Source organism: Pristis pectinata, chromosome 4, assembly GCF_009764475.1.
Source record: "Pristis pectinata isolate sPriPec2 chromosome 4, sPriPec2.1.pri, whole genome shotgun sequence".
Classification (NCBI taxonomy): Eukaryota; Metazoa; Chordata; class Chondrichthyes; order Rhinopristiformes; family Pristidae; genus Pristis; species Pristis pectinata.
The window spans coordinates 48,761,922-48,890,117 of NC_067408.1; the positions used below are offsets into that span (position 1 = coordinate 48,761,922).

General features: G+C 39.9%; 2 protein-coding genes across 4 annotated transcripts; both read left to right on the plus strand.

The window, feature by feature from the left end:
* Positions 1-21,440: 21,440 nt before the first annotated feature.
* Positions 21,441-85,899, plus strand: LOC127569461 (C-terminal-binding protein 1-like). 3 transcript variants are annotated; one of them, XM_052014138.1, is made up of 11 exons: positions 21,452-21,547; positions 21,722-21,795; positions 30,878-31,061; positions 63,810-63,964; positions 69,954-70,098; positions 71,473-71,679; positions 74,267-74,481; positions 75,660-75,790; positions 77,324-77,451; positions 79,836-79,953; positions 84,299-85,899. In XM_052014138.1, exons 3-11 carry the CDS (start codon positions 30,998-31,000, stop codon positions 84,480-84,482), a joined length of 1,347 nt encoding a protein of 448 aa, XP_051870098.1. In that variant the 5' UTR covers positions 21,452-21,547; positions 21,722-21,795; positions 30,878-30,997; the 3' UTR covers positions 84,483-85,899. The 3 variants fall into 3 exon arrangements, with proteins under 3 accessions (XP_051870099.1, XP_051870098.1, XP_051870097.1); XM_052014137.1 differs by having other exon boundaries at positions 21,481-21,547; positions 21,716-21,795; XM_052014139.1 differs by lacking the exon at positions 30,878-31,061 and having other exon boundaries at positions 21,441-21,547; positions 21,716-21,795.
* Positions 85,900-111,300: 25,401 nt separating this feature from the next.
* Positions 111,301-124,881, plus strand: LOC127569205 (spondin-2-like). Its single transcript, XM_052013610.1, has 5 exons — positions 111,301-111,502; positions 112,946-113,169; positions 117,708-117,899; positions 120,644-120,818; positions 124,573-124,881. The coding sequence occupies exons 1-5, from the start codon at positions 111,301-111,303 to the stop codon at positions 124,752-124,754; spliced, it is 975 nt and encodes a 324-aa protein (XP_051869570.1). The 3' UTR covers positions 124,755-124,881.
* Positions 124,882-128,196: the final 3,315 nt, after the last annotated feature.

Consider the following 128,196-nt stretch of genomic DNA (forward strand, 5'->3'; position numbering starts at 1 on the left):
CCTTGGAGAAATGGACCCAAAAAGGATTTGATACATACAATTAAAATTACTAAAGACCTGGACATCTTGGAAGCAGATAATTTGAAGTACTATGGATAGTTGGAACTAAGGGATGTGCATATAGCATGAGGAAGCAAGGAGTGAGGTGTGGACTGTAATTCCAAAAGAAGTGATTTTTTTGACAAGAGAAAAACGAAGTGTGATCACAGCAAGGAGGCAGGACTAGTTGGACAAAAAAATTGTACACTTGATGCTTGCCTGCAAACACCCTTGAAAGGTTAGAGAGGAATTTTTGGCAAGAACCCTTTGCACTGGTGCTTTTACCTTTCTCGAGGGAGAGTTGGTTTCCAGAGATGAAATCAGCCACAGATGGGACAAGCACTTAGGTGATGTAAGTCTTTTCTCAGCCTTAATACATAACTTCAACAAAATCTTTTTGGAAGACTAACTAACCTAATACCACTTCCACCATTAGAGTCTTTCAGACGACACTCCCATCTTCATTTTTTTGGCACTGAAAATGTTCCCATAGTAATACCATTAGCCAACATATGGATAATTCCACCACCAGTCTTGTCAAGGAAATCAACTTTCTGAAAGTTTAGTTCTGCCTCATTAGCAAACCAGCAGGCTTGATTAAAGAAATTAATTGCTTACTGTTCTGCATTTTTCTTGTAATGCATATTATATTTTCTGTTCGTTTTTAGCCATCATTTGGTTTAGTTAAAATGAATGTTTGTGTTTGATTTGAGATCAGCTGGTAAATGTTACCATCAACACTGAGATTAAATCATGAAATATTAACTGCAAAGGATTAAAAGAAACAGTTGTTTATCCATAATGTGCAATTAAAAGTAATTACACTGAACATCTGTTACTCAAACAAATTACTTGTGAACTGGGTTGTGTCAGATTGGAAGAGGCAAGGGGTGGATTAGGGGAGGTGGTATTGTTAATTTAGCATTCATTTTTTAGGATATGTCCTTTACTAATTCCTCTTGAGAAGAAGGTTGTGGGAATTGTATGGAGAAGGTACTCCTTCATTGCTGTTGGTGATGGAGTTCCAGGATTCCAGAATTAGTAAAGGACAAATCCAATGACTGCAAAAAAAAAAATGGTGATACATTTCCAAGTCAGGATGGTGTGTAACTTGGAGGCAAAGCTGTAGGTAGTGGTGTTCCCATGCGCCTTCTGCGCTTGTCCTTCTTGGTGGTGGAGGTTGCAGGTTTGGAGGGTACAGTTGAAGTAGCCAAGGTTAGTAATTGTAGGGTATCTTGTAGGTGATACACATAGCAGCCATTATATGATGGAGGTGGGAATGAATGCTTAAAATGGTGGATGGAATACCAATCAAGCCGGCTTGATTTTTCTGGCAGGTTTTTGTCTTCACAAGGACTGTGCAGTTGTCACTTGTACCGATGCCATCATGGACAGATGCATCTGACAGAGAAAGATTGGTGAGGACCAGGTCAAGTACTGGAGCCGTTGTTGAGAACCCAATAATTACTCCCCCTCTCTTGTTTTTCCTCTTGTGGTGGGTCTGTCCTGCTAATGGAGCAGGATATACCTAGGGATTGTGATGGAGGAGTCTGGAACATTGTAAGCTTTACAACAATGTCAAGTAGTGAAACATCTCTCCCAGTTCAGCTGCCAGTTCCTGAGTGTTTGTGAGAAGGACTTTGTAAGGTCAAAGTGACTGGGAGAAGACTTGGTTATGTCCAAATTCGGTGCCAGGTGGCCTATCTGGTTTGATTCTTTCTCTGTTTGAACATAGTGATTATGATGCAAGTGAGTGGCTTGCTGTGCTTCTTCAAAGGGTATATAAGAATCAACGACGTGGGGTGGGTGAGGAGTCACATATAGGTCAAACCAGGTAAGGCTGGCAGATTTCTTTTCCTTGAGAGCATTAGTGAGCTAAATGGGCTTTTATTGGTCATTGTGACTCAGACTAATTTCCAAATTCCAAATTATTAATTGAATTCAAATTCCATAGCTGTTCTGCTAAGATTTGAGCTCAGGTTCCTGGACTATTAGTCCAGATTATTCTGGATTACTTATCCAATAGCTGAACCACTGCAGAGTGGTTCACTGAAATAGAATGGTTAAACAGAATTTTACAGAAAGGGCGAAAATTACTCCTTCTGCCACAAAAGCAGGGATTCCTACAAAATTCAGCAGTGGCTATGGGCCACTTGTTATTTGTGCCCTTGACTCTGTCAGATATGATTCCAAATTTTGTGATTGTTTGAAGAAATTCATAATGGCACAGTAAGAGATAGTCATTTGAGATTGGACTATATTGAAGAATATTTGTTCTGCATCAAGTTATTCTCTCAGTAATCTGAGTTCTCTTCATGGTAACATACTAAAAGTGGTAAATGCTCCTTTCTAATTATGGACAGGCTTCCCTCTGACTTTATAAGGTTTTCTTGATCTACAATATAATTTATAATGTGTACAAGGAGCAATTCCAGATAAGCACTACTGTTGGACATTGATGCTCTGAGAGGATGGTACTTTTGTACAGATGGTGCTGTACTTTTACCTCTAGGAGAGAACCAACAGAGGAACACAATGTTTGGCACTTCTTGCTTGGTCTTGTGTACTTTGAGAAAAAAAATTCTGTTGTGCTGCAGGTGGTGGGTTTCCAAGTTCAGTAGCTAATGATTTACATGACAACGATCTGTAAATTACCTTTCGTGTGAACTAAACCTGCCTCCAACATTGTTAAATTCAGCCATATATTTGATCAAGGTTTTAGAGTTCATGAGAGAAAGTTGTACTGTACTGTTTCCCTCTCAGCCTTGGGTCTTCCCTGCAGATTGCTGTGGAGGTGTGACTCACTCTATGATATGCATTTGAGGAAGTCTCTCATAAATGACTGCAGTAACGCTGGTGATGAACTAAATGCAAAATATATGAAAGTGATGGACAGGAAAAGATGAGCTGGTCTATCAAATTTGTCCCATAGAATTTTGGCACAAATGGTCATCAAGATCCACTAAGATACCCTCCCTCACTCACCCAACTAATAGCAATTCTGTTAACTTCTGCATATATTGGACCCCATCTTCTGCGTGCTTGCCCATCTGTGCCAGTATGTTTTCACGTTTCCTTGAAGAAGATCCAGTGTTGTGCAGAGAGGCGTCTTAAGCTGTTGACACAAGCTTCTGACTGTATGATTTTGCAGTCTGCTGCCTTTGCTCTGATACAGGATTCCCTGTTGAGCTCTGCCTACTAATGCAGATTTAGTCATACTGAATTTACCCTAGGCAATTAATCATAGCATCAGTTTAGAGTTGGTATAAGTAGTGAGCTTGAATCATCATAACAGGCTTTATATCCATGAGCATCATTTGAAAACTAATCTCCAGCAATTTCTTCTAACTTTGAACACATAATGCACTTTTTTTGAAATAGTTCGGATTAAAGCTAATCATCAAAATCAGTTTGTTTATTCATTCTTTGTTCTCATCAGTTCATAATCCATTAAGCCTGATCCAGAGCAGGCAGAGCCACTAATGACAATAACCTATGCAGATCCTCCACCTCCAAGAGGAAACCACTAATGAGCAATGAAAAGGTGGCAGATACTTGCTACAAGAAGAATTCCGACCTTTGGTCTTTGTACCTTGCCACAGAGTATTTTTCAGACCTCAATTAAAAAGAAACATAGCCTTGCTGAAATAGCGCCTGATTTGAATTAGAGCGGGAACAATTAACACATCATAGAGCAGAACTCATGCTTGCACAGAGGTTAGTTGCATTTTTCAAAAACACCAAAACAAAATAGAGCTCCAGGCCAGCTGCCAGTTGTGACAGGCTTGCATGATATAATGGCCTACAAAACAAAGGCGGGCAGCATCACTGATAACAACGTATCCTCCCCGATGAACTCAATGCATTCTATGCATGCTTTGAACAGAAGGGCAATGAAATGACACCACCTGCCTCGACAGCCTCTGACACACTTGAACCCACAGTCACCGTTGCAGACGTTAGATCAGCCTTCCTGAGAGCGAATCTGCGGAAAGCATCTGGCCTGGATGGAGTCCCTGGCCGTGTCCTCAGATCCTGCATGGATCAGCCAGCAGGACTATTTGCAGACATTTTTAACCTCTCTCTAGTGCAATCTGAGGCTCCCACCTGCATTAAGAAGACATCCTGGTGCTGAAAAAAAATCAAGTAACGTGCCTTAATGACTACTGCCCGGTGGCTCTGACATCCACCATCATGAAGTGCTTCGAGAGGCTGGTCATGGCACACACTAACTCCAGCTTCCCAGACAACCTTGACCCACTACAATTCGCCTATTGCCGAAACAGGTCCATGGCGAATGTCATCTCCTTGGCCCTACACTCTCTATGGAACATCTGGGTAACAAAGACACCTACGTCAGACTCCTATTTATTGATGATAGCTCCGCCTTCAGTACCATAATTCCAAACAAACTCAACTCCAAACTTGTAGACCTAGGACTCAGCACCTCCCTCTGCAACTGGATCCTTGACTTCCTGACCAACAGACCACAATCAGTAAGGATAGGTAGCAACACCTCCGCCATGATTATCCGCAACACTGGTGCCCCATAAGGCTGTGTCCTCAGCCCTTTATTTTACTCCCTATGTACTCATGACTGTGTGGCCAGATTCTGCTCTAACCACCTACAGGTTCACAGACAACACCACCGTAGTGGGCTGGATCTCAAACAAGGACGAGATGGAGTACAGGAAGGAAATAAAGAGCCTAGTGGTATTGTGTCAAGACAACAACCTTTCCCTCAATGTCAGCAAAACAAAAGAGCTGTTCATTGACTTCAGGAAGCGGGCCAGAGTACATGCCCCATCTCTATCAATGGTGCTGAGGTTGAGAGCTTCAAGTTCCTAGGTGTAAATATCATCAATAGTTTGTCCTGGCCCAACCATGTAGACACTTCGGCCAAGAAAGCACACCTCACAAGGCTAAGAAAATTTGCCATTGACCCTCACCAATTTTTATAGATGCACCATAGAAAGCATCCTATCCAGATGCATCACAGCTTGGTATGACAACTGCTCTACCAAGATGGCAAGAAATTGTGGAGAGTTGTGGACACAGCTCAGTCCATCACGAAAACCAGCCTCCCCTCCATTGACTCTGTCTACACTTCTTGCTGCCCCGGAAAAGCAGCCAACAGAATCAAAGACCCCGTAACACCCTGGTCATTCTCTCTTCTCTCATCTTCCACTGGGCAGAAGGTACAAAAACTTGAAAACATGCACCACCAGGCTCAAGGACAGCTTTCATCCCACTGTTGTTGTAAGACTTTTGAACAGACCTCTTATACAATAAAGATGAACTCTTGATCTCTCGATCTACCTCGTCATGGCCCTTGCACCTTATTTGTCTACGCACACTGCACTTTCTCTGTAACTGTAACACTATATTCTGTATTCTGTTATTGCTTTCCCCTTTGTACTACGTTGATGAACTTATGTTTTGGAATGATCTGTATTGATGGCATGCAAAACAAATTTTTCAGTCTATCTCGGTACATGCGACAATAATAAACCAATTAGCAAACAGATAAATCAGAATATATGAGAAGGTGTATCATATAAGAGCCTTTCCAATGCTTAGTTGTCCAGTCACAGAGAAATTATATTCATTCCTAGCATCACCTTGGTCTTTATTCTCAGGTTCTTCATCCTTGGATTTCATTCTTCCCTTTCTTCTGCAAGCAAATGTGTCGCCATTTTAAAAGAGATGTAAGCAAATTACTTTCTTGTGGAGAGTGGCAGGATGGAGGGGATTGAGGGAGGTGCGGAGGGGGCTGTTTCTTTAAGGCTACAAGAGATGGTTACGTGCTTAAATACTTGTCTGTGCTGTGCTTATGGAGACAGTTCCAAGGTCAAAATCAAGTTTGTCATGTGCACAAGTACATGTACGCACAGGTCCAATGAAAAACTTACTTGCAGCAGCATCACAGGCACATAGCATCATATACACAACATTCATGTGAATAAACATAAATTAATAATATAAATTATACAAAATTGTACAAGAAAGAACACAATTAGAGCAAAAATAAACAAAGTCCGTTGCAGTGCAAATTGGTCATAGTGTTGCTTGTAGTGATTAGGGTTGTGCAGGTTGGTTCAAGAACTGGATGGTTGAAGAGAAGTAGCTGTTCTTGAACCTGGTGGTATGGGATGTTAGGCTTCTGTACCCCATGCCCGATGGTAGCTGCAAGAAGATGACATGGCCCGGATGGCAGGGATCTTTAATGATAGATGTTGCCTTCTTGAGACCATGCCTCATGTAGATATTACCAATGGTGGGGAGGGATATGCACTGATATATTGGACGAGGTCTACTACTCTCTGCAGGTTCTTACATTCCTGCCATACCTGCCCAAAGGAACTCTTTTGCAAACACCAGATTGCACAAACAGCGGCGTCAGAAGATACAGTGCACTTTCAGCACAAATGTAGATGACACAGGGGTTGATCAGAAAATCAGATCCAATTTGGAAGTTACATCAAATTTACCTTTGCTCCAGCATTAACTCTAGTCTAAAGAGATGACTGGAAAATGATGAGCTTGCATTTAAGTAGTACCTCTTTGAAACTTACAAAGTTTGTACAGTGTTCGACAAGGTGGGTGCAGGCAAGAAGTTTCTCCAGGTTGAGGCATCTAGAACCAGGTTATGGTCTCAGAAAAAAGGGTTGGTGATTTAGGATCAAGATGAGGAGAAATTTCTTTAATAATAGAGCTGTGAAATTACCCTGGTGTGCTGAGGAGGTTTAGTCATTGAGTTCATTCAAAACCACTATTGATATTTTCCCGATCTTAAGGGAATCAAGGGATTTGCGGATAGTGCAGAAAAATGATACTGAGGAGATCAGCCATGGCCTTGTTGAATGGTTTGAAGTGCTAAATGACCTACTCCTGGCCCTAATTCTTAGCTTCTTATTGTAACTGCCATGATGTTTCACAACCAATGAATGACTTGCTCTATTGGTCTAGCCACTATTGTTGCGTAGGCAAATAAAAATCAAATGTTTTGTGACTGGCATGCATCACTGAAATAAAAGCCACAGATTAACCTCTTGATTTCCAAAAATAATTTCTAAAATTCCTTCTGTACAGAAAAAGATTAACCTGCAGAATGTCTTAATCTGACTCTCGATTTTAGCTGTCTATGCACAGAAGCTGGTCTGTATGACTCAGAACTATCATTAGTCGAAGTACAGTCAGATACTGAGCTTTTGTGTACAGTCCATCACAACTCTGAAACTGTACAAATCTAATCAGCCTCCAGAGGTCATAATTTTACTGGGTTTCATTGATTTCACTGAAGAGAAGTTTACTAATAGCAGCATATCATCCTGTTTCTCAATGCTTATTTAGTTTTTCTTAAGGTGTTCCAGGGAGTACAAGGTTTGGGTTCTCCTGAAAAATATGTTAAGATACATATCTATCGGTGGATTGCAAAAAAATTTGGCTAACTTAATATGAATTCCTGGGACAAAGTAGAGGAAATTTTACTTTGCACCTAAACCTTGTGCTCTGTGATTTTGGACCACTTCAATGGGTATTGTCGAACAAGCTTAGGTTCAGAACATTTTTGAAACAGTAGGGGGAGCTTTACAACAATGCTTGAAATGAACCATGTACTTGAGTGAATATCAAAAGTGGGAATGTACAAAATTTGCTAATATGGATAGTCTTCTATTCACAAAATGAAACTAAATAAAATTATTTAATTTAAATTCACTATAATTGACAGAAATCAGACTTGAAAAAATGCTTAAGAATAAAATTAACAATCGATGGATGTTAAGACAATTAAATGTTTCAAAACTGAGCTTGATAGAAGATCGTTAGGTAAGGGTTTTGCAACTAAGGTGGAATTAAAAAAACAGATCATCTGTGATCTAATTTACTCGTAGAACAGAATCACATGGTTGAATGGTGTGAAGTTTTTCTTTTTCTCGTTTTAATATCTAGTTCTTCAAATGATCGTCTAATTAACTAACTCATTGAGAATGATCGCCAGTTAATTCTAAAGTTAATTCTATTTTGTAATGGTTTTATTATGGAGTAAAAATCACTTACTAAAATCAGCATAAGCAGTGAATACCAGAGGAGAGTATAATTCAGTCCAGTGGAGTTTATCAAGAATTTTGATTGATTGTGGAACTAAATAATAATTTTGCTTACTCAGGTTTTAGAATCACATTATTATTACAAAGTGATTTTCTGTTATCTTTGTTGTTGGAAGGGAAGGGTAACAGTTAAATTCTGTAGATTAATTCAGTAAAGAACCTGAAATTGCTCAGAAAAACATGCATGAAAATAATTAAGTGTAATTTATTTTGGTTCTATGATATAGCCTATCTCTAGATAGATGATTGGCGTCACTGCAATGACTTAAAAAGTTGACTTTTGCAAAATATCTTTGAGTACACTCCACAGTGACTCAATAATGTCTTTGGTCATTCAAACTATGGAGCCTGAGTACCAGTCAATTAGATGATGGCTGATCTACATCTCAACTCCATTATTTTACTCTTGACCTATATTCTTTAAAATCCTTACTGTGTAAATATGAGTTGATTCTGGTCATGAATGTTTGATTGACCCAGCACCAAAGCATTTTGCAACAGAAAATTTCAGATTTCCTCCACCCTTTACGTGAAAAAGTGCTTCCTAATTTTCACTTGTAAATAGCCCAGGTCTGCAAAGGCACGAGTACAATAGTTGCATGACATAGAAGCCAACTGGTAGCGATATAATCAAAGCCAAGCAAGGTCAGCATAGTAGGAAGTGGAATGGAAAAGATGAGAAATATTTCAAAGGTAGCTCATTCTCTTGAGTGCTTATACTTAGTCTGAGTCTTCAAACTGAAAAGTCATACTTTGGTTGTCATTTTTACATGTTTATATTCTGAAATGTCAATGGCTAAAAATTCTTCTGCCATTAAACATGTGGCAAAATTAGAGCTGCATGAGTAGCCTGTGTCTGTTTATTCTGGTGCCAATAGTGCTACTTTCAATTGTACTCCTCATACAACAGCATGTCATGCATTATTTTCCTGGAGGTAGTGCAATAGACATTTGTCAGGATACCAGTTTTATGCAATTGTGAAACTGGTTCAATGTTAATTGGAGATCTGGCTCCTAAAGGAGACCACTGCTGGAAGTCTTTCTGAGAGCTTGGAACTCAAATGGCTGCTATGGATGTTCAACTTGGCAGAGTGATCTCCACTTCCATAGATCCTAATCGGACTATCATTATTAATGAGCTCAAGAGGTAAAAGGCATTGCTGGGTACATGTATATGCAAACCCATAACATGGCACAATAATAATAATTTTCCCAGGCCACGTCTGTTCTCAAACTTTTAAAACTGGCCCATCTTGAATTGACTACTTTGATCTCAGAATGGTCCATATCATTTCCTACAACTATCTAAACCCTAAGACACTAAGGTTGCTGTTCCTAAATTCTCCAGAACTATTCTGCTATTCTCCAACTATTCTGCTATTCTTAACTATTCTCCATCCCATTCTCCAGAGCTAAGGCCAGGAATACCTCCTTCTTTGTTGGGCTGGAAAACATACGTGGTCAAAAAAGTTCTCCCTACCATAGTTCAAAAATTCTTCTTCCTACCATCGCCACCACCTCCGCGCTTCTCTTGTTAGTATCTGGATAGTTCGTACCGTTTTCACTGCTCTGTAGCACGTCTCTGTAGTTTCCCTGCAATTTTGCTCCTTAATATCATTCCCACTAGTTGGCAGCCTGCAGAATACTCCTCAGTAGCGTAATGGCAATGTTATTGTTTCTTTCACATTATGCGACTAAACCAGCTGATGAAAAGTAATGGTTAAGGCGATCCTTCTATACTGTAGATCTCGCAGTTTTAAGAAACTACAGCACTTGGATTGTATATGCATCTCTCCTGCCTTATCTGCCAGGTTATACACCTTGTGTCCTGCATAAATGCAGCTTTCATTAATTTGAATACAGTACTCAGGAATTTCCTCACCGTAGCTCTGACATTATAACTTCGCCGGAAGAACGATGGCAACCTTGTTTAGACACGTACACAATGTTTCCGCTGCACTTCTGACGAAGTTATAGTAGCGGAGTACAGATTGGCAGCGAGGAAGTGAACCTGAAATTATTACATTTCATAAAATTAATTATATGTGGACATTCTTCCAGAAACTACATTCTGACATAGAGAAAGAAGTAAAAAGAAATGGTCGAGCGTCCCACTATTATCGACCAGCACCCTTCTGATTTATCGCACATATAAAAATCAGCCTATGCTCAAAACAAAGTTCACTCTTAGTTTCAGTCTCCTTGGGTCTGTGTGTGCCTATTCTACTTCCTACTTTATATGCATATTGTGCGCACTTTTTTTACCCACAACATCTACAGCACTAAATTTAATTTGCTAGTCATACGACGAATATAAATTCCTTGGTAAATAATTAACGGCATTCCCCAAGTTGCCCTGTGTTTTTGTTTGCGTGTGAACTGCGAGTTATAAGGTCACAGCTGATTTCTACATCTTGGACATTGCAACACTTGTGTATAGATTACTGCTCCTCAAAATCCACAGGAGTCAAACACGTTTTTAAAAAGTGGAAGTAAAAATAAGTCATTAAATAACTCAGAATCAAATGGAATTACATCTCTATTTATTGATCCAAGATCAAATATTCTTTTCAGTTAGACTTTATTCAACTAACCCTCTCACATTTTAAGATCTGTGTATCAGAAACCACCCATTCTCTCCTCTACTTATAATAGAAAAAGTGTATTTAATTGCTTTCCATAAGGATTTTTGTTGAGGTTGTGCTTAATTAGAGGTTCAGACAATAATTCAACTGGCTAATTGGAGATATGGCAAATTATGGTGAAGATTGTGAAGGCACTGTAGACCAAATAGAGGCTAAATGGAGGAGCAGCTATGTGGCAGAAACAATTCCATGTGTAAAACTGTGAAATCACATTTTTGACAACTGGGAATACATCTTCAATGCCAGGATTTTAATTGGAGCGGAGGTGAAAACACATGGATCTTACAAGTAGAACAAGTATATAAAACCATTTTATTAAAAAAAAATCATAAATATAATTCAGTCTACCAATCTAGCAGTACAGGGGTAGTTAAGGAAAACAATTGATGTCATCAGCATTGATTTAACATTACAGTATATTAATGAGAAAATTGGTTAGGTAAGTCAAAACAAATGAAATTAAAGTGAAAACTAAAATGCATTGAGGAAGAGGAATCATTTACTACAAAGGCTGAAGGAAGAAAGGAAATAGCAGTGAAGTTTTGTAAAAGGAGGAGGGTTGAAAAGTATTTTGATGCAATAAAAATTATTAGAGGAGAACCTGAAGAGCTTGATGTGGGATTTAGTGATGAGATACACCACGTTGGATAGTTTGGTTGAAAATGGCTGGAACTTACAATGTTGGGGCATTTGGTGAGAAAGAAGGCACTGCCCATCAGCTAGATTTCTCTCATGCACCAGATACTAACTGAAGGAATTAAATCAATATAAATAATCTGTTGAAGATCACTTATCCTCAAAGATGTGCTCTTGCATTTATTTTGCTTGTTTGTGATAGAATACAGCTCCAGAAGCTATCTATTTGTCACAAGCAATAAGTATCAGGGAATATGTGGACTTGATTATTTGGATATGATTTCCCCCGACTTCTGTGTATCAACTATGGAGTCTTCCATCAAACCCTTTCCGCTGTACATAGCCTACAGCATTTCTGAATGTGTGGTGGGGAGGGGTCTGCTTCAGTTTTTCAGTTTTGCCAATGATGTCTATAAGAATAAAACTCTAGAACTGACCTTTGTTTGTAGAAAAACAAAACATTTAACTGAAGCAAAAATAAGTGATTTATAATTCAATGAAATATGGCAAGTCTGAACTAGGTTTCAGCTGTGTGTGATTGCTTTGCTTCTTTTTTCCTCCCGAACAATATTATCAGCAATACTTTGAGTTCGGCAGCACATCTTATGTGTTAATCTTGGAGGAGTGCGAAGTAACTTTACCAGAATGCCTGGACACCAAATGTTAATTGTGAAAAGATATTAGACAAATCAGAATCAGTTTATTATCACTGACATATGTCATGAAATTTGTTGTTTTGCAGCAGCAGTACAGTGCAAAGACATAAAGGTTACTATAAATTACAAAATAAATAAACAGTGCAAAAAAAGGAATAATGAAGTAATGTTTATGAATTCATAGACTGTTCATAAATCTGATGGTGGGGGGAAGAAGCTGTTCCTAAATCATTGAGTGTGGGTCTTTAGGCTTCTGTACCTCCTCTCTGATGGTAGCAATGAGAAGAGGGCATGTCCCGAATGGTGAGGGTCCTTAGTGATGGATGCTGCCTTCTTGATGCATCACCTCTTGAAGTTGTCCTTGATGGTGGGGAGAGCTGTGCCCATGATGGAGCTGGCTGAATCCACAACCCTCTGCAGCCTCTTGCAATCCTGTGCATTGGAGCCTCCATACCAGGCTGCGATGCAACCAGTCAGAATGATCTCCACTGTACATCTGTAGAAATTTGGAAGAGTCATTGGTGACATACCAAATCTCCTCAAACTCTGAATGAAGTAGAGTCTCTGGCATGCCTTCTTCATGATTGCATCAATGTGTTGGGCCCAGGATAGATCCTCCGAGATGTTGATGCCCAGGAACTTAAAGCTGCTCACCCTTTCCACTGCTGACCCTTCAGTGAGGACTGGTGTGTGTTCTCCTGACTTGCCCTTCCTGAAGTCCACAGTCAATTCCTTGGTCTTGCTGACATTGAGTGCGAGGTTGTTGTTGCGACACCACTCAACCAGCCGATCCATCTCACTCCTGTTCACCTCCTTGTCGCCATCTGAGATTCTACCCACAACAGTGGTGTTATCAGCAAATTTATAGATGGCGTTTGAGCTGTGCTTAGTCACGCAGTCATAAGTGTAGAGAGAGTACAGCAGTGGGCTAAGCACACATCCTTGAGGTGCGCCTATGTTGATTGTCAGAGAGGAGGAGATATTATTACCGATCCACACTGACTGTGGTCGCTTGATAAGGAAGTTGAGGATCCAGTTGCAGAGGGAGGTACAGAGGCCCATGTTTTGAAGCTTGTTGATTAATACTGAGGGATGATTGTGTTGAATGCCGAGCTGTAATCAATACACAGCAGCCTGACATATGATTTGCTGTTGTCTAGGTGCTCCAAAGCAGAGTGGAGAGCCAGTGAGATTGCATCCGCTGTAGACCTGTTGTGGCAGTAGGCAAATTGCAGTGGGTCCAGGTCCTTGCTCAGGCAGGAGTTAATTCTAGCCATAACCATCCTCTTAAAGCACTTCATCACAGTAGCTATGAGTGCTACTGGGCAATAGTCGTTGAGGCAGCTCACTCTGCTCTTCTTGGGCACCAGTATGATTGCTGCAGAAACAAAGGACTGCAGATGCTGGAAGCTAGTTGAAAAAACAAGATGCTGGAGGAACTCAGCCTCCTCTACATGGGCAAGACCAAACGCAGACTAGGTGACTGTTTCATAGAACACCTAAGCTCCATCGTAACCGCGATCTGCATTGCCCCGTTGCCAGTCACTTCAACTGCCCCCCCCCCCCCCACACTCCATCACTGATATGTCAGTCCTTGGCCTCCTCCACTGCCGGGAGAAATCCAAAACACAAACTGGAGGAACAACACCTCATTTTCCATCTTGGGACCTTACAAGCCTAATGGGATAAACATCGAATTCTCCCACTTTAAGTAAACCAAACCCACCCCTCCCCCCCACCCTGTCTCTTCTTTTCTTCCCTTCCTAGCCTCTCTCTCTTTCACCATTTTTTTTCTCTTTCCTTTTACTCTCCCCCCCCGCCGCCTGCCTCCATACCTTTGACCCATCCCCTGGTGGATCTGCTTTCCCCCTCCTCCCACGCATCTGCCTATCATTATCTCTTACCTGCATCTACCTATCACCACCTTGTGCCCATCCCGCCTCCCCTCTTTTGTCCACCTATCACTGCTCTGTTTCTCCCCCCTATATATTGGGCTTCCCCTTTTCCTATCTTTAGTCCTAAGAAGGGTCCTGACCCAAAATGTTGACCGCACCTGCTTTCCTTCCATGGATGTTGCCTGACCTGCTGAGTTCCTCCAGCATCTTATTGTTTTTTCATCAGTATGATTGCTGCCTTTTTGAAGCAGGTGGGAACCTCAGACTATAACAGTGAGAGGTTGAAGATGTCCTTGAAAACTCCGGCCAGTTGGTCAGACACAGTTTTCAGTACCTGGCCAGCTACCGTGTTGGAGCCTGACACCTTGTGAGGGTTCTCAGCCTCTTGAAGGGTGTTCTGACATTGGCCTCTGAGACAGAGATCACAGGGTTACTGGATGCTGTAGGGATTTGCACAGGTGTAATGTTATTCTCCCTTTCAAAGCATGCATAAAAAAGGCGTTGAGCTCATCGGGGGGTGAAGCATCACTGCCATTTATGCTGTTAGGTTTCGCCTTAATGGCATGCAAACCCTGCCACAGCTGTTGTGCATCCAATTATGTCTCTAACTTCACACGGAATTGCCTTTTCGCTCTCACGATGGCCTTCCATTGGTCGTACCCGGACTTCTTGTAGGATTCTGGATCACCAGTCTTGAACGCCATAGATCTAGCCCTCAGCAGACTGCGAATCTCCTTGTTTATCCAGGGCTTCTGGTTTGGGGAAACACGGTATGTTCTCAAAGGCACACACTCATCCATGCAGGTCTTGATGAACCAGGTTGTTTTCCCTCGACTTTAGAAGGCAAATGGGTGATTGGATTGAAATTTTCAAGACGTAGGGAGAATGATGCTGGATAGGACATATTTCTTTTCCTTAGGTAGGTAAGAAGAGGGGCACTGTCTAAAAATTAGAGCTAGGCCTTTTTGGGGCAAAGTTAGGAAACACACAGTATCAGATCAGAACCTTCTTCCACTAACAATGTTGATTTGTTGATTATAAATCTAATTTGATAGATTTTTGTGAACCTAGGTACAATGGGATATTGGGCAAGGTCAGGTACATGGAGTTAGGTCACATATCAACAACAACCCAGATGACAGCAGAACAGATCAGAGGGGATAAATCTCCCACTCTCATTCCTATGTTTATTCTGAAACTGGAGAGAAAGAAGTAAAACAAATGATGATTTTGAAAAAGAGTTTTCAAGATATTATGGAAAATTTATGCTGAATAAAAATGACTTCTTCTGGCTTAAACCCATTTTCAATGCTTTCTCTGCCCCAATATGCAGGCATTTGTCTGGGACCACATATGCAGTAAAAGTTAGAAATAGAGAAAGAAACGTTATGTTGGTACTTACTTGCTTTAGCATTCTCTACTGCTGCTCCCGAATACCTGGTATTGTTTAGCTTGAAAATTTGAAGTAAATGACTAGGTTGAGGCCCATCTAAGAGAAAGACATTACCACATGTAACAATATAATTTTGTGTCACACAATGATGCTGGAGGAACCCAGCAGGCTAGGCAGCATCCGTGGAGAAAAGCAGGCAGTCAATGTTTCAAGTCAGGACCCTTCTTCAGGACTTGGCTTTTCTCTGTGGATGCTGCCTGGCCTACTGAGTTCCTCCAGCATCATCATGTTTTTCATCTAGATTCCAGCATCTGTAGTCCTTTTTTTCTCTAATTTTGTGTCACACCCACTATGGCATCACAACTCATGACCAATTTTCTAAATCTCTTGCATTAATCTTCCATCTATAGATTGTCTTGTTCCCTCAGCTACTGGGGACAGTTTGTTCTATCTGTTCCTTCCCCTCTTTAATAACTTTAAATGATAGTACTATGTTAATTATCAGAAAGATGAATTCTAACAGAGGGCACAAAATCAGGATAAGACTAAGCCACACATCTTCTGGTTGTGAATTCGCATATCCTGTTTGACTTGTACTCTTGATCTATAGTACATCCTGAACTAGCAGCCTTATTAGCTGTTAGCTATAAGATACATCACATGACATGTTATCCTGTGCAGACCTTATCAACATTATTTTTAGGTCCTAAACAATAGGAAGGAAAACTACAGGAAGGGAACAGAGGATTCCCTTTCCATGGCAAATTGCATGGCACATTCTGTAATATTTTCTGTTCAAATAAACTCAGGCTAGATACGGATTGTAGCTGAAAAACTATTGTTAAAAAATATTGTTGAACCTGGGGCAACTATGGAAATGCTATTTCCATTGCTTTAAATATGAAAATACAAATTAGGAATAGTAGGCCACACGGTTCCTGGAACCTACTTTGCAGTTTAATAAGATCACACTGATCCGTTTGTAACCTTGGCTCTGTATTCCCGTATATCATTGGTAGTCTTGGCCTTGCTTACCAAGATTCTGTCTATACCTGCCATGAAAATATTTAAAGATTCTGCTTCCAAAGGCTGTTACAGAAGAGACTTCCAAAAGTCTGTGATCTTCTGAGCAAATATTTTGCCTCATCTCTGTATTGTGGGCAACCTCTTATTTTTAACCTGTGGCCTTTTGTTCTCTATTCTTCCACAAGTGGAAACATTGTCTTCACATCCATCCTCTGAGGACCCCTCAGGATCTTATTTATTTTAATCAAGAACCCCTTCACTTTTGTCTTAAGACGACCTGCCCATTCCAGAGATAACAGTCCAGTAAACATGCTCTGAAGTGCTTCCAATACACCAACATATTTGTTTATATAATGAGCCCAAATCTATACTCCAGATGCGGTCTCATCCATATCTTATACAACTGAAGCATAACCTCCCTACTTTTGCATTAAATTCCCCCAGCTTTCCTAACTATTTGCATTGCTTCCATTTTTGCCTTTTTGTGAATTGTGCAGTAAGACACCCAGATCCTTTCGCATCTTAGAACTTGCAAACTATCACCGCTTATATATTGCTGCTTTATTATTCTTACTGCCAAGATGGACAATTTCAAATTTTCCCACATTGTTCTCCATTTGCTAACATTTTCCTACTCACTTAATTTATTGTTACATACCAGCAACAATAGAAACACAACGAGCCATGTTTAAATGTTAGACTCTATTTATTAATAACTACTTGTAATAATAAGAAAAACGTTATATATCAGACATTGACCAAAGTAAACCGAAGTGTGTGTGTGGCAAGTTCCCAAACCCCAAGTCTAGGAACAGTTCTCAAAGTTCAGTTCTGTCAGTCATGAAGCAAAATGATGAGCAAAAGCTTCTGAAAACCCACGTTAGAATGTAGAGAGAAGGAGTTTACAAATTCCACAAGTTCCACGATGGAACCAATACGACACCATAATCGCCGAAGATCTCCGTTACTTTGTTCCGAAATATCTGCCCCACCAAGGGCACTTGATACGTGGCTGTCCAGATACACCTGATTCCCGGTACAGGTAAATGACAAAGTGGACTCCACAGATTGCTCCAAAAGTATGAGTTCTGCAACCACTCTGAGCATTGACCATCACGGAGTTCAACTTGTGATCAACTACTAATTGAATATTGAGGGATTGGATGTCCTTCTTGTCCATTAATTAATGGGTGCCCTTAGAGTCTCATAAATGCAGTCATTGAGGCCCTGTATATTCAGGAAACCAGGCATGTTACCAAATGAGCGTGCATGCTCTGCCATCTACTAGTGACTTAAAAAAAATCCTACAAGAGTGTGTTTGAAATCTCTTTAATGCAGCAGTAGACACAAAACTGTGAAGTATGGCAGAGGTCTGTAGTTCCTGTCAGAAAGAATCCAGAGGTGAGAAAGTTAAGTTACTGTGACTTTCACTCGACAGTAAGAACAGTTCATGCCCTTTAATCCGCATATCTAATGCAGGAGGTCACATATCTGCATGATGGCTGCTTTGATGAATCTATGCATCTACACTTCTCTTCAGAATGAACCAGATATGAATGTGTTTGCCTGAAATCTCTTTTTGCACATGATCTTTGGACAAGGCATTTGGAACTCTTTTGCCAAATCCCCTTCAATGCCTACCTTCGATGTCCATGTTCTCAATGTTGTGAGTGCAGTCATTCAAGCTCTTGTACATCATTGTTGTGAAGTTTTACAGATATCTTACAGTAGCAGAAGTGATTAGATAGAGTATTGAGGTCAATATGTGTGCTCTCGGAGTTTCAAGCAGCAGACCGGAGAAACTGTAAGTATCCCTTTAACTTACGATGGGCAGAGCAAACACTTTAAAGAAAACATTAAAGCTAAAAAATGATCAATGATTCTTGCTAAAAATGGCACTGCAGAATAGTGTTTGAACATTTCCTGCTTAGGATTTAAAGTATTATATGACAGAATATAAATTCATGAGATCCAGCTACAAATAGCATTGTTATCAGCATGTTTGGGTCCAATATATGCCAAGGCATTAAATCTGCCAGAAAATGTTGCAGCCACCATTTTAACACATTTATCCATCCAGGATTCAATATCTAGGCTTTTTAACTCATTTCTGGCTTTGTTTGCGATTTCTTTTGTTGAGCTTGATACTTTGCTTAACTGATTGTAGACAACGTGAAAAAAGTAGCATTGGTGACACTGGAAAAACTACTGATACAACATGGCCTTGAATGCCAGTATTGGCAGGGTACAATGGTATTGGTTAGGACTGGAATGAATAGTTAGAGCATAAAATTTGGAAACCATTATAGACAGCACCATTATCAAATTGATAAACTCATCTTCGCTTCATCTATTATTCATACAAGCAAGTCAAAAAGCATGCTCATGATTTGTCCATTTCTGGACTCGGACTAATTTCCTGCTGCTTTTTCATCACTGTAATTCTCAAAGAATCAGAAACATTTGACATGGAAATTCTGGAACAATAAAGTGCAGGCATTAGTTACATCACCAGGCTCCCTGGAACAAGTTTCTATTTTCAGAACCCTCCCACCACCATTCACTACCAAAATGACATGATACTTTTACCATGATGTGTCTTATAGTATTGCCAGAGCTCCTATACTGAGGCACTCTGATGCCCATTCTATATCTCAATGTAAGTACTCCTTGGACTTGGAGTGGAAGCTTTCTGTCACCAGTGCCTGTAGCATACGTGACTGTAAGTCTACTTCTGAGAATTGCATGAAGCATGTGGTGTGGCTTTTAATACATTGTTGTACCAGCCACTGCTTTTAGTTCAGCATCCACATTGTTCAATAAAGGGTGTTTAGTTGAGTAGCTGCCTTAGTGAACAGTAACACCAAAGAACCTACATGGGACACATTTGTTCCTGGCTGACACTGCACTCCAGAGCTCAGGGAGTGCTATGTGGTTAGAGGTGCAGTCTTTTGCATGAGACATTAATCAAAGGTTTCATGCATCTTTGCAGGTGGACTTAAAATATTCTAGGTATCATTTTCCAGAAAATAAGCAAAGTTCTCATCTATACTCTAGCCAGTATTTACACAAATCTAGGCATTGCTTGTGACACCTTGTTGAGTTCTGATAAAAGGTTGTTGGCCTCTGTTCTTCTCTCCATTGATACTGCCTGACCCGCTGAGTACTACCAGCACTGATTTCTTTATTTCATCCATGTGAATATTTCAAAAATGTTTCATTTTTGTTTGTGCTGATGTTCCTGCATCTCCCTTAATGTCCCTCACGCAAGTTAGCAACATCTAACAGCCTTTTCCTTAGCTCTCCATGAATCCCATCCCTGATTAAGGGATATCTGCCCAATTCCCCTCTGAATTTCCATTTCCCTGCTCCATTTTTAGAGTTACTCTTCCGCCTATTTTGTCCATGCCGACCAAGGTGTCCATCTACGCTAGTCCTGTTTGCCAGCGTTTGGCCAATATCCCTCTAAACCTTTCCTATCCATGTTCCCGTCCAAATGTCTTTTAAACATTGTAATTGCACCCACCTCTACCACTTCCTCTAGCAGCTCGTTCCATATACCCACCACCCTCTGTCTGAAAAACTTGCCCATCAGATCCCCTTTAAATCTTTCCCCTCTCACCTTAAACCTACACTCTCTAGTTTTAGACACCCTACCCTGGGAAAAAGAGTGACCATCCACCTTCTCTATGCCCATCATAATTTTATAAACCTCTATAAGGTCACCCTTCAGCTTCCTACACTCCAGGGAAAACAGTCCCAGCCTATCCAGTCTCTCCTTACAACTCAAGCCCTCCAACCCCCCGGCAACGTCCTTGTGGATCTTTTCTGCGTCCTTTCCAGCTTCATGACATCCTTCTTATGGCTGGGTGACCAGACCTGTGCACTAAAGTGTGGGTTCACTGATGTCCCGTACGATTGCACCCTGACACCCCAACATCTTGCACCCATTTCACTAATGGGATCTGATGGGCAAGTTTTTCAGACAGAGGGTGGTGGGGACACTTGCGGGCTACCCCCAGAACACTGTACACAAAAAATGTATTTCACTGTGTGTTTCGATGTACATGTGACTAATAAAGATATCTTATCTTATATGGAACGAGCTGCTGCATTTGGCCAACGTCCCTCTAAACCTTTCCTATCCATGTTCCCGTCCAAATGTCTTTTAAACATTGTAATTGCGCCCACCTCTACCACTGCCTCTAGCAGCTCGTTCCATATACCCACCACCCTGTGTGAAAAACCTGCCCATCAGATCCCCTTTAAATCTTTCCACTCTCACCTTAAACCTACGCCCTCTAGTTTTAGACACCCTAACCCGGGAAAAAGACAGTGATCATCCACCTTCTCTACGCCCCTCATGATTTTATAAACCTCTATAAGTCACCCTTCAGCCTCCTGCACTCCAGGGAAAACAGTCCCAGCCTATCCAGTCTCTCCTTACAACTCAAGCCCTCCAGCCCCCCATCCTCCCCCGGCAACGTCCTCGTGGATCTTTTCTGCGTCCTTTCCAGCTTCATGATATCCTTCTTATGGCTGGGTGACCAGACCTGCGCACTAAAGTGTGGGTTCACCCATGCCCTCGTAAGATTGCACCCTGACGCCACAACATCTTGCACCCATTTCACCGCAGGGCAGCGTGTGCGAGGGCGGCCGCCGGGCGGGGCCCTCCAGGACAACGGCGGGAGCGCGAGCGGGCGCCAAAGCGACGCTGCGATTGGTTGGCCGGCGAGCACGAGCGCGGGAGCACCGGTTCGGACCGGCGGCGTGTGGCGGGAACCACGGGCAGGGCGTCGGTGCCGCAGCAGAGACCGGGCTTTAGGACATAGAGTACCTCAAGCTGCAGGAGAAGACTCTGGATTGGAAACGGCAGCAAACATTGGTGTCTTAAAGTAAATTAGCGGCGGGAATATTCAAATTTTTGGCACCGCTGGCCCGGATTGGCAGCGCCTGCATGAGGGGCAGAACCGCGCCTGACGTCGACAAGGAACAAGTTTTCATTTTCAAGAGCGCCGGCGGCGAAGGGGGCGGGGCTTGGTGGGCGCGGTGACGTCAGAGCGCCGTGTCGTCACGCGTGGGGGTTTCTTGGATGTGCCGAGCGGCAACATTGTACGGAGAGTGAGTGTGGAGTTCACTGACCGAGGTGAGTGTGAGAGCCGCGCCGTGAATCATGCTGCCGCCGCCCGCCAGCACCCCGCGTCTGGCCGACCGGACATCAACGGATTCAGCGGTAGCAATCACGCACTTTATTATTTATTTATATTTTTTTTTCTCTCTCTCTGTCTTTTCCCCCCCTTTGTATTTCCGGTAGGAACAGCCTCGCTGTGGGAGTCAACAGGAAGCAGCATGGTTTAAGGAGCTGGAACACTTTGTGAAAAAGAGAGGATTAAGGTAACTAATAAATGCAGAAAGGTGGGATGGTTGTCGTATTTTCCACGGGAGGAAGAGTGAGGTTTCGGTTCTGCGCCCTCCGTCTTCGTTTAATTGTTGTGTTACTGAGTTTCTAAACGTTCCCTGGCCCATCTTCTGTAGAACAGATAAAAGTTATAACTTTAGATCTTGCCAGCTTTTGGTTTAAAAAAAAATCACGTCAAAAACCTTAATCTTCCACTGTTCTTAATCTAGCTCAGTGGGAATGTGAACATAACTGAGGAGACACCTTTTTCCAGTTTTTGACAATATGTTGTTGATTTTTAAAAAATGGGGTGGCTGTCTTTTGTTTCTATATATTTACACATTTATGACTCTAAATTTTCAGGTGGGAATTGGGATTGACTTGATTGACTTATGTTCTTTTTTTCCCCCAGAGTTCATCTCTTTAACCAGTTTTTTTTTTAGCCTTGTTCCAGTGCTGAATTCGTAATCTAAATTCTGTATTGAGTTTCAACTTAAATTAAGCGGTGTTGCTCCCTGTATTGGTTTGATTACAATTACTGATGTAACTCCAGTGCAGAGCCAGAGAGTGTTCAAAGATAGATTTGGATACTTTCTGAGCACTTTTAAAAAAAAAACTTGCTACTTGATTTCAGTTTAGAAAAAAGGAGTAAGAAAACACTTTCAAAGTCAAGTTTATTGTCATATGCACAAATACAATGAAAAACTTCCTTGCAGCAGCATCCCACACACATCACATCAGATAAGCAGCATTCACAAGAAAAACATATTATACACAGTTTTTACAACACAATTAACACAAAAACCAAAGTCCATTGCAGTGCAAAGTGATCAAATTGGTCATCGTATTGCTATTTTGAGGTAGTGATTAAGGTTGTGCCTGTTGGTTCAAGAACTGAATGGTTGAAGGGAAGTAGCTGTTCTTAAACTTGGTATTTTGGGATTTCAGGCTTTTATACCTCTTGCCTGATGGTAACTGCGAGAAGATGGCAAAACCTGGATGGTGGGGATCTTTTGATAGATGTTGCCTTCTTGGGGGCAGTGCCTCATGTAGATAGGACCAATGGGTTTACTGATTCTATGCTAATTTGTGTGCCACTATCCATTCTCTTAATGACACTTTGAAATGTTCTTGGAACACCTACCTAACAATGTTGTAGAATCCCCTCCAACACAGCAGACTGTTGCGGTTAATGAAGGCTCAACACCACTTTCTCTAGGGTAACTAGAAATGAGATAACACATGGTGATCTTGTCAGTACAGCCAGATTCCTGACAATGAAAGTATTAAAAATAAGTGATGGGGGAAAAATGCATCCAATTCAGTGTCTACACGTGCTATTGGTTTGAGTGGCTCATTTATTAAAGAGAGTCTTGTATTTGTATACAGCCACCATGCCCTCAAGTTGTCCCAAAATGCTTTGCAGCCCAAAAAAAAGTGTAGCCATTGTTCTACTATGTGAAACATTGCAGCTAATGTGTCCCACAAAACAGCAGTAGGTGAGGATAATTTGTATTGGAGATGTTGACATTTGCAAGTATTGGGTGGGATGCTGGAAAACTCTCCTATGCATCTGCAGAATACTGCTTTGGGTGCTTTTACATTCACCTGAGAAAGCAGGTGGGCTGAGTTCAATGGCTCATGTAAAAGATGGCACTTCTCACGCTATGGTGCTTCCTCAGAATAATACCAAAGTGTTGGTCTAGATTTTTTTGTGCTCGGTGGAATAAGAACAAGCAACCATCTGACTGGTAGCTGAGAGTGCAATCATTTGAAATTCCCATCAATTTGTCCAATTGCTTGAAGAGATTGAATATGCAGAGTAGAGATTGAAGAGAGGCAATGTCAAACTCTGTTCAGCATGCTTGTGATCTGTAAGTGGGTGAAGTGATTTATTATTACCGAGTTCTATTTGGAAATAGACATTTGGGCTGCCACAGGAACCTGAACTGGATTAGTGGTATTCAATCTGTAAGGAAAGTTAAAAGTATTTATCTTTTGTACAGTTGGAAGCATTGAGGCAATTTGTGTTGTCAACATTGCTGATGTCTTTAGTATAAGAAAATATGCCACTAAATGTTGATGTCAGTGATTAACCTTGGACACTTTCTGATGCAAATGCTGTACTGGTTGCAAAAAATATTGATTTCACATGGAAAGGTATGTGCAGTATTAAGCTGTTCTATCATGTTGCTATCACTGGTCTGTGCTTAATTCTTTAGTTTCAGTTGAACTGGTAATAAAAGGAGGAGGTTGGGAGGGGTGTGGGTAACAGAAATCCATTGATGCTGGAATCTGGATATGTGCATAAATCTGGTAAGAGCAAGGTCAGATCTGGTGTATTTAGTATATCAGATCCATTTGGTATATTTTGTTAATTGAATGTGTGCTGTTTTCCCAATCTCTGAATATACCTTCTAGGTCACAGATCAGGACAACCCCTAGGTTCTATTTCCAAAGCAATATTGAGTTGATGGCAGGTGAAAAACTATGAATGTTTTATCCTGGATTGAAGGAGAAAAAAGTCAGGAGGTTGAATTCATTTGTAATTTTATTTCATTCCCACACGTAGATTGATAACTGCAACTTGCATATATGGTAAGCCTTGCTTTATAGTAAGGAAATGTCCCAAGATACTTCACAGCAGTGTAATCAGACATGTAGATGTTGAATCTAAGGGGGAGAACTTGGGACTGACCAGAAACTTTATCAAAAAGATGGGTTTCAAGGAGGGATTGAAAGATGACCTACAGGTGATTAAGGAATGCTAGCATGGCTATCTCATGTGCAAGGAAGGGGGTATACAAAAAAAACTTAAGATGAAGGCAAGGAAATTAATGAGGTGGGAACAGGAACGTTTTAGGATGGAAAGATGAATAATGGTTAGAAGAATTTTAATGATGTGAATGACATTATGGAACCCAGAACCAATATTCAGTCAACAGAGACAAGGGTACTAGCTAAGTAGGACATGATGAGATAGAATTGGGCAGCTAGGAATTGAATATTGTATGGTTTACACAGTGCAAAATGAGAATACAGTTAGGAGAGCACTAAACAGTTGAATCTGATGAAGGCTTCGGCAGAAAATGACTGAATGTACAAAAGGTGATGGAGTAAAAACACAAAGTTTTTGATGGAGTGAATGTTGCCTCAGTGACTTAGCTTCATGTTAGATACAGCATCAAAGTTATGAATGCTCTTTTTCAACTTGCAACAGTGGCCAGGTGGGGAAATGGAAACAGTGGCAGAATATGTGGTTTGTGGTAAGTTCCCAGAAGTTGGGTTGATTTTTTACAAATGTTTACCTAGAACCAATTATTGTTTATCTGAGAATAGATTTTAAAGGAAATAATTTATTAGAATGTATCAGATGCATTTATTCCCCATGCCTAGTTGCCCTTGAGAAGCTGGTGTGAGCTTCTTTGAAATGCTGCAGTTCCTTTGGAAATACTCCAACAGTGCTCTTGGGTAAGCAGTTCCAGGATTTAAACCCAGTAAAAACGAAGAAATAATGACATATATCCAGATCAGATAGTGCATGATGTGAAGGGAAGCCCGCAGGTGGTGCTGTTTCCATACGTCTGCTGCTCTTGTTCTTCTAGGTGGCAGGTGAATAAGGACATCTTGGAGTTCCATCTTATCAAGACATGCATTTCATTTCAGTAGTGCTCAGTGTCTGATTGCAACTTCTCCCTATATGGAGATGAGAAAAGCAGAAGGTAGCCATTGCATACCTGTGAAATTTCAAGTTCTGCATGCAGGGCTCATGCCTATTGAGAATTTTGCAAATCAGCAAAGCAGTGTTGATTTGATTTGCATGTTATGGTGGAGGAAACAAGGTTAGTCACAACCACAATCTTTTCCACCCCTGGTAAGTGCTGTTATTGATTTGAAAGACTGCTAGTAAGGAGTTTGAACTTTGGCTGTTGGCATTGAACTGATCCTAGGAAATACAGGTAAAATATTTTGCCTTGGGAGAAACTTGTATTATCCTAATGCTTTCCTGTCCCCATGTGGCATTAAGCTGTACTGCTGAAATTGCATGTAGCGTCTACAATGAGTGCCTCCCATGTAGAGGTGGAGAATCTGGTATGTACCACAGAGCTGTTTTACGACAAGCCCAATAGAACTTAAGAAAAATCACAAGCATATTTCCTTCCCATCCCTCATCATCTTTCTGTAGTCTTTGATGCAGCTGACTACACCATCCTTCTCCATTGACTTTACTTAGCTCAGCATTTCCCTGTACCTTAGCTGGTATGGAATTTTTTTTGAGTTTGATGCAAGCGGTCGATATTTTTGCTTCTGCTTGTTTTTCTCCATTCAGTACTTTGTAAAAAGCAAGAGCTGCTGTGTTTTACTTGATAACATTATCAAAGTATTATTACATTATGGGAGACCATTCAGCCCATCAAATCTGTGTTGGCTCTTTAAAGAGTGATCCCGTTGCCCCCACTTCCCCCATTCTCAGTAACCTTGTAACATTTTACCTCAATATTTATCTTGTTCCCTTTTTGAACAATACATTTGAAACTGGATCAACCATATTTTTAGTCAGTGCATTCCAGATTCTAAATACCTGCTGTTTAAAAACTTAAGTTTAGTGGGGGGGGGGGGTGGTTTGGGAGAATGTATAGACTTCCGGCAGAATTTAATCATTTAGAATAAGGAAGAGGTGCGGCTGGGATTTGTATGGATGAACAACTTGAAGCTGGAAAAAGAGGATGTGTGCATGCAGCTTCCAAATGTAAAGATCTAGCAGAAGTTGGGAAGTTTTTATTTTCTTAAAGGCTCATTAATCTTTGGAATAAGTTGTTGGAGAATGCATTCTTTGTAGAGCATCACGGTGGCGTAGTTTGTAGAGCTGTTGCTTTGCACCTCCAGCAACACGGTCAATTCTGATCTCTGGTGCTGTCTGTGTGGAGTTTGCATGTTTTGCCTGTGATTGTGTGGGTTTCCCCGGGTACTTCAGTTTCTGCCTTCATCCTAAAGAATGGCAAATTGATACGTTAATTGGAGACTAAATTGCCCATGGTGTGTAGGTAAGTGTTAGAATCTTGGGGATGGGGCGGGAAGGGTGTTGGGAATGTGAGGATAATAAGATACAAGGACACTTGGTGGGGGGGAATAAGATTGCTGCATGAGCTGGCATAGACTTGATAGGAGGCTGCTATTTCGGCCATGAGGAAATAAGGTAAATGGTATAAATGTTCAAGATAAAATATGGGCTGGTTTCAAATAACAGGGAGGAACTTGTAAAAAATCTCAATCACAAGGGATAAAGTCACAGGCTAAAGGTAGACAAGTCACTGGGTCCTGATGGCTTGCATCCAAGAGTTTTAAAGGAAGTGGCTGCAGAGATAGTGGGTCAGCTGGTTGAAAAATTTGAGAACTTGCTGAATTTCGGGAGGATACCAGAAGATTAGAAAACAGTAAATGTGATTGCTTGTTCAAAAAGGGCAGAAGACAGAAGGTGGGAAAGTATAGGCCAGTTAGTGTAACATCTATTATTCGCGAGATGCTAGAGTGGATAATTGGAGGGAATAACTGATCATTTAGGAAAGCTGAATATAATCAAACTTGTCATCATGGTTTTATGAAAGGTAAATCATGTTTGACAAATTTGCTAGACTTATTTGTAAAGTGACGGTGAGTTGATGGAGGGGAACCTGTAGATGTAGTGTATTTAGATTTCCAAACGGCATTTGACAAGCTGCCATGTAAGAGGCCGGTACATAAATTAAGAACCCGAGGCATTGGAGGATGTGTGTTAGGGTGGATTGAAAGCTAGCTGTCATATAGAAAACATTTCAGGCTGGAGGAATGTAGCTAGTGGAGTATCCCAAGGATTGCTGGTTGGACCTCAGTTGTTTACTATTTACATTAATGACCTTGAAGAGAACAAAATCTAAGTTTCCAAGTTTGCTGCTGATACAAAAATGGGTAGAAGGACAGGTTGTGATAAGGACATTATGATTCTGCAATGGGTTATAGATCGAGTGGGTGAAAGCCTGCCAAATGGAGTTTGATGTGGGAAGTGAGAGGTAATTCACTTCGGTAAGAGGAATAAAAAGGCAGATACTGAGCATGATTTTGGTTCCCTTACCTTAAAAAGGATATAGAAAAAGGCTGCAATTTTACACACAGCCTTGGTACTTTGCATTATTGGGGGTGGTGGGAAAGCATGCCCAAAGGGAGGGGGGGATCCAGATTACATTTGCAAGTTTCCATCTAATCATTGGGCATATGTTTTGGGTTGGAAAATCTGAAAAATGACTCCAGGTCAGTTGTTGTTTAAATTCTATTCACAGATTCTAAGCTTGCTAGGTTTAACGCATGATTCCTTGTATGAAATGAGTTTGATGCTAATTAATAACTTTTTGTGACCACTCAGTAGGCACATTTCTAGTATAGAACTGGGGAAATCTGTGCTGCCTTTTGGACTTTGGAATCCACCAATTCAGTGGCAGCCAGCTGCATGGGTGGCATGGTGGAAGATGGTTCTGGCTTGTGCTAGGACCAGACTTGGGACACTCATGGAGCAATACAGGTGAATCTGACAGAAGTGCCATCACCTCCATGGAAAATCACCCTGTTCTTTCATTCTATCAGGTTCTCCAAACTAGGGCTGTTCCTGGTATGTTTCAAAAGCCAGAATCACTGTTACCATTGCCTCCTAGCCACTGTTGTTGGGAAGCCATTTTGGGTTTTGATGAGGATGGGATAGGTGTACCTGCAATGTTCTGCTTAATTGAATAGCTTGCCAGTGTGGTTGAGTCCAAAAATAAGGAACAGTCCTAGGCCATGGTACAAAATGGTTTGGTTCTTGTGAAACTAACCCAATCAATATTTTTTGATAGGAGAAGTAATGAAATTTTATTGAGGTGAAAAGTGTGGAAGCATGGGTGGTGCCTTATTCAAGTCTTGACAAATTTAAATATTCTGGGAGAGTCTTCCTGAAGACTTCCTGATCAGGAAATACATGTTTGGATTGTACATGAATTGCTGTATTCAGAAGGTTCAACAGGAAGTGCCAGCTACCTATTGGAGTTTCTGGTGAAGCACATTATCACGCTCATTTATAGTGACCACATCACGGTCATTTGGGCATGCACGTTATGGATTAAGTCTGGAAGGTTCCAAGTTATCTTTCCACTTTGTCCGGATTCAAATGACAGAAGGAAAATTTGACAGGTTTAATACTGTGTTCATGTAACAGCTTCCATTTTTATAATGAAGTAATGTGGTCCTGTGAAGTTTCCAGGAGTTTCAGACAAATTTGATATATTAGATAAAAATTCATACCAAGGCTCCTTGTGTGTTATTAGGACAGATTACAAAATAGTGTGGTCAGAAGTAAGTTTTAAGGAGAATTTGGAAGAAGGAAGTTTTAGAAATTGGCACTTGGGCAGACGCATCTACAGCCGCCATTGGCGAGTGAAGGAAATAGGATACAAACAAAGTTGAAATTGGAGGAGCATGGAGGGTTGTAGAGCAGGAGGTTGTTAGTAGGAAGGATGCAAGAGGATTAAAACATAAGAACACCAGATATAAAGTTGAGACGTTGCCAGATTAGAAAATCAGTGCAGAAGTTGGTGAGCATAGGAATGAAGTGTATCATGGTGAGAAGCATATCAAAGAGCTACCAAATCTTATTCCACCTTCTCGTACTAGGTCTCTAGCACTGCTCTTCAAGGACACATCTAAGTACTGCCTCTGTCATCCTTGCAGACAGGGAATTCCAAACCCCGACACCATCTGGGTGAAAAAAAATCTTTCCTTTAATGCTTCTACCAACTACTTTAAATCAATAGCCTCTGGTTTTTGAACCCTCTGCTGTGGGAGATAGGTTTAGGCTCCTCATTATTTTATACACCTTAAGTCTCCCCTCAGCCACCTCTATTCCAAAGAAGGCAGCCTAGCTTATCCAACCTTTATAACTACTATTTTCTGATCCTACCAACGTAGTCATAAATCTAATCTGCACTTTCCGGGGCTATCGCATCTTTCCTTTAATGTGATGACTGTGTGCAGTACTTCAGCTGTGGTCTGACTAGTACTATATCCAAGCATAACCTCCTTATTCTTGTGTTTTGTGCCTTAAGCACAGTTAACATTATAGTTTGATCTTTCATCAGAGCTGAAATTTTTAACGTGTAGAGGACTGAGCGTGTTGGGAGGAAGGCAGCAAAAGTATCCTCTATTCCTTTTTAATTGCCTTGTGGATTTGTCCTCCTTTTATGGATCTGGAGATGTGAATTCCAAGGTCCTTTGTTCTTTCACAGCATTTAATTTCCTTCATTTATTGTACGTTACCTTGCCTATTGCACTTCAATGTTTTACCTGACTTTTCTGGCTTGTATTGCATTTGACACCATTTTGTCTAACCGCTTGTATCTTCCAAAGCTTTCCTCTGCACTGTCAACCACATTGCTAATTTTTGTAACATCTGGAAACATCATATTTCCTACATTTAAGTCTAATAATTAATATCACAAAAATCATCAAGGAACCAAGTGTGAAGCCCTGTGGAACTGCACTGATCTTAGCCTTCCGGTCATAACATCACTCCCTACCTGCCACTGTTAATTTTTGATCATAGACAGAGTTAAGATGCATGCAACAGAGTTGTAGATGAACTTAAGTTTATGCAGGGTGGAAGATGGGAGGCCAACTCAGAACATGCCATCTATATCGTTTCAGAATTACGATTACATGGACAAACCATGCTATCTGGAATTATTCCTAGGTTGTATTATGTGTTTGAGTTGATAACTAGGGATGTGTCTGTTGCACTTATTAATTTGCACCTTTGTAAATGGGTGAGTACATTAAAATAACATGTAAATGCTACTATTGCATATTCTGTGGGAATTGGACAAATACAGGATGATGGGTTCAGAATGAGTGAGTGCTGCAACATATTAGTGGGGAATTGTCATTTTTATATGGTAAGTTATTTGGTACTCTGAAAATGCTTTTTGGCTGAACTGCCTATGGGAATTAGCGAAGGCAGTGGAAATCCTACCTCTGCTAGAGATTATATAAATGTTTATCTTTTATTTGAAAAAACAGGCCAACAGGAGAGTTTGGGATATTGAAACCTGTGAATTTTGATGTCTCCAGTTTTTGGTGTGGATACAAAACTAATCCACCTTCAGTCGTCGTGCTGCTGACTTCTGACCTGTAGCTCTCATGTCTGTGCCTGTTATGGACAAACACAAAGTAAAGCGAGCACGTCTCGATCGTATTTGCGAAGGTAAGAGTTTAAAGTTGAAAAGGACATCTTCTGAACTTATGCCTCAGATTTATTGTGTTTTGAAGTGAAATATATTAGATCATGTTGCATGTGGATATTTACCATTTTATATTGCATCCACTCTGAATTTTGTTTTTTGAACTGCTCTTGAGGGCTGTCAGCTTGGACATCTTACGATGTTTACCTCTTCTTTGCCAACCATGTACAAGTTCTGAAACTTGCTGTGTGCAATATTAGTGACATGCACCTGGGAATTGGATTTTTTAAAAAAAGTTGCTCAAAATACTGCTTTCTGGGATTTATCCTGAATTTCTGAAATTTTATAACCCAATAGATATATCTTAAAATAGAACTGGACTTGGCATTGGAAGCTAATTTATCATTATTTGTTGTTTTGGAGGACTTCCCATCAACCCTAAAATCAAGTAGAGGCAACTTGTGTGTCCCAGATATTCTATGCTCATTGAGTTGGGACATCAATTTTGTTAATTTTTTGCATATTTTTCCCTTGTGTATGAACAAGTTTTTGGAAACTTCATTGCCACATCCTAAATTTTCTAAGCATTGAAAATTGTTGAATAATGGCACCACACATCCTTTCCAAAGACTGCAAAATAGTTTAGGAGTATTTAACATGCCAATGCATGTGGTGCTGGTGACTCTTCATTAGCTGTCCATGCTCTTTATATAGTGAAGGAATATTATTGTAGAGCATTCAGCACAAATGCTGTGTGCAGAAACAACATCCTTTCCTGATCTGGAGGATAGGTCTTTCAGCATTCAGTGAGAAGGCCGGAAAGGGTTGTGGAGGTCATTGTAACAGCAATCAGCATTAATGTAACATCTGAGTAAAAGGAAGGGCACGGTACACAAGTTTTGGTTTGTTTGTTTTGTGAGAGGAAAAACTTACCTTTGTCCTCCAGTAAGTGGGGAAGGGCTCATAAATGTACTATGATTAAGTAAAAAAATATTTTGATCCTACTCTCATTTAAGTTCTCCTCAATAATGTATTTGGAATTTGTTTCCACCAGAAGCAAAAGTAACTTAACATTTTTGAGAGAGTGCCATGCTTTTTGAAGTGATAACACTTGCATTGTTGACCCAACTTGATGAATACCAGATGGGGCTACCTTTTGTTTGGCATTTGGAGCAATGCTTTTTGAGAGCTCTCTTAACTGGATCTGCATGTGGTCTCAGATTCTTTACTAATGCAGCCAATAGTTAAAATCTGTTTTTAATGGCAAAAAATGGATCATAGAGAGTGATTACACATCAAAAATTTATCTAAGAGATATATTAAACTACAAATTTCTGAAGTTTGAAATAAAAACAGTATTTTGTTCATGGAGTTAATCCCTTCCATTTTGTAGAATTATAAATTTCAAACAGAATGTGGTTCACTCCTTTTTTCTGTGCATTCTTCTTTCCTTAAAAGATTTACCTAAATGCCTCTTACCAATTCTCTTACTAATAATCATTTAAACCTTAATATAGAGCAAGATAAAATTAACCATTTATGTTTTCAGTACTGATCCCAAATTTATACCCCCTTGTTACTGTTTCACCAACCAGTGGGTATAATTGTTCACTCTTCCACTTTCTCTTTTAATGTTGGGCATCGGTATCTTGTACACAAAGTTACTATTTCCTACTGTATAGTTTTCCTTAGCTTCTACATTTATTTTATCAGTTTTTCTGTAGATTAACTCAAAGGTGTAAGAAAGAAGGCAGAGCTTTCCCAAAGTACTCAGTAATATTGCTCAGGAATGTTAATTTTTTTTCTTCTTGAGCAACATTGGTAAGCTGTGCCTCTATTGTATGAAATGTACTGTATATCACAACTAGTTTCCCACAGCAAACATTGTGGCTTAATATGTCTTATTTGAGCTGTGTCAGTGGCATTTTTTTTCTTGCAAACTTTGACTGCAGATATATTGATCCCGGTTGATAGCTGTCTTCTAAAATCTTAACCAAGTAATCATTATTGAAATTGAAAATGAATGTGAGTTAATATTTGATCGTCCAGATTGATGGGTGGCTCATTATGTACACACATGCACCTAGGATATTATTAATGATCTGATGCTTTTTGTCCTTTGTCAAAATGTCCACACGCACACTTTGAGAAAGGATTGCCAAATATTGAACAGCTGATTTCTTTTTCCAACTCTGCTGCAACCAGTTGAGGCATCCTTACCAGATCCTAGTTTAGTGCTAACTTGGTTTACAATCCCTGGCACTGGAATAACTGTACCATTAAAGAAGTTGCCATGTTGCCGGTAATTATCACTGTTGTCTGGTGGGGTGCAACACATTATGATCAAACTATAGAATTAATGAATTGCATTACAAACGAATTTGTTCGTTGGTAATCTGAAGTTGAAAGATGTTACCTTTTTATCACATGTCACTTCAGGGTTAGCTTCCAGTTACTTCTATGCATGGTTTGATGAGGTTATGTACCTTGTGTATTTTTCTTGTTGAATCACTAAATTGGGTAAAAACAGAGACTCGCTTATTAACTAACTTCTACTTGCATCAAGATTGTCCATTTTAAAAACCCTTTTTGTTTTCTCTTGAATAACTGGTTGACTCTTGGAAGAGATTTGTGTTTAGTCCATCCAAGCTATTTGTACGGTACACCCTCAGCCATCCAGCATATATGGGAAATGGGGGCTGTGAGTTGCATGAGTATGTGGGTTACATGAGACTTGCCTGGAAAAAAAAATCACCATACATCATGCACCAGGTACTCCATGCAGAAACCTTTAATTTGACAAACTATATGTCATCCCCTTGCCCTTTTAAAGATCAATGGTTCACACTGAAATTCTGCATTTCAAGTCTAAACAGTATTGTAAAATTCAGCAAAAATAAATCAAAGGAATGACCTTTACTCACCTCATGAAATGCCAAATCTTTGAAGAGGATGTTACTAATCAACCTACAACTGCACTGTCCTTGTGTGTAAACATAACTAAAATATCTTTTCATACTTGCTTTGCATAACACTTGAAGTAAAATTGCTCAATTAAGCATCTGCTTAATATTATTACATACTTTTGCCACTTGCATGAAAACACCAGATGCATAAAAACTGGATAAGCAAGAATTTAGTGTAGTAGTGCATTGCCACAGGAAATAACTCTGTTTCATTGTTTTGAAATCCAGGTACTGCTCCAGTAGCATAGCTCTGGGAATTAGCAAATGCGAGCAAAAACTGTATAATGAAGCTGGGTAATGCAGTGAGTAGCACGCTGTCCTTGCAAACATAGTCCGTACTGTCGATTTGCATTCAATCCAGATTGAAAGTTCCTTCATTGTATCTTTCCAAAATGAAATGACTTTAGAATTGGAGATGGAAAAAGTTATTTTTGGTAAAGTGTGAGGCAGTCTGTATTCAAAAGAGATCAGGCTGGAGAACCGGAATAGTAAAATGGAATGGGGGGAACATGGGCTCTAATCAGCTGTTGCAAATGTAATATCTTTGTTTCCCTTTCCACAAGAATGCTCTGGTAAAAGGCTCCTCCCAGTAAAGCATTCTTCAGCCACTGCTCAAGTTAGTTGATTAAACTGTGTGTAGTGAATGGTATGTACTTGGTGTCTAGAAATCTATTCTACATCTATAACATATCACTTCAGTTAATTAAAAGCCCAGAAACATCTTAATTTTAAATATATATGCAGCTCTTATTCTCGGGCAGTCTCCTGCAATCAAAGATGAATTGCATCCACCCCATTTCTGTAAGTTCTGAGGTGATTAATTTGGCCATCATGGGACTTACAGACTCTACTACAGATTAGGCAGGAGGTATCTGATGAGATGGGCAGGTGGGTGGTTTGTGGGGTAGTACATTCCTTCTGCTGTACGTATATGTTGAACTCTTGCATGGTCCCAATGCATTAACTCGACGTTCTCAGTACTGTCTTGAATTCTCCTTTTCCACTTTGAGTAGTTGTGGGCTACAGATCCCTAGTAGTAAAATGGGTTTTGCATTTTTTTGTCAAGGAGGCTTTGGAAAAAACCTTGAATTTTTTTTCTGGCTGTATGATCTCTTTCCGTGCCAGAGCTCTGAATAGAATGTTTTTGGAGTCTGGTATCAAGCACACAAACATCAAGGTTTATCCATGAGTGTAAGACCTTGATGCTAGGAAAATTAGGCTGAGAGAGTTTATTTGATCATTCTTTAAGTTGATTTGCAGGGTTTTATGTAGTCTATGTGTGGTATCTTTCCATTGATGGTCATTTAAATTGAAAGATGCTCATTGTATGCAAGGAGGTATTTTGTATATTCCCATTGTATTGCATAATTAAATTTTCTAGTAATGGTACTTGCATGGCAGGTCTGGAACCTCCAGGAATACATTCAAGCAGACTTGGCACTTCCTAACTTGTCTTATTTGAAAGATGCTTAGGCTGAAGGAGAAATTGGGGGTTGCTCTTTAGATGAGTGAAGTTTGAAAGAAGAGTCTAAAATCACGAAGGGTTTTTTGGTAGAGTTTTTTTCCCAAGACTGAAGGATCAATAACAAGGTGATATAGATTTTAAGGTGCTTACCAAAAGAATCAAAGATTGCATTATGGTTTTGCTTCCATCACTAGACAAATGGACCTTTGAATATAACATCAAGTCAAAAGATATACCACTAGGCTTGGGCAGCTTCTATTCCGCTGTTATAAGATTCTTGAACGAACCTCTTGTGCGATGAAGATGAACTCTTAATCTCTCATTCTACTTCGTCTTGGCCCTTGCAGCTTATTTTGTCTGTCTTTGGTTTCCTTATCCATTCTGCTAGTTACATCCTCAAATTTTTGTTTTCATGAAAGCTGTGTTGACATTATTGTATTTTGCTTTTCTAAATTCTATTATCATTTGCTTAATAATGGGTTCTAGGACTTTTCTGACAAGTCACGTCAGTTCAAATGGCTGTTGCTCCCTGGCTACCTGACCTAAGCCTGATGGATCCAGTAATGGTCACATTTGGATCAGATAGGGGGCTTAAATTTTTTTCTGATACACAATCTAGATCAGACTTTGGCTATGGTCTGGTTAGGTTTTAAATTTTAAACTTGAATATAGCTTTTACTCATGATCTGTTGAAACCTTTCAGAAATTAGGAAATTTTGGAGTATGGCAGCCAATGTTCCACTGCTACTGCAGCCATTTCATTTAGAACCTTGGAATGCTGACAAATGGGTCTGAGGGATTATCAGCTTTTTTCCTTCAGTTTGACTAGTACTATTTCTCTAGCAGTATTAATTATTTTAGGTGTATCACTTTTTTCCTGTTGGTTTTCTGGTATTTTTGGGATGCCTTTAATGTCTTTACAATAAAGACATTGTGGTGGGGGTGGGGAGGAAGAGTTTCTTTAACATTTAGTTCCACTGCCTAAGCCTCAACAACTGTGTACTTAACAATTTTTTTATGCGCTTAATGAACCAGATGATTCTAAGAAGTTGTACATTTATTTCTGGTTTGCAGTATTATTCTCCCTCTTTGTTGGATTTCCTTTGCAGGTTTCCAAAATTCTCCTAATTGTCAAGCCTCCTATTTTCTGTATCTTTGTTTTTCAGTCCAGTACTGTCATTGATCACTTTAGCCACAAATGGATCACTTTTCCCAGGGAGTCTATTTATTAATGGAATATATATTTGTTGGGAATTATGAAATATTTAAGTGTCTGCCACTGCTTATCTACTGGTATAACTGTAATTTCTTAATTTGTAGCTCATACCTGCATAATTTTCTTGAGTTTTAAGACTTGCTTGTTACACTCAAAGTGAATGTGAAATCTGTTGTGTTATCACTATTGCCCAGAGAATCTTTTACTGTGTGATCACAAATCTATTCCTGACTTGTATGTAATCAGATCTAGAATGAATTACTCTCTGGGTCCATAATACATGTTCAGGAAACCCTACCTTGAATGTATTCAAAGAATTTGTCTGTCTGACTACCTTTTGTCAATTTGATTTTCCTAGTCTATGTGGAGTTTGCATTTCTTCCATGACTACAGCAGTACCTCGGGTACAAGCCCCTGTGATTTCCTTATTAGTGATATATCCAACCGTGTAGTGGGCCTGTAAACTACTCGATGTTTCTTGCCACTTGTTATTTTTCATCTCCATCCAAAATGATCTTCTGAGCCATGTATTAGAGTTACCCCTCCTTCCTTTTCTATTTAGCATCAATTTTCAAAATGTCAAGTATTTCCCTGCCCTGGTTAACCCACAACCATGCTTATGCACGGTATTTAACCTGCTTATGTTACAAAGAGGGAGGTTTATAATGAATTGCTCTGTACCTAACTTGGAATTGGACAGTGTTACTGCAGGTGGTGCCTGTGAATTGTGCTATTATGTCTGGTTCCACTCTCCTGGATGAGGCAAAAAAGTATAAATGTTAAAAGGATGCAGTTTTGAGGTCACTGCTTTAATATACAGTGAATTTAGGTATGTCTAGATATGATTTGAAACGTACAAGATTGTGGTACTCTGGTTCTTTAAAATATTCAGGAACTTGATGGCTATTCTTGAAGTGACCTATAAATTCCTTGTTGAGTAATTACAAGCATATTATAGTAATTATTCCTGTTGGTGCTGTGGGCTGTAAGGCATTCTTGTAAGACGGCAGGCAGAGGGGCCAGCTGAATTATCTCAAAGCTACTCTGCTGCTCCCGACATCTTATCCAGAGCTTCTCCCAAGGGAGGCTGACTGATGCTTTGTTCTGGGTTTTTCCCAATGGGAATTAATGGCTTTAAGAAAAAAAACTCTCTGAATAAAATCCACTGTTAGTGGTTTGGGCTCTTTAACCAAAAGAGCAAGATGTATAGCTAATGAGCTTTGTCATGGTTGGCTGGCACTGAATAATGTCTGCGTCTGATTGGTTTGTCTTGAGGCAGTGTGTTGTGTGTGTAGAAAGTGAGTAGAGCCACACACTGCACATTCTCCATTGCTTCACTGGAGTAGCTTAGACTCTGGGAGAAAGCAGTACAGGCAGGAATGCAAGGTTAGTTTTTGTGCTTTTTTTTTTCTTTTTGTCTCTAGATTCAGGCCTGCACAAATGAGCTTTGTTTTAAAGCCCTAATGTTGCAAGGGGTTGGATTGAAAGGGGGAGGGGACTGTTTTTTTTCCCTTGTTGGTAAGGTCAGGGTGGGGTTGCAGCAGCTGGTTTGCTACTGTTCCTATCGCTCCTTTTGAAGGTAGGCTTGAACAGTGGTTTCTGTGTACTCCTCGGATTTATCGGCAGGGAGGTTGCTGCTTTATTGTTGCAGAATCTAATGCATCCAGCACCATGTTGTTGCTGAGACAAAAACGGGTGATTTGGGAGCAGTTTTTTTGTTTGTAAGGAAAAACAACCTGCAGTTAAAGGCCTAGAAGCCAGTCAATAAAAACTGCTTGATCATTTTATAGAACTCAGCTATTCCCTTTCTTTCCCTACTTCACAACATGTAGAAGATGGAAATGTGCCAAATATTTGGACAAGGATGTTTTTTAAAAAAACAATCTTTTCCAAGAGCAGTTAGTTGAAGTAAGCTCAGCCTGTTAGTGCTGTTGGAGTAATTTATGTCCTTCCGAGTGCACAGATGCCACCTCTGTGCACAGAAAGGAGGGGGAAATGAATGGCATTGCCTGTCAGTCAACTGAATGAATAGCAATGCAACTGGTAAACACAGAGCAGGGATCTAACACATGAAGACTGACACAGTGAAAGGATGCTTCTGTGCGATTTAACCCTATTCAGTGGTCAACTATATAGCTAGCTTTCTGATTTGCTGGCCTCTACTTTCTGTGCCAATCTTTTACCAGGAAGTTCTGATTCTGTTGGATCTCCCGTAGTAAAGTTAGTTCAGCTTCTGATGGTTGTTAGAGGGCAGGAGGTTGACTGGTTTTATTTGCCAACACTAAGCAGTGTTGCATTAAATGGAATGGGCAAGAAATGTTAAGATCAAAACCTTTGTCAAGGCTTCTTAAGTTAAAGAAATACTTTATCCACTTAATGCTCAGTATGTTTTATTGTGAAAATTGTTATAACATTAACATTGTATTCTAATATATAACCTTAATCCAGTAATTGTCTTTTAATGTGTTATAATGTGCTAGCAAAAGTAAGTATTATTATATATGGGACATTGTTATATCCCAAGAATATGCATTATATTTTAGGATCTGATGTTTCCTAAGGCACTCTAATTGTAAGTGTAAAAACAAAATTCTGCAGCTGTTGGAAGTCTGAAATGGGAAAATGCTGAAAATATTCAGTAGATCAGGTAGTGTCTTTGGAGGGGAAACAAGTCATTTACAGGTTGGAGACCTTGTATTGGAGCTGCTGAAAGTTATCAATTTAAAATGTTAATTCTGTTTTGTTATTGAAATATAAATATTGATTAGAGCTCAGAACTTCAAAAACTACAATAGAATGATCTACATATAGCCAAATAGGGCTTTGATTTTAATTTTTCATTTGAAAAGTAGCATTTCCAACAATGCACCATCCCTCAATGCTGCATTGGAGTGCTATCTGGATTTTGCACTGTAGCCTCAAAGTAGGTCCTAAAGCAATAGAATTGAGACTGGGACTGCAGAGGAACACTTAAGAGGGCCCATGTGTATCTTGTCAGGCACATTGACAATACTGAATTCTAATTGTTTTGGTTTTCTTCACTCAGTTGTATGTCTCTGTAGTTTATTTTTTTTGTAGACATGGATATCTCATTGCCTGAAGCACACAAGTGCATTTGTTGCCTTGCATACATGCACTTGGGAATTCTTTAAAAGAGAGAGTTGGTTATTTCTTTTCTTCTTCAATCTTTTTGAGTTTCCAAATTAATACAAAAAAAGATAAGGAAAAAAAAAGACTGGACTGAAATTTCTCAATAAAAACAGAGCAATATTATGTCGTCAAATCTGTTCCTCTAAATTGGAAAGTTATTGAAAAGGGATCTATATCATATGAAAGTATTGAATAAATGGACTCCAAATATCTTCAAATTTAAGCAAAGGATCAACAGTACCACTCCTAATTTTTTCCAAGTTTAAACATGATATAGTTTGAGAGAACCATTGAAAAGTAGTAGGGGGTATTGGATCTTTCCATTTAAGCAAAATGGATCTTTTGGCCATTAATGTAACAAAGGCAATCATACGGTAAGCGGAAGCAGATAAATGGCCAGGCTCTATCCTTGGTAATCCAAAAATTGTAGTGATAGGGTGAAGTTGTAAATCAATATTCAATAGATAGCTGGTTATTTCTGAACACCAGTTTTGTTCAATCTACCAAATCTACCTTGGTATTTCTTAATGACTCCAAGATGATGCAAAATAGATGAAATAGCGCATTTGACTCTTCTAATGTTGTCTGCAGGAGCTAGGCAAAAAGCGTTTGTGAATTAAAGCTTTCTGCAGGATTTTCATTTGGGTAGTTACATCATGTTCTCTTTGCATTGGATGCCTGATTTGTCGAAGGTTGAGAGACTTCACTCCATTTTGGTGTTCTGTATTTGGCTGAATGGAGAGTGATTTTGTGATCCAATGTAAAAACTCAAAATTTAAGTGTCATTGAACAAATTTATTGTAGTACAGTAAATGAGGTTTATTTACTGCAATATTCTGTAGAGGTGTCATGCTCAATAATTCCCTAAGACCAGCCAATAAGTTTAGGAAACATACTTGTAATTGAATAGAGACTGCAGTGATTGAGGTGACATTCAAAATCACCAGTTCTGCAAGTACACACCCTTCCCTTCCTGATACTTGAAGGATTTGTGCAAATAGTAAGTGAGTTTATAGAAAAAATTGACTACAACTCCCACATGTAATACCTGCCGCCTATGCTGCTTTTGCAATGTACAGTTAAGCTGTTAGAATTCAGAATATGTAATAAGATTGTCTGATAGCTTAAAATCTTGTGATGTGGTGTTCTCCAGCTCCATTTGAACAGAGTAGTTCACTTTGTCGGCATCCCATTCAGTATCATAGAAGTTTCTTCTGCCATCAGTGTAATAACTTGAGTCATATCGGAATAGGCCTTAAGGCATCAGCTTCCTCTGCCATTCAGTGAGGTCATGGCTGACTTTGTGTCTCGGCATCTTCTCCCACTCAATCCTTATATCCTTGGTTTCCAAAATTTTATGGATCTCAGCCCTGAATATACTCTTGAATTTTCATGGCTCTGAGGTAGAATAAACAAAGATTTACAACCCAATGACTAAAGAAATTCCTCCTCTCCTCTGCCATTTTAAGTTGTCAATTCATTATCCTGAGACTCTGCCTACTATTTTAGAATCTTCAGCTGGGTGAAGCAGCCTCTCTGTATCCACCCTGTTAATCCTTTTATGTCTATATGATATCTTCTAACAAGCTGTTATGGCCTCTTTGGCAGCACCAAGTTCTCAGGATACACCATCATGACTTGACATCTGTGCTGTTTCTTTTTCATTGGGCCCAAATCCTGGAGTATCTTGTCTAATATTATTGGCAAAGCAAATGTCCTGGGAAAGCCTCTCGCTGCATTTTTGTGCTACTTGAGTTGGGAGCTATTGTCTAGGGAAGGAATATCTTAAAAGAAAATCCCATTGGCTTCTGAAGCTACCATGTTGTCAGTTTGCAGCAGGAGCCTGTAGGCAGATGTCATCCAGAGATTTGAGAGGCAATTGGTGCAAGCTTTTATCACTGATATGTTCAACCTAAAGTAAGAATGCTCGTTGGTACTTCTGAGTTTCTGTGCCCAAAGGAAAATGTTCTTAATTGGAAAATCTCTGCCTTAACAAACTTTAAAAAGTCCACACCAAATTCCCTTCAGCACCAAAGTTTTGAGAATGAGATGCTATGAGTGTTTTGGGGAGGTTGAGGGAGGAAGAGTCTGGGAAATTGCCCTTCTCCCAATTTCATTATCATTGTGAAATTTGTACTTTTCTTTATTTTGAGGCATGTGAGTGTTAAGAGTGTCCAATGGTCTAGCCTTGGGGTTGGAATTGATTCTCGTCACTCTGGATTTTCTGCCCAGCTGTATGTTTGGAGGATGAGCATGAGTTCTGATAAAAGGTCTCTGCTGTACTGTTAATGAGGAAATGTTGATGACTGCATGGGGACATCTTATTAATCATTCCACTGCAATATGATTAAAATTGTATATCACTTTTTAGAAAAGAGCATAATGACAAAGTACAATATTAATATTCCATTTACATGTAGCTTATGATTTGGTTTGTTATTGATTAAATATTATCCAGCAAGCATCATGTTTTCTCAAGTAATTCACTAAAAATGTCCCAATTATTTCTTTTGTTTTGAACTTGTTTAGGCATCAATCTCTTTGAATATGGTAGAGCCTTCTACTCAATAGTAGAGAAGAAATCTGTGCATCAAAGCACTTTTTGTTTAACTTGCACAACATCTTTTGTAATTTTACTCCCCAACCCCACCAACCACCCATCCACAATTCTTTCTCAGTTGATCTTACAACAGCAGTGCTCTGTTGTAAGAGCCTGGTGACTGTAACAAAATGGATAAAGAGTGAGACCAGCAGGATATGAGTTTGCTGTCTGGGAGCAGTCATTAAATTGGATGGTATGATGCAGAGTTACCATCACTAGATAGTTGGCTAAGTGGAACAACTGGTATGAGGAAAATGGATCCACACTTGTTGGTTTGTGTTCTTAATGTGGAGTAGAAAAATGCAGTAGTAATGTAACTTTGAAGCAAAATAGGGAAATTGGAACTGCATATCTAACTAGTGGAATTTTGTGGTAGAGCTGGGAGAAAGATGCAAGTAATCATTTGGTAGTCAGTGAGTCGTCTTCAATGAATGATTAAAATTAAACCAGCACATAATAGCAGTCTATGAAGAAAGGGCTAGCAAAGTCAAAATAGGGTGTTTTATTATGTTCTTTACTTGCACGAACTGATATGCTGCAGCTAGGTTTGAGTTTACTACACTGCCAGGCAGTTTGATCCAGAAATCAAGTTGTTATCTGAAGTATGAGGTATTTATCTCAAATTGTCTGTGTGCTTGGCTAATTGGATATTTGCAGCACGGTGTTACTTGTTTCCAGTCATGTAGTTTTTTTTAAACCTTTGGAGTTCAATGGCTATGCAATTAAACAATTAGCTGGGAGAAGTAACCAAAAAAATTCTTGGGATATTTCCTTCTGACCAATCCTTGCCATCTCCCAACTTCTCCCAAAATCCACTTGCACCTCTTCAAAAACTATCCAAGACTTTGTGCATCTCTGGCAGGAAGACTAAAGCCCTAGTGGCCCACATGTGTTGTGATTCTCGCCAGACTGAATATGATGCACACTTGGTTAGTCTTCCAGTGGCTGGGATGCAACAATATGTCAGACCTCTCAATGTTCCTAATCTTTGAGAGGTGATCAGTAATTGGGTGTATTTACACTCTCTGGGACATCCCAAAAGTTTTCTTGCTCAGCATGCAAGAACCATGTCACTGGTACAGCAAGAAATTTTTGAGGTTACAGTGTGGTATTGAGGCAGATTCCCTGTACTAGGACTACATCTTGATGGGTTGAGAGTTTGAGATCCAAGATGATCCAACATCTTTTCACTTGGAACCCAAGATAAAGAACCACTTCCTATCAGAATTTTGCTTGCTTACAAGTAGTTTATTTATTCCTTTTTGAGGATTTGTGTCAAAGGCTTTCATTGCCCATTGTTAATTGCTCTTGTGGTGGCACAGCAGGTAGTGCTGCTGTATCACAGTTCCAGGTGCCTGAATTCTATTCTAGCCTTGGGTACTTGCTGTGTGGAATTTGCATATTCTCCTATATCTATGTGGGTTTTTTACTAGCTGTTCCAGTTTCTTTCCACAGCTCAAAGATATGTTGTTGGGTTAATTGGCTGCTGTAAATCACCCCTTGATTTAGATTTAAGAATCAAAGGGGAGTTGGGTGTATGGGGAGTAAGTTGCAGAGGTGCAAGGAGTAGGAAAATGGGATTGCTCTTCTGGGAGTTGGCATAAACTCGATGGGCCAAATAGCAGCCACTTATGTTGTAGTAAGAAGTGGTGGTGGTAGATTGCTTTGTTGAATTACTGCAGTCCTTCTGGTGAAGGTATCCCCCACAGTATAGTTTAGTAGGGGGTTCCAGAATTTGGGCCAAGTGGAAAGTTTGGGCATGGCTATACAATTCAGAATGTCGTGAGCTTGAGAGAGAGTGGTGTTGCCATGTGCCTGAAGCCCTTGTTAGTCTGGTGGTAGAAGTCACAGGTTGGGGAGGTGTTGTTGAAGTAGTCTTATTCAAAAGGGTTGTGATTATTGCCTTGCCTCTGGAATTCAGCTGCTTGGGTGCATGGTTGGATCAAGGCAATGAGGTCCTCTGGAACTGAGTGGTCTTGGCAAAACCCAATCTAGACATTGCGTAAGTGCTGCTTAATAGGTTTTGTTAAATGTTTTCATTTTGCTCTCAATCAACGAACTGGGTGGTAATTACTGCAGTGTATTTGTGCTGCTTGTAATGGACAGCATGTATCGGGGCACTTTTCTGCATTATTGGGTAGATATTACCTTTTGAAACTGCCAGGACAGCTGGACAAAATGGCAGCTATTTCTTTTTTGGAGTTTGGATCTTTTGTACTACGTCTGTGATAGCATTTCCTATATCTAGTGCTTCCAGCCCTTTATTGCTGTTGTGTAGGGTGAATTCAGTTGGCTGAAGACCAGGTTCTGAGATGCTTCCTCCCAAGGTGAGGTGGATCATTGACTTGACGCCTTTGGTTGAATGTGGCCTTTGAATGTGTTTGGACTTTGGCCTTGTGTTTGGCACTTGCGTGCTGGGCTCACCATCATTCAGGCTGAAGGTGTTCTTGGAATCACATCCTCTGATTAGGTTTAATTGTTCACTACATCAGTGTGGTGAGATTGCAGAGGTCTGATCTGATCCATTGGTTGTGATATTGCTTGGATCTTGTTGTTTGGCATGCATGTAGTCTTGTGGAGCAGTTTCAGCTGGTTGACACTTTTTTAAGCGTACCTGCTGAACTAGGATTGATAGTGATGGCAGAGTCAAAGAGATGCTGGGACATGATGCAACAAACCATATTCTGAGTCTATTAGCATGATTGTAGTGCCACATAGCAACTTCGAGGGTGTCTTCAATGTGAAGAAGCATACTTTATGTCCACAAGGACTACCTGGTGGTCACTTCTATCAGCAAGATTGTTGAGGATGATGTCAAGCAGCTCTGTCCTTCAGGACTCAACCAGCTTGGTCAATGGTGTGCTACCAAATCATTATTGGTGATGGACATTGAAGTCCTGCAACCTGCATATATTCTGTAACTTTTTTGCTTTCATTGTTGCTTCCAAGTATTGCTCAACATCAATCGAGGAGGATAGAAGGTAGTATTCAAGAGGTTTCCTTGCCCATATTTGACCTGTTGCCATGAGACTTCATGGGGTCTGGAGTCATTAAGTGCTCTGATAGGAAAGCATAATTATGTATAGGAAGGTAAGCTAACTGGACTAATGACTCAACCTATTCTGAACTTTGCAACAGCATTGTCTTTTTCATAGGCTGTCCCGCAGGAGTGAGGATGACTTGCGTCCCTACTAGTTTTGAGAGGGGTTGTGAGGCCAATGTGGAAACCACAGACTCCTTCCCCAGATGGAGCAGATGGTTGCTGTTGTGGTGGGCAGGTGGTTTGTGAGAGTGCATTGCTTCCGCCACTTATGTAGGACCTCTGCGTGCTCCATTGCATGGCCTTAATTCTCAATACCATTCCATATGCTGCTTCTCCACTCAAGCTGTCATGAACCAATGTTCCCAGGCATCAGTAGGGACGTAACATTTCTCTTACGAAGCTTTGAGAATATCCTTGTCTTATAATCTTCCATGACTGAGGTTGGAATAAACATTGGTAGTCTGATAGTAGGCATTTGCATGATGTGAAGCAACACAAAATGCTGGAGGAACTTGGTGGGTCAGGCAGCATCTATGGAGGAGATGGATCTGAAATGTCAGTTGTCTATCTTCCTGCACAGATGCTGCCTGACCTGCTGAGTTCCTCCAACATTTTGTGTTGCTACGATGTGGCCTGTTTAACATGGCGACTGAGAGTAACTGCTGGGGATGTTGATCTAGGGGAGGACATTGACATTGATTCACTTATCCTTCCAGTGAATTTAGAGGAACTTGCAGAGGTGGCCCTGGGGAAAAATACCACCAATATTTTGAGATCCCTGCTGTAGGTAATTCAAGTCTTGGAGCACATGGGAAGGTGGGGGTCATTGCTGCCCAATAGACCATGAGTTTTATGCCAGGTCTGAGGTCTTGAACTTCAAATACACTTTGTTTCAATCAACCAAAAACTCTGCTGGTGCATTGAAGGCCCTGGTGAATTTTATCATTGATGTCAGCTTTCACCAAGAGATGGTTCCTGAGCTATGGGAAGTGGTTCATGTCTTCAGTGTCTTGCTGCGAACCTTTTTATTGTTTGCCAGTGAATGTAGATTACTAGAGGGCCTAGCAGCATTATAGTCTTAATTAAGAAGATGCCCACAATCCCAATTTAGAAGAAAATGAATATGGTGCTTTTGGTCAGATTAAATATTAAGATGCTTATTTTTTAATTATAATTTTATTAAGGATGTTGAGAAGTAACTTCTCTATGGAGTATAGTTGTCCACCCAAAATGAAACCTAGATGCCAATTTGATGCTGGTAGGAGGGATAGGATGTTAAAGTAAAACCATCACCTATGCTAAACAATATATCGTAACAAAAATAATTTTTTGTTTGCATGCTGGTGATCTTGTCTGATAATTTTGTGAAAGTTTTTGACTACAACCCCTACCACCACCACCATCATCCCAGAACCCCAGTTGACCTAACTCTGTAATCACTTCTGAATATCTGTATTTGTTGATGTATTGATTGTAATTTGCCAAAGTAAAATAAGGAAGGATTTCTTAGAGGTGTTGTAGTTGAGCTGATTCATTTCCCAACTCTAGTAGGTTCAGTGTTTTGGGCCTTGGTTGGTAGCCATTAAAGCAATTCTCCTGTGAATCTCAAGTAGCTATTACACCTTGCTGAACAGTAGTTACAGGCAGTAGAGAGTGCAGTCCAACTTATATGCATTTTGAATTCTCCCAACCACAAAACAATTATGTGGGAATCCGTGAATCTAGATAATAGCCTTGAGACTAGAACTATAGAGTTGCCTCGGACATGCATTGCAAAGTGCAGTATTGGACAACCTGACAGGAATTTCCTAAATTAGCTGCTACATTGGGAAGAAGTTAGAAACGCCTAGTGTGCGTAGACCAAGACTTCTGTGGATCCTTATCCAACAACTGCAGTTACAATGTTTGACTTTTGACATTTTGTATGGGGAGATTAATATTTGCTTCTATATAATGGCATATGATCCAGAACTGATTAACCTTGATGTCAAAGCTTGTATTCTAGCAGAAACCAGTGTGAAAAGAGGAGAAAAGAGAAAATTAAGGGAAGGGTATTTAACTGAAACTGTGTGGGGAAATTATTTATTTTTCTTGCTCACTTCTGCTTCCTTCCCCTCCATCATTCTTGTGCCAGTGGTGATAAGCTGTTTGTCTATTTACAGACCACACCCCTCTTGCTGCACATATATATGCACTTGCTCTCCTAGAAAGTATTACTGAGATCAGTGGAATCTATGCAACCTGGACTTTTTTAGGGTCTTATTGCATTAACCAACTTGAAGGAAACTCTAGATAGAATCTTTGCTTTGTGATAGGATAGCTACAGAACATAATCGTATGTTCATTGATGTAGCAGTATATTAAGTATCTTCAGTTCCTTTACAAAATGGATGCCTTTGAATTGAAGGCCTTCCAACAAAGGAAGGAAAATAAATACCTGTTTGACAAAGTGCTACTCATAGAATTTTCCAGTAAAGGTTGTCTTCATGAAGTTTTGGTCACCTAATGTGAGTTCATTGTAGCTGGCGCCTGAGGATCCTGAAATGCAAGATATGAGAAGGGAAAGCTATAACATTTTTTTTTACAGTGCAGTATTTAACAATTCCAAGCCTCTGTGAAGAAATCTAATAATGGACTCCAGACTATACTTATTTCTAAAATCCTAATAGCGCTTCAATTTTTTTTTAGTTTTAAAGTCTAGAAATTGGGTGCAGATGTCGGACTTGTTATGATCCACTAAATGGTTTGTCTCATAACTCAATCGAATTGACAAGTTTCTGTCCACACAAATCTTTAATCTAGTGGTAGCATAGGATCATAGGAAACTGAAGGAGGCCAGTTAATTTATTCCTGAAAGAGCTGTCCAGTTAGCTCTGCTCTTTTCCTGTAACCTGTATGTATCCAGTTTCCTTTTGAAAATTGCTATTCAATCACCTTTTTGAGCAAGGTATATTTTAGCAAAGTAATCCTTCCTCTAGGCTGGTGCTGAAGCCAGTTCTTGTGTTCCTACTGTTGCTTCTGCTATGCAAGTATAGACTGAGAACCAACACTGGATTTTTCTATCTCTGATTCAGAATTGTGCAGAGATGATTTGTATTCCCATCAGCTGAGGTGTCCTTCATTGCTTAGTGAGCAAGAATATTTTAAGCACCAGTTCCAACATAGCAAAATGTGCCAAGGCCCTTCAGACATTCTTAAACCTTCAAGACACAGGAGAGAATAGGGTGCCCTGAAGAGGTAGCTTTTAAAGAGCATCCTAAAGGAGGCAAGTAGAATAGATGGCAAGATTCTTGGGAAGGAATACCAGAGTTTAGGGCATTGGTATACCAGAGCACAGCTGCCAGTCATGAAACAGATGTGTTAAGATGGTCAAAAAGCTAGAATTGTAAGAGTGCAGATTTCTGAGTTTTAGGGCCAGGAGACACTGGGGAGGGATGATGCCAGGGATGGATTTAAAAAAAAAATCAAGGTAAGAATTTTAAACCGGCGATGCAGCTTAAGCAGGAACCTACGTAAGTTGATACACATGGGCAATCGGCGAACAGGACAGTGCGAGTAGGATGTGGGCAGCAGACTTTTGGGTGATCTCTAGTTTAGATGGCCAATGTGGGAAGTTGGCCACAAATAGATTAGATTAGTTTAGGCTTACTGTTAACGGTCATGGATGAGTGTTTCATTAGCAAATGAGCAAAGGCAGGCATGTGGTCAAATTATAAGGAGGTGGAGATTGATCTTACAGCATGCATATGGTAGTTTCAACTAACACAAAAATTATGGGCCTGTTTCAGTTAGATGCCAAGGTGAAGGTTAATGTTTATGGTCAAGTTTCAGTGATTCCAAAGAAATGGCTTTAGACTTCTGGTATTCATAGAAATCAGTTTCTGCTCATCAAGTGCTTTATGGTGGCAAAAGTCTTGATAATTTAAAGTGGAGGGTTTGAGAGCTGGATGTTGAGATGCATGTGGAAAGTGACATTGCTTTTCAAAGGTGTTGCCAAGGCACAGTGCATAAATTGGCAGTAAAAGTTGGGCTGAGGGTAGATATTTGCAGGACATAAAGAATAATATCGCGCAGGAAAGAAGCATCTGTAGGTGTCATATTGACTGCAACTGGATAGTTAGAACCAAGGTAAGTGTTGTCAAATTTAGTAGGGAGGGTTGATGAAGGATGGTATGGTCAGCCAAGAATGGAAGTGAATGTATGATTAAGCAAATTGGTTGTTGCAGAAATGTTATGGTGAATTTGCTGCCGGGGCAACTACCTTTGATAGTTTGAAAGTCGAGATCTCAAATGTCTTTAGAGGAGAGCATTTTTAGAAGTAACAAAGTGGGGGTGGGGGGGTAGGGGTATGATAAAAATGTGATTAGATGTGTTGATCTGTGATTGAGATGATGGGAGTAATGAGGCCATGTAAAGTGGAAAGATTTGGATGGTGACCTTGAGTATGGCTTGTTGGGACTGCAAAGAGGGATGGGAAATGGCAAAATGCTCGAGGAGAGGAAATTGCTAAAGGAGTTGTGGGGGAGCAGTGGCAGTTGTAAGCAAGATGTGATTTGATTATTAGGACCAAGCTGCTTCAATGTTCTGGGCTGGTCAGTTGGTAAAACATGTAGCTGAACAGGCAGGATTAATTTAGGGAATATGTGCCATTGCATGTTGTCTAGTTTTCTGTCAAGGACACTCCATCAATGTAGTAATCCACAAATAGACTTGTTGCAAATGAATTGATATTCTGGAGGGAGATGCAAGAGGAGCAGTAATGGCTGATCTATCAACAGTTCCCAGTGTTGGCTCTGAATTGCATGATCTTGTTTAGGTCCCGGGAAGTTCAGTAGGAAGATACGTCAGTAAGAGAGTAGAGTGGTTGGGGTTGTCTTTCATGAAAAGATGGTGATGAGTGCCTCAAACTGTTATAAGATACCAAGAGGTGCATGGATGAAGCTGGCTTCAGACCAGTAGGGTACAGCTTTAATTCATGTTCTCTGCATAGTCAGTTGTACTTGCTTAAAGTGGATTTGATTTTGCTCTGAAATTGCTACATGTAGATATTGGTTGAGGTATAGTTAGCATGGAAAACCCTTTACAGTTCATTAAGATATCATACCCAAACAAATCTTGCTTTAATGACGGAAGAAATAATGGGAAGGAATCATTATGTGACTCCTTTTTATGTGCAGTCTCTCAGGGAATGCTTGTGAATGTTGGAAGATTCCTGGATACCTGGCAACAAATGGCAATAGTTCTGAAGAGCACCCTTTTTTTTAAAAAACTTGGTGTTAGTGAATCAAGTAAGTTGATGCAAAAAAAACAGAAATGATACACAAAAAGACGTACTGGAAATACTCCAGATCAGGCAACAAGTGTGTAAAGACAAATGGTTATCACTGCATGTTGATGGCCTTTCATCAGAATAGCAAGTGTTTTTTTTACGTACATATGTACATACGTACGTACGCACGCAAGCAAAAGTTTGGGCACCCCTGGTCAAAATTTCTGTTACTGTGAATAGCTAAGTGAGTAAAAGATGACCTGATTTCCAAAAGGCACAAAGTTAAAGATGACACACTTCTTTAATATTTTAAGCAAGATTACTTTTTTATTTCTATCTTTTACAGTTTCAAAATAACAAAACAAGGAAAAGGGCCCAAAGCAAAAGTTTGGGCACCCTGCATGGTCAGTACTTACTAACACCCCCTTTGGCAAGTATCACAGCTTGTAAACACATTCTGTAGCCAGCTAAGAGTCTTTCAATTCTTGTTTGGGGGATTTTCACCCATTCTTCCTTGCAAAAGGCTTCTAGTTGTGTGAGATTCTTGGGCCGTCTTGCATGCACTGCTCTTTTGAGGTCTATCTGCAGATTTTTGATGATTTTTAGGTCGGGGGACTATGAGGGCCATGGCAAAACCTTCAGCTTGTGCCTCTTGAGGTAGTTCATTGTGGATTTTGAGGTGTGCTTAGGATAGTTATCCTGTTGTAGAAGCCATCCTCTTTTCATCTTCAGCTGTTTTACAGACGGTGTGATGTTTGCTTCCAGAATGTGCTGGTATTTAATTGAATTCATTCTTCCCTCTACCAGTGAAATGTTCCCCGTGCCACTGGCTGCAACACATGCCCAAAGCATGATCGATCCACCCCTGCGCTTAACAGTTCAAGAGGTGTTCTTTTCATGAAATTCTGCACCCTATTTTCTCCAAACTTTCCTGTGTCTTTACCATAAAATTCAGTGTCAGAAGTTTGCAAAGGAACATCTAAACAAGCCTGATGCATTTTGGAAATTTATATATAGAGATAGTTAGATAGATATAAATAAATAAAAGTGTGTGTGTATATGTATGTATAATAAATATATAATATATGTGTGTGTGAAAGGATCTGATGGCAATTACAATTTGCTCACCTTGACAGTCACCACCACCACCCTCCCTGCCAATGCCTCTAGGTTCTGCAACTCTATTTATTGAATGGAATAAAACTCTCTTTTTGCTGCCATTTGGATCACCCACAATAGAACATTGTTCAAATCTTGTATTAAAAGCTGGTTGACAACTTTAAAGCATGCCATAGGGAGTGTGGTTAATGCCTGGGTCACCAACTTAACAAGAGCCTTGATAAATTGAGGTTGTGGTGAACATCTCATTGAGGCCTTTTGATCTGGAGAAATGCACTGTAGTTTTAGTCTATCCAGATTATCATTTTTATTTAGTCTGTCCCCCTTTATGTAGGTGGAGTAAATCAAAACTTTTAATGTTTCCCACAAGTAAAGAGAACTGTCTTGTATATTGTGGTGGGATGTATTCCAAACTATATTCTGGGCCAAATCCATGGCCCAATGGCCAATAACCTAATAAGGCTTGCTGACCTCCTCTTGTCTAGATTTATGACTGCACTCTGTGTTTGAGATTCAGTTGACACTCATTATTTTTGCCCTCATTTCTCCCACCTTTGTTATTCTTTGAGCCTTTGCCTTTTGAAGCCACTCCCATTACTATACTCGGACTCCTCCTCTATTCATTAACAATGGCCTTTTTTTCTGCAGGAATTTTGTTATTCTGTAAAACTATTTCTTGCATTTAAAGGAACTACCTACATTTTGGCTCCTGAATGATGGTTCTTTTATGTTGTAAGAATAGCTAGCTTCAGCTTTCCACACTTTATTCCCATTTTAACTTGAGACTTTTATTAGCATTTTTACTGGAGATGGGGTTTTTCTAACTAATGTATTAAGGCTATTCCTCACATGATGTTGAGGGATTACAGCCATGTGTTACCCTGTCCCAAATGAGCATCCACGCACACATTCCACTGAGTATTTTGGGGTCAGTTATGGGGAAGAACAGACTGGAATTTTAGAGGTTCATGTATATCTGTAGAAAAATTGGTACTGAGGGTAAATAATAGATTAAAATCTAATGGTGATTCCCATAATATCCTTTATGTTGAGAGTTTGGTTTATAATTCTCAAGGTGATGTACTTTAGACGTTGCCATTGAGCATAATTCTTTTGTATCATACATAAAAAATTCAGCTTTGGTGATGTTGGCCCTTCTGACGGTGAGGGAACCTAGGCATTTGGAAGACATGGTCACGTCCCACAAATGATAAAATTAAGTTTGAAACAAACAAAAAAAAATCTGTAAATTCAATTTCAGTTGTGGTTTTTAACCTGGAAAAATACTGTCCTTATCAAGTTAAGGAATGCCTGTTGGAAAATGACTAAAAGATTCTTAATTAGCAAGATTAATTCATAAATTCAGTATAGCATGCCCAGTCACTCACCTCTTGGTACTATCAAACAGAATCTGAAACAAAATATTAATGAGACCATATTTCCATCCTTTGGAGGAAAAAAACTGCACGTACAAAAGTTTTGCTTCTGACTCTTGTTAGTTTGACCTTGCTGAGTGAGACAGGCAGTCAGTGTTATATTTAGACTGCTTATTTATGATAGCAAATACCTGGCAAGGAATTTAAGGTTCATATTTAATATTTCACTGGAGTTCACAAATGCCTTGAGCTCTACTCTTGCAGTCTAACGTCACAATTACTTGAATCGTGTTCATCTTTGCCACATTTATTTCTCTCCAAGTCACAGCCAAATAAATCGCCCTCCGCATCACATTGTCTCCTATACATTGCTGTGGAAAGCACATTATCCTACATGGGAATTCCTGTCTTTCTCACTCCTTTATTCTCTATAGTGCTTCGATCACATCTGTCTCTTTAACTTTTTCATTTATTTTTGAAGTCTCTTTTTAATTGAACCTTTGTAGTTTAGGCATTGATGTATGATTCAACAAATTAACTGTTTTGGCACAGGAAGGAGGGACAGGAGGTGTTGGAGGGAGTGCGAATCATTTCTGTAGACTAATCTGAAAAAATTACTGTAGACTAATTTTTAATCTTTTGATTTCTGGTTCTTTCAATGAGATAGAGCTTTGTTTTTTGGAATTTCCAAATGTAGGATTTGGGGGTGCCTTGTGTATACTTTTTGGGTACTTACTGAACAAGAAAATTTCACAGAAGAAGACGGAGACAAGCAACTGCAGATGCTGGAATCTGGAGCAACAAACAAAACATTGGAGGAACTCAGCGGATCAGGCAGCATCTGGAGGGAAATGGACAGTCGACATTTCGGTTCAAGGCTTTCCGCATACCAGCATACAAATTAGGAGCAGGAGGCCCCTCCAGTTCAATAAATTTACAACTGATCTGATCATGGCCTCAATTTTGCATTTCTGTAGACCGATGCCTGAGCAATATTTTTTCCCAGGGTATCCTTTTAGCCCCTTTGCTTATCAAGTATCTGCTTTTAAAATATTTAAAGATGCTGCTTCCAGTACCCTTTTGAGGAAGAGTTTCAAAGATTCATGACCCTCCAAGAAGATTTGTTTTTGCCACCTTCATCTTAAATGTTTGCCCCCGCCCCTTGCCTTTTTTTAAACGGATCCCTGGGTCTAGATTCCTCCCACAAGAGGAAATGCTCACTCCACATCCACCCTGTCAAGACCCCTCAGGATCTTGTCTTTCATTCAATTCTCCACTTGCTTTTCTAAACAGCTTTTTGCTGCCAATCCAGGTTAAAACATCTGTTGATAGATCATTTATTACTCTTTGTTTCTAGTTTTTGGAGGAGCTCGAGATTTAGGACTGCACTCTCCTAAAAGTGCATCTGGCTGATTACATGTTTAATTTGCGTAGATCAGACAATGACTCGATGCTTTTTCAACAAACCTGTGTTTGCATTGCATGTTTTACATGGTAAAGCATATCAAGTTGCTTTAAAGGAGTGTAGTTGGACTAGAATTGACATAATCATTAGAGCAGGTGACTAAAAGCTTAAACCAAGGGCTTTAAAGGAGAAGTGAGGAGGGAATTCCAGCATGTGACAGCTGAATATACAGCCACAAGTGGAGTAAGGTAATTGATGATGGACAAGAGCACAGAAATGCAGAGCTCTTTGAGGATTGTAGAGCTGGAGGAAATTAGTGTTTGAGAGGCAAGACTATGAACAGATGAGAAAATGACAACTTTCAAGCCTTGGCTTTAGAGTCCCAGAGTATTTGTAGATCAGCAAATATAAGGAACACTAACTATCCCATAGTATGGTTTTCCTGCACGGGATGAGAAGTTGGGTATTTTGAGCAATCATAAATTTGTTGGATCTTAGTTGTTGTGGTGGCTTCAAGGCTGGCCTTGATATGCTTGGGAAAGGGGTCATGTTCAACTGGCTATTGTTCCTCCTGATTACTTGACAGAGTGTATCTGTATGGAACTCTGACCTACACACTCAAGCAAATGTTAACAAGTTACTTGTACATGATACTGGAGGTGATTTTCTGTAGATTTGTACAACTGTAATGAAATAGAGGTGGGGTTTCATAAATTTGTAATTTACTTGTTTAATTTCTAAGAATCCTTTAACATGGAAATCAGAATTTTACTTTTCTAAAGGTTAATTTTGAGGTAACAAAAAGGGAGAAAATACACTATTTTCAATTCCCCAAGGTTTCAAGTGGATCAAAAATGTTAGTCTATCTGTTACACTGTCACAAATGATTTTAATATATGTAAATTAATTTTAAGGGCTATTCCTTGAGGCTCTGAAGCATTTCTTGATCTCGGATTGATATTTTCATTTATTAATTTTTTTGGCACTTCCTGCGTGGTATAGCACTAAAATCTGTTACTTCCGTCCCTTGAAAATGAACCTTTATCTTGACTGTATTAAAGATCTGCATGAATAGATATTTGATGACAAGAATCATGCTTCCTCGTAAGTTGTATTTTTAAAACCAAAAGCGAGAAAAAGTTTTGGATCCCCTTGAAACCTTGATGAATTGAAAATAGTGATTTTTTTTTTTCTCCCTTTTTGTTACCACATCAAAATTAATCTCCAGAAAAGTAAAATACTGGTCTTTTTATGTTGAAGGAATTTTAAAAATACTTTTTCAATTAAATGTAGGCATATAGCTTTCAAAAGCTGCAGCTTAAACAATGAAAAGGTCAGCTACTTAAAAGAGTTGGCTGAACAGATATTACCAACCCCACCCATGCATCATCTCCATTCCTCACCATGACACCCCCCCCCCCCCCCCCCCCCCCAACAAAAGTGCTTTCCTTTTCCTATGTTGATCACTTGAAGTAACAGGGTTTGTGAATGAGAGACTTGTTCATTATCACAGCTTTTGAGTACTGTCTGTGGAAATGGAGGGAAAGTAGTGGGGATGGTGGGGGTTGGTGGACGAAGAATAAGAATCTATGCTGCATTTTAGTCTGGAAAAGTTGTGTTTACTTAACAATGGAGAGGCCAGTTTGAATGTTGTGTGAGCTCCTTGTTACGTTTGTGGTTTCCTGTCTGCAATGAGACTTCATTTTAACTCCTTTGGAGCTGGAGTCTCCAGCTTGCTGTGAAAATGACGACATACCTATGCCTGAGCAATATTTTCCTCTGGCATTTTTCCCAGTTTGCTTAACCCTGTAGAGGTTTCTGGAATACTAAAAGTACTAAAGTGGTTATTGCTAGGCCTAATATTCTGCCAGTTTGTTCATTGGTTCTGATTTTACACTCCAGGCTGTGCATTCAAAAAGTCAGCATTACTTGACCTTTCTCTGCTAGAGTTACACTTGTATTGCTGAATCTTTGATTGGTAGGAGGGAAGTTCTTTAAACTACAAATTTCAACAGCATTTAGGGAAGAGATTTCCTTCTGGAGAATGTGTGTGCAATGTCCATTTAAAGTGCATTTATAACTTAAGAAAATTGCAAGCAGAAGGGACTGAGTCGGTACAGAAGCCAGACATCAAACAAGACCACTTGGCTTTTTGGGCCTATTCAAACTGGTGGCTGCTTATTAATGCTGTTCCATTTGCCTACCAGTTCTTATTACTTGATGCCCTTACCCAACAAATTAAGCAATTGTTCTTGACACTTTGATTTGACTACATCCAGAGCCACTTTAAGGAGTATTGTGGATTTTCGAGACCTTTTTGTGTGAGTACAGTTGCTTCCTGTCTCGACTCTTAAGTAGCTCAGGGAAATGTCAACCATGACGACAGTCCAATAAAATCATTTCTACATTTCTATCTTATTGTATCCCTTAATTATTTTAAGTTCCTCATTAGAACAACCTTAATCTCATGAGAATATTATCAGATTTCTGTTAACTGCCTCAGTATTTTAACCCCAGCTGTCGTTCTGGTGAATTTAATCCACACATCCTCCAGTTTCCTGAGGTGTGCAAAACTGAATGTATTACTCCAGGTGGCATCTAACCAAGGCTTAATAACTGAAGCATCACTGTCAAAATTAGTGATTTGTTCATGCAGACACCTAAATCTCTTTGTTCCTCTACATTACCCAGCCTTGCACCATTGAATAAATATTCTGTTTTCTTTCTTGTTATTCCTTCTCCTCCCCCACCCCCCCCACCCCATTGAACTTTGTCCACACTGTCACCCTTTGTGTGGATGCAGAGGAGGAAGATACAATGTGCTTCTGAATTTGTCATCTGGGATTGGCAGTTAATGAATTGCCAATCCGGTCCCTTTTCAAAAATTTGTGCTAGACCTCAAATGATCAAATTTATTGAATGTGATAGCTTAAGCTAGTTGCAAAATCATAGCTGAGAAACAGCAGCTCAGTGGTTGATAGAGTGTCAGATATTCTGAAAACATAACCAAACCTCAGAAATCAATTTAATGCAATAACAAATCACCCAAGATTGGTGAGAAATTTGTTCCTTGCTGCAATTACCATAAACTTGGTCCAGTAGGCTCTTTAATAATATTGCTATATTTAATCATTCTGAGAGCGAGGCTATTGCTCTGCACTGGTATAAAAGGTGGAAAGGTTGATTTATGCAGTGGTATTGGGAGTGGTGTGGGATTAATTGCTGCCGATAACAGAATCTCCTTTAGCACATCTGAACTGTAGCAGCCTTGGAATCAATGGGGTGGTGGGAGGGTGTGAAGAAACCATGCAGCTGTTTGAGAAACGGCAATCATACTATATAATGGCAACTAAGTGAGAGATTCAGACTCTTCATTGCTTCCATGTGTTTCCATCAATCACACCCAAATCCTTTTTGTTTCTATTGCAAGGTACAAATGACACAGCTGGTAATAATTTATGAAACTCTGCCTCAGGTGAAATATGGCACGGGGTGGGTGGGTGGGTGGAAATTGGTGCTCAGGCCTATCTGTTATTTTCTCAGCATTCTGTGGTGTGGGTTGGGAAAAAAAGCTTCTTCAATTCATATTGGAAGTTACTTCACAGACTTGACAGTTTGTTTCATTTGTATTTGCTTTTATTCTATGCACACAGTTTATCGGTAGATTCACTTGACAACAACTGGAGCATATTGCATCTAGTGATTTGCACAAACTTAATAAAAATTCATTCTTTCCACGTGTAGAAGAATTTAATGCCATTTTGGTTTTCAGTTTACTTGCCCTAATTAAACACCACTTTCTTGGCACTAATGATGTTGATTTGCTTGCATTTTATTCATGAATCATGTGTCTGTTTATGGTGTGGCTTTGATTTAACAAATTTTGCAGCCAATTGCTGCATTTTGGGGGTGGAGGAAGTGTGGAATGGAGCGAAAGCCTCCCAACTCCAGAAAAGAGGAATTCATTTCCTCCTTGGTAGAGTGTAGGCATAAAGCTTTGTTAATAAAGGCTTTCTCATGTTGCGAGGGGAGTTAGAATAAGCCATGTGCTAATAAGGTATTAATACTCTAGTGCTGACATCAACAATTGGGAAACCAATGCCAAGGACAGGAAACTCTGGCAAACCATTATCCAAGAAGGAACAGCAACTTCCGAAGCCAACAGATGTGCAGAATTAGAAGAAAATGGAAAGAGGCAGCAATAACCAAAGGCCGATCTGCCATCTGGAACTACCTGTCCTGAATGTGGAAGAACTTTGAGCCAAGATTGGACTCGTAAGCCACTTGAGAGCCCATAAATAGATCTACGGAACGAAGACCATCCTCGACCTCGAGGGATAGCCGCGATGACGACGATATGGACTGCAAGGGCATTTGTGCAGGATCTCCTTGATGTAGGAACATCCAATTTCTCTGTAACAAGGGGCAGATAATCAGGAGTTCACATGACTTTAACTCTCAGGAAGCACATTGTGATTCCTTATTTCAACCAGCCATGAGTGACCAACAGGTGGCTGCTGGGGACCCTATCACAGATCTTCCCTTTTTGATTTTCTGTGTTCCTACTGGCCATCCTCTCACCCTTATCCCACCATCACCTCCAACCCATCCTTTCTCTACATTTCTGGCTTTTCTCAGTTTTGAGAGAAGATTATTTATCTGCATAAACTAAGGTAGTGAAATTACGTTGGAAACACTCAGCAGATTGGACAGTGATTGTGGAAGGAGAAATCAAACCGGAGCTTGAGAGTTCTGCGTACCAAATTACGGGAAAAATACGATTGCACTGTGCAAGATGCAGAGGAAATTTATGGGTATGTTGCCAGTGATTTGAAAAAAAATGTAGATGAGGAAAGACTGGATAATCTAGAGTTGTTTGCTTTGGAACAGATGAGGCTGAGGGAAGACATTAATTGAGGTGTATAAACACTGAGGGTGAAATAGAGTAAATAGGAAGGAGCTGCTTCTCTTAAAAGAGCCAAAAACCAGGGATGTACATTTAAAACATTGGTAAAAAGAAAGGGGAGATGAAGAAGAAAAGTTGCTGGAGCTTGCGAAAGGGTGGTAAAAGCAGAAATCCTCATCACGTTTAAGTACTACTTAGATGTGTTTTTGAGGAGCAGCGATGGTCAGGACCATGCACCAAATGCTGGATAGATGAATCTGACTGAATGGTGGTGTTCTGTGACTGTCATTTTTGCATGGATGCTGCCTGATTTGCTGAGTACTTTAAATGTCTGTTTTATTCAGGGGGCATAAGAGAAAAGAAAGAAATGGAAGAATTTGGGAATAAGGTTAGGAGGTGCATTAGATGCCTGGAAGGGCAATGGTAGTAGACTCCAGTTGAGGCCAAGTTCTTGAGCTCAGTGCATTCTTTGGAAAACAAGGGTGGTAAACACTGAGTAGAGAGGTTTAAGACAACAGCTTGCAGTCTTTATTAGCTTTGCAATTGAGATCCAGATCCAACAGCACCTAATATGGTCCAGCCAGGTATAACAGTGAATATCTAAACATTTGCCATAGCCATTCAAGCCTTTGTCCCTTGAGATGGCAGCTTATGAATGAAAGTGATGGCTTAAAAGAAGACCTGATCAGAAATTACGGGAAGGATTTTGCTGAGCAGATCAGTAGCTGCAGGAATATTGTAGTGAATGGAGTTACAAGGTTAAGCAATTAATATTTTGAAAATGAGTTAATTGGACCAACAGAGGGTAGGGTTGGGAAGGAGAATGTGATGGAGAGCAATACCAGGAAATAATCAGAGAGGGCCATGTGTTTTAAGAAAGTGGGAGTAGCAAGACCATATAAGATGAACAAAAAATGTATGAGGATTAAAATACTAAAGTAGGCAACCTAAGAATGCAAAATTATCAGCAGGGAAAATATCAGCTTTTATAGCTGGAAATTACCAAGTAAGTAGTTTGAAGGAGCAAGATTGGTATCAATAAAGATATAGTTGCTAATACACAAGGGTGAAAGAAGTTTTTTTTATTATCTTGGAAAACGTGTGCTGGAATCATGAATGTGACTTCCCTCCTTCCCTCCTTCCCTCCTTCCCTCCTTCCCTCCTTCCCTCCTTCCCTCCTTCCCTCCTTCCCTCCTTCCCTCCTTCCCTCCTTCCCTCCTTCCCTCCTTCCCTCCTTCCCTCCTTCCCTCCTTCCCTCCAAGGGTGCAATTTCAGTGGTTGCTAGCAATACTGAAGCTAACTTGAAGGCAGGACTGCACTTAAAGGGGAGTGGCTAACTCTCTCTTCATCCACTATTGGCAGTCATTCCAGTTGTTTTGACATTGAGGTAATCACTTTTTTTTAGGGAGCAAGTTATTATCTGAAATGGACTGTGTGAAAGAGTAGTTGAAGCAGATTCAGTAGCAACTTTTAAAGGCGCTTGGGGTAAGCAATTGAAACAAGTGTTTACAGGCCTTGTGGGGGGGAGGGTGGAGACGGGAGACAAGGGAGTGTTGATAACTGGATGGCTTATTATTAGAGCCTAAGCAAGTTGGATAGTCTCCTGTGCTCCAAAATCCTGATATTTTAAAATGGTGAAAAGATGAGAGACCAGAGCTGAGATGGGGCAATTTAGGAACTATTCTGAAGCCAGATGTGATACTTTGACCTGAGTGAAACTGCTGCTGATCCAATGGATCTTGGCGAAGCATCATTTTGATAGGGAAATGCAGCACGTCCTGTTACATGTGAACTTCATCCTCTCGAGTTTGGTTGATGTTGAGTTAGATCGTGGATAATAGGAACCTTAACTCCATTTTGCACCTAAATGTTCCATCTCTGATATAAAGGTAATGTCCCTTCTGCATAGAATTTTTTTTGTACCTAATCTAGCAGATCTTTAATTTTATCATGGAGACGCGAGAGACTGCAGATGCTGGAATCTGGAGCAACAATCTGCTCGAGTCTCGGAAATGAGATGAGTCAAAAGGGGTGTTGTTCAGGGTAAGAACGAGTTCAGCCAGGTGGATGAGAGTGTTGATGGAGGGAAACAGATTGGATCTTTTTTGTGGAAAGAAGAGGAGGGCTTTAAGGCCTTCCTGATGGGGAATGGCGACATATAAAGACTCTGCATCCATAGTGTAGATGAGGCAGTAGGGGCCAGAGAATCAAAAGTTGCCAAAATGGTGGTGGGAGCAGTCCCTGTTCCAAACCACCTCCAGTACCGTCCAGCAGATTGTTTGTTTGTTGCTTTCATTTTATCATCACAGTTCAATGGGAAACAAGCCATTTCTATTTGCTGGCCCTCATTTTAACCTTTTGATGCCCTGGCATTTAGCATTTGGATATTCAAGTCGACAGATTAGTGTAGCAGCACCCATCCGTTTAAGGGTATCAATTTGTCATGCTTTTTGATCTTTTAGTTTATTTTTGTGCTATGGTTTTCAAAACAAAGTGCACTGAATTGATAAAGTTGTTTTCCTTTAAGTGCAGATACAAATTTTTTAGAACTCTGGACATGGTCCTTGGGTGTGAGGTGGTGATATCCATTAGTGTGTCCCAGGCTGAAGTGTATGGGCACACTTGGAGCTAAATGATTGGTTGTAATGTTATGAAATATTTTAGCAGCTACTTTGAATACTATCATTTGCTGAAAACTACTGGGATTGGCTCAGAAGTGTAACATATCAGGAGTACTGTGTAAAGTATCCCACTTGTTTACTATTTTTAAATGCATAGTAATGGTCTTTTGGCTCTTTGTGCAATACTGGGAATTTCCTCACTACGTTTGCCTTTTGTGCAGCCCTGCCAATAACATAACAGTTGGCGTCTTGCTTCATGGAACAACTAATGAATGAAGAAACATATGGTTTGTTAGGAAGCTTTTGCTTTCGCTTTCCTAATTGAATTTCTTTGCTCAAAGGGTCAAAACATTGATGCAAAATATCCAGTTGGGGATAACAGATAATTTGGGTAGTGGATGCTTTTGGGAATCCTTCTTAATTCCTTTGCTTGCAGTATTAATGATCTTGACCTGCCAGTAGGAAGCCTTGAAGGATGTTCTGAGATGAGAGCTCTTGTTGAGAAACAGACACTTGGCATCAGAGCCGGTAAATGGCAAATCAAATTCACCTGGAATAGTGCATCCAGCTTTAGATGCATTTCTTTCAGGGAGGACAGTCCAGCATCTTTAATGGGAACTAATTAATTCCATGTAAAATGGTGTCCAGTTGATTTTTGAAAACACCAAATTGTATGTGCTGTCTTTACAAACTTGCATTGTTTTTGGAAAGAGCGTTTTAAACCATAAAACAAGCACAATGGATACTGTTTTGACATCAATGGTTGTGGTGGGACTAGTTTGAGGGGAAACATTTTTTCTTAAAACCAAAGTAGGTACTAAACATTAAAATATTATAAGAAAAACATGCATTTATATGCCACTTTCTTCCTACCTTGATCTTCCAAAGTCCCTTGCAGCCAATTTGGTTTTGTATTAAAGTCACTGATAAAAGATGTGCTGTAGTAAGTTTTATTGCATAGCAAGGTTTTATTACCAGGAATGAGGTAATCATATCATCTGTTTTAATAGTGCTGGTTGAGAGATAAATTAGCTTGATTACTGGGGAGAATGGCCTTTCTCTCCAAATAGCACCAAGTGACCTTGTGTCCATAAAAGAGGAAAGATGTGCTGCTTTTTAACATCTCATCCAAACAATTGAACCTCCAGCAGTGCATCATTCCCTCAGCAATCTTTCTCCTAAGGTAATCCCTCAAATTTTGGGAGTTCTGAGGTGGCTAATGCAACCAATGTGGGAACCAGAGACTCTCATAGAGATTGAGTGGGAGGTGGCTGAATGGGTGGGTGGTGGGTAGTTTGAGCAGATGTGCTCCTTCAGTTGCTTATGCAGGGCTTCTTTGTATTCCCAATCCATGGCATTGGTTCTTAATACCATCCCAAAAGCTCTCTCTCTACTTTTGGGTGGTCATTGTACAGAGATTCCCATGAGTCGGTCGGGATATTGCACTTCAGGGGACTTTTGATTCTTGAGTGTCACGCAGGATTGTTTATCAAAACTTCTGGATTGTGATTTGATCTCTTGCATCTCTGTGACTCTTGAGCTATAAATGGTAGTATTGAGTCAAGCTTCTGGCCAGTAAGTCATCTATTCTTGTGGATTGCCGTATTCATTGTCTGTTTCATTTTATTTCTAGGCATTCGTCCTCCCATTTTAAATGGCCCAATGCACCCACGCCCATTAGTGGCGCTTTTGGATGGCCGGGATTGCACTGTGGAGATGCCAGTCCTGAAAGATGTTGCAACAGTGGCCTTCTGTGATGCACAGTCTACTCAGGAGATACACGAGAAGGTAGGAACATTCTGATAATCATTAGATGGCTCACTTCCTGTTCATTTACTCCCTCGTGCTCCAGGTTGCAGAATAAACTGCTTGTCTAATTAAAGCCACAAGCATTGAGAATGTTTACAAAACTGAACAATAGAAATACAGATGTTTCCCTGTAATTGGGGATCATATTATATAAAGAAGTATTAATGAGGTCCAGAGGGAGGCTCTGTGAAACATGTATTTGGTATTGCATGTTTTTATGTACATTCCTCTTGAGGGGGTTTATCAAGAATGAGCTTTTTAGAATATGGTGGTATATTAATTGATATAGGATAAACTCCAATGCAATACAGCTGAGTATTTCCATGCCACTGCTGCTGGGAGTTGTGGTGTGTCTTCCAGGAGAGAGAGAATCCCGAGACACATTGCATCCCAGCAAACTATTTCTTTTGAGCAACCATCTCAAATGATGCTTTGAAGCATTAGAAGCAAGGGTCCATGTTGGCTGACTGGCAGGTGTTACAAGGCTAAGTATCCACTAAACTGATGTGAAGGAATAAAACGTCATTGTATTCTCTGTTGTGCTTAGGTGGTTGTCAGAATTTGGAGGGAGAAGGAATTTAATGCTCTTTATTTGCTATTAATGGTCCCTGCTGCTGAGCATACTACATAAATATTGGATGAGGACAATATTGGTTTGGTTGTGATACTTTTTATTACATAACCTGCCTTTATTCTTTGTCAGTGGATGCTCATTGGTAAAGTCAATGAATGGGCACTTGGTGAAATATAAATAAGCTTGTTAGTAAGAGTTTTTCTTTCGACAGTACTTTCTTGGAAGGAGAAGGGAGATGCAGTAAAAACATGACTACAAACAGCTGTCATTATTGGCAGAGGTCCAGATGGTAATAACAGCAACCAGAGTTTCCGTTCATCCAATGTTCGTTGCCAGACATGCAACATTAAATTCATTGAAGGAGTCACAAGAGTTAGTGCTGAGATAAAGCTAGATATTCCCAGCTTACTTGTGGAAATCTGGTCAAGTGTTTTTGGATGATCGCACTGAGAATAAGCATGTAGATATGAAATGGGAGGGAGCAAAAGATCCTCTTGGAGACTCCAGAGGTAAGGAGGCAAAGATGGGGAAAATAGATCATTGCAAGTGATTTGCTAGCTAAGATTAGATAAATAAAACTTGCACCAACAAAGGAGGGCACAAATGGATACATTGATGAAAGATCTATGTTAGAAGAGAATAGTATGTTCAACCTTCACAAGGGCTGAAAATATTGAGGAAAATGGTGCATAATGGCCACAGCAACATAGGATATATTTGATGAGCCCTACATACTGTTCCAGTAGAGATCTCCTGGTACAAATTTTTGGAGAGGAACAGGAGGCTTGAGACAAGGTGATAGTTTGTAAGGACCAAAGATTCAAAGATGTACCAAACAAGCAGCCATTTAGCATTCTAAGATAACAGGGCCCGTGCTTCATGCCAGTGAACCATGATCATTTCTAGTAAGTCATCAGTCTGAAATGTCATTTATGCATCTCCACAAATGTTGCCTGGCTTAACATTCCAGTATAGTTTTTATTTTGTACTCCCTGCATCTGGATTATTTTGCAATAATACAAAATGAGTATTGACTGGATTCCAACTCCAGTTTTGGCTTTCCTCTGTCAACGTTTGTTACCATAACCAGTATTGTAAACTGCCTATTTTAAAAACAATCTTTACTGTTAAAAGTTGGATTTTTGATATTAACCTCTTATAATTAAGTACATTTCTGTCAGCTTTGAGCATCTAGTGAAGTTGGCGTATTTTAAAAGCTGACGTTTTCGTACAGCTGCACTGAACAGGAACAGTTTTCTCTAACAGATTATAATTAGGCTTAATGTCCAAAAATTAATTATTGGATGTGACTGTTCATCTTGTATTTGTGTAACCAGACACAGCTCAAGGGTTTGGATTAGTACAGAAAATTTAATAAACATGGCAGTAGTTTGTTTCAAAAAGCCAAAAGTGCCAGAGGCTGGAAATCTGGAATAAGAATGGAAAATCCTGGAAGTATGCCATAAGTCAGGCAACATCTGTGGAGAGAAAGATAAAATTTTTCAAGGTCAGTAACCTTGGAAACTGAGATAGAAGGCGAGTATAAGGGGAACCACATTCTTACTGTGGGTGTGAGGAGAGGGAATGAAAGTAGGGAAAACCATGGATAAGGAGAAAAGATATTCTAGAAGCGTTGGAAGTTGTCATCATCAGAACAGTTATGTTGGAGTTGGAGAAAGTGGAATGGAGTCCATGGAAAGGGGAGTCTGAGATGGAGTGTGTGAAAGTGAGGGTAGTGTGACAATTGGCAGCAAAGAAGAGATGTTTTATTTCCATATAGGCACAGAAAGTAGCACCAATACAGTCATCATACTGGGGGGAAGTAGGGGAGGAATAAAAGCATAATTGATATATCCAGTTCCATGAAAACTAGATAGGTTACCATAATGGTTTTAGAAAAGGAGCTGGAGTAATTTTCATAGCCAGGTTGGGGCAATAGGGTTCAATCCATTTGAAAGCAAGTTGTTTGAGTATTTTAGCTGCACACCACTAGTGTGAAGTATTGGATAAAGTTATCAGAGATCAGCACTGGAAACAAAAGTAGGAATGTTTGTGTTTCATAGATCTTTCTGCTCAGTCCATCAGGAAAGAATGGGTTTAAAAGGCGTGGTTATTCAGGCAGAGAGGCATGCTGGTCAAAGTCTCCCTGTAAGTGAGTATCTTCACTTTCATCCACTGGGTCTCGCTGTCTTTGCACAGATTGATGCACAACTATAACCAGTTTGAACTGGTCTTGGGGGGGGCCAGACTGAAATGTAGTTGAGCCAAGACAATGTTATTTGGCAGCTAGCTCAACCTTCACTATCAGGTCCTATTGCCTGAAAATGCTGGGAATGTGGTTTGGAAGAACCAGGGCATGCATTAAGAACTGGGTGAGGTATATAGGTCTGGTAAAGAGCAACTATGGCCTATAGCCCCTATAGTCTCCAGTTTATCTGAAGCTCAGAACCTCCACATGCAAAGCTCCAGGAAAAGGATGGGTGAAATGTTATTAACATTTCTTTCTTTCTTCAATCTTTATTAATTTTCAAATTAATACAGATTAATACATATAACATCAGTGATTATGCAAGTGATACAAAGAGATCAGGAGGACAATCATGACATTTTTTTATTCTTTATGATTATATATTCTAGGCCCCATGGTCTCTTAGTAAGTGAGTATATTACAAAAAAAATCAAGAAGGGAAAGAAAAAGATCTATTGTATTAAAAAAAGAACCCCCAAATCGGGGGAAAAAATTATAAGTAATAAATCGAAACAAACTTTAAAAAAAAATTTCAAAAGAAGAAAAACTGGACTGATACTTCTCGATGAACAAAGAGCATTATTATGTCGTCAACTCCGCTCCTGAGTTCAAAGATTATTAAAAAGCGATCTATATCATATGAAAATATTAAATGAATAGTCTCCAAACTTCCTCAAATTTAAGCGAAGAATCAACAGTGCCACTCCTAATTTTTTCTAAGTTTAAACATGATATAGTTTGAGAAAACCATTGAAAAGTAGTGGGAGGTATTGGATCCTTCCATTTAAACAAAATGGATCGCTTGGCCATTAATGTAACAAAGGCAATCATACAACAAGCAGCAGCAGATAAGTGGCCAGATTCCATCATTGTTAGCCCAAAAATTGTAGTGACTGGGTGAGGTTGTAAATCAATATTCAATACAGTTGAATTAATGTTAAAAATTCTTTCCAATATTTTTCCAAAAGAGGGCAGAATCAAAACATATATGTCAGGGAAGCCACCTTCAACTTACATCTGTCACATATAGGATTTATATGGTGATAAAAAAACGGGCTAGCTTATCCTTAGACATATGGGTCCTGTGAACCACCTTAAATTGTATCAAAGAGTGTCTGGCACACATTGAAGATGTATTAACTAATTGAAGAATTTTCTTCCTTATCTCTGTGGGTAAAAGTATCTGGAGTCCTCTTTCCCATTCATTCTTAATTTTAATTTTTTTATTTACAGCGTGGTAACAGGCCCTTCCAGCCCAATGAGTCCGTGCCGCCCATTTTAAACCCCCAAATTAACCTACCCGTACGTCTTTAGAATGTGGGAGGAAACCGGAGCACCTGGAGGAAACCCACACACACAGGGGAGAACACACAAACTCCTTGCAGACAGCAACGGGAATCGAACCCCGATTGCTGGCGCTGTAATAGTGTTACGCTAACCGCTACACTACCGTGTCAAATGTCTCTGGACGTATTTTCATAATTAGATCATAAATTATTGCTATCAAGCCCTTCTGATAGGGATTAAAGCCTAAAATTTTTCCGTAATTTCAATTTTATATGGAGTCGGAAAAGCTAACATTTATTCCTATAACCTTATTCTTACAGCTGCCCTTTTCTGTGGCTGTATCAAGCTCTGCTTGGACCCTGGGTGTATAAGCACCAAGTGTCACTACGTACTGAGGTTCTGTTTGACAGTGTCACAGGATGGATTTGGTCATACTGCCTCAATACATATCTCTTTAGTTGAACTGTGCCATATCACTTCTCCTGCATAGATCACTTTTTCCAGAAGAATTATTTTGATCACAAGTCAATCAGGCAAATAGTCTTTTTATTTTAAAAAAAAATGACACCAGGGAAAGGAGATGGTGGATTCTTTCTGGTTTCCTGAACAAATTATCAATCAGTTGGTAAAGTGCATTATCACCAGAACTTTCAGTCTAGTGCCAAGACCTTGCTTGGCTGGTGTTGAAAAGGGCCTTCCCTGTCATATCTGGTGTGTACTGTTGGAATATTGGCTACACCTCCATGCTGTCCATGTGTCAGCTGCACTTGGAAATGAGATGGTCATCTTTCTCAAATGCGTCTTTGTCAGGAAGGTCTGGGAAGTGATGATAGTGCATTTGCTAAGATTCATCCCAAACAGCTGTATAATATGGGACTCTGTGCTTTACGGGCTGTTTCCAAGGAGATGCATTGTGACAAATATTAACTGCAGCTGGAGAATCATCAACTTGGTGAAAGAATCCCTCTGGCCTGCCTGAGACTTGCTGGTTGTACAGTGCAAAGTTTTATCGGTGATTTAGTGCTCCCAACATCCATACTGCAAATCTAAGACTCGCTGAGGAATGCACTCAAGCTATGTGCAGGCATTACAAAGACTGAACAGGAAAGGGCCACGGTTTAATATGCTCCTGCCAGTGCGCACAGTGGCTGGAACCTGTGTTTCTTTTTTTTAAAAAAAACATGAACTGCTTGCTCAAGGGTTGTATATAAATGCTAACTGGTGCTGTGCTAACATTTAAGTGATTAGAGTGACATGTTGAAAATGTTAACTTGAATGTAATGTTTATACATGAATTTTTATGAATTAAAGTATATTTTTTGTGGTAATAGAACTCTTGCAGATGAGCAGCATGTGCATTTTGAAGGAATTGCTGGGGAAATGACCTTGGAATTTCATACACCAAGAGCTGATGCTTTTCTAGGTGCATGGAAATGGTCCGAGACAGAGTTGCACTTTCAAATTAATGAAGCTAAATTGTATGCCATGTTTTACACCTGACCGAGATGTGCTTGTTTTGGGGGGGAGGGGTCTTAGAAAGCATATTTAACCCATACAGAATAATATGCTGTAGATGTTTGATAGGATAGTGCAGAAAAAAAGTTTACATTGTTCATTTTCATTGTGCTTATCCCTGAGAGACCTTGATGTGTTGCTATGTGGTTTAAGGCTTTTATTTAGAAGTTGTTTAACTCAAATTGCACAATTTAAAATCCCATTCTATTGTGTTAACATTGCTTGTATAACTTTTCTCAGAAAATTGACTGACTTGATCATTGAACTCTTACCTGGAAAAATGCTGTGCTCTCTTGTGTATGTGAAGAAAATAATCAAGCTGATGAGGTTTGCTTTTAAAACAGGTACTGAATGAAGCAGTGGGTGCCCTAATGTACCACACTATTACATTAACACGGGAAGACCTTGAGAAATTCAAAGCACTTCGAATTATTGTCAGGATTGGCAGTGGTTATGACAACGTTGACATCAAATCTGCAGCTGATTTGGGTAAGAGATTGGACTGTCCGTTATTTTGGAGAGCTGCTAGTTGATGGAGAATCAGGTCTATTTCCCAGAACTATATCATTCTGCTGATGTAATGACACTTTTTGTAATCGTATGGGCACCTTGTTATCTATAAATGAGCTCTGTACAGTAGGTAGTACTGTTTAGTGTATCTGAGGATTTCTGTTCATTTGATTATTGTAATTTATTATCGCAGGCAAGTAGGCTGCTTCTACTAAATACAGTTTCTCCTCAAGCACAGACTTTCCCTTCACATTGGGGCAGCACATGAGAGCTCTGTGGCATGTTTCTGAAATGATGAATTGGAGGCTTTCATCGCCTGTTTTATCCCATTGAGTTCCAGATCTCCCTAATAGTTGGCAGAGAATTGTGAGGACATTCTCAACAGATGAGAAAATATGTAAAATTTTGTCCATATTCTATCTTCAGCTGGGTACATTGACTGATGCTTGCTGTGTTCATTGACAACTTTCAAGCATTCGCTGTTAAGTGCGAAGTAATATTCATGCATGAAAATGTCAGAATGACCATATCGAACAAGGAAGAGCCAACCGCCTAGCCTTGTTGTTTAATGACACTACCATTGTATTCTCCATCATCAATGTCCTGGGGATCACCAATGACCAGAAATTAAATTGGGCCAGCGATTATAAATATTGTGATGTCAAATACTGTGTATTCAGTGAATTGCTTGTCACTGACACCCCGAAGTCTTTGTTCCATTTAGAATGGACAAGTCAGGAGCGTGAGGGGAGTTTTACCCAACAGTGTTCTGTACAGTATAACACATTTCTACAAGGTATTATGATGTCTTTTTTGGAGAAGTATACAGAAAGAAGTTGGGACTACTACTTTGCATCTTCTCCTTTTTCCTTCCTGCTTGAATCTTCCCCCACTTCCCCACCTCAGGTGCCCATCTCCAATAAGCTTGGACATCAGAACCCAGGGCAATTAGAGAGCAAATTGCAGTGAAACAGACCAATCTTGAACTGATAAGCTGGTACCTATTCACTTGACTATAGTGTAATCTTCGCAGTGAATGCAACCAAGCTATGGAATCACTAGCAACCAAGGGAGAACCATAGAAATTGGAAGTGCAGTGAACTTGAATTGAGGAATTCTGAGCATTGTAGCAGTAGAAGTTAGAGATGGATGCAAGTTAACAAAGGAATTGGATCACAATGAGGATTTTTAAATTGTATCATTAGAGAGTGGGGTAAAGTGTTTAATAGTGCATTTGAAAATGATTAATTTGCCATTTTGTTTCGTTCAAATTAACTTTTTTTTTTAAATTACTCAATAGACCTGGTATTTAGTGGTGATGGTTGAATCACAGACACTTTTTCTATTTGACAGGGATTGCAGTGTGTAACATTCCCTCGTCGTCAGTGGAGGAAACAGCAGACTCAGCGCTGTGTCACATATTAAACCTTTACAGGCGGTCAACATGGCTTCATCAGGCCTTGCGAGAGGGGACAAGAGTATCAAGTGTTGAACAGATCAGAGAGGTGGCAGCTGGAGCAGCTCGGATCCGTGGAGAAACTCTGGGCATCATTGGACTGGGTATGTTCATCAGACAGTGTGTAATCCTAAGAGCTGCACATGTGTTCCTCGCTCTCCACCTCTGTTTTTCTAATGAAGGCCATCAGTTTAATGATAGCACCAGAAGGTTGTGGGTCCAAATCCCACTCCAGCACTTTGAGCATAAAACTTGGGCAGCTACTCCAGTGCAGTCCATTGGAAGTATTGAAGCAAAAAAAAGATCCTTTAGCAGAGATATTAAGTTGAAGCTCCTCCAACCCATGTAAAAGAGTTGTATTATACTTTGAAGAAAGGGGATCTGCCGCAGTGTCCAGGCCAGTATTTACTGATCAGTCAACACTATAAAGTAGATTATCTGCTTGCAAACTTGAGTGAGTTTAATTCACTACCACATCACAGTGACTATAATTGTAAGTGCATCAGGATGCCCTGAAGAAGTGAACTGTGCTAAATAAATTCAACTTATTTTTCTGAATCAAAGTTGCTTTTCCAGTTTGGATGCTGGCATTTTTTTTTAAAGTGACTATATTCCATTTTCTAGACATTGAGTGAGATATAACAAGTAAAAGATTCTGTTTTAAGAGATTCAAATATCACTGGTTGGCTCAACATTTATTGAGCATGTCTAAATGAATGGTTTGTTGGACCACTTCAGATGTCAGCTAAGAACTGACACTTTCCTCTGGGTCAAAGCAGGTAAGGGCAGCCAGTTTTTTTTCCCCCCCCAGAGGAAATGGAGCATTGCAACCTCTCCCACTCAAAATACATAGAAATTTATGGCATAGAAAGGGGGCTGTTTCATCTTTACCAACTGAGGAAGGAGTTACCTGGGCTAATCCCACTTCTGAGATCCTTTAGTTCTCATTGTAGGTTGCTGTTCGTGGTCGACATGTGTCCTTTAATTGTAATGTGGGTTTCTGCCTCCTTTATAATTTTAGACATTAGTTTCAGATTCATACTACACTTTGTTTTATTTGACCTTTCTAATTTCTAATTTACTTAAATTCATATTTCTTTGACTTCTCTGCAAAGAGAAATGGATCATTCCTTACAACCCAAATACTCATCATGCATTCTGCCAGCCTTTTCGATTTACAAACTTACTTAATAAAATGCTTTCCAGGCACACATCCCATTTGTAAATCGAGGAATGGCTTTATCTGGAATAGAACTTGATTTTGCCAGTGCAACTTATTGTGATGAACGAAGTTAAAAAGCTGCAAGAAGACAATGGACCAGTTAAGTAGGCACAGAGTGGCAAATTGAATTCAATCCAGAGAAGTGTTAGCCTGGGTTTGGTTTAGCTAATCTTGCTTCTTAATTGCAGTTCTCCAGCCCTGGTTGAAATCCTTTTAAATTTCCTCCATCTCCTAGTACTATTGCATCCAGCTGTAAACTAAATAATATGTAATGTGCAGTTTAACCTGACCTTCCTGCTCCTGTATTCTTTCTCTAAGCCTAATGACTCCTATGCCACCTTAGCCATTTTATCTATCTGTAATGGATTTGTAGATGTGTACTCTAAAATACATGTTTCTGTATATTACTTGGTATCCCACCACACTTCTGTATCCTTTTGCCTTGTCTGTCCTAATGATTGGCTGATGTTTCTCTGGATTGAATTCAGTTTGCCACTCTGTGCCTACTTAACTGGTCCATTGTCTTCCTGCAGCTTTTAACTTCCTTCATCACAATAAGTTGCACTGGCAAAATCAAGTTCTATTTCAGATATAGCCATTCCTCAATTTACGTTCTATTAAGCAAAAGTTTATAAATCGAAAAGGCTGGCAGAATGCATTATGGGTAGTTTGATTCAGTTTATCCCCATGGGCAGAGAGTGGGGCAAAATTTGTTATGGTGAGAAATGGATTCTTAAGATGAGGAAACATAACCTAAAGAGTCATTGATGGCGTTGATCATGATGTTCTGTTAACAGGTGGGGGGGGGGGGGGTGTCATTGGTAGACCTCTGAACAAAAGGCAAAATGCTGCAGGTGCTGACCATCCATAAGACAAAATAAGTTGCTGGGGATGCTCTATAGGTGAAATGGCATCTGTAGAAAGTTAGAAACCAGTTTGATTGTGGTCATCTTGGCAAAACTGGAAGATGTTACTGACCCAAGCACACTTGCAATACTCACCACACTCCACTGTGATTGAACATGCAAGTAAACGTAGATTATTTAACAGCAGACATTGGGCATAAAGAAGGAAATATAAAACTGTTAAACATGTGACTATTTTAAAAGACTGGGCAAGCAGGTAGAAAGAAAATATGACAAACTAGCAGAAGTAGAGCAGGAGCCTACTAAAAAGAAACTACATTTTCGAGAAGGATGCAAAGGGCCTTGCCAATGAAGAGTATTGCCCTGTCCATGGTTGATTAGTCTGGTTGTCACATGATGGCAACTAGGAGCGGTGACTAAATCTCTCTTCTCTCTCCGCCCACCGCCCCCCCACCCAAAAATTCTCCTGCAGAGGAGTTCATCGATGCAGATGTGGAATTGATATTGGGACAGCCTGCTTAGTGCATTTTTTCCTGCCTTGCTATTAAGGAGATTGGTATTCTTCTCTGATTATAAACTATGAATGTCTCCTTTCTCTTGCAGGCCGCATTGGTCAGGCAGTAGCTTTGCGGGCCAAAACATTTGGATTCAATGTGATCTTCTATGATCCATACCTGCCAGATGGAGTGGAGAAGTCACTTGGTCTGCAGAGAATTAGCACCTTACAGGATCTGCTGGTTCACAGTGACTGTGTGACCTTGCACTGCAGCCTAAATGAGCACAATCATCACCTCATCAATGACTTCACCATCAAACAGGTATAAATGCCAGGGTAATGTGGGTCATTGTATTAGCACATCTCTCAAGCTTAATTCATCACATAAATCCTTGGAGCTGTTTGCACTGTTTAAAAAAAAGTGTTTGTAAAATCAAATACAAAGTCCCATAAACTGATTCGAATAAAGTTATAGATGGTGTTGCTTCAGGAAAGTTTTTAGTCCCTCCTAGACATAAGGGCATCACTCTCAAGCCAGCATTAGTTACCCAACCCTAAGAGTCAACTTGAACTGCAGAAGATGATTTGTATCTTTAATGCTCAGAACAGTTGATTACTTAGTCCACTTACAAGAGCAGTCCAGAGTAAACCAGATTAGTGTATGACTGTAGCCTGAATTGTTTCTTTCCTTAATGGACATCAGTAAGCAAATTGGGCTTTCACATCAATCCAAAAAAATTTTTAATCAGTTTTGCAGATTTTTATTTATTGACTTTTTTTCTCCATTCGATTCAAAGTCTTGAACTGCCAGGTTTGAAGTCTGAGGTTCCTTGCGCTCCAGTTACTAAATGAACCATACAGACTATGAATATGCCTTATTTTATCCCTAGTCTGTAATGAGTTAACTAAACTCCCACCGAGTAAGATAACACTATTTATAGAGAGCTCTTGTCCATAAGGCATCCTTGACCACTAATATCATATCCAACATAATTATCTCTTAATACAGTGAGTCATGATGATAAGTTTCTTTTAATGGAATAGGTTGATGAAATCGGGTAATTGAGTAGTGAACTGATTTGAAAATTGAATAGGTTGCTAAAGTAAGCTAATTAAATAGCAGTTTAAATTATGAAGTGCAAATTGCTCGCTGTTTACAATTCTCTGCACTCTCAATTTTATGAATAACATTAACTCTCCTGCTGGCGCTCTGTCTGTTGGATGATAAATGCTTTGTGTTGTTACATGCAGAAGGAATTTTACAGAAGTAATTTTACTGAAGTAATTGATTTGTTATGTCTGGTTTATTGATCTGTAATCCATACATGATCGGAAAATCCTGCCTCAATAGCATATTCCAACAAGTTGCTGGGTTTACCAATGATAGTTTATTGCACTATTTTGTTAAATTCATGTACTATTTTACTCCTAATTTATCAACATTGCCCTTCAGATATGTATTGATACTGCTGTTAATAGCATTATGAATCTGACTTACAGATGCGTCAGGGAGCATTCCTGGTGAACACTGCACGAGGAGGTCTGGTGGATGAAAAGGCATTGGCACAGGCATTGAAGGATGGACGGATACGAGGGGCAGCTTTGGACGTTCATGAATCAGAACCTTTCAGGTGAGTTAGTTTGTAGAATGACTTGCAAAAAGGGGTAGGTAGGTTAAGTCAGGGTAGTGTATATACTAAAAACAGAATGTCAGAAAAACTGAACCAGTCAGGCAGCATCTGTAAAGAGAGAGACTGTTAACATTTCGAGTTAATCACCTTCCATCAGAACTCAAGGTTAAAAGTGAATCAATTTTAAATTGCAGAGAAAGGGCAAAGAGAACAGAAGTGCAGGTCTGTGGTAGGAGCAAGCAGGAAAACTTGACACAAGGGTGGGGTAGGGGGAGGGGGTGTAATAAAAATTTAATGCTGAAAATCTGAGACACAGTACTGGCATGTCTGATTACCTGAAATGGCTGACTTCTATATTGAGTCTTCAAGCCTATGTATCAAATTGAGTGCTACTCTTCAAGCTTCATTGAAGGCCAAATTCAGAGCTTGGAGCATTTTCTGTTTTTACTTCAGCATCTGTAGTGTTTTGCTTTAAGGTAGTATATACATTTCTTGAAATCTGTCAATAGTTGGTGATTGAAGAGCAGAGGGAGTGTGGTTTAGGGCAGGAGGGGGAAATAAAAGGGTGTCTGTGTCAGTTAAATCAACATAATTTCTTCTATCCTTCAGTTGCTGATGAAAACTCAGCAGCTCAACAGTAGAGGAGGGGCAGGGTGGGGTGTTGAGTAAAGAAATTTCATGCATAGTTTTGGAGTAATTTTAAAGCTAGTCTGCTTTAGGATGAAAGTTAAGCAACAGACGTTTCCATGAGCCCTTCCCTCCGGGGCTAAAACTCTAGTATGGAATTGACAGCAAAAATGCAGCAGATGTTCAATTAAGGTCATGGCCACTTTGATTCGACCCAGCTAGCATGGGTCATACCTAGCACCCTCTTGTCTGTTGTGAACAAGCTTTTCTTATAGATTGGCTGCTAGTCAAATGAGTTACCGTCATTAACCAAGGACCTTGGACATTCCCAGTCAATGCAGCCCAAATCTTATAAATCACACTGGAACAAAGTTAGACTTTGTCAGACAAAGACGGTCCATCTCCTGGTTACAATATCATAAATTGTACTCTGATATGGGTCTGGTAAGTCCCAAGTTTTAAACTTTGTCTGAAGCCTTTGTCCACATTGAACTATTGAGGAATGGTCTAAGGATGATGTAGCTTTTTGCTACAAATGGTAAATGAGAAAAAGCCATTGCAGCAATTGTGGTTCTATCCAGCAAATTGTGATTCACATCATGAATTCTGTCCTAAATAATTCTTTAGTCATTTCATAACATTCATTCATTTGGTTTCACCTCAAGCTCTTGAATAGATCTGCAATCATGATACAATTGTAAGCTGAAGTTCAAATAACCATGTACTAGGACTGGTAGTAGTAGTACTCAAACCAAAGGAGAAAATAGATGGCAGTCCATTAGAATCTGGGGGAAAAAAAGATACATTTATGCTCTTCAATGCTATTTCTCTGCTTGTTTTTACAAAGCTTATTTTTATCAAATTTCCAAGATACTACATCTATAATTTCTTCTTGGTGTCTTTTAGCTTTAGTCAGGGTCCCTTGAAGGATGCACCAAACCTCATTTGCACCCCACACACAGCGTGGTATAGTGAGCAGGCTTCAATTGAAGTGCGAGAGGAGGCGGCTAGAGAAATCCGAAGAGCTATCACAGGTATGGTGTGATGTTTGGTCTCTCGAGCGCTGTTAATTAGGAAATGGGGAAGAATGGTCCTGGAATGAGCATTACTCAAGTGCACAGTGCCATGGCTGTTGTAGCTTACAATTAACCAAATACATGCATCCTGCTGGTTTCTCCAATTTTAAAACACTGTTTCATTGCCATTTTCAAGGGCAAAAATCAAGGCAAATTGGCTGAAAACCCTATCAATTGGTGGACCAAGCTCTGTGTTCATAAGCAACGTGGTGGAACAAAGGAAATCAGGGATGTGCAAAGATGCTGGAATTGGAAAATCCCTGAGTTCTAGAGTAGTTTTTAGAGTTAGAGAACAACAAACTAAAGATAAGAATTTAAAATATATCACAAGTGATTTATAAAAGCAATGTTTTCCATAAAATCATACAAAATATTCGTATTCTATTCGTAAGTAACTATGAATAAAACTTGAATTGCAACATTTTTAATTGCTTGACAATCCTACTTTAGATATACTCCTGCAGTTTGAGCAACGGAACCAAATACTGAATCAGCCACAAGAGGACAGGAGTGTGCTTTGCTATCAGCATGCGAAGTGTACTTGTGCCATCCTGTGGTAGAAAACAATTCCGGCACAAGCAGCAGCAAAAGTGTGCTCTGCTTTGTAGCTCCTCTCCTCATTCCTTTTCATCATGTCTTGTAATTATGAATTGGCAGTTACCAGTGAAAGTTAGAAAAGAAATGGCAGATGCTGGAAGTAAAACAGAAAAGGCTGGAAACAAAGAGCATGTCAGACAGCATCTGTGGAAAGAGAAACAGATGTAATGCTTTTGGTCTGAGATATGCTGCCTAACCTGCAGGGCGTTTCCAGCATTTTCTGTTTTTAGTTCAGCGGTTAAAGGTATTTGAACATGTGAAGCAGGAGCAGGTCACTCTGCCCTTCAAGTCTGCTCCACCATTTAATAAAATCATGGCTGATCTGACTTTTGCATTCCTGTCTGTTCAAGGTAACCATTCACCCTGACTTAACAAGTATCTATTTACCTCTACTTGAAAATATTCAAAGTCTCTGCTTCTACCATCCCTTGAGGTAGAGAATTCCAAAGGCTTGTGACCCTTTAATAGAGGGGGGAAAAATTGCCTCCCCTCTCTTGAATGGGAAATCTTTAATTTTTAAATAGTGGTCCCTAAATCTAGATTCTTCCACAACATTGTTTGATACTGTTCCAAGATTCTGGAGACATGAGTTGAAACCTGCTGCAATTATTGATGTTTTTGTTGTGTCTTCAATCCATAAATCTTAGTAATTAAAGTATATTGCAGATGCTGTAGAATCTGAGAACTTACCTGTGATAGTCTGGTAACAATGCAGTAATCACAAGTGTATGATGTTAGTTAATATAATAAAGTATTAAACATCTTTATTTTTCCCTCCTCCACTTTTATTAGGATTAAAGGGACAAAATTGTACAACAGAGGGCCCATACCTTGAATGAGTCTTGTGTGCTGGTTCCATAATTTCACTTGTCTTTTGCAGCTGTGTGCTTCCCAGTGTGTCCGAGGCCTCATTGCCACAACCATCCAAGTGGTAATTGAGCCTCGGGAATGTGCAGCTCTGCCCCCAGCCCCACTGACAGTCTTTTGATACTTATGCTAAGGCCTTTCCATCTATATCAGAACGTATCTGTTCAGACATTTTTAAGTTTAAATTTTTAGTTTGATTTTAAAAATTGTAGTTAATACATTAAACTACTGTAGATTCAAAAAACACAACATGAAATGAAACTACATTTTTAATAAGTATCAAATGAATGTGCCTGTGTTAGATATGCCAGTGTGGCTGGTGTAGAGTCGAGGGGCCAGATACCTTGTATAGCTAGCCCCAAGCTCCAGGAGAGATTGGAACTCCCTAAACTCAGTGGTGCAATGTGCAGCTGTGGCAGATGTGCATCTGTTGGCCCACAGTCAGGATATCAATGTATGTACCATCCAGCCCACTGCATAACTCTAGGTGAACATGATAAAGCAAAGCAAAAAATTTTGAATGGATTAAAAAAGGATAACCAGGAATGTTAAATTAAATAATAACTTTCCAAGCTAGTTATCCCTCTTTCCCCTCAATCTGAAACATCCTGATTTTTTAAAAAATATATATTATTCTTTCCCCCTCCTGGTTGAGAATTCATTCTTTATCTGAAAAGAATCACATGAGCAAGTCTGTTAGTGCTGCATTTGTGTACTTCAGGGTGGAGTATGGGCACATCTTCGATAATTAACATTCTCCTTGGGGAGAATGGTATTTAGGGTGAACATATGTCCTAATGATGGTGCCTCAGACTAATGATCTGTTGGTCCATGTGCCTCAAGTCAGTTACCAACTTGTATTCTCTACTTCTCCACAGGGCGGATTCCAGATACCTTGAAAAACTGTGTGAACAAAGAGTATCTAGCCGCAGCTGCACAGTGGACTGGCATTGACCCTGTGGCTGTACATCCTGAGCTGAATGGAGCTGCTTACAGGTAGAAAAAGGATTTGGTTATGAGTTCCTAATAAGATAATGATGCAAGTCTTTCTTCTGAAGCTTGACTGGAGCCTCTTGCATTAAAAATGCTGCCTGTTTTCATCTTGGTATATAACAATTGGAGTGCACATATGCAGTGCTTTTAACGTAGAAAAACATAACAGACAATAATTCTAGCCGAATGTCAAGCCAAAGTGGTGACAGAGCATCTTTATGAATCCTTCATTTAGGTTTGGTATGCTATGCAGTTATGAGATCACGTTGCATAATTATGCTTTTCTATCTCTGGCATTATAAGCATGGTGTTATCATCCACAAGGTGAACATCCTAACTACGATGAAAACTGAGATTTTGAGAAATACTGTATTTGGGATTTCTTGCGATATTATTTCAGTAACAAAATTGTTTTCTCCTGTAATTTCTATTCCATACAAGTTTATATAGGAACACATTGACACATTTCAACCCCTCAAATCTTTACAGCAATTGAATTATCATGGCTAACTTGTACCTTTTTGTTACACTTCCCTACTTTACTCCATGTTCCTTGATACCTCCAACTTGTGAATTCTATTGACCTTCGTCTTGAACATTTCAATTGACCCAGAATCGCTTGCCATTTAGGGGAGTGCCGCAGCACCAGTGATCAGAGTTCAATACTGACCTGTGGTGCTGCCTTTGTGGAGTTTGCATTTTCTCCTTGTGACCATGTGGGTTTTCTCTGGGTGCTTTTGTTTCTTCGTACATCCCAAAGACGTGCAGGTTGGTAGGTTAATTGACCACTGGAAATTGTCCCCAGTGTGTAGGTGAGCAGTAGAATTTGGGAGAGTTAAGGGGAATGTAGGAGAACAAAAAAGGATTAGCATAAATGGATGCTTGATGGTTGGTGTGAACTTATTGGGCTAAAGGGCTTGTTTGCATGCTATATACCTCTGTCTCTGTCTCTATTTCCACTACATCTTTTATATATAAAGAGTACCTGGAGAACCGTTTAAGTGTTCAATTGGAAAGAAGATTTTAAGTGGGAAATCTAAACATGTCCCAGCACTGCTGTATTTAACAAGACAATTTAATTATTCTAATACTAGGAGAATAGATAAACTAGAAGATTTACTCAGTGCAGCACTGGGATTAGAGGATTAACAAAGATCTGTTCAGTATGGCAATACCAATTGGCCTTCCAGCAAATCTGTCACTGTTCCAACATATGTGTATATATTTAAAAAAGACCAGCTGGTCATTTGAATGTGTGCCATCATAACATGTTGTGACTTCTGCATATCCTCACCCCATTCCTGGTGCATAGCCATGCAATCTCCTAGAGAGCAGCAATAAAATAAATTAAAGAAAATACTCTAGGAAATTTCCCACTGAAGACCAACCCCCCACCCCCACCTTTGTGGTTAAGCTCCAGAAAACACCGGGACTGCTGCTTTCTGTATATATCTTGCCCATTTTTGCAAATTCTTTACCTTGGAGTGCCTGCAACCCCCTGCACTAATTGGTTCTGTTTGCTCTGTGGGCAATCTTTGTGTTGCCTTTAGTTGATTTGTTATTTATCTTAAATGTGTGTCTTGGTTACCCTTCTATTGGAAATTTCTCCTCATTTCCCAAATGCCTTTCGTGGACATCTGAAATCACCCTTCAACCTTTTCTGCTATAATTGCAATTTCTCTGTTCTTGCTCATTTTTGAAATCGTGCTGCACAGTGTTCTCTCGTGCAAAGCAAGAGCATCCTTTCTTCAAAGTACTGCCCAGAATTGACTACAGTATTCTAATTGTGGTAACTAATGTTTTATAAAGATTTTAACACGTCTTTCTTGTTTTTATACTCTGCCATGTGTCTTAACCTCCCCAACTTGATCTGCCACCTTGAAATATAAAAGCATTAGAATTGGGATGTCATGTTGCGGATGTACGAAACATTGGTTAGGCCACACTTGGAGTATTGTGTACAGCTCTGATTGCCACACTACAAGAAAGATATGGTTACGTTAGAAGAGATTCACCAGGATGTTGCCTGGAATGGAGGGTTTTAGTTACAAGGAGAGATTGGATTGGGTTTTTTTTCTCACTGGAAGCCTGAGGAGTGACCTTACAAAGGTTTATAAGATTGAGGGGCACAGATAGGTTAGATGGTTGGTCTTTCTCCCAGGGTAGTGGATTCTAAAACTAGAGGGCGTAAGGTGAGAGGGGAGAAATTTAAGAGATCCGAGAGGCAAGTTCCTCCACCCCCCTCCCCCCCAAGAGAGTGTGGCTATATGGAACAAACTGCCAGAGGTGGTGGTAAAGGCAGATAAAATTTTTAAAAGGCATTTGAACAAGTACAGGCAGTCCCCTGGTTACCTAAGGGTTCAGTTCCTGAGAAATGTCCATGAACAGATTTCTCTAAGTCAGGAATGTCCATTTTCTATAGCTACCCTTATTGTATCACTCTACGTGCACAGGATATAATTTCATTTCACTGAATAATCACCTGAACACTACCCATAATTAAACTAATGGAATATATACTATATCCAATCATTAAAAAATACCATGCAACATTACTACTACTACTAGCTTGAAAAATACTTCAAAATTTTGACGAGCCTCGATTTGATCAAGTTAAATCTCACTTATTGGAAAATAAGCATTATGTTAATGTTTTTATGAATATTTGATGCTGGACCATTAACTAAAATTAGGTTTGGTGCCTACTTAATTTCTTCATGATGTGCAGAAAATTATTGCTTTTCATAGCTACTGCTGAAATGTGTGGACATTACCCAAAGATTTTCTGACTCAGTTGCACTTGTAATTTGTGCCCAAGATGCCTCATCTTTGTGGGCAAACTGCTGGCCAGAGTGTTAAAACTCCACACTTGTTGTGAATTTGTAATAAATGACCAGTGTTTGGGGATGTCATCCATGCAATTGGGAAAGTTGTACATTCTCTTTATTGGGTGGATGAGTTTGTTTGCTTGTGCCAGTCAATGCAAATAATGGGAGATCATTGAATTTTGCACTGTTTGCATTCCTTGTTCAGCAGGGAAATTCCCATTATTTAAAAAAAAAACGTCACTACCAGATCCATGGTCCCATTATGCATCTGGTTAAGAGAGCCCAGCTCTTGACACGGTTGTTCTGTAATTAGCTTTCAGGTGGTGCAGCAGTGATTACATTTCTTAAGTGAAAATAACTTCACTTTCCCCCAATCTGTCTACCAGAACTCCACTGATGCATGCTTGTCTACTTCCCTCCATCTGTTTCCTTATACCTGAAACTTTGCCCACTCAGTGGTCTCCTGTCACAAAGGCACTTTTAATGATTTAGATTAACGTACAGTACTTTGGCTAATAAACTCCGACATCTGAAAAGATTGTTGCATTTAAGCAGAGTTATTCATTCTTGGAAAGCAAGTGCAGCTTGACCTGATTCTGTCATCCATCAACAACATCGCAATTGTCTGAGGCAGTCAGGAATGGATAGGTTAGCTAACTGAATAGTCAAGAGTTACTGAAGTTAAAAACAAAACAGCATTTGTATATCACCTTCCTTCATTTCAGTACATCCCAAAGTGCTTTGGAACCAGTAAAGTTTTTGAAGTGTAGTAATGTTTGAACCATTTTAATGAAGAAAAACAATGCAGTTGACTTGCCCACAGTAAACTTCCACAAACGGCAAGTGTCAATGACTAGGGAATGTGTTTGGAATATTGTGTGAGGAATGAGTGTTACCCAGAGCACAGAAGTTAAGTATCCTCATGCCATCTGATCTTGTACATCTACTTGACACAGCAGGTGTGGCCCCAGTTCAAAATTTCATCAAAGACAGATTCAGCAATCCACTACTGAATCAGAGTGTCAACTTAGTTTTGTTTTGCTAAAGCCCCTGGAGTGGGACTTGAAACTCAGCTAAGAGGCAAGAGTCCTACTAAATAACTTACAGCTGCCACAAATATGCTTATAGAGCAGCTGGAATGTCCCCATCTGAAATCATCCAAATCAACAGTTTGTACAGGTGTCAGACATACAATCCATTTGTCCACCTCTGCCATTTCCTTTGTTATGTGAACTCTTTTAATTCCAGTTCGCTTCCCAACTTCCTCTATACATTTTTGCTTTGCAGGCATGCAGTTAATGCCAATTTTAAAGCTTATTGATTCTGCATCTAATGCAGCCTGGGGACTCTGCTTCATACTCTCAGCCTTTATAATGGGAAAAAGTTGTTCTGTATTTTTTTCTGGTTTGCTGCTATTAACTAGAGAGCTATCCATGCTGGGGTTATGACACTGCATTGTTTGAACATTACAATTTACTCCCTTTGGTTCTGTTCCTTAATGGTTATTACATTTGTTACAGATTCCCGAGTGGAGTGGTTGGGGTAACAGCAGCAGGCATCCCCGCAGCAGCAGTTGAAGGAATCGTAGCAGGTGCCATCCCTATGCAGCACGGGATGCCTTCAGTAGCCCATCCTTCGCACACACCATCCCCAGGCCAGACAGCCAAATCGGAACCAGACAGAGATATCCCTGCTGACCAATAGCAGCTCTCAAGAGAAAAGAAATGGCATTCCTCACCTTTTTGACCTTTTAACCTTCTGTCAGGAAGCAGCCCGAAAGTTCGCAGCAAAAAAGAAAAATAAGTGGGACTACAAAGTGTAGTTAATGCAGTTAAACGAAGCGTGGAGTCTTACTGCATTTCCAATTGACGTCTGTAATTCTGTGACCTTGTATGAAAAGGAAAGAAACCTTGTAGTACCTCAAGTCAGCCATGAATGTACTGTCTGTGTACAGTTTTGTAGAAGCCACAGATTTGTTTAGCTGTGAATATACTTTTTAAAAAGAAAAAGTGAAAATATACAATACTTCCTACTTTTGCATATGGAGATGCTTTGTCAGTGCACAGAATTCTCAGGCGAAAAAAAAACTTCATGAATTTCTTGTCTTAGTTTACTCAGCAACTTGCACCAAGTCCCTTCAGAATTTTTATTATGGTGGCTATAGAGGTCCCAGGAACCACATTGGGATAGCTCGTCTCCCAATTACAGTATTTGGTGGAAAATACATCATACCAGTAGATAGAAAATGCCTCCCCCTCCCCCTCCCCCTTTTTTAAAAAAGTGTATAATGCTTGATGTCATAGTCCAGTCTTAGAGAAACTCAATGAATGAGTTGATATCTATCATATCTACTCATTAACGCAATTCATAATGGGGTAGTGTGATTCAGGCTTGATTTTGCTGTCCCCATTGTCATTTGTTTTTTCTTCTGTCAATTTATTCATATTTTGCCATTTTTTTTCTCTTTCCATTTAACACTTTCCTCCCACTTTCTTCCCCAGACACCCTGCCATTCCACCCACCCCCCCCAACCAAAAAATATGCAATCTCTGGATGAGAAATGGTTTTCATTTAATAAGCAGTACACGGGTTTTTATTTGGCTTGTTGCATGGAGCACTACAGTAGCAAGTGTGGATTGGGTAACTCCTCTGGAGAGTTGGCTTTTCTCCTTTATCTCAATTTAAAAAAAAATTAGCTTTTTTAGAATCTGTTTCTATAAGCATTAAATCTGTTGGCACTCGCCAACGTCCCAATACAACTTTGCATCAAGTACACCTGAAGGGACTTGAAGCAACTGTATTACCTTTGCACCATAATTTTCACAAATGCGTTTTGACATTTAAAACAAATACCCAAGGTTTTTTTTCTTCTGTTTAGAATGAGAATTTTTGTCAGTTGTAATGTGAAGTAGAAACCAGATTAGGAATTCAAACAGAATTATTTTGTTGTGCTGTTATGGCCATTGAAACTGTGAGTCCCAGAGCCCAATTGCTAAATAAGTTTTTAATCTTTCTCTCATGCCGCCTTGCTCCCTGATCATTTTTTTTTTGGTTAGAAACAATCATGTTTGTGGCTGTAATCATTGGTATGAGATATTTTAATAAAACCAACAAAAATAACTCTGGAATCTTCCAGGCAATTACTGTGTTTATTTTAGTATATGTGAACCTGTCAGTAATTTTTAATGATTTTGCAAGGAGTTCCTGATCCTGAGTCAACATATCAATATAGTTTTGTTTTTTTTTAAAATGCTGGTGTTGAAGCAAATTTAATGATTTTCAAAAGGGAATTGTTACTGATTTGAACAAATACGCAGTTAGTAGAGCTGCTGCCTCAGCTCCAGCAACCAGAGTTCAATCATTTGCAGTCACAATGGACTAACTGGAGTCCAATGTTTTAATTGCAAATGGGAAGGAGTTGTAGCCTTTATGAACCTGTCTTTTTAAACTTGAGCCCATTCTAGCTTTTATGCTCTGTCTCCAAATCATTTTTTTGGAAATTGCAGCACCAAGGGATTTTGTTTTTTGAACAAGAGTGCAAGCCATCAAATAATCCAACTCAAATTATCTGGGGACCTGAAATGCCCACCAAGGAGAGGAAGAAGTGTGCCCTGAAGGACATCCCTTTGTACACTATAAATAATGTTTACTGAGTTTGGGCCTCTGGCTGAATGACCATTATTGCTAAAGTTAGGAGCATGTGCAGTTCAAAACAATAAGTAGATTGGAATGACTGTGGAGTGCTTATGTATAGTGCCTTAGCTTGTAATAAATTTGCAAACTGAATTGGAATTGCTTCCAAAAATATACATCTTTATAATCCATTTTTTGTTGTCTCTTGCTCTGCTTTTAAAACTGCTGACTTGTGCATGTGGGTTACTGCCACTGGCAACACAAGTTTCAAGTTGCTAATCTTCATGGTGAGTTGACTGCAGGTTTGACTTGATGGGAGGGTGGGAGAGAACAATTAAGAACTGATCCTGATCTTGCTGTGCTATATTCCCACTATGCAGAAGCAAGACACAGTAACCAGGATAATCCTTCAATTTGATCTTTTTTTTGTCTAATTATGAACTACTGACCGAAACCCACCCGCAAATCCTTCAAGCCATGATCCAACCTCAAGTGGAAATTAAACCCAATCACTCTTGGAAAGTGTAATTAGCTTGCAAGCTGAAAAGCAACAGGCAAGATGTGACCATACCAACATTAAATATCTATTGATAAATGCATACCAATTATTTTTGCACCCTCAATTTTCTCATGCTGAGGTGATCAATCTTGTCTGTATTGTTTTGCTCCCAAAAATTCCATATGCAAACCCCCAACCCCCAAATTGGTAAGAATATTCCAAAACTGCTATTACATCTGAACATTTCTTCCAGTAATCCAGGAGTTCTCCAAACTTCCTGGCATTCCTTCCTGCACTGTGACTTCATTAGCCACTGGGGAGGGATAGTAGAATTGGGGGTAGGCATGAGAGATGGGAGAATGGATGCTCAGTAGCTGAAGCTGGGAAATGGCTTGGAGTGATGGAGTCTGTGGCAGTCCAGGTTGGGAGGAGGATTGAACCTGGGGAACTGAGGCTTTGGGAAGAGAAATGCATGTTGGAGAAATAAAATAAACAGAAGCATGACATGGCAGCCCAAAGGATCTCCGCTGATGGTTATACGCCACCTTCCACCTTCTTCCTGCATCATGATTATCCAACTTGCTCTCAAATCCATCCATCCTATTTACCTCAACCACTTCATGTGGCAGAAAGTTCCACATTCCTACCATAAGATTTGACTATTAGAAATTGGAGAAGAGACAGAGCCTATAGATGGGGCCTGAATAGAAAATGTGAGGATGGGTGTGATGACCAGCATTTCCTACAAAGCTGGGTATTGGATTAGGCATGCTAGTGTAGCGGTCAGTGTAATGCTATTACAGTGCCAGCGACCCCGGTTCGATTCTGGCGGCTGCCTATAAGGAGTTTGTACATTCTCTCCGTGTCTGGGTGCTCCAGTTTCCTCCCACATTCCAAAGACATACGGGTTAGGAAGGTGGCGATAATTACAGGCTGCCCCCAGCACATTCTATGCAAAAAGATGTATTTCACTGTGTTTTGATGTACATGTGACTAATAAAGATATCAGGATGAGTGGGAATGACTGTAACTAATATGGAGTTAAACAATGCAAAGTTACTTCTGGTGGGGAAATGTAAGCCATGGATTTTCACTGGAACAACTGTACAGAAGAGCAGAACAATTTCCTTGAACCAAAGACCATTAGATTGTGATCCATCATGTATAGCTATTGAGACTATATGACTAAAAGCTTATCTTAACAGGAATCTGACAAATATTTGGAAAAAGAGGGATACAATCCCAGGATCAAAGGAAATAGAATGAGAAATAGAGCAAGTGTGGAAAAGGTTTTTGTGCTTAAAGGCTGTGAGTATCGTAGATAGTGGTAATATTACCAGATAAGCAATCCTGAGACTTGGCTGATGGTCCAGAGACTTGTGTTCAAATTCCAGCATAGCAGGGGAATTGAAATTGTTAATAAAATAAAATTTGGAACTTGGAAATAAGGGCTTGTATCAAAAACAGCATGAAATTACTGGAATATTGTGAAAAACACATCTGATCTACTGATGGCCTTTAGGGAAATAATCCAGATTTGCTCAAAGCAATTTGATTTACTCCCTATCCTCTGAAATGGCTCTGTAAGCTACTCAGTTTAAGGGCAATTAAGAACGGGCTATAAATACTAACCTTGTTAATAATCTACATTCCATCAGACATCAGTTGCAGGAGCCAAAGGGTTATGTGCTGTAATTTCTATAACTGCATGTTAATTATTGAGACTCGGCCTAGGGAACAGTTTGAAATGTTTTAGGTCATGTACCCTGTGAGAAGTGACTTGAACGCTGTTGCCCTTTGCTATCCACCAGTTTAGTTCAGATTGGTCTGCACTAACCAGTGTTGATGTGCAAAGTCCTAGCATAAATCAGCTCTAACTAAGCATCACCAGTTCAAAGTTGTAACCTTCACATGGAACCAGATCTAAGGAAATAGGAAGAGAAATAGAGCCAGTTAATGTGTCATCAACTATGTAGACTAATTTTATATTTTACATTGACTGTAGTTTTATTCTGAGTATCAGCAGATTGAAGGGTTACAGGGTAAGATCACCTGACTTACGGACACCCCTATACATGAACAAGTTCCCATAAATTCAGAAGTCTGATGTGCGTACATACATTTGTTACTTTGAATGGCAGAATTAGCTTCCTCTTTCTCTACTTTTAGTAATTGTACCTCTCAGTCTTATGTACTTTTGTTGCCATTCAATACAATACTTGGGAAGTGTGGTTACCATAAGGAGTGATTTTTTTTTTGTGTATTTTCTGACTTGCAGACAAAATCGACTTGTGGATGTCCGTAAAAGTGGAACCCGTTCATTACCTGGAGACAACCTGTATATCTAATTATGCGTAGAATGTAGGAGCATGGCATATTTTTACTGGTGCTGGGCAGATTGTCAGTTATTGTACTGCTGTCAGTTATGAGGAGAATATGAATTTTACTAGCATTACTATTATCAATGCAACTTTGGTGAGTTGCCATCAGTAACTGTTAGAATCTAGATCTCTCTCATCTCTGATTTTCTCTCTCCAAATTGTTCCCACAATCTTGGTATCCCGTCACTCATAGGTGGCTATTGGGTTTCTGATTCTTGGTTCCTGGAGCCTATAATGTAAGAGCTGCTCTCAGGAAACTGTAACTGTATAATTACAGAGGACAATCAATATCAGGCAAAGCAATAACCTCTGTAGAACTCATTCAATTGAGCCTTGTGTGCAGACAGTCATGTGATCAAACCTCAAAAAATCCCTCCAATCAGAGATGATGACAGTAGTATTTTGTTTCTTGAATAGTCTGTGCCTTGCTTGCTACCCTTAAGTTTCCTGAAGACCCTTTTACTATTATTCTAATTTTTGATATGATCCCGATCCCTGTCTGTGTACCCCAATCTTCTCTTGAATGTTAATTCGACCTTAAAAACAAAGTTGCTCAGGTGCCTGCAGTGCTGTTAACATAGACATCAAATAAAAGAGAGTGTGTGCTGTACGAAACCTCTGATCATTCTTCCTTGGAGTAACATATCAACAAAACAACTATAATCCTCTTCCCTATCTAGTTGCTGCTCGTCTTAAAGAGTGAGAAAGACTTACTCAACAAGGATTCAGGCTCTCAAGAAATCTTGGATAACAAAGGAAGGCCAGTTTGTGAGAAGTGGTAAGCTGTCATGTTAAAAACATTTGGACAGTTACGTGGATAGGAACGTTTTAGAAGGATATCAGCCAAACACAGGCAAATGGATTAACTTGGATAAGCATCTTGCTCAGTATGGACAAGTTGGGCTGAAGGGCCTGTTTCCATGCTGTATAACTCTTGAGTGTATGTTGCCTTTTAGACATTACTGCTCATTTTACTTAGAATTTTGAACAGAGCATCAGAAATGTTTCCTGAAAAATTTGACTGCCCTCTTATGACATTATTGAAAACAAAACTGGGGCAAAAACCAGTAGAAGTATTTATACCTACTGTTCAACGCTGTCTTGGTTGTTGCCCAGGTGTCCATAAACTAATTATTAAAGAATATAAATTCATTGATGCTGCAAAGTCTGAGCTGCAACACTTTCTGAAATGAAAAGTGAAACCTGAAACAGTAAAATAATCATTTTTATTGAGAAGTATTGAATTTAGAAATTCTGTAACATTTGTGGCACTTATTGCTGTTTTGTGTTGAAACACTTGAAATTGTTATTCTAAGAAAACAGTAATTGGACTTTTTACATTGCATCAGCATATCAAAATTGCTTAATTGGATACTGCTTTTAAAAAAATGGTTTTATTGTACCACTCCATTGCATGCAAAACGGAGGCTTTGGCAATGCAACATTTGGGTTTTGTGAAGCCGTGCCCTCCTGTAATGAGTGCCAATTTAGCTTAGGACTTGATTTTTGCTTGTATTCTTGCCCATTACAATTTGTTGCAAAAAAAACCTTAAATAAAGCTTCATTTAAATTAAAGATGCATTTTTCCCTACTGAATTCCTTTCACTAATTTTGAGGTTTGGGTTTAACTCAAGTACTGAGGAAAGAAAGCCAATAATAGGGTTGGGCCCATCTTTGGTGCTCTAATACACTAAATAGTGTAGTTGCCAGTAACACTAATTGCTGGGGGAAGGCCAGCTTAAAAAAAAGCAGCTGATCTGCAGCCAACTTCAAGGGAACTCAGGAAAATTCCTCTCCGACTCCAAAAGGCAATCAAGCTTACTTCAGACCAGTGACACATCACCATGTGAATCAAATTGACTCTCATAGCCCTGCTCAATGCTCCTTCACAAGTGTATTAAGTGCCGCCTTGAAGGAATCCTTTGTACCCTCACCACACGTATCTATAATGATACACAACTACCCTTTGAGTTGGCATTTCTGATCCTGCAGCTGATCTGACTATTTGAACATGTATTTTTATACTTTCTATTTAGTCCTACCATTACAGACTGCATCCTATAATCCAATATATATTGCCAATACTTTCATAATTATTAAAATATAATGTGTCCCCTGGCCACCGTGCCTACAATTTTAGAAATGAAAAGCCCTAACACCTGAAAACAAAATTAAGTTTGGGTGTGACTTTGTATGTTTTCAGAATTCTCATTACAGTGCTGTTGAATTGATTTCTGATGTGTGTTGCAGAGTCCAGGAGCCTAAAAGAGCAAGGTCTGCAGATTGTTATGACTTTTCAAGCTGATTTTCTTTTCCAAAATTACTGCAAATAAGCCTGTTTTAGTACCCTGCCAAATTATTACCATCTGGTGCTTGTTTTATGACCTTATTCTGTTTCTGTAAACAAAGATTCTAATTAAACGTTTTAAAGCTGTTGGCAGTACAAGGGTCAGCAATTGCAGGTTATTACAAATGGGAACAAGGAAGAGGCTATTATTGCTTTTTGCTTGTCAGTAAAATGTATAATTTCAATCAGGATTTATGCCATTTTAAGCCAATTGGAAAGTTTATGCTGGGACAGTTTCTATTGCCCTGAACTTTCAGCTCTAAATCTTCATTGCCAGTAATGTTTAGCTTGACATATTTATCCTTTTTAATTTAACTTTAATCCATGATGGATGTGCATGACTTTGTATATCGGAGCCCCATAAATTTTTACCTTTTAGCTTAAAGGGTAGTCTACTGAGAAAGATGCCTCCTGGCATCTGCAACTACATGCTGGGATAATGACCTCTATTGCTTTGGAATATTGGAATGTAGAATATGGAATACAAGAGTAGATATTAGTTTGTCATGCCTGTACAATAATTGCTACTTTGTCCCCTAACACCCTTCTTTTTCTCCAGATCCCTTGATCCCTCTTTCTCAACAAAAATCTTTCATTCTCAAACTTCAAAATTCACAATTGACCCATCATTGATAGCTGCTGGTGGAAGAGCACCCTTTGCATTTACAGGTGTCCTGTAACTTCGCTTCTGAAATGCTTGGCATTAATTTTTTAGATTATAATCCCTAATCCTAGAATTCCAGCAATAATTTGTATCAGTCCTATCCCCTTAATATCTTTAAAACTTCAATCAAATCATCCCTTAACCCTGTGAATTCCAAACAATGAAATGCTGATTTATGTAATCTCTCCTGGTAATTTAATCCTTAGAGTCTAGATATTATTTTGTCAAATCCACTCTGAAATCCCTCGCAGGGCAATATGTCTTTCCCGTTCTCGTTACTCCAAGTGCAGTCAAACCAACAAAAACAAACTGCTGGAGGAACTCAGCGAGTTGAGCAGCATCTGTGGAGGGAAAGGAATGATCAGTCTTTCAAGTTGAGATCCTGCATCAGGGCTGAGAGCGTAGAGGAAGGATAGCCAGTATAAAGGGGGGAGGAGGTCTGAGGCGGGGGCTGGTAGGTGATAGGTGGACTTAGGTGAAGTGAGGCATAATAGGCAGATGGAGCCAGGCAAGGGAGGGGGAGGGTGAAGGTAGAGAGAGAGGCTGGAGGGTGATGTGGAGGCACAAGAGGCGCAGATGCTGGATAATGATAAGTTAGGAAGGTGATGCGTGGAACCAGAAAAGAGAGGGCTAATGGGGAGCTGGAACCAGATGGGGGAGGGGATAGGAGACCCAATGGGAAAAGTGTGTGGGTGATAGGCTGATGGAACCAGGTGGGGAAGAGGGACAAAACCAGGTTGCGGAGGAGGGGGTGGAGTCTAGAGGAGGGTAGGTATGGAAGAAAAGGGTGTGTAACCAGGGTTTTGTTAGCTATAACTTCTACACCCTCATATTCCAGAGACTAGCATTCCATTAGCCACTTAAATAATTTCCTCCCTTCCATTTTGTATAAACATTCTTAAAAAGAGCCAGTAGATAATGCCAGGAAATTTTCAGGGGAGATCCAAATCTTTTGCCATGATTTCTACAATCTCTTACATTTATATTTTGCCTTTCAGATAGGAAAATGAAAATGTCCCAAGAAATTTTGCAGGAGTTTAATTGGACAAAAATTTACTCTTGGGCTAAGGGAGATGAGACAGATGACCAAAAGCTCTCTTGTGGTTCACTTATGGGTTATGGACATCCCTTGCCCTGCTAGCATTTATTACTCATCCCTCATCAGATGAATGGAGCAGGCAATGAAGGATCAACTATATTAGGAGTCACATATAGGCTAGCCCAGACAAGCATGACAGCTTTTCTTCCCTGAAAGACATTAGAGACCCAAAGGGGTTTTACAATAGTAATGTAGTTTCATGGTTAATGTTACGAAAACTCACTTTGATCACAGAATCCTTACGGCATGGAAGGAGGAAATTCAGTATGTTGAATCCATACAGACTCTGCAGGAGTGCTCAAGCTGCTCCCACATCCCTGCCCTCTCCTTGTAGCCCTGCAAGTTCTTTGAATAAATATTTGAACTCCACAATTGAATCTACCTCTGCTATTACTCCTGGCTATGCATTTCAGACCCTAAACACTCACCACTTTTTAAAAAAATCTTCATGTTACTTTTGGTTCTTTTGCCAATTGTTTCATGTCTCCAAGTTCTTGCTCCCTCTGCTAATGGAAATGTTTTCTCTCTATCTATATGGTCTATCCCTTCATGATATTAAATACCTCCATCTGATCCCCTTGCAACCACCCTAGTTCCAAAAAAACAACTCCAGCTTCTCCAATCTATCTACACAACTAAATTCACTCAATCCTAGAATCATTTTTGTAAACACACAAAATGCTGAAGGAACTCAGTGGTCAGGCAGCGTCTATGGAGGGAAATGGACAGTTGACATTTTGGGTCAAGACCCTTCAACAAGACCTGTCCTGATGAAGGGTCTCAACCTGAAACGTCGACTATCCATTTCCCTCCATAGATGCTGCCTGACCCATTGAGATACTCCAGCATTTTGTGTGTTGCTCCAGATTTCCAGCTTCGGCAGTCTCCCTTGTGTCATCATTTTTGTAAATCTCTTTGCACGCTTTTTAAGTCTTTTTAAATTTTCATAAAGTGTGACACTCAGAACTGGACATAATACTGTAGGTCTGACTGAACCAGTATTTTATAAGTTTATCATGACTTCTTGCTCTTGTAGTCTATACCTGTATAAATAGTCCAGGATCCTGTATACTTTTTAGATCAGTTTCTCAACATGTGCTGTCACTTTCAGTGAACCATACACATGCACTTTCAAATCCAAAATTGAGCCCGCTAGTTTGTTGCATCCTCTCACATTTTCCTGTCAAAATGTAACTCTTTGCATTTCTTAACATTAGATTTCATTGGCTAACTTGCCATCCATGTCTCCCTGAAATCTATTGCTGTCCACCTTGGGGTTCATCATAGCTCCAAGTTTTTTGTCCTATGTAAAATCACAGCCCAAGGACTTCCGAAATTGATTTGCAGCCATTGAAGTGTTTTGGATGTGATGTGACCTGGGAATATAGCAATGAACAAAGAGGTCATCATTTCATGAATGTAAGTGCTGAACTCAACAGGAAGCTTCAATATCTATGAGCACCCTTGCATTCACTTGTGGCCTACCTCAACCCTGGTTCACAGCCAATTTAAGTGACTGAAACCTACTACAGAATATCACAAAATCACGTGAAATAGTGCCCTGTATGCCCAAATCAAGTCATTTATATTTAGAAAAGTGGTGGTCCTAGTACTGACTCCTAGGAACACCAATGTATACCCCCTCCAGACCGAGAAACAACTTCTCTCTACCACTCTGTGTTCTATTAGTTACCCAATTTTATGTTCATGCTGCTACATTGTCTTTAATTCCATGGCCTTCAGTCTTGATGACAAGCCTATTTTGTGCATCTTTTTCCAGTACATTTTAGAAGTTCATATAAACCACATCAACTGCATTTCTCTCATTGACCCTCTCCATAATTTTGTCAAAAATTCAAGTTAAATAGATATGATTTGCCTTTTACAAATCTGTGCTGGCTTTCATAGTTGTTCAAGTGACTGCTCATTCTGTCACTGCATCTGGAGCTTTCCTCCCACCAAGGTTAAACTGACTGGTTTGTTGTTTATCCTTTGATCAAAATAGTAAGTTTTAAGCAGCAACTTAAGTGGAGAGAGATGGGAATATTAGGGGAGGAATTGGCTTGGTGGAAGGAGTCAGAGGTGATAGTGGAGGGTTGCTTTTTCAGATTGGAGGCCTGTAGCCAGTAGTGTGCTGCAGGGATCGGTGCTGGGTCCACTGGCATGATTAGTAAATTTGTTAATGACACCAAGTTTGGTGGTGTGGTGGACAGTGGTTGGCTAAGGTTACAACAGGATCTAGATCAACTGGGAATGTGGGCAAAGGAATGGCCGATGGAATTTAACTCAGACAAATGTGAAGTGATGCAATTGTAAAGTTAAATCAGGGCAGGACTTGCACAGAAAATGACAGGGCCTTGAGTGTTGTAGAATAGAGAAACCTTGGGGTACAATTGCATTGTTCCCTGAAAGTAGCAACACAGGGTGCTGAAAAAGGTGTATAGCATGCTTGCCTTCATCAGTAGGGGGATTGAGTACAAGACTTGGGATGTCATGTTACATCTGTACGAGATGTTGGTGAGACGGCACTTGGGAGTATTGTGTGCAGTTCTGGTCATCATACTATAGGAAGGATGTGATAAAGCTAGGGAGGGTGCAGAAAAGATTCTCAAGGATGTTGCTGGAACTCGAGGGCTTGAATTACAAGGAGAAACTGGATAGGCTAGGAATGTTTTCCCTGGAGCAAAGGAAGCTGAGGGGTGACCTTATAGAGGTTTATAAAATCATGAAGGGCAGGGGTGGACAGTCACAGTCCTTTTCCCGGGGTAGGGGAGTCTAAAATTAGTGGGGGATGGGTTTAAGGTGAGAGGGGAAAGATTTAAAGGGGACCTGAAAGGCCAGTTTTTCCACAAAGAGGGTGGTGGATATATGGAATGAGCTGCCAGAGGAAGTAGTAGAGGCAGGTACAATTACAAGGTTTAAAGAAACATTTGGACAGGTACGTGGATAAGAAAGGTTTAGAGGGATATTGGCCAAATGCAGGAAAATACAAATAGCTCAGGTATGGTCAAATTGGTCAACATGGACAAGGTGGGCTGAAGGGACTGTTTCTATGACTATAATTTCCAGAGTTTAGGGCCTAGGCAGCTGAAGGGATAGCAATCAATGATGGTTTCTTCACCACCTGTGAATGAATCACAAGGCACTAGCAGATTGTAGAGTGAGAAGATGCTACAGGAAGTAAGAGGGGCAACTTATTGTACTTGAGACCATTTAAGTATTGGCAGACAACTGTGGCAAGAACATTTTCAAGAGGACTACCTCATAGTTGATTTCCTCAAGGTCCACTATGAGCAGGTCAGATCCTAACCACTACTCTGAACATAAGAGACGTGGTATATAAAGGCCAATCAAGAGCACAGCTGAAACCTTTAGTGATCTAGAAATTACAGTATATAGCTGGAGATCAGGGTTTCGGTTTGGGTCTCCAGTTTGTTCCAAACAACCAAAGGCCCACGATGAAAGGGGCCTTTCCAAGTTGACCATTTTTTAAAAGAAAAGCAGGCTTGCAATTTTGGTGACGTTCATGGCCTGTGCACTTTCCTGATTGATTTGCAGCCATTGAAATATTTTGGATGTAATATGATCAAGAAATACAGCAATGAACAAAGCAAAAACTCTGTTTCAGTTTTCTAAAGGCTGGGAGAATTACCCAGGTGTACTGCTAAGGATATTGTTGGGAAAGCCATTTTTTCCTTGTAATTGGATAAGCTAAATGATCCAGAACAAAATAAATGGTATCAGTAATGGTAATCATGAAACCACCAGGTTGATATAAAAACAGTTTCTTTCCAGGAAGGATATCTGCCAATGTAACCTTGTCTGGCCTACCTGTAATCCTTAACTGCTCTCTGTGCTGGCCTAGCATTCAGGGGGCAATAAAAATTGTCTTACTGGCAGTATCCACACCGTGTGAAAGGATATTTTAAAGTAAAAAGCTGAGTAATGTTGAAATGTCATCTTCTTCGGTACCTCTCTTGTGGTAGAATGATCACTGTCCCTGGTACCATCAGAAATAGCTAGTGAATGAAGATTATTATAGGACTGTGACATCGGTAGCACAGGTTACCAGTAAAGTGCTCTGATCAGCTAATCATCAGAGAGCTCTGGCATTGCTACGTGGAGTGGGAAGAAAAGTCATAAGACACAACAACAAATGCCTTTGGCTATTTTTCCTCAGGTGAAAACCTTCAGAGGATGATGTTTTTTTTAAAGCCATGGAACTGCGTAAAGATTCCAAGGTGAAAAGAGTCACAGAAGAAACCAGAGTCAGCTGAACTTGCACCTTGAACAAAAAGAGACCCCATATCTTTTCCATATAAAAATTAACATGCTGACATTTATTTTTTAAGTCCCAGTAAAATTAAATGATGTACAGCCACAGAAATTGGCCACTTGAGCTAGCGTGTAGAGTTGTGAACAAGCCAACTGGCTTAACTGCTTAGAGAAGTAGTAATAAAATTCACTTTAGTTGAAAATGGTCCAATGGTGTAACAGAATGAAACAATTGAACTGAGCATTTACAAAAAAAAAGCTTTAAAAAGTCTTTAGTCTGAGGGTTATCACTGTCTTGGGAAGAAGTGATGCACCCCGGAATCCAATTTTAGTAACATGTGAGGGCCAGGTTTAACATGGCCAGTCTAGAACTAGATTTGGTTCTGGTCTTATGGCATTCTCTGAAGTCACAAGCATCCCACTAAAGTTGCATGCTGCAACTTTAACTGGCCAACATTATCGAAAAAGCTGAGTCTGCACAAAAATTGACAACTCAACAAGAGTCTATAAATAAACACATTCCTAACTACGGAGCTGCAGCTATAGTAACTGGTTGTACAAGTGAAATGGCTTTTTCATTGCAGGAATCTCCAATGTCTTTGTCAAGCTTTGGAGAATGCAATTCACAACTCTTGTCTATTTTTCCCTTGCAACTAAGACTTAAGTTCCCTGCCAGTGACTTCCAAACAAGGTAAACTAAGAGTGCAGTGTAACAGGGACTGCAAGTTTAGTCCAAGTTGAAACTGTTGCAATGTGGTTATCTCTGTCACACCACTAATCAAAAAAAACCATTTCCAATCCCCCTATAGTTTCAAACTACCAGTACATTTCTAACCTCTGTTTCCCTTTTAGGTCTTTTGAACAAATTTTTGCCTTCCAAATTCATGCCATCCTTTTGCATAACTTTAGACCAGAACCTGTGCATTATGTTTTTGCTCTTGTCCCTGAAAAGGCCTTTATCAGAATCACAAAAATATGGTTCACCACCACATGCTTGTCCACTGTTTCTCTTCCCTTGTCCAGCTGGAAACACTGTCCTAGCCTTTATCTACCCTGTCGTACCAAGAAGCTCTTGCAGTGAATGTATTCCAGGCACTTACTCTTAGCTGCCTCCAATTTCTTATCTGCCTGTTTCTCCCTAGCAGCACTCCAGATTCCACTCATATTGGCTATACTTCACCGCCACCGCTGTAGAGGTGGTACAGTTACAATGTTTATAAAACAGGTACACGGGTGGGAGAGGTTTCGAGGGATACTGGCCAAATGCAGGCAAATGGGACAAGTTCAGGTAGACAGCTTGGTTGGCATGAATGAGTTGGGCCGAAGGGCCTGATTCTGTGCTGTATAGTTCTATGACTCTTCTTCTACCAACCCTTCACTCTCTCTGATTTGCCAAACTGCTTGTTTACTCTGCTTTACTATCAGGAAGATAAAAAAGACATTGTCTTTGGTTCCTGGCCCTCAGTTCCCTGGCTGTCTATTTTTATTTATCATAACTTGGGGAAAAAAAAGAGGGTAATTGAGGAAAGAGTTGATAATATAAGAAGCCAAAATGCTAGCCTGTGTGTGGAGATGGAAGACATGTGTCAAGCTCTTAATGAGTACTTCATGTCCATCTTCATGGAAGAGAAGAGCAATGCCAATGATAACATTAATGTTGGACATGTTGAATATAGATGAGACATATTAAGAGGTCTAGGATATTTGAAAATGGATGAAATATATCCCAAACTCTTTAAAGAAGCACGGGAGGAAATAGCACTGGTTCCGTCCATCATTTTCTTTGTCTATATTTCTGGTGCCAGAAGACAGGAAGCAGCAGATGTGGTTACATTGTTTAAAAAGGAACAGATAGATCGAGTACCTTCTGCCCATCAGCCCAACATGTTCTGTGGACCTCCATAAATTTAGAGAGGCATAGGTTAATTGAGGACAGTTATGGGAAGTCATGCCTGACAAACTTGACAGAATTTTTTGGGGAAGGCAACTACGAGGGTCAATGAGGTTAGCGCACTTGATGCAGTCTACTGGGATTTTGGCGTGGTGAACTGATGAGAGGTCATCAGCCTGAAACTTTAACTCTACCTCCCTGTCTGTGTAGGCCACCTGCCCTGTTCAGTATCTCCAGCATTTTCCGTTCTTGTTTCTGGACTTGCTGATTGAAAGAACTGATATCGAAAGGACAGAAGCCCTTAATATATTTAAAAATGCCCTAACCTACAAGGGTGCAGATCAGAGCACTGGGAATAACTCGACTACTTCCATTTTTGACCAGCATGGACACAATGGGCTGATTGGCCTCCTTTTATTTTTGCTGCAAATTTCTGTGACCCTGTAAGACCTTGTGGAAGAATGAAGAGATCCATTTAAAATAATCTGTTTACCCTGGTGCACAAGATGATGAAATGGTTAATGGAAGGAGCTCAAGGGCTGAATTATATTAAGGGCTGGAAGCATTTCCTCATCCTTATACAGTCTTGGTCAGTAACCATTCAACTTACTGAATTCAATTCCTGAATTCAGTTCTGGCCACTGTACCTCAGGAAACAAATGGAGGTGAGGGGCAGATTCACCAGAATCATAGTGGAATCAGGAAGCAGCAGCCCAACACTGGAAGTCTAGAATTCCCTTCCCAAATTGCTGTGGATTCTGAGCAAACTGAAGCTTTCAAATCATTTATAGGATTGGATGCCATTGGCAAAGCTGACATTTATTGCCCATCCCTAGTTAATCTTTAGGCCATTTCTAAGAACTGCACATGGTCTATAATATCTCCGTTCTCTGCATATTCATGTGCCTATCTAAGATCGTCTTAAAAGCTCTTACTGTATCTGTCTGTACCACCATCCCTCACAGTGCATTCCAGGCACCCACCACTCTGTGTAAAAAAAATAAACTTGCCCTGCACATCTTGTTTGAGCTTTCCCCTTCTCACCTTAAATGTATGCCCTCTTGGTATTAGATATTTTGACCCTGGAGAAAAGATACCAGCTGTCTACTCTATCTACGCCCCTCATAATTTTATATACTTCTATCAGGTCTCCCTTCAACCTCTGCCGCTCTGGAGAAAACAACCCAAGTTTGTCCAACCTCTCCTTATAGCACCTGCCCTCTAATCCAGGCAGCATCTGGGTAAACCTCTTGTGCACCCTCTCCAAAGCCTCCACATCCTTCCTATAAGGAGGTGACCAGAAATGAAGGCAATACTCCAGATGCGGCCTAACCAAAGTTTTATAAAGCTGGTATGACTTCCTGACTCTTAAATTGAGTGCCTCGACTAATAAAGGAAAGCATGACATATGCTTCTTTACCACTTATCAACTTGTGCGGCTACTTTCAGGGAGCTATGGACTTTGAACCCAAGATCCCTCTGTACATCAACTGTGCTGATTACAAGCAGCTGTAGTTTACCCCGCACATCTCTCAGTGTCTCCATTGCTTCTCTGTTATCACACCTCTTACACAACGTCCAATTCTGGATGAAATTAAACCTCCACCATTTAAACACTGGAAAGTTTTAAACTGTTGCTTTACATTTATATCATGAGCTCTAATCCCTGGCCAGTGATTTCCTGCCTCAGGGTGAACCAGACTGCTAACACGCTCAGGATCTATATTATACTGAGTGTCCAAAGTCTTAACCTTTGCAAAGATCATACAGTTCTTTCTGTGTAATCTTCTGTATCTCCACTGGTCTCTCTACTGTTGAACCCTTTACCCAGCTTTTCTTTCCTCTGGACTCGACTATTCCAAAGATCTCCTGGCTGGTCTCCCACCTCCCACACTTGATCAACTTAAGCACAATTACACTGCCCGAACAGCAATCTGCACTAAGTTGTGCTTTTCCCTTCAACTTTGGGCTCAATGATTTATATTGGCTCCTGGTCAAGAAATGTTTTGATTTATAAGTTCTCCCTCTTTTGTCCCTCATGTTCTCTTCCTGCAACCTCCTCGTTAAGCATAGTGGGGAGGGAGACATTTGGTAGGACCAGACCTTACCATCCGATGAAGCTTAGCTAGTTGATCCAATAAACTGTACATCTTTTCTTCTGCAGTCCTTTGCTTCTCTATCTTTTCTTCTAAAGTGTCAGCATTAAGTTTGGTGTTATGTTGGCAAGTTGAGATGGGGCAACTTGAAATTAATTTATTTCTTTTCTGAGGAAGTCCTTCTGCTTCAACCCCTCACACCCAGGCTGCACCACTGTTCTGGGAATGAGTTGCTTAAATGGAACAATAGGGCAGGTTGTATTCTAATGTGTGGTTGCCTGGTTTCAATTTTTATAACTGCCTCCAGGTTGCACTCTATGGCTTCTGTCCCTCTCCACTGCTGGAGCCTAAGCAAGTAGCTTAGAGCTGTGTTTTAATGAGAGAGAATGAACAAATAATCTCCATTAAAAGCAAGTTTGAAAAATGCATTTAAACCAGTTGTTAGCTCTTTCCTGCTTACAAGGCATTTTTGTTACCTGGAACACAATTGCGCAGTAACTATATCTTGGCAAGGTCTTGTATATGAAAGCTAATTGAAAATAAGTTGGGAATATAGGCAAGCACAGGGTAGTAAAAGACTATGTAAACAACCTTGAAAAACAGCAACTTCCTCAAATATCAATCCCTTATATTTTTCACTGTATGCTTCCATTATCCCACTAGAGAAATCACCTCACAAATCTGAAAATCTTTGTGGAACATAGTTAAATCTTACTTGTACGTCTGTCTTATGCTAACCATAGTCCAGTGCAACCTTTTGCAGCCCTGAGAACAACATAAACTATTCTCTCAACTCCTTTAATCGTTTTAAGCATGTCAATTAGATCAGTTCTTCATCTTTGATATTCAAGGAAATGCTTGCCTAAGTCTGTGCAATTTACCCTTGTAATTTAGCCCTATTTTGTCCCAACTTCATTCTGATAAATCTGAGGCCAATGTTTCTTCAGTGTGATGTCCAGAACTGAAAGATGTGCTCCATAAAATAAAACTTGGGTCCAACCAGAGTTCTGTAACTTGCAAACCTTTATCTCAAGCAGGAATGCAATGTTCAATTAGCTTTTATAATTTGGTATCTCGTCACCACTTTTCAATGATTTCTGTATTTGGACTCCTCAAACTCTCTGCTTCCTATGAGGTTCAATATAGAATTGAAAATATAAAGAACTGCAGTTCACATAACGTAATAAATTTTTTCCATCTGATTGTGTTTTGTGTATTTTACTGCCTCTGCAAAAAGTTTTAAATCAAATACCTGAGGCTCTCCCAAAACCCTCGATTTAAATGGTTGCTTTGCTGAGAGCAAGGGTTCACTTAATTGAATGCAGACTATAGTCAAACGCAGATTGTGCAGTCTTATGCAGATTGTGAGGTTAATATAGATTGTGGCTGTGTGCCTAACTTCCCCAGGTATCACAGGACCATTCGGTGTACTGATGTAGCATTAACACATACACAAACATATTTGAAAAGCTAGGATATAACTTCTAAAAGATTTAATCAGAAAAAGTTAACATCTAGTGCGTTTTTGAACAGTGGGATATGTGCGACAAAGATAAAAGAGAAAATGAAACATATACATGACTCCAGTGGAGAGCTAAGAGCCAATTGATTGCATGATTTCTCCAGTCTTTGTATGTGGATTGGTACTGGAATTGGTTTATTATTATCATTTGTACCAAGGTACAGTGAAAAACTTGTCTTGCATACCATGCATACAGATCAATTCATTACACAGTGCATGTTTGCAGCGAGACCACATTCCACCTTGTATCAAGTGGAAACCATTTTGTATGGGATGAGTTCAGCACTCAGAGTTTCTTGATGGGCAGAATGTTAATCTGTGCTGTACATTCTTCTGACACTTCGATCTGGACAGACCCTCAACATTAAGTTAATAGATGCAATGTGCTGGACCTAGTTGCTCTTAGTTGGTTGGTCTCGGAAGAGAGTTCTAGTTTCAATTTATACAAATGATGTGGATGAAAGCACCAAAGGTATGGTTGCTAAATTTGCTTATGATACAAAGGTAGGTGGGAAAATAAGTTGGGAAAAGAATGTTAGGAGGCTACAAAGGGATATTGGTGGGGCAAAGATCTGGCAATATGAGGAAAATGTGAAATTGTCTATTTTGTCAGTGAAAATAAAAAAAAACTTTTCTAAATACAGGCAGTCCCTGGGCTACGTATGGGTTCCGTTCCTGAGAACTGTCTGTAAACTGATTTCTCCATGTCAGAAACATCCATTGTCTATAGTAACCCGTATTGCATTGCTCTACATACACTTGCTATAATTCTTTCATTTCCTTGAATAGTCATCCTAACACTAACCATAATTAAACTAATTGAATATACACGATATCTAGTCATTAATGAATACCATGAAACATTTTATTTTTATTATCACTAGCTTGAAAAATGCATTTAAAAATGTATGGGAGAGTTTGTGTAAAGTCAGATTTCCGTATGTCAGGTCGTTTGTAAACTGGGGAGCTCCTGTATTGAGAGAGTGCAGACCCTGGTCCATGAATCACATGAGGTACGCAGGTACATTGAGTAATTAGGAAAGCTAGCAGAATGCTATCGTTAAGTCAGTGGAATTGAATAAGAAAATAGGGGGATTGTGCTTCAGTTGTGTAGGGGCCTTGGTGATAGCTCATCTGAGTATGGTATTTGTCTTTATATTAGCTTTCCTAATTACTCGATGTACCTGCATACCAGCCTCGTGTGATTCATGGACCAGGGAAGCCTGGTCTGCAATCTCTCAGTACAGGGGTTCCCCAGGTTACAAATGACCTGACTTACGGAAATCTGACTTTACACAAAGATGTTAACACTTTGGAAGCAGCTCAGAGAAGGTTATTGGATTTATACCTGGAATGGGCAGGTTGCCATATGAGGAACAGTTGAACGAGCTAGGCTTGTACAAGAGATGACTCAAATGAAACTTATAAGGTTCTGAAGGGGTTTGACAGGATGGATGTAAAGAGGATATTTCCTCTTGGATAATTTTGAATGTGGAGCCTCTGTTTAAAATTTAAATTAAACTGTTTAATTTAATTAATTAGCCCATTTAAGACAGAGATGAGACATTTTTATTCTCAGAAGGTCGTGAGTTTTTGGAACTCTCACCAAGGACAGGGTGGAAGCAGAATCTTTGGCAGTGTTTATTTACCCCTTAAGGCAGGGGTAAATATTTGATAAGAAAGAGGGTGAGAGGTTACTGCAGGTAGATGGCAATGTTAAGTTATAATCAGATGTGCCACATTCTTATATGACAGAGCAGGCTTGAGAGGCCAAGTGGCCCATTCCTGCCTCTAATTCATATGTTCTTATGTAGGTTTGTATGTAGAGAAAAGATTTCCACTTGTGAGAGAGCACAAAGATAGGAGTCACAAGGATAAGGTAACTATTAATAAATTGGCAAATAATCTTTGTCAAGTAAATGGTGAGAATGTGGAATTCCCAATATCTCGATGAATAGCATAGAGGAAACTGGAAAAAGACACAAGGGAAACGGGAACGAAATGTAGCTGTTAGTGTAATGCTATTATATTGCCAGCGACCCAGATTCAATTCCGGCCGCTGTCTGTAAGGAGTTGTACATTCCCTCCATGCCTGCGTGGGTTTCCTCCGGGTGCTCTGGTTTCCTCCTACATTCCAAAGACGTACGGGTTAGGAAGTTGTGGGCATGCTATGTTGGCACCGGAAGCGTGGTGACACTTGCAGGCTGCCCCCATAACGCTCTATGCAAAAGATGCATTTCACTGTGTGTTTTAATGTACATGTGACTAATATAGATATCTCATCTTAAAAGAGTTGCTGATTTGGTAGGTTGGGCCAACTCAAAGAACATAAACACTGGCAGAGAACAATGGGCTGAATGCCATGTTTCTGTTCTGTATATTCTGTGTAATTTCTTGTAATTCACTTATTCTATCTCAATCACTGTAGTGTGTTTATGATACACGGGCACTTTCTTGCGGTTATAGAATTCAATTGTGTCAAGATTACTTGTGGGGCAAAATAAATCTCTGTGTTCAAGAGAAAAAAAAGTGCACTTTCCACTGAGCCAAGCTCAGCATGTGTGGCATGAGGGAATGTAAGTGAACTGCATGTGTACAGTATAAAATGAGGAGAGAGGGAAAGGCAGAGGAGAAAGGGGGAGACAGGATACTGAAGAGACAGAGATGGGAAATTGAGGAAAGGAAGCACAGAATAAAGAAGGGGTGAAGATACAGGCAGTAGAGGAGAAAGATTAGTGAAAGGACAGAAGGAAGTGAGAAAGAGAAACGAGAAATTTGGAGGAGGTAATAGAGGGAGACAAAAATATTAAGGCATTAGCTACACAGAGAAGAACTGGAGTCCAACTGACTGTTTCGTCCAACTCTGTAAGTCTAGTTTATAATTTGAATATTTCATTGTCATTTTGCTGCTCCAAGTTCCTTAAAATCTTTCCTTAAAATAGCTTACTTCTGTTCACCTTTATAGTTCTTATCAAAGCGCCCCCTAGTGTCTTCCTGGATCTCTTTCTGTATAATATTTACCTGCCTCTCTTTTAGCTTCCTCTCAATTTATCTTAAAGTCAGCATTTTTTTGTCTAAGAATAGTTCATTATGTTAATATAAATGTTATGTTCATACCCCAAAAGTTTCCTGACTTTTTTCCTTAAAGGAGAATAGAAGTTGAAACCTTTCCTTGTAAGCTAAACAAAAGTTGGATATTTGTCAGAAATTGTAAAACTATCAGAAAAACCCATTGAAAGAATGTGTGGCACTCCCCATGGTGAATGTACTAGGAGATAAGAACAGGTACACAAGAAGTAATCTATATTCTATCATAGGATACAGAAGACTGGAAAGGGCAACAATATATCAGTCTGGCTTCATCCCAAACATGGTATAACCATATACGTATGTCACCAATCTACTTTCCATGCAGAATGTTCTGGGAGAGACAGTAGATCAGGTGATGATGTTGGACACAGATTGTGGATGAGCAGGTTTCTGAACGGTCCATGAACACTACCTTATTATTCCTCTTTTGCACTATTTATTTACTAATGTAACATATAGTAATTTTTTTGTCTTTATGTCTTGCACTGTACTGCTGCCACTAAACGACAAATTTCAAGACATTTGTCAGTGATAATAAACCTGATTCTGATAAATGGAATCTCTCAGAATTTTTGCAGTGAATACAGTAAATTCTTCCTGTAATTACAGTGTTCTTTATTCAAAATTGGATCAGAACTTACACATCTTTACTCAGGGTGCTAAGTGAGTGATTCCCTTTGGAAGTGACATTTAACAATGGCCCTGTTCGGAAAAACAGCAAAAAAAACTGCAGATGCTAGAACAACAGAAAATGCTAGAAACACTCAGCGGGCCGGGCAGTGTCTGTGGAGAGAGAAACAGAGTTAATGTTTCACATCCTAGACTCCTCATTAGAATGGGCCCTGTTTACCTGCTCAGATGTATGGGAAATATACCATGGCGTTATTTTGAAGGGCAGAGCAGAATTAGTTTGTTGATAAATACTGATCAGGACAGAATTAAATAACATCACTAAACAGATTATTTGATCGTTTTTATATCATAGTTTGTGGGAAGCTATGTGCAAATTGGCTACCAGGTTTCTTACATTATCACAGTGATTACACTTCAAAATAATTTAATTGGATGTAAAATACTTTAGGATTCTCTGAGGTTGTGAAAAATACTCTGTAGCTGAATGTGGTAGTGTCGAGGTTATGCCACAGGGTTATTAAGCAGGAGCCAAGACCAATGATCTGAAGTTATGAGTTCAGAAACCCATCATAGTATCAGGGGCATTTGAATTCAATTAATTAAATAAATCACCAAATACATTTTATGATCTTGATAAATAAACAGAATTGTCCCTAACTACTTTGAGGAAGGAATGAAGAGATGCTGGGTTTCAGCTATTTTAGGTGCACAGAACTGTAATAATGCCAATAATCGTGACATCAGCCAAAAAGAGTTTTGAAACAGCGCTGGGGTAACTTACACTCTAAAAGACGAACTAAAGTGGGACTAGTGCTTTTTCCCAAGGAAGCTGCAGAGATCTATTGTCATCTTCTTTACCAAACCACATGCAAGGAGGGTCTGCTGATCTTGAGAACCCAACCTTACCATAACCACAGACAAGCTGGATAAAAGTCCGCACTGGAGGAGGGGGAACACAGCCACTTTCAGCGTGTGGGAATGCTCCAGGCCTCCCATTGTCCTGATGGAGTCCTGTGCTCAGAGTGGCCCTATGCTATCCCTGTTTCTTGTCCTTCAAGTGATAGAAGCATATCATCATGCATGTTATGGACTGTATCTGCTATGTGAGGCACACAAGCATATACAACATGCATCAAGCATAAATGCAAAATTACTCACATTTATATATCTTTTATTCAGTCAAGGTCAAGTTTACTGTCATATGCACAAGTACGTGTATGCACAGGTGCAATGAAAATCTTGCAGCAGCATCACAGGCACATGGCATCAGATACACAACATTCACAAGAAAAACATACATCAGATAGAAGTTATACAAAATTATAGAAGAAAGGACACAATTAGAACAAAAAAAAGTCCATTGTAGTGCAAAGTGATGACAGTGTTGCTGTAGTGAAGTAGTGATTAGGGTTGTGCAGGTTGGTTCAAGAACTGAATGGTTGAAGAGAAGTAGCTGTGCTTGAACCTGGTGGTGTGGGACTTCAGGCTTCTGTACCCCATGCCCGATGGTACCTGCAAGAAGATGGCATGGCCCAGATGGTGGGGATCTTTAATGATAGATGTTGCCTTCTTGAGGCAGCGCCTCATGTAGATGCTACTGACGGCGGGGAGGGATGTGCTTGTGATATATTGGGCTGAGTCCACCACTCTCTGCAGCTTCTTGCTTTCCTGTGCATTCAAATTGCAGTACCAGACCATGATGCAACCAGTCAGGATACATGAGATGTGGGCATTGTTAGCCATGCATGCATTTAATGCCCACTCCCATAGTTCTTGCACAGACTTGATAGATATTTCTGAGGACGATTAGGAGTCAACCACATTGATATCGATTTGGAGTCTCATGTATGCCAGAGCGGCAGTCTGCCTGCTTAGCAAAATATAGCCCAAGTGAACTATCAACTGGTAAAGAGTTCCCAAGAAAATATGGATATCCCTGTAATGAAAGACAAGTAGGACCTGGAAGTAGTCCCATTAGCTGTCAACTAATTAAGGGTGGGATTTTTGTATCTCCTCCCAGCATGAGGATATCAGAGGTCCATTAATAGCTCAGCATTATCTGCACAAAGGGTGTCTCCCAGCTTACCACTGAGAGTGAACAATGTGACAGGTCATTTACTGTTCTTTTTTGACTAAATTACATCTGCATTTTCAGTATTCTCGTTATCATCCTGTGGTCTTCCTGTTCATTCACCAGAATCCGAATACCTGTGCGGATCCACAACAGGGTGAGTGAGAATGTAACATGCCCAGGGTATGACTGACGTTTTTCATTTTGACATGATTTAACCTTGTAACTTTGAATCATGCTGGTTGTGATGCTCATTATGATAAACTTGCAGAGATCTTTTTTGTCTTCGCAGGAGGATATATTTGGCCCATTGAGTGCATGCTGGTTCTCACAGCAATCCCATTAATCCTATTCCCCCACTTAATGCCCTTTAACCTGTTCTCTCTCACATGTCCCACTGCTCAAACTGACTCTCCCACCACCCACCTACACCAGTAGCATTTTAGAGCAGCCTATTAACCTACCAAGCAGCATGTCTTTGGGATGTGGGAGGAGACTGGATCACTTGAGGAAATGCTTGCAGTCACAGGGATACATGGAAACGGAACACAAACAGTAATAAGGTCAGGATCAAACCCGGGTCACTGGACCTGTGACACAGCTGCATCACCTGCAATGGCATTGTGATGGTGAAGTAGTCCCAATTCATCGCCTTAGGCTCAAACACTTGCAATTGAGAGATGATATTCTGTGTATAAATACCTCTAGTATCTGTGGACAGTGCTCTTTAAGGTAAAATTACTGCACCCAGTTGTCAGGAGAACATAGCCTGCTTTGTGCAGTGTCATGATCTGTGCTATTGGGAGGATGGATTTTCATCTTAACCTTCTTCAGTGTTAAGTAGCACTTTGGATGCAGTATAAAGAAAAAAATTGTTAAGGAAGTTTGGTACAAGAAACCACTATAGAAATAAATGGAAGGAGAATCCTTCCCCACTAGAGTTTCCTTTATATGTCCCATGAATACTTACTCCAGTGTGGTTTATCAAGATCTGACTGAGTAGGTTTATTGAGATCCGATTGAACAGTCAGATACTAACAACTCTGAATGTTAACACTTCTCCAAAGCAGCTGTTTGTCTTCTATGTACTGGGGAAACACATTTATAAACACTCCTGGACTTTAGATAAATGTGTCCACAGTTATGAGTCCTTGGCTATATTTTGTTAATTTTTAACAGCATTGCTAACGTATACTGATTTTCCTCAAATTTATCTGGATTTGTTGAGGCCCAACTTTCCTGCTTCCATTTATCATTATTACAAAGTCTGATATATATCTGAAAAAAACACTCCAAAAGGTAATATTGAAAACAGAAACTTATATTTATCATCCTTTTCATCTGGGAATGATCTTGTGGCAATTACCTCTGTGTAAAAGTTTAATGATTGAACCCACTACTGATGTCAAATGAATCCCTCTCCAGTCTGAGGTTTCATGGACACTTGACATGAATTAGTAATGTGTGGAGAGACACTTGTGGGTCACTGGGCAATGACAACATTTTCCCCAGAAGCAAGGAGATTCACTTTAAACTCTGATTTTCTCATTGAAGATAAACCTCACCACTGTGGTTCACGTTTTCTGCATGAAATGGAATGGTAAAAAAAAATCAGGCCTAGAAATTTGTCTATGCTACTTTTCCTGTGTTAAGACTGATTTAGCAATCTCCCTAATACTAATTCAAACAGTTCTTATAAAGAAGTCAAGAAATTCATTGGTGCCTATTCAGAAATATCACCATCAGGCATAATGTTGCTCTGGTGCAGCAACAGTAGGCTTTAGGAGCTTGAATTTCCCATATTAGTAGCACTTTTCCTCACAGCTCTGATGTCAGGAAACAGTCCTTAAAGGGTCACACTACAGTGTAATTTGCACTCTTTTATCCACCGGGGAATGCTGGCAAGAAATGGGTGATGTTGAAATGATGAGAGTGTGGGTGGCAGAGTCCTCCCAGAGGGGCAGAGGAAATTGCACAAGTTTTTGAAGGTCATTGCACAGAGGAATTTCTAAACCTTGTTTTTTTTTTGTGTACTGTTTCTAAAATGTGTGATGCATGTTCATAATATATGTACATGTGCACAGTGCAGTTAGAGAATGATAAACTTAAAAGGTTACAGTGCCTCACAATTGAGTCGTGGCTGGTGTTCTCTCTAAATCTTGTGCACCTCTTGTACTCTCTTCCCTGGGCCTCTTCTCCCAATTCTGTGTGTTAATGCATCTAATTAATAACAGACTCTGTTCATTTCACAGGAGATTGTTAATGAATGGAGATGCTGTAATACAATTTCCCCCTTCTCCTCCCATTCCACAGGTAATGCAATGGAGTTCCTCGTCTTTCCTTGGAATGTCCTGGAGCTGTTGTTGTTCCTCACAGTATCCACTGATGGCCTCCCTATCCTGCCATGTTCATCTCACAGTGCTGCCTCATATTCACTGCTGTTTAAAGGCAAATGGAGTCCCACTGCCTTCCCCAAACAGTACCCGATGTATCGACCCCCGGCACAGTGGTCACCCCTCATAGGTAAGAGGAGAAATGCAATGCTGGACAGTGATGGAAAAGCTGTATATACATAGTATGGTGGATATAGGCAGCTGTAAAAATAACCACTCCCTGTCTACAGAATGATGATCCTTCACGTATAAGTACACATATAGAAATTACATCCTTCGTGGTACATACATGCAATGGAATTGAATTAAATTTTGTTCTCACTACTATTTTACTGGAGGCACTAACCTTTTCATTTTTAAGCAGTTTGATACCAACTTAAAGAAGCAGAGTCAAGGTCAATGTGTTAAGTGCTTCTATGATAGTAATTTTGATCATGCAGGCTAGGTTTTTCTCTTGAAGTCACTGAGGAATGCTCACATACCAAAGGCAGCGAAAAGATGAAATGCACACCTATTGCCTTAGGGTTCCTTCACCTTCCCCCCACCCCCTGTTACCCTGAGCCTGACCCCCACTTCTCAACATCTGCACCTCAACTCTGCAGTCCTGGGATTTTCTGGCATACCCTGAGGTTACAGCATTCAGCCAGTACGAAGTGCAAGGCCAGCAAGAAAATGACAATGAAGAGGAAGGGAATGTTCCTGGCTCCAGCATCACTTTGAGTGCTTGCAGAAACCAGGTATTGGGGGTCCGGATAGGGATCCCTCCATACTGCAGTGTCTAAGGGGCTTCTGGGAACAGACAATCCAATGCTAACAGCCAGCAATTTCTTCATATTTAAACCCCACCTATTCACCACTGCTGTCAGAAGACAATGGACCAACCAGGAACACCCTTCCTGCACCTGCCCCTTCTGTTGGCCATCTCAAGGCATGCATCAGGAGCCTGCCAATGTCCCAGAACAGAAAAATCGAATGGCTGCAGGTCACATCAAGTACGCTGTGGTTGTTTAGTATCCAGCAGGGATCCCAAGGGGAAAGTTACTACATGGTCTTATCTTCCACAAGTAGCAGAGGATCTTGTGCTGCCACTGGTTATAAAATGTTAGAAACTTTCAGAACACAGAGAGAGAGGGGTAGATCCTAACTATGTGATATTGTGAAACAGGAGTTACACCAAAGTTAGAGTGGAGTTCCAGGATCACAGGAAGGAGTTTTTGTATCTTGCAATCTCTTGCGTCTTGAGTCCAGATGAAGGGTGTCGACCCAAGATATTGACTGTACATTTCCCTCCACAGTTGCTGCCTGACCCGCTGATTTCCTCCAGCAGTTTGTTTGTTACTCCAGATCCCAGCATCTGCAGTCTCTGTGTCACCATTCGATTGGAAACACTGGCTGACTGCTCCATCCTTGGCCCAATGGCATAAATCCAGCCCATGGAAACCTCTTGCCATATTAGCTAAGGCTACATAACTTAAAACCATTTTAGATGATCATCATCTTTATCAGTTTGCTCATTGATCAATAATTTATTGTTGTTTTAAATTGAGTTCATGACTTATTGTTTTCAATGTAGCTGTCACTCACAATAACAAATACCAGCTGTGGCAACTGGGTTCTCTGGCCAGCCCAGGAATACGGGAATATGCAGAAAGAGGCGTGAATGCAACACTGGCGCAGGAGACTGAAATAGCGAAAAACAAGATGCATAGCATTGCTGGATTCTTTATGGCATCAGCCATTCCAAGTGGAATAGGACAGAGGTCCATTAAGTTTACAGTCCATCCAACACATCCACTGGTAAGGAATTTATCAAACAATATTTTTTTGAATATCGTGTATATGGTAATACGGTGTTTTTTCTTATTTGTAAAGTATTCCAAGGGTTTCGAGGCAGTAATCCAAATCTGGTGAATTGAAATTCAATGAATAAATAAATCTGGAATAAAAAAGTATATCAATGTGGACAACCATGACAATACCAGTTTGTCATAAAAAAAACACAAATATTTCTTTAATTTTCTTTAGGGAAGAAGATTTGCTGTTGCTCCTAGTCTGGCCTATATGAGATCCAGACCTACAGCATTGCAATGTTTAAATGTTCTCTGGAATGGCAAGCAATTTGGTTGCATCAAACTGCTAGAAGAAAGTACAGATACAATGAAATGGGGTGGGATACCTGACATCAACCCAGGTATTGGATTTAGAAACAGACAAAGTCACCAATTAATATTCCCCTCATTAACAGTGGGTGACCTGAGCCATAATTTGATTATTAGTCCCACAGACTAATCAAACAACAGACTGACAATCGCAGTCATTGAATCGTATATTTCCGTCAGACTCCGAGACTCTTCCATCACCACCCCTGGGTATGTCCTGCCCCACTAGCAGGGCAAACCCATTAAAGCTGGTGGCATGGTGGTGTATCATTGGAAGAGTGTGTCCTGGTAACAGCTGGCAACCAATGAAATTTCATGGCAGCAGGTCAAGGGTCAGCTGCCCTGAATCAGCAAGGAAATCTCTGCTGATTATCACCAATTCCTTCCTCCCTCAGTTGAATCGGTGCTCCTACGTGTTGAACATCACTTGGAAGAAGCACTGATGACAGCAAAGATGACAGCTTTAATGTCCATCACCCCTGTGGCTAAATCCTGAAGGACGTAATAGCCAGTCTAGACCTGAGGTGGGTGGTGAGAGAACAACATATGGGAAAATCTTGTATCTACATTTCCAAGAGCTGGTTGCCCAGAAATTAGATAACGTTGCGCTGTTTATTTCAGCACTATGCAGCTGAAAGTATACTTACTATGAAGTGAAACAACCGTATCTGGTCATCTTGTGTCACTACAGATATTTGACCAGGTAATTCCCAGCACTGTCCTGCATCGAATCACATTGTTCCCATACATCTTAACTTTTGGAGCATCACAGGTGAAATGACAGTAGTACCTCATATTACAAAGCAATACGTACATGGAAACCACTCTGTTATGTGAAATTTCATTGTCAGGGCAGTGACAGGAAGGCGCAAAAAGATATATTCCAGGATTTGGCTGATTCATTTATAGTAAAATAACAGAAAATGAAACTCTAGGACAAGATTTCCCACAGTGATGTTTGGTTATATGGAGTTTTGTATTGTAAGGTATGATTGTACGTTGTCCAGGGAAACTGTTATTGGTCACGTCCAAGACAAATGAGTCTTCACAATTCTGCACTGGATTGGGATCCCTCTAAGGTTGGTCCAGACATTTCTCTTAAACTATGAGCTCCTCTCCTCCCCCCACATTGCACTGATTTCTCTTCCCCTTTCACTGATCTTTCTCCTGACCCACTGATCAACGCAAGCCCCAACACCCTTTGAATTTCCCCACTGACCCCAATTGGCACAGGTCAAATAACCCCAGGTCCATTAGCTCTCTCTCCTCTCTGACCACTCCCCCACAACCACCCCTGATTCCGAACAGCATATTTTGTTAGCGAAAATTTTCATTATCTTTTCAGTAGGTCCTTGAGGCTATAGCCATCTAAGTGCATCCATTTGGGTGCATTAGGATTTGCAGGCTGTTGTTTACCATCAGCAGCGGCTAAACTGTAATCCACCACAAACTATAAGCTGAAAGGTCACATCCTTTCCTCCACTCCCAATGCAGAGACAATGCGGACTTGAGGAGAACAGGCCAGGAGCAGCACAAGACATTCCCAAAAATAAGATGAAGACATGTCACAGGACTGCATCCATGCTAAACTGTAAAAGTAGACTTAAAGGATCAGATTAATACTGTGCAGCCTTGCCACATCCAGTCATGGATGTACGCAGCACAAGACTTTCATACTATAAAGTAAGATGGCTATGATTGCTAGAGGTCAGTTATTTCAGCATCAGGTCCCTATTGCAGGTGTTTTTCAGGGCATGATCCTAAGACCAGACCTTGTCAGGTGGTTTGTCAATAATCTTCCCTCCATCATAAGTACGGAAAAGGGCAGTTGATTATACTGTGTTAATTGCATTTTCCAAACTTAATGAAAATGAAGCAGTCTTTGCCTGTGTACAACAACATCTTGGTAGCACACAGTCATGGGCTGGTCCTACCATTCACTCCATTGCAGTGGCAGGTAATAAACAACTTCAACAAGAAATGGTCTACCTATCCATAGCAGTTAGTAGCACATCACTGATTACTCCATCATCAAAATCCTGGGGGGGCAGGTCAACCAAAAACCATGAAACTTAACTAGAACAAACACATAAATACAAGAGCAGGTCAGAGACTAGGTATCCTCAACTAGTAATTCACCTCCTGACACCACAAAACCTTGCCACATCTAAATGGTGCTAGTAAGGAGTGCGCTGGAATAGTTTCCAGCTGCACGGAAGAATGTAGCTTCAGCAACAGTAAAGAACACAATCCAGCACATAGCAGTCTGCACTCTGTCCATCACCTTAAACTACCTCTCCCATTGCTACAGACACACCGTGCCTGCAAAATGTTCTGCAGCTACTTTCCCAGGCCACTCCCTTCCAGACCTGTGACCTGTACATCTAGAAGGCCTTGAGCACAAAGTGCATGGCAATGCCACCACCTGGAAGTTCCCCTTCAAGTCCCGCACTAATCTGACTTGGAAATCTATTGCTGCACCATCAGCATCAATGATTCTATATCTCGGACCTCCAGGGCCAACACACTGTATAAATACCTTAACTGTGTGGAAAAGAGTGGTGTAGGAAGACAGTTCACCATTACCTTCTCAAAGAGAAATTAGGGATTTGCAATAAATGCTGGCCTTCCAGCAACACCCACATTGTGTCAATGAATAACTAAGATGAAAGATGCTGGTTAATTATGAGTCATAGAGTCATAGAGCAATACAGCATGGATACAGGCCCTTTGGCCCAACCAGTCCATGCTGACCACAGTGCCCTCCCACCTAGTCCCAAATTCCTGTGTTCAGCCCATATCCTTCTAAGCCCCACCCCTGCATGTACCTATCCAAATGGTTGCTGCTCGTTCCAGATACTCACTACACTCTGTGTGAAAGAGTTGCCCATCAGGTCCCTTTTAAATCTGCAACTAATGTGAGGAAGAATCTCCATGAATAATCCAACCTCAATGATGGAAGAGCCATGTATGTGAATACAGAATGCAAGAATAAAGCCTTTGCAACCACCTTCAACCAGAGGTGCTGAGTGGATAATCCTCCTCCCTATTTCTCTGCCCTCAAAGAAGTCAGTCTGATTGATTCATTCCAAGAGACAGAGGAACAGCTGACTGCAGTAAAGGCAGTGATGGCCCTGACAAGATTCTGGCTGTAGTGCTGAAGTAGTGTACTGCAGAACTAAGTCAGATCTCTGGCCAAGCAGTTCCTATAACATCTACACACCAACTTAGAAAATTACTTGGGTATGTCCTGCTCACAAAAATCCAGCCATTACTACCCAATCTGTCGACTTTCAGTCATCAGAAAAGTGATGGAAGGAGTTATAGACAGGACGGTCAAAAGCAATTAACGACTGGCTTATCAAAGCTCAGTTTACATTCCACCAGGACAACAGCTCTTAACTTCATCATAGCCTTAGTCCAAACGTGGACACAAGACAAAAGTGAGGTGAGATTAATTGCCCTGGAAACAAGGCAGCATTTGACAGAAAGTGACCTCAAGGAACCCCGATAAAACCAAAGTGAATGGGAATGGTGGGGGTTGCTGGGGAGATATGCCTCAGGCTGGAGTCATACCCAGTGTAAATGAGAACATTTATGTTGGTTGGAAACTAATTATCTTGACTCCAAAACATTGCTGTAGGCACTCATTGGGACCACGTCTGAGGCCTAGCCTAGATGCTTCACTGATGATCTAGCCTCTATTTTTAGGTTATAAGTGGGGATAGTCGCTGATCAATGTCACACTCAATTCCTTCAGTAGATCCTCTGACAATGAAATATTCCTTCAATACTATTGGGGTGGGGAGCTCAAGGATTTTGAACCAGTAACCAAAAAGAAACCAAGTATTTCCAAGTCAGGAAACTTGGAGAGAAAACAGTAGAAAAATTGAGTGCTGAAGATTTGGTGATTCTGGGAGAGCAGGGAGCTAGGAGGGGAAAACTGAAAGAAGCCAATGATAAAAGGGTAGGTGATCAAGAAAAATAAAGATATAAAAAGGAGGAAATAGAAATGATGGACTCAGGTACAAATCAAAATAAATTTGTATTTTCTCTCCCCTTTATGGCAAGATGAGCAGAATGGAGGTTGAGGCAGGTCTAAGGGCACATGCTATTGAGTGCTGGTAGAGGTCGCTGTATTCTCTCACCATTGTTCACCTGTTGGTTATTCTTCAGCTGTCCTTCATAGTGCGGATAGTGCCCAGTCCTGACTGGTTTGTTGGCAGTGACAGCATCACTCTGTGTGAGGGGAATCACTGGAAGGAGGAACTGATGCTTGATCTTTACCCTTACGATGCTGGGACAGACAGTGGCTTCACTTTCTCCTCGCCCAATTTTGCGACTGTTCCACAGGACAAAATAACAAAGGTAAATAATGCAACTTTGCAATTAAAGTTGGGCTGCCGAATGGATGGACCAATGGTTTTACATGAGAGGAATGAGTCAACTGCTGAGCGATCTGCACCAAGAAGTATATTGTACAGTGGCAGTTCATTAAGTATTTTTAGTTATTGCAGAAAAAAACAATTAAATTATAATTATCCAAGGAAGGGAATATCCAGATAAAATTTGAACACATGACACAGAAGCTTGGTGCTATTAGAAACATATGTACATTATAAGGGCTTATTTGCAGCTCCTGCCATCATGATTTCTCAGTATTGCCCATCTATAAGAAACATTGTGAGAAGCAAAGAAAATTAAAACAATCTGTGGCTAACAAGGATATCAAAGAAAATACTAGGAAACTACAGTCAGGTACATGAAACAATATGTCATATATCTTTTGCATGACTAAAAATCAATGAAAAAAGGAGGACACTCTAGACACTTACTTTCATTAAGGATATCAGTCAACGTTTCTTATCCATGATGATTCTGCATGGATCACTATGAAGATTTAAACCACTTACAAAACACCTGCAGATTCAAACCCATCACTCAATCAAATCCTTTCATCAACTGCAGCCAGGAACTTGTTCCAAAGATTGATGACTCTGGAAACAAAAAAATCTTCTGATGTCTGATCTTGTTCTATGTGTGACATTTGGTTTGTCCTGGTACATCAAATTCAAATAGTCCATCCACATGGATACAGACTAGTCCTTTCATTACATAAAATCCTTCAATCAAATCTTCCTGCTCTACATTTTCCCAGAAGTTAACTTCTATCATGATGATTTAAAGCTTGTAAACTGGTTGTCAATCTAATGAGCTTCTTCTGATCCTTCTCTGAGACCTCATACTCAGCACACAAGAGAATCTAAACTGGATATAATGTGGTAGATGTGGCAAGGCCTAAACAATATTATGTACAAGGTCAAAAGTTTTGCTCTTACTTTGCATTGAATTAGCTGAACAGTATAGTCTATCTATCTATTAACTTTTGCAAATTATCTTGTCGCAATGGGTGTAAGTCTTTAGAGCAGGGATACCAAGACTTTTATGATTGGAGGGCCTTTTTTTTTTGTTGGACCAGATCTGGGCATGTGGTGGGCATGTGCAGTGATATTAATTGGCATAAATGTGGAAAACCCGGATATGAAGCCTATGATTTGAGCAGGTCTGAAATGGAAGTTGAGGACTGCTGCAACTTTAAAGGGCTGCATCCCAGCTGGGGCACCACTGGAGAATCTACCTTCCTCCAAATAGGTGCCTCCCTTGTTATTGATCAGCCCCATACCCACCATCTCCAGCCAAAACAAGTGCCCAACCCAATTCCCAATCATCTGGCCAACTTCTCAATCAGACCTTGAATTTTATTTGTTTGCACTTTATTTGACTATCTGCACTGCACTTTCTCTGTAACTATAACACTATATTCTGCAGTCTGTTTTTCTTTATACTACCTCATGGTACTTATGTATGGAATGATCTGTCTGGATGGCACACAAACAAAAGCTTTTCACTGTATCCCGGTAACTGCGACAATAATAAACTGATGCAAGTATTAACTCAGACCCTCTATTGCATGCCACAATTATCTTCTCCTCCAACAAAGATCTGCTCAGCCATGACCCTGTCTCATCCCCACTGACACTCTCCTCAACTCACTGCTCACAATGGAGAAAATTCTACCACATACTAGGCCTTGGGTCACAATTATCATAGAACATGGGAGCATCCACTGAACTTCCTACCACTCCCCCACAGTGTTCGTCAGACCAAATCAAGAGTCACTGCTGGCCAAATCTGACTGCATGCAATAGTTTAGGCATGCTGCTCTAAAGATTTGTATACTATTACAGCAGATTTCTACAGATGTTTCTACAGATCTACGGATTACGCCAGCGTTCACCAAACTTTAGTTGAGAACTCTACATGGTATACAACATATACATTTGGCATTGGTCTTACCCACTACTTTCATCTACTGTAGACGATGGCAGGGATAAGAAGTGCTGGCTGGAAGAAAATTAAAATTACACTTTCATTAGAATTTGAATTGGAGATATGATGGTAATGTAAGTTCCATGGACATTGATAAAGTACATTAGAAAGTGAAAACAATTTCCACTGATCAACGAATCAGCAACTGGAGGAAATAAATTTAACAAGCGTGCCAATTATTTTTTTGTGAGAGAAAGTAATGTAGACTGTACAATACATTTTAAAATAAAATCAGATGAATGTGTGAAAAATAGATACACTTTAGAAGGGTATGAGGAAAGGGCAAGGATATAGCATTAACTGGATTATTGTAAACTGCACTGGTACAGGCAAGATAAATGAAGGTACTATAAAGTTCCATCTGGAGGTCACAAAGCAAAATTAGAAGTAACATTAATACCACTGTAGAAATCTACAGATTCACATCTCACTGAGAATGTTGTTGAACATGTGTTAAAATTTATCTATAACAAATCCAAATTCATCTTCACTGATTTAAACCAAGCTTTTGTAGATTCAGACTCATTCATTCAAACCCATTCATTGATGCTCTTGTGGACACGAATTCATCAGTCATCTGTTGTGGTGACCAAATAGATTAAACTCAAAAAGATCACTGCAAGAAAAATATATTTGTTTAAGAAGTTGCAGAGGTCTGCCTCTCTCTGAACAGATGGTGTGATTTTTGGATAACACTAGTTTTAAATGTATGCCTCTTCCAGATAACATCAGCTTTTCCCAATCATGGTGCTAATTCATTTTACTACCCCAGACTCAAACACCTCCCTCCAATGGCACGAGTCACACTTCGGAAGCTAAAGAGTTGGCAGTCGGTTAAAGCACCTGCTATTGAGTTGAATTTCATACCCCGTGACAGGGAAATGGAGAGGTTTTCAGGTAGGTAAAACCCCTGCCTTGAGTTGCTTCTATCTTGGTGATCTAGTAACAGCGACCCCAAGGTAAACCTGTGTGGTTTGCTAGGAAGACACCCTTACAGGTTAAATTCCAATAATCCAACATCCAATTGTTCAGAAATTCTGATGGTCCAGCATGCGGCTCACTGAATAGCCTGGAATGTGAGCCGAGGATCCAGAGTGCAAGCAGGGTGTGCAGCCAGAGCTACGGATCCAGAGTGTAGCCCGGAGCTGGGGTTAGGATCTGGAACATCAGGGGTCAGGAAGGTGGGCAGGTTTGCAGCTGGAGTCAGGGTCAAGAGTGCTTGTATAGTTCCTGCTCTCTTTGAACTTATGGCATTCACTGGAAGATTTATTGCACTACCGTGCAACTTGTGGAAAAATGAAATAAGAGTGTGTTTGGGTATTAATAGAAGTCGTAGTCAATAGTCTGGAAAATTTGCATCTGGTACCACCAAGTCCTGAAGGTGCTGGATTATCAGTGTTTTATTATGCTACTGTATAATATATTCTTTATATTCTCTATTCTGTTCATAGTGGATGGGAGATCAAAGCATAAAAAGAAGCATAAATCATCTCAATTGGATATACATTCAAATATTCATTGAAATTTTCTGACTACTTGTGTGTCTTCAGAATAGACATAGGTGACAAAGGACTACCAAGTAAACGGCTGCCTCCAAAATAGATAAATGTGACCTTTAATGCCAGACTGTAAAGACATTTCACATCTGCCAGCCAATATGAAGATAGGATCAACATAATATTGTAGTACCACCTCTGTTTTCCATTTTATTGTTGGCTTATAACTTCTTATGCAGAACATACCACTTTAAGATACTGTCAGCAGGTCAGCTGGAGCTCAGCTGGAGCAGTTTTCATTTGGGTCAGAAATTTCTGAGTTCAAGTCCTATTTTAGACACTGAATTAAAAAAGAAATGCCTATTATCACATTGCTGTTTGTGGGACTTGCTGTGCGCACATGTTTTGTAACCTACACTTGCAATACACCAATCCATGGGCTGTTAAGTGCTCTGGAATGTCTTGAGATTATGAAGGGCACCAGGTAAATGTGAGGCTTTTTTTTATTTCCTTTTTTTATGTCTTCTCTAAAACTTAGTGATTGAAATGCCTAATATCAGTAGCAGGGAAAACACAAGAGAATATAATGAAGGATGAGATAATTACACTTGTAAAATATCAGTAAGATTAAACAAAATCAACATAAAGTTCTGGTCGGGACCAAATCTTCCGTTCTTTCTGGAGGATGTATTTGATAGGCTAGATTAGGTAAAACCAGTAGAGATGGGATACTTCAATTTTCAGAAAGGCTTCGATAAAATCCAACAGAAAAAGTTAGTGTTTAAAATTAAAGCACATGCTATTTGTTGTAATGTACTGGCATGGTTGGAAAATTTGTTGACAGACTGGAAACAGTCAGGAAGAAATGGTCTTTTTCAAGAGTGGCAGGTGATAAATGGTGGGCATTGCAGGGAACCTCAGCTATTCAGAATATATATCAATGATTTGGATGAGGGAATAGAATGTAACATTTCTAAATTGGTCAATGACTCTAAACTGGGTGGGGTTGTGAATTATGAAGAGGATGCAAAGAGGCTTCAAGGTCACTTAGATTGAGCAGGTGGGCAGAAACATGGCAGATGTAGTGTAATGTGGATAAATATGTGAAGTTATCCACCTTGGAAAAACAGAAAAGTGCTGTATTAGTTAAATGGTGATAGTTTGACAAGAGTTGATATACAAAGAGAACTGGCTGTTCTTGCACATCACTCACTATAAGTGAATATACAGCACACAGTTAAGGAGGCAAGTGGAACATTGGCCTTCACAGCAAGAGGAGTTGAATTCAGGAGCAGGGATGTCCTGCTACAAATAATACAGGGTCTTTGTGAGATTACATGGTGTATTATGCAGATTTGATATCCTTAACAAAGAAAGGATATATTTGTCATAGAGGGAGTACAACAACATGCTGCTCCTCCACTGGGCACTGCAGTGTGTTAATCAGAACTTTAACAATTTGCAAACTATTGAATGGGTGTATCTGAGATGTCCTTAGTGAAGTAAGCCAGAATTATTGTTTACCAGTTTTATGGTCCTAAGAATAATTTTATGTGTGGAGTCTAGTACTAAAATTCAATGGGTTTCTAGATTAATAAAAATATTACTCAGTTTGTTCACTTACATTTATAATATTTCAGTTTCTGCCTTAATGTCATTTGAATGTCCCAATATTTATTTCACATATAAATATGTCAGTAAAACATTTACACCTCTGGTCCTCTAATTATGGGAGGTGCATTAATATTTTCTGATTTATCTACCTATGGCTTTTTGAGTGTATCCCATCTGGTCTGAGTGTCTAATGCTTGTTTAATGCTTCATAATTTGTGTTTAGGATCTCTACATGTGTTATAAGTTCTGAGCCAGATGACAGGCTGCCTCATTGCCAGGGGCATCACAGTCCTGTTAACCGCAACAGTGTGTATTTATATGATAATAAAATGTCCTGAGCTAGTACACAGAACTGTTGTCAGACAAAATCTGTCAATGAGCTACATTCAGAGATATTAGACCAAGTGACCTAAGGCTTTCTCAAAGAAATTGTTAATCTGAGTCTAGTCCTGTGCTTACATGATGCTTGCATACACAGGCACCTTCTAATAACAGTCACTGAATAGTAGTTGGGAGAAGTAATCCTAGAGTATTTCCCTCCTCCCCCCACCCCTCACCAATCCCAAACTTTAACCTAGAATCAAGTTTTGTCATCCAGTACTTAAATGTGGTAACTTATAACATAGAATCAAAAACGTGATGAATTGTAAATATAATAAAAGATGTTCTGTATGACAATTAGTTACCTCCTTTAACAAATATGGGTGCAATCATTTATATACCTTTTTATGCTTTGGAACTGCTAGAAATACAACTGTGTTATGATAGTTTGCATGTGCTTGGTTTCCAAGTTCATTCTGTTTCTACTCTGGCATGGATTTACACAGGCTTAGTTGCCCCAGAGTTGCATTGGAGGCTTTACCATTTCCACTGCCTGCCTTTCTTGATATTCTCAGAGTACAAAAACTGAACTACAAAGTTAAAAGCTGAGCTAAAACCCAGGCAAAATCATGGTGTAATTAACAATGGTATATTAATAATATTCAGAGCTAGCATTTTGAGGAGAAATATATGATCCACATACCTACACATGGCTAAGAGCTGAGGAGTTACATCACAGAAGAGTCATTGAAACAAGCTGTTCAACCCATTGTTCGAAAGCCAGTACTTCTAAGGAGCTAGCCAATTAGTCCCACTCTGCTGTTTTTGTTTTCTTTTCTTATATATCCAATTCACCTTTTGAAAGTTGAAATTGTATCTGCTTGTACCTCAGGTTGCACGGTCCAAATGGTGTAAAAAGACATTCTCATCTTATCTCTAATTTGCATAATTACTGTGTTAAATCTGTCTTCTTTGGTTACTCAGCTTCCTGTCAGTGATAACAGTTTCCATCCACATTCTCCATAGAAACCATTAAAGTTTTGCATATTTCCATTTCTAAGAGGAGCAATCTACTTTGTTGCTTATTTGAGGTCAGATCATTTGGATCATTGCCTTTATACTTTTGGGTTACTGTGTCATTGATCGTCCTAGTTTGTGGTGACTGAGCCTTGTGGAGTGGCCTCACACTGATTTCTAATTTTTGTTACTTTTACTTACAGAAACCCCTCTGGATTGTGAAGTTTCCATTTGGTCCTCTTGGGGGCTATGCAATGGCGAATGCACCGGGTTTGGCACCAAACGCAGGACACGATTTATCCACACCAAGCCTTCCAGCAGTGGAACTTCATGCCCAGAGTTGGAACAGGAGAGGAAGTGCATTCCCAGGAATTGTTTCTGGTGATGCCTTGAGTTTGATCTACAGTGATGCCGTTGGCTGACAAAACTTCAGTCCTACAGGTCTCATTTAACAGTTCCTATCAGTGGCTGATTAGTCATTAGATAGGAAACTAAGAAATGGAAGAAGTTCATTGGAGCCAACCCTTCCCTTTTTGATTGCTATCCCACCATTGTCTCATCATATCTGTCAATCCCTTCTCTCTCCAGTTAAATAATGATACACAATTAAATAACTTTTAAATTCGTCTATTGTCTGCTTCTGCGATCTTCTTTGTTAATTCATTTCACAAGTCTTTTGGCTGAAATTTTATGCATAGCACTCTTTATTACCCACAGTCAACAAAGTGTTGACTTGTGTCCCTTGGTTCTTCAACCTTTTGAATTGAGAACATCTTGCCTAAGTTGTTAGTAAATAATATTGAAAGATACTAGGAACTTCATTTAGTTTAGTACAAAGTTTCCCCTTAACCATTTATCCAAAAACATGTTTGTTTCAGTACAATAATAAATACAGGTTCTCCCCAGGTTATGAATGCCCAACTTACGTACAGCCTGTATGTATGAATGAGCATTTGGGAGACCAGCAGGATGGATTTGCCGGCCCCTGCGGGGCTGCAGGTATCTTCTGCTGTGTGAGAACTCGGTTCACAGCAATACCTGAATGGTTTGAGTTAAATGCCCTGGTTTACCTACACGTTGCCCTTAGTTGGCCTATGTTTTTATTTAAACATATTCCCAGGTGGCCGTATTTCTGACTTGCAAACTGTTCGGGTCACGAACAATTCTCAGGAACTAAACCCTGTTGTAATCTGGGGAGGACCTATGCTGTTATTGCAGAATCATAGAAATTGTTGAAAGGAGGTGGTGACCAATCAGCCGATTGAATCTATGCTGGTTCCTAGAAGAGTAATCTAGTCAGTCCCATTCCCCCACACCTTTCCATAAACGTATGTTCTATGCCTATCCAGCACCCACTTGAAACCCTGAATGATTGGTTTCCATCACTTTTACAGGCAGTGCATTCCAGATCATAACTACCATGTGCAAAGAAGGTTTTTTCTTATTTCCCTCTTGTAAGTTTTGACTAAAATTTGAAATCTGTGTCTATTGTCCTTGAACTGCCCACTAATGGGAAGAGATTGCCTCTAGTTACCGTTTTTAAAGTTAAGTTGAGCTTATTGTCATATGCACAAGTACGGTGAGATACAGGTTCAATGGAAAAACTTGCTTGCAGCAGCATCACAGGCAAGTAGATTCAGACAAAACACAGAACCTAAATGATACATAAATTGTACATAAATTATACAAGACAGTGGGGGAAAAAAAGACTGCAAAATAAGACATTAGAGTAAAAACACAATTACAAACAAGTCCATGGTAGTGCAACAGGTGGTCCGTTGCTGAGGTAGGATTTGGGTCATGCAGATCAGTTCAGGAACCTGATGATCATAGGAGAGTAGCTGTTATAAACTAGCCAAGGTCTTGTGCACCTAATATCAAACCTCCTCTTAACCTTTGCCCCAAGAAGAACAGCCACAGCTTCTCCTGTCTAACCTTTTAAATGAAGTCCCACATATCTGGAATAATTCAATTCAAACTTTTTCTGCACACTTTCTAGGACCTTCACATTCTTCCTAATGTCAGGTGACCAGAATGGAGTGCAATACACAAGTTATTAAATTCTGTTGGCTTCCAGTAATTTCTATGGACTATTGTTAAATTTTGACCAGTCTCATGGAAGTCACATGAAAATATCTAGTTGTTTTGCTTAGTAGCATCTTCACTTATAAACTACAAATGTTTTTTGAGGTTGAAGACTATTTCCAGGACTTAAGGACATAATCTTGGCTGATTACTCGGGGCAGAATTTAGAAAAAATGCACTGCCATTAGAGGAAAGTTCAATTGCCTATTACCTAGATAGAAACTGGCTATTATTTAGAAAGTTTATCATTATTCTTTGTGCGGGGGGGGGGGGGGGGGGGGGGGGTGTGTGTGTTGGAGGCACAGAGACTCCGGGGGACGCAGTCAGCTGTTCCTGGCAGGGAGTTCTCTGTAAGAAATGAATCTAGTTTATGAATGCTTGCATTTTGACATTATTCATTATTCAGTTCACCCTGCATTCAGATTAGCTTTTCTTCTTCAGCCACTGTCACCTACTAAGAAGCAATTCCTCTTATTATCCCACGTGGGGGTTTGCAGTGTGTACAATGCCCACAGTCATTTCAATGCATTTTTGTGAAGTGCTTTAAGAAACTTCTGAGAAATTTGAAAAAGTACCATGTGCACAGAATTCATTTTAACATTGAAACAATGAAAAATAAATTTAGAAATATGTGATGAAAATAAAAAATGCTAGCTGTGCCAATGTGCTGGCCGAAATGAGAACAAATCTATTCTAGAACTAATTTCTTACACCTGCTGAAAGAAAGTGGAATGCAGGCATGAAAAGAGTTTTAAATAAACATACAGATTTTTGCAGTTAAGGCATTTTTAAATTGTGGATTATGAAAGTGATTTATTTACAAGATGTAGATTTGTTTTACCAGTAAAACACCCACCTGATGAATATGGTCCCTCTGAGGATACCTGACAGCACAATCAAGGCTAACAATTTAATAGTACCAAGAGAGTGCTGTCAGGGGTGCTTTCTTTTTGTGAGATATTAAACTATGCTCTGTCAGCTTCTCAGCTGAACAGGTCCTACAGTGCTATTTAAGGAGTACTGGGGAGCTCTCTCTGTATCCTGGTTCACATTTATTGCTCAACAATACTAAAATAGATTGGCCATTTTTGCACTATTTTGTGTGCAAATTACCTGGTAATTTGTACACAATGGTACAAATGGTACAACAATGGTAACACTTCAAAAATAAGACACTTCAGAATGTCCTCAAGCAGTGAAACATATTAATCCAAATAATCATATATTCTGAGATTTCCATAATCACGAAAACACTGGGAAACTGTCTTAACCTTGGAAAACATAGAGTGCTATCTGAATTTAAATATCTTCCACATATCAGTCTTAAATCTTAAATATTTTGCATAGTCTTGTGTGGAAGGACCTTCACATGTGGATCGAGACAGATAATTTGGGGAAGGGTGAGAGGAGACTGTAATAAATCAATTAACCTTAACAACTCTCGTCACTAATAGGGGAATTAATAAACTTTTAAGAAGTAAGCAATTTTAACAGCTGAAAGTATGAAAATTAGAATGATTGACCACAAATAATGACCAAGTGGTAAGATTGATGTTAACATGGTTTTAAGTGATAATCTTTCAACATGACATTCCCAATGACAAATCCCTTTATCAGCTATGCCCTTGACCATTCAACATAATCTGTTTACCTGGCCCTTGGGGGGGGGGCGGGGGAGGGGGGGGCGACAAAGTCCGGGACACAACTAGCCAATCAGAACGAGGAATTGTATAAGAAAGCCA

Excerpts from the sequence above, each read along its gene's own strand:
- LOC127569461 (XM_052014138.1), top strand. The coding sequence starts at position 30,998 with ATGTCTGTGCCTGTTATGGACAAACACAAAGTAAAGCGAGCACGTCTC. Across the intron at positions 31,062-63,809 it reads TCTCGATCGTATTTGCGAAG|GCATTCGTCCTCCCATTTTA; the intron begins GTAAGAGTTTAA and ends TTTTATTTCTAG. Across the intron at positions 71,680-74,266 it reads TCTGGGCATCATTGGACTGG|GCCGCATTGGTCAGGCAGTA; the intron begins GTATGTTCATCA and ends TTTCTCTTGCAG.
- LOC127569205 (XM_052013610.1), top strand. The coding sequence starts at position 111,301 with ATGGAGTTCCTCGTCTTTCCTTGGAATGTCCTGGAGCTGTTGTTGTTC. Across the intron at positions 111,503-112,945 it reads ACAGTGGTCACCCCTCATAG|CTGTCACTCACAATAACAAA; the intron begins GTAAGAGGAGAA and ends TTTTCAATGTAG. Across the intron at positions 113,170-117,707 it reads TCCATCCAACACATCCACTG|CTGTCCTTCATAGTGCGGAT; the intron begins GTAAGGAATTTA and ends GTTATTCTTCAG.